We start from the raw sequence: 115,098 nt of genomic DNA, 5'->3' as shown, positions 1-115,098 counted from the left end.
AAAGTCATAGTTACTTTATAGATTTTACTTTTGGATCATTAAATGCCTTCAGGACAAATGTTTGGTTTCACTGCCTGGAATACTTCCTTCTAATATTTTGGCTGGATAATTCCTTATACAGTATTGGGCATGTGGTTCTGCTTTTCTAAACCCAGATTTTTATGTTGGTTTTCAGGTGGTGAGTTGGATCAAATGACCAAGTTGTTTATTATATATGCTGTGTGAAACCATCCTTGCATTACAAAGGTAAGAGCTATTTATAAGTTAGATGGAAAAACTAATTTTTGTCTAGTTTTGGCATCAAAATTATTATAGCACTTAAAAATAAGTAGAGAATGTTGCTTCATTTTTTAGTTCCCTCTATAGTATTAGAAATCAGATCATTGGTTGCTTCTTGTGGGAGCTTTGACTGGGAAGGGGCAAGAAGTAACTTGGAACTTTCGGGGCTGATGGAAATGTTTTGTATCTTGATAAGCGTTTTTCAAAACTAATTGAAGAATTTACTTAAAATATGAGGATTTCATTATATGTAAATTATGCCTTAGTAAAAATTATTTTTCAAATATTAATAATTATTGAATCTAGTTGGGATATATACAGGTGTTCATTGTATTATGCTTTCAACTTTTCCTGGTGTTTAAAAATTTGAGGGGTGCCTGGGTGGCTCAGTTGGTGAAGTTTCCCACTTGGGCTCAGGTCATGATCTTGCAGTAAATGAGTTCAAGCCCCGCATTGGGCTCTGTGCTGACAGCTCAGAGCCTGGAGCCTGCTTCGGATTCTGTGTCTCCCTCTCTCTCTCTCTGCCCCTCCCCAGCTCATGCTCTGTCTCTCTCTCAAAAATAAAACATTAAAAAATAAAATAAAAATTTCAGAATAAAAAGTTGGGGATATGAAGTTAAAAGATAAATTCATTGTTCAGTTTCTTTCGTATTAGTTTCAATAACGGTCAAGATCAAACACTATCAGAAAAGTGTTAAGGAGTGAAGAAATGTGATTAAAACAGATGTATGCTTGGCAAAGGAAGAAAGGTGGCTTGGAAATATAGGAGGCTTGAAAATCATGATTATACGGAGGAAGAAATCAGTGGAAAAGAGAGATGTTGAGATCAGGGAGGGTTGATGGGTTTAGAGATAGGAAGGAAAAGGATTAACAAGACAGGTGCTTGGAACTGAACTAAAAACTTCACTGCATGGTCCAACCTCGTTAAGTCTTTTCTAAAGACACTGGTATATATTACATGGGTATATGAGAGTCTCTTAATAATTTTATTTTGGTATGTGTTTATCAGCTGTTTAGATATAAAAAAATTATCATCTATTGCTTTGTAAGTTCATAAAGTCATGTATCTTAACTCATTTACTCCTTCACCATCCTGAGTTCAGGAATAATCATTCCTGTTTTATAGATTAGAAAATGAGGTTGTGACTTTGCTAACATTACACAGCTAATAAGTGAAAAAGCCACTCCTGAGACTTTTGACTTCATGTAACCTTAGGCCACTTTAATTACAATCCTGAGGTTTTAAAATTTGAGCTAGATTAAGGGGGTGGATCAATCAGGTAATTGCCTTGAACATCAATTCATATAAACTGTTGACACACTCTATCATTGAAAATATGAGGGGGGGGGCACCTGGCTGGCTTAGTTAGTGACGTGTGTGACTTTTGATCTCAGGGTGGCAAGTTTGAGCCCCACATTGGGTGCAGAGATTACCAAAAAATAAAACCTTAAGCAAAAGGTAATAAGGAGAAAATTGCATTTAATGTAATTCCCCCCTGGGGTAATAGTTCTGTGTGTGGCCAGAAGTGGTACTTTGGTATGTGGCCTCAAGTGGTGGTAAGGTTACCACACCTTCCTCCTCCCAACTCTGCTCCAAGGACATTTCATGCCACATTATAAGGAAGTTAGATTCAACTAAGTGCAGGGCTTTCTTTCTCATGAGTAGGATACACAAATTTAGACCAGAGCTAAACTGTTTGTGACAGTAAAGAGACAGGTGTATTCTCTACCCTCTAGCACTCAGGCCTTCTTAAAACAAGTATTGGAATGAGTATTCAGAGTATAGTTTAGAAAAGATGCCAAGTTAGTAATCTGGTCTAGGGAGACAAAGTAGCATTGTATTTCAGATGCTAATAGCAAACCCATCTAAAACTATCTGAAACAGTTATGGAAGGGTATTGGCTTATGCAAGTTGACAAGTACAGAGGTCAAAGTTAATTCTGATATTGTTAAGGTGATTCTTCTCCATGAGTTGGGCTGGCCCCTCATCGTAGCAAAATAGTTAGAACACTCCACAAGCTAGAAAGTCTCATCTCTCATCACTGCATAAATGGGCCCACTCTTGATCTCATTGGCAAAGCCTGAAAATGCCCTGTAGTAGTGGATTTACAGGTTCAGTTCTGACGTAATCACGTGGCAAGGAAGACATTAGTTATTATTAGGCCTGTCAGGGGCAGCACTTAGAATTCTTTGCAGTCAAACCTGCCTAACCCTACAATGAATACTACAAAACAAGCCTCAGTGAGGCCGTGCTTCTCTTAATTTTGTGTGTATGGTGGTCCCTCTTATGTGCTGTAAGCTTCTTGATGGAAGGATTGTATTATATTCTGTTCATCTTTGTTATTCCCTCAAAGCTCCCAGTTCACAGTGGCCTTCACTTAAAGCCTGTTGAACAATGTTAAACTCCACTGAGGTATAAACCAAGGCCTAAGGAGAATCAGCGAAGATCGAGGATACGCCACGCTAAGACCCTAAAGTTCATGGTAGAGAGCCAGCGTTAGAACCCACTCTAGATACTGTTCACTCTTTCTTTTATTCATTAAACATCCAAGAAGGAATGGGAAGAAGCACTAGGCAGGAACCGGATTAACAGGGCCTTGCAAATTATAATAAGCGTTTTAATATTCTGTCGTGGGTGGGTTTCATCCACTTCTTCAAAGAAATTTGAACCCTGTACTTGGTCCGGTGAGTTTTCTCAACAGCTTGACTCAGCATCTTCTCTCATCCTTTATCAGCACGTCAGGGCTGCCATCAAGCTTCCTTCCATCTATTCTGCCCTTGGCATTTCATTCTTTCCTAGCTATCTGATTTCCCTGACCCCTCGACTTTTTAAAAACCAGGGTTCTTCTGAGCGCTCTTATTTCGCTCTCTTATTTCACGTCTCCCAGTCCCACCGCCCGGCCCTCTCAACTCTGCAGTCCATGACATTCAGTCGCCCTTGAAAGTCTGAAGGAAATCAGCCAGGTTAGTACTTTGAGGATATTACCAATCCAAAGAGATCTCACCCATCCTGCACCATTAGATCGGAACAATGGCTTACCCGACACCCATATTTTGATTGTTCCGCTACTACAATGGGGGATGGTTTTATCTGCGGCTGCTTCCTCCAGCTACAGCCACCGTGTGGAAGGGCACCGTTAGAATTTTCCCGAAATGTTGCCGCCAGGAGTCAGGAGTCCCGTTCACCTCTTCTTCCTCTCCGCCGCTCCCCCGGGCCAGGCGCTCCCGCGGGCCGGCCGGTAACGCTCAGTCGCCACCGCGCTTCCAGGGGAGGGAGGCGCCGTGCGGGGCCGAGGGGTGCACGGCCGCAGGCCCGGGCGATGGAAGGCGTGCGGGAGGCGGGTAGGCCGCGGGAGAGGGCGGGAGCTGACGCGCCGCGAACGCCGCGCGACGGGAGCCCGGCGGAAGACGTGGGCGGAAGGTGGTGGGCCCGGGGGTGGGGGGGGGGGTGGGGGTGGGGGCGCCGGAGGGCGGGGCCCGCGCGCCCCGGGGGCGGAGCTCCCGCGCCGGTCACGTGACAGGCCCGGCGGCGGCGGCAGCGGCGGCGGCGGCAGCGGCCGCGGCGTCTTCAGCGGCGCCCAGTGCAGGATGGTGCTGGAGGCGGCGGCGGCGGCCGTGGTGGCGGCGGCGTCGTTGGCGGCAGCGGGAGGGGGTGCTGTGGCGGCAGCGGCGCCCGCGGGTGGTGTAAAATGGCGGATTTCGAGGAGTTGAGGGTAAGCGGGGGCGCGGGAGTGGAGAGCGGAGGCCGCGGGGGAGGGGAGGGGAGGCGGGGAAGCCGCAGCGTCGCCGGCCGCCACCTCCTTGTTTCGCGGGGACCGGTTGGCGGAGCCGCTAGCCCGGCCCGAGTCCGAGCGGGCGCGGGCGCGGGCGGGGGAGGGGAGGGGAGCGAGGCGGCCGAGGACGCCCGGGCCGCGCGGGGGCGGCGGACCCTGGGCCCCGGCCAGCGGTCGGTGGGTCCGGCCGGGGGTCCGCACACCTGGCGCGGGGCGGGGGCCGCCGTCGGGAGGGGCTCGTTGGGGACCCTCCTGCCTCGTTTGAGGGCTGAGGTGGGAAGCGGGATTTGCTTTTCCACCTTTACGGGGTGTACGTGTGCGTGGCGATTCAGAAGTCTCCACGTTACTCACTTGGTGGGAGACTGTTTTCTGAAACGTGAAGTTGCGTTTAGGAATCCTCTCTTGTGGCTGATGCTACTGTTTAGTGAGATCTGTCACGAGAAAGGCCCCTTCCACCTACCAGTGCTTCCTCTTGGAGAGAAGCGTGGTCTTTGGGGGAGCATTGCTTTTAATAATAATCGACCTTAAGCCTTGAATATTTTCTTAGTGCGGTGGTAGAACACCCGCAAAGGCCGTGTTGTCAGGAGGTTTGTGAACTCGTTTTGCTCTTGAGGGAAAACATTTCTTTCTTCGTAGCCTTAAAACAAGGTCACAACTTTATTGTTGATATCTTTGTATAGTAGAGGTTTGAAAATGGGTGTGCTGGGGATGGAACGGAAAAGATAGCTTTCTCCGGGCTGCTAACCTTCAGAGTCTTCCACTGAAACAAAACTGTGGTAAAAGAACAGAATTTATGTTTTACGGATCCCTGAATTATTGGCGACGTAAATGGATTACTTAAGGACGAAAACCCTGATTAAAAAAAAAAGTCAAAGTAGAGATGAATGTGAACTTGAAATTAACTGCAATCTTTTTGCGTCACAGAGGTAGGATATCAGGGTTACTTTTTTGGAATAGAAAGGAAGAGGAATCCGATAAAAGATTCAGTTTTGTATGTTTATTGTTTTTTCGACGAGAGATGGAGTCGGAGAAGGATGTTGGCTGCTTCCCTGGCTGATACAGTGGACATCAGCAAAAGAACGGATTGGTGATTCCGATCTAAAGGGAGAGTGTGTTATAGTTTGCAAAATACCTGCCATTTTCCCGTCTTTTGTTTCAAAAAGAATTGCTTAATTCCTAGTGAAAAGTGCATTAATGCATTTTATGCCCCATGTTAGTTTATGCAGAGAACCTTAACAGTAGGTTAAGGGGTGTTTGTACTTGTAAGTATAAGGGTTTTTGTGTCCAGAGCCCCAGCTGTGGAGCTTTTAACACCTGTGGAGCTTTTGAAACAGCCAGGCCTGAGCCTCAGCTATGTAAATTAATACGTTAGGTTTAGGATTGGTTGAGAAAACTGAAATTGAGGCTTTTTTTTTTTTAACCTGCAGTATCCTCTTAATTTTTGCGTAGTAGTATATGCATACAGCTTATCCTCTTCTAAGGTTTTTGTTGATGAAAATCTTTCCAAGACTTGTGTTAGACTTTTATAAATGTTGTTGGTCAATCTTAATAAAAAGGGGAGGATTTATTTACCGGTAGAGGGCACAAAGGGCAGTCAGTGCTGAGGTTCTAAGTGGAACTGCAAAGTGGTTGGCAACCAAGCAAGCTTTTTTTCTCTTTGGGTCTACCTTTCCCTTCTTCCTTTTCTCTTCCCCCACCTCCTTTCCCCCTTTGGCCCTCTCCTTCTTCCCCCTCCCTCATCTTCCCCTCCACAATTTGTTTTGTGGGTCAGCTGCATCATCTCTTTCTGTAAACCAGCTGTCTTTGCTTCTCCCTATACTTGATGGAAGATGGCCCCTCTTGCACAGTTCACATCAGGTGCCCAACAGAGACTGACTGGGGAGAGTTTTCAGAGGAGGGGAAGGTGTGCAGATAGATGCTGGAGGAGTCATCAGTCCCAGTCTTTGCCTTAGTTGCTCAGCAGCACCCTCTACATTTAAAGGTGCACTGTCCCTCTCTGTGCCCTGCCCCCCATTTCAAACAGTGATGATGATAATGATAATGGCAGGTATCCATTGTCATATAGTGGCTATTACATGCCTGGCTGTGGTCTAGGCACTTCATATACTTGTTTAATTCTCAGGACAGTTGTAACAGAATTGTTAGAAGAAATTGTCAGAAGAAATTGAGACAGATTGAATAACCTGACACAGCTTGAGCTGGAAGACCTGAGGTTTTTAACCTCAGATGTGTGGCTTTAGAGTCTATCTTGTGTGCAGTTTCCTGCAGGTCCACCTGGTGCTGCTAGCCATCATCCTGCAATCTGTGAGCTAAACTGAATGATAAGTAGCCAATGCCCTTCTTGTGTGACATATAATACTGGAGGGGAAATAGGACAGCTGACTGAAAATCTAATAGAAAGGAAAAGGGGAAGAAACATGTAGGGCATTCTAAATGGTCTCTGCTTCAGAATGTATTCTGAGGATCAGAGAGATAGTCAAGTAAATTAAAGGACCAGGAAAAATAGCCAGCATTAGTTTGTTGGTTAACTTGGCAGTAGAAAAAATAGCCGACCTGGATGTCACATATTTGGCTGCTAATTCTGCTGCTGAAGGGATTTCCATTATCTTTAGCCATCATCATTCAGGGCTACTCCCTACGGGCATGTATAACCAGAGCAGGTCACTCTGGCTCTGCTGCCCTCTCCTGTACTGGAGGTCAGGAATGCTGGGAAAGGTCATCCTCACTGTTCTTTAGTGACTCCTGTGCCTTTGCTTTGTAAGCTTGGGGTGGGGTGCGGGATATTTGATGAGGCAACGTCTGTGGAACCTTAAGAGGCTGCCAGAGGATCTTAGTTTTTGAGACTGCTGTGTAAGCCAATACCGGAGTTCTTGTCCGGTCATAGCAGAATATGGCAGTCCTGTGCTTTGCTGCTTTCATTTTAATAGAATACCAGCACACCTTTCTTCTAGTTCTTCTGAGAGAGAGGGTCTGACTGGCTGAGCTTAGGTGAGCATCCACCTGTGTTCTAATCATCTATGGCCAGAAGGTTAGAGTCCTATTACGCAGACCTGACTCATGAGATTATCTTGATGGATTGGGGGAAAGGAAAGAGCAAGTTCTCAGTATGGAGATTGTGGGCTGAGTAGTCAAGGATGATTATAATGTGTCATGTATTTGAAACTTTCAAGGTGCTAGAGAAGAAATTATTCAATCCACTGGTTGCCCATTTATAGCATTTATGTTGGTAGAAGTTTGTGAATTTACTAGTTAGCTAGTTATGAAAAAACCTGGGACAAGCTCATAAGATCTGATGGCCTGGGCCTCTCTTTTTGCCACCTTCTTTTCCCCCCCACAATAGTCTGTAGCAGAGCTAAGCACAGAGGCAGAAAAGTGGGGGTCCTGAAGTCCCTCATTCTTTCAACCAGAGTGGCTTTTTTTGTAATCCTTGTCTTTCTCTTCCCGTTGCGTAATTGTATACTGTGGGCTGCGGGTGCAGTCTTTTGGCAGTCTTTCTTAAAAAGGTTCCTGCTAGGGGTACCTGGGTGGCTTTCTAAGTGTGCAACTCTTGGTTTTGGCTCAGGTCATGATCTCACGGATCGTGGGTTTGAGCCCTGTATCGGGCTCATGCTGGCAGCAGAGAGCCTGCTTGGGATTCTGTCTCCCTCTCTGTCTACCCCTCCCCTGCTCAAGTGCACACAGTCTCTCTCTAAATAAGTAAGTAAGCAAATACATAAACATTAAAAAAAAAAAAAAAAAAGGTTCCTGCTACTTTAACCTCGTTAGTCCACTCTCCTTACTTCTCACCACCCGAGTGTGGGGATGGAGGGGGGATCTATTGCAGTAATTTTTTTTTTTAAGTCTCTTTTTCCTGTATTCCTCATCCTCATCCTTTTTGTGCATTGAGTTTATTATCTCTGTGTGTGTCAGAACGAGAGTGAGTGTGTGTGCAAAGTCTTGGTGTGTATTTGGGCAAGTGAAAGTGAGTGATCATAACTTTCTTGACAGATACTGGTAAACCAGATGCAGAAGATCGTTTATGCTGAGTCTTAAGTACTTCTAGAACAGCGATTTTCTACCTAGAAAGCTTGAGGATTTGTTTGGTTCTTTACACCTAGGAAGACTTGCCATTCTGGTAGCTTCAGATGCTCTGGGGATGTAGAGGGAGCATCAGAAGTGAATCGGGGATTTGAGGTTAGAGTTCTTCATCTTTCATAATACCCCCCAACTAATGGGCAAGAAAATAGACTAATATATATGACAGATGTAACAGAATCTACCGTATGATTCAAAGCCATCATTGAACACAACTAAAATTTCAAAGATGACTTCACTTGAGATCTTGCCTATGAAAGCAAATTCTCACCTCAATATTTAACTTACATAGATAATTTTTAATAGTAAGCCAAGATACTCTTAGCTATAGTAGATATTTTTGCCTTGGTTTGGTCCTTAGGTCCGTCCCCTCCCTCTAGTAAACATGAATATCTTTTCTGATAAAGCTGGCACTTTTCTAAGTATAATACTGTCCAAATGTTTCTCTTTTCTCGGCATTTTGCCTTTGTTTTTCTGGATTGCATCTTAGCTAGTTTTATTTTTAAATTTTCTTATTGAGATATAATTGACATACTATAAAATTCAGCCTTTAAAAAAATGTTTATTTTTGAGAGAAATTTGGGGCTGAGATAAATTGAGAATTCTATCTCAATATACATATTGTATATGTATACAACATACATATAATGTACATATACAATACCTATACAATATGTATATTGAGATATAATTCACATGCCATAAAGTTCAGCCTTTAAAAAAAAATGTTTATTTTTGAGAGAGAAAGGGGAGGGGGCCATCAGCACAGAGCCCGGCATGGAGCTTGAACTCACAAATTGTGAGATCATGACCTGAACTGAAATCAAGAGTTGGATGCTTAACTGACTGAGCCACCCAGGCACCCCTAAAACTAAGCCTCTTAAAGTAGTTTTGGTCTATTCACAAAGTTGTGCAAGCATCACCACCATAATTCCAGAACATTTTTATCACCCCAAAAGAAACCCCATACTCGTTAGCAGTCACTTCCTGTTCCTTCTTTTGCCCAGCCCTCAGATTCCGGTAGTCTTTCTGTCTCTATGGATTTGTCTGTTTTAGACATTTCATAGAAATAGATTCATACACATGGCTTTTTGTGTCTGCCTTCTTTCATTTAACATAACCTTTTCAAGGTTCATGTGGTAGCATGTATCAGTGCTTCATTCCTTTTTTATGGGTGAGTAATAGTCCATTGTATGGAATATACCACATTTTGTTTATTCATTCATGAATTTATGTACATTTGGGTGATGTCCACTCTTTGGCTAGTATGAACATGGCTAGTATGAACATGTGTATAAGTTTTGTATGGACATATATTTTCAGTTATTTTGGGTAGTTACATATTACATAGGAGGGGCCTTTTTGGGTACATGTGGTGACTCGGTTTAAGTGTTTGAGGAACTGCCAAACTTTTGCTACGTCATTTTACATTCCTGCTAGTAATTATGAGTTCTGATTTCTCCATATCCTCACCCACACAGGTGTAAAGTGGGCTCTTGTTGTGATTTTGATTTGCTTTTCCCTGGTGACTAAGATGTTGAGCATCTTTTCATGTGCTTATTGGCCATTTGCATGTTTTCTTTGGAGAAATGTCTATTCAAACCTTTTGCCCATTTTTATTTTTTTATTTTATTTATTATTGTTTTTTAATGTTTATTTATTTTTGAGAGAGAGAGACAGAGACAGAGCACAAGCGGGGAGGGGCAGAGAGAGAGAGAGGGAGACACAGAATTTGAAGCAGGCTCCAAGCTCTGAGCTGTCAGCACAGAGCCCCACGCGGGGCTGGAACTCATAGACCGCGAGAGCATGACCTGAGCCGAAGTCGGACATCCAACTGACTGAGCCACCCAGGTGCCCCAAACCTTTTGCCCACTTATAAATAGGGTTTTTGTTTTTTAAGTTCAACTTCTTTTAAAAAAATTTTTTTTTTAAACGTTTATTTATTTTTGAGACAGAGAGACAGAGCATGAACAGGGGAGGGGCAGAGAGGGAGACACAGAATCTGAAACAGGCTCCAGGCTCTGAGCTGTCAGCACAGAGCCCGACGCGGGGCTCAAACTCACGGACTGTGAGATCATGACCTGAGCCGAAGTCGGCTGCTTAACCGACCAAGCCACCCAGGTGCCCCAAGTTCAACTTCTTTATATAGTCGAGATACATGTTTTTTTTTTTTTTTTTTTTTTTTTTTTTATCAGATACATGGTTTGCAAGTATTTTAGTCCTTTTTATGGACTGTCATTTAACTTTCTGCATAATGTACTTTGAAATACAATAGTTTTTACATTTTGACAAAGTTTAATTTATCACTTTTTTCTTTTCTTGCTTTTAATTTTGATAAGAAAACATTGCCTGATCCAATATCATAAAGATTTATGTTTGTTTTCATGTAAGAGTTTGTATTTATAGTTTTAGTTTTTACATTTAGGTTGTTGATCCATTTTGAGTTCATTTTTGTTTATGGGGTGAGGTAGGATTCAAACTTCTTTTGCATGTGGATATCTAATTGCCCAGCATTATTTGTTGAGTTTAAGAAATTGCACAGTGGAAATAAAAGTGATGTGTGGAATCATTTGGTATCATAGTCCAAACTATTCTTTATGAATGTTTACTTTGAATCCTCTGGTAATGTGACTTTTTTCCTAGACTTTATTGGAAGAGTGGTTTGACACAAGAATTTTTGTGACTTTGCAGAGAACAGTATAAGCCTAACATAGCCACTCAGAGTGCTCCATTTGATTATTCATGCAGGTCAATAAAAGCAGTTCTTGATAATGTTGCCAGACAGTTGTTGTTTTCTTTTCTTTCTCTTGCTCTCTCTCTTTCTCTCTCCCTCCCTCCCTTCCTTTTTGGTATTAGCTTTGGGATGCGTAGCTCTTGACTGTATGACCGTGGCCAAGTTATTTCACTTTTTCTTTAACCTGGAAGGTGGTTTTAATAATAATTTTTTAAAATTTATTTATTTATTTTGAGAGAGCGTGCGAGCGTGCGAGCTTGAGCTTGGGAGAGGTAGAGAGAGGGGAAGGGAAAGAATCCCAAGCAGGCTCCATGTCGTCAGCATGGAGCCTGATGTGGGGTTTGACCTCATGAACCGTGAGATCATGACGTGAGCTGAAATCCAGAGTCAGACTCTTAACTGACTGAGCTACCCTGGTTTTAATAATAGTTTTTATTCTTTGCTCCGTTCCTCATTTTTTTTTTCCCCCAAATGAAAGCAATACTGTGTAGACAGTACAGAAAAACTCCTAAGGGAAAGTAAAAGCCCTTCCTTTCTTTCCCAGTAGGTTCCAAGGTTCCATTCCTGATGTAACTGCTTTTAACCGTGTTTGGGGTTTTTATTTTTGGTTTGGTTTGGTTTGCCCTGGTCTCTAGTCACCTCCCCCCCCCTCCAGTTTGGTCATTTGTTTCTTAAATTCCACATGAGTAAAATTGTATTGGTCTCTCTCTGACATATTTCACTTAGCATAATACTCTGTAGCTCCATCGGTGTCATTGCAAATGACAAGATTTCATTTTTTATGGCTAAGTAATATTCTTGTGTGTGTGTGTGTGTGTGTGTGGCCAGCCACATCTTTAACCATTCCTGTATTGATGGATACTTGGGCTTTTTTGTAATTTGTTATTGTAGATAATAATATTGCTGTAAACAATGGGGTGCTTATATCCCTTTGAATTGGTATTTCATATTCTTTGGGTAAAAATCTAGTGATGCGATTGCTGGATCATAGGGTAGTTCTATTTTTAACTTTTTGAGGATCCTCCATACTGTTTCCCAGAGTGGTTGCACCAGTTTGCATTCCCAGCAACAGTGCAGGGAGGTCCATTCCCCTTTTGCCACATCCTTACTAACACCTGTTTCTTGTGTCATTGATTTCAGCCATTCTGGCAGGTGTGAGGTGATATCTCGTTGTAGTTTTGATTTGCATTTCTTGATGATGAGTGATGTTGAGGATCTTTCCATGTGTCTGTTGGCTATCTGTATTTTCTTCTACCAATTACATTTTTTTTTTAAAAGGAGATCTGTTTTATTCCTCTTTGCACACATCAGTGTATGAAGGTGGCTATCTCCTGACTCCATACATCTCTGACACAGAAATGCTCCCTCACATATGCCCAGTTATTCACCCCTCTTCAGTCTGGGAGAATTGGCAGTTAGTGGGTGGGACAGAAGCTTTACATCTCAGGAAGGTGTTTTTTGTTTTTTGGAGACATTTTTGTGGGAAGTTCTGGGTCAGGGGGAAAGATAAGATCCAAGAATGGGTATTCCATCCTCCATGTTCTTGGGGAAATCCAAATCCCAAAGGTTTTCTGAAGAAAGGTGTCTCTCAGCAACCCAGGAAGGGAAAGAGCTCAGACCTACTGCCTACATGTAAGTCTGAGACAGAAGAGGGGGTTAAGTGGCAGAGATTACAGACCCAAGGCAGAGGAGTGAAATGCTTGTGGGGGAGCGAAGGGGACAGAGCCCGAGAGGCCCAAGTCGTAAATCCCACCCCCTCCCCAGTTTTGAGCAAAAACTCTTTTTTGTTTCTAATTCTCGTGTTAATTTTACTTTTTATTTTATTTTATTTTTTTTACATTTATTTATTTTTGAGAGACAGAGCACAAGTCGGGGAGGGGCAAAGAGAGGAGACACAGAATCCGAAGCAGGCTCCAGGCTCTGAGCTGTCAGCACAGAACCCTATGTAGGGCTTGAACTCACAAACTATGAGATCATGACCTGAGCCGAAGTCAGACACTTAACCGACTGAGTCACCCAGGCGCCCCTAATTATTACTTTTCATAATAGTTAAACTTCTGTTTCTTGACTGATCAGTTTTAGACAACATCTTTTCAGTTCCCAGTTCACTTCCCTTTGTTTCTCCTACCTCCACCCTTTGTCTGCTTCTAACCTTCATTTTCTGTTGCATTGTCAAGATTTATAGCTTTTCTATTATAACTTTTCTAAGCTTTTCTGTGCTTATATAGGAAGATTGTAGAAATTGAGTACTGATGACCTTTGTAATATGTATCCTGATACAAATATTAGTCACTGTAAAACCAAGTAATGTGGAGCTATAGAAGAGCTTGTGTTGCTAAACCTGTGCTCCTTTAAGGAGAAATGTAATAAAGTCCTGCTTGGGTGAGGAGAGCTTATGGAAATTATTTTTTAAATTTAATATTATAATGTGTTCTTAGATGTAACCATTCAGCTTTTCTTGAAGGTAGGCTTTCTGGAGCTCTCAACCTTCCTTTTCTTATTTGGGCAGCTTGCTGTCTAGTTCTCCTGTACAGCTGTCATCCTGGGCTTACATTGTACTCCTGGATTAGGTCTGTTGGTTGAATCCCGTGTCTTTTTAAAATTCCTTTTTTGATATTACTGGAATGTAATCATGAATAGTTGTTTTAGTAAGGACACGTGATGAACAGTCTTAATTTCTTCAGTATCTGAAAAATGACTTGCCTTTGTTCCTGATTGGAAGTTTAGATGTAGAACTATAAATTGGTAGTATGGTTTTTCCTTACGGATTTTGAAAGCTTTACTCTAGGAATTTAAAACATCCAGTGTTGCTAATATAGGTCCAGTTACAAATCCGATGGTTATCCTTTTGTAGTCATCTTGTTTAAAATCTTTATGGTGATCTTTTTATCTTTCGTATTTTGTGAAATATGTCTGGTTGTAAGCCTTTTTTCATTCTTGGGGGAGTCACTTTTCAGTTCTAAGACTCACCAGGTCTGGGGACTGTCTTCTATTTCTTTGATAATTTCTTTCCCTCCTTTTCTGTTTTCTGTGAGACTCTTGAGGGGTGAATGTTGGACTTCTAGATTGATGTTTATTTGTTTATCTGAAGGTTTCCTTGGTTTTGTTTTTGAACTCTTCTATAGAATTTATTTCAGTGATCGTATTTTTAGTTTATAGAATCTTTTATTTTTTTTTTCTTTCTTTCTTTCTTTCTTTCTTTCTTTCTTTCTTTCTTTCTTTCTTTCAGTGGCAACTTGTCTTCTTTTTATGGGGAAAAATGCCTTGAACTGAGGATGCTAGTTGCTTTAAAAAGGTCTCTTGAGACAATTCTCTTATTGTAATTGTGGTTTGTGTATTTGGGTACACCATGCTACCCTTTTTTATTTCTTAAATGTTTAAGTTATTTCATAAATACAAAAGATTATTTATAACAGGTAAAGGTACAGGTAAATAAACATGAATATAGCCATCATGTAAGTTAAGAAAATAGTTCATTAGGTCAGCAGGGTGCCCTTTCCTGGTTTAATCCATGATAACATGATATCATGTTATTTTATAGGTATATAAAATCATGTTATATCTATGTAAGTTTTTATGTGCTTAAACATTTTATACAAATGGAATAATACTGTATTTGGGGTTTTTTATTTATCATTGTTTTTAATTTTCCACTGTATGAATACCATTTTATCCATTCTCTTGTTGGAAGTTTGTGTAGTTTCCATTTTTTTTCTATTACAGTCTCTCACGTTCCTTATCTACACTTTGGAAATCCAAAAAGTTTTGAAAATGCAAAAAAGAAAAATTCTATAAACTTACCCTGCACTGATGTGACACTGTCTGGGAATTTAGTGATCTCATTTAGTATAAATATTTGTATATTTCACCATACAAATTCTAGGAGTAGAATTGCTGGGATTTAAGGGTGTGTGTATCTTCAAATACTGGATGATGCTAGATTGTTTTCTAAAGATTGTGTCAATATTTGCTCTCTCCATCAATGCAGAAGTTTTCATTGCTTAGCTTTCTTGCTAACACTTAACTTTTATCAAATTGAAAGTTTTTGCCAATGAGTATAAAATTTCACTTGTTGGATTTTAATGTTTTCCTTTGGTAAGAAGGTGAGCATCTTTTATTATGCTTATTACCATTTTCTTAACTCTTCGGAGATTCTAATTGCCTATTCTGTGTCTTTTGCCTGTGTTTGTACTAGCATACATTTTTTTTTTTTTTTTAACTAATTTGTAATAGTTCTACAATCGGATCTGTCTGCTTTCTGGATTCTGATCTCTTAGTCTGTGCTAACAGCACCATCAAATTGTCTTAGTGTCTCTTAACTCTGTAACAACTTCCACAAAAACTTCTGTTGCTCTAGGGCGTTCATATAGAAAATACATAGATCGTGAGAGTACAGCTGAATGATTTTTTTTCAATATAACCATCTGTAGATGAAGAAATTGAACATTACCAGTACCCTAGAGACTCCTCTTGAGTTCCCTCCCAATGACTAACCTCTGGCTCCTGAAAGATACTACTGGCTTGATGTTAGTCTTAGATTAGTTTTGTCTATTTTTTGAGCGTTATATAAATGGAATTGTATGATGTATATATTGTTTGCGTCTGACTTTTTTCTCAATTTTGTTTACAAGACTCATTTGTAGGTAGTTGTAGTTTGTTCATTCCTTTCCACTAGCAAAATAAGGGTTCCAGTTGTTCCATGTTCTTTCTTGTCTACTCTTTTAGTTTTAGACATTTTGGTGAATGCTTGGTGATTTTAATTTGCATTCTCCTAATGAGTAATGATTTTAAGCCCTTTTTAATATATTTATTGCCCATTTGGCAGTCTTTATTAACATGACCTGCCAGATTTTTTGCCCATTTTTGGGCCATCTATCTTTTTCATACTGATTTGTAGGAGTTCATCATATATCCCAGATATCAGCTTTTGCAGGTTTATATTTTGTTAGTAATCTTCTCGATTCCCCAGCCCTATAAGTCTATTCAAAGATCTTGACTTCTCAACCTATCCATTGCCCTTTCCCCATTGGCAAATATTTCTAGGCGAAAAGAGGCATCAAATGTTGGACTCTATTTTCTAGACTTCCCTTCTTTCCACAGTGTTGGCCTCTCACGTCCTTGCTGACTTGATAGTGCTTCATGCCTTCAGATGGATGTTTTTCATACTATATTCCGTTTATAAATTTTCACAGAGAGGGTTGGTCTCAAACTGTTTACCCATCACTGAGGGATAAGAAGTAGGTCAGTTCCTCCTCCCTTGTAGTTCTTGAGGGAACTTCTTGGCTGTTTGATCCTCTGTATAATTTTAAAATCATTTTTTTTAAGTTATGTAGACGCATACAAACATGCACAATCTGTTGGGATTTTGATGAGAAATGCACTGAATCTGTAAGCCAGTTTGGAGAGAATGAAATTTTCTTGACCATGAACATTGTGATCTTCATTTATTTAGGTCTTTTACAATATCTTTCATAAAGTTTTGTAATTTTCTTCCATTAAGCTATTGCAAATATTTTGTTAGATTTATTTTTAGGTGCTTTATTTTTTTGTATCAAATCATAAATTATGTCTTCATAATTTTCTACCTTGCTGGTATGTAGAAGCACAATTTGACTTTGTGTAACAACCTTGCTATACTCCTAAATGTGATAAATTATCTGTAGAATTCTTTTGGATTTTCTGTGTAGACAGACCTATCTGTGAATAATCACGTCTTTGTTTCCTCCTTTCCAATTCTTATGCTTTTTTTTTTTTCTTTCTTTCTTTTTCTTGTCTTAATGTGCTGGCTAGGATCTCCAGTACAATGTTGAATAGAAGCGGTGATGGGGGCATCCTGATCTTGTTCCTGATTTTAAAGGGAATGCTTTCAAAGTTTCACAGTTAAGTATGATGCTTGCTGTAGGTTTATTGTAGATAATCTTTTCAGGTTAAGGATGTTCCTTTCTATTACTAGCTTGCTAAAGGAAAAAAAAAAGTCTTGAATGGATGTTGAATTTTATCAAAAGCCTTCTCTGCATTTTTTGAGATGTTTTTCTTTTATAACCTGTTAACATGGTGAAATATGTATAATTTCAAGTATAAAGTCAACCTTGATTTGTTTCCTTTTTCATTATTGGACTCAAATTGAAGATAGTGAATTTAAGTTTTTTCTGATAATTAGTAATATTGACTTATAATTAAAAAAATACATTTTTCTTCTTGTGGAAGAATTTATTTAAGATTAGAGTGATCTGTTTAAGTGTTTGGTAGACTCCCTGGTAAAATTGTTACTGGTGTTTTCTTTGTGGGACACTTCTTAACCACTGATTCAGTTGCTTTGGTTATAGGATTGTTCATATTTTCAGTTCTCAAGGCAGTTTTGGTAGGTTATACTTTTATAGGAAGTTGTCCATTTTATTCACATTCTTGAATTTATGGTATTAAGTTGTTAATCTCTAATTTTGTAGAGTCTGTAGTTAATGTCCCTTTTATCTTTTTTCTTTTAATGCCTTTAAAAAAAAAACTTCTTAAAAAAGAATCAAATCCCTATTTTTTTGTTTTTGTTCCTGTTTTTTAATGCTCTTCATTGTTTCCTTCCCGCCATTCGTTAATTTCTGCTCTTTGTTTCCTTAAACGTCTTTTGGGTTTATTTCTTTTCTTTCTCTAATTTCTTAAGTTGTACGCCTTTTTAATTTTCAGGCTTTTAACATAGGTCTTTATTGCTTTGCCTGCATCACACAAGTTTTGATGCGCAATAATTTCATTATTTTTCACTTGTACTTTACAGTTTTCCACTTTGAATTCTTTAGTTTATGAGTTATTTAAAGATTTTATTTCTAAACACATGGGAGTTTCTTTAGTTGTTGATTTGTAATTGTGTTGGGTTAGGAAGCATGATCTATATGCTACTAATCCTTTGAAATCTCATAAGACTGTGGTCAGTTTTTATTTTTGTTTGTACATGGAAGAGAATTTGTATTTTGCAGTAGTAAGCACAGTTTTATACATGTCTGGTAGTCAGGCTTGTTAATTCTGTTCAAATCTTCTGTATGTTTTTAGAGAGCCGAAGTATGTTAATCTTTTAGCAGAATGTTTTTTTCCCCCAGTTTTTTTCTTGTAGTTCTACCAGTTTTTAAAATATATTTGTTACTAGTACATGGAAGTTTAAGCGTGTATTTTCCTGTTGAGTTGGAATATTTATTCTATGTGGTGACTATGTCTATGAATGCTTTTTATATGACATACTACTGTTTTGTATTATACTATTTTCTTCTGGTCAGCTCACGTTTTCTGATTTTTAAAATTCTCCTTCCTATATTTTTGTGTTCTTTTGTTTTAGTTTTCTCTCTTGTGAATATCATGCTATTGAATTAAAAAAAATTAATCTGCTCTGGTAGTCTTGGTCTTTGTAATTTTTAATTAAACTTTTTTTTTTTTTTAACGTTTATTTATTTTTGGGACAGAGAGAGACAGAGCATGAACGGGGGAGGGGCAGAGAGAGAGGGAGACACAGAATCGGAAACAGGCTCCAGGCTCCGAGCCATCAGCCCAGAGCCTGACGCGGGGCTCGAACTCACAGAGTGCGAGATCGTGACCTGGCTGAAGTGGGACGCTTAACCGACTGCGCCACCCAGGCGCCCCAACTTTTTATGAAGATAATAGTTTGCTCACAGTTAAGAAATAGTACAGAGACATTTCATGTAGTCTATACCTAGTTTCCCATAGTGGTAACATCTTGCAAAACCATATCAATATCACAAGGATATTGACATTGACACAATCAAGATATGGACCATTTCCATCACTATAAGGATTCCTCAGTATTGTCATTTTTATCACCACACCCACTTTCTTCCCATTCCCTTAATATCTCGGACCCACTCATCTGTTCTTCATTTCTATGGTTTTATCTTTTCTAAGAATGTTATATACATGGAATCATACAGTATGTCACCTTTGGGTTTGTTTTTTGTTGCTTTGTTTTTGTTTTCATTCAGCATCATTCTCTGGAGATTCATGCGTGTTGTTATATGTATTAATAGGTTTGGATTTGTTTAACCATTTACCTGTTGAAAGACCTCCGTGTTTAGAGTTTTGGGCTGTTACAAATAAAAGTGCCTTAAGATTTTGCAAAAGTTTTTTTGTAAACATAAGTTTTCATTTCTCTGGGATAAATATCCAGGAGTGCAGTTCCTGGGTTGTATGGTTATTGTATATATAGTTTTTTAAGAACTTGCCAAACTGTTTTCCAGAGTGGCTGTACCATTTTACATCCCTACCAGCAATGTATGGAGTGATCCAGTTTCTCAGCATCCTCGCCAGCATTTGGTGTTATCACTGTTTTTCATTTTAGTCATTCTGGTATGTATCTAGTGATCCTTCCGTGAGGTTTTAATTTGCATTCCCCTGGTGGCTATAATGATACTGAACATATTTTCATGTGCTTATTTTTTATCTGTATATCCTTATTGATGAAATGTCTCTTCATGCCCTTTGCTCTTTTTAAATTGGATTTTTTTTCTGTTGAGTTTTGACAGTTCTAGATATATTCTAGATACCAGTCCTTTGTTAGATAATGTGGTTTGCAAATACTGTTGCCAAGCCTGTTGACTGTCTTTTCATCTTTTTAACAGGGTCTTGCAGAGCACAGGTTTTTAATTTTGATGAAGTCCAATGTATCATTTTTTCTTTTGTGGATTTTGCTTTGAATGTCAAGTCTAAGAACTCTTTGCCTAGCCCTAGCTCTTGAAGATTTTCTTCTGTATAGCTTTATTCTAACATTTAAGTCCATGATTCATTTGGAGTTAATTTTTGTATGAAATGTAAGACATAGTGGGATGCATAATTTGCTTCAGCACCATTCGTTGAAAGGCAGTCTTTCCTCCACTGAGTTACTTTTGCATCTTTGTCAAAACCTCTTTGGGCATGTTTGTGTAGGTCTGTTTCTGGGTTCTCTGTTCTGTTCAATAGACCTATGTGTTACTTCTGCTAATAACACATAGTCTTGATTACGAGCTACGTTGTGAAATGAAATAGACTGATTTCTATTTTTTTAAAATTGTTTAAGTTCTTCTAGTTTCTTTGTCTTTCCAGAAAAATTTTAGAATAATCTTATCTATATAAAGAAGTCTTGGTGGGCTTTGGGCAGAAACTGTTAAATCTGTGTCAGTTTAGGGAAAATTGATGTAGTTCCTTTGTTGAATCTTAAAAGCCATGGAGAATCCATTCATTTAGATTTTCTTGGACCTCTTTCATTAGCATTTTGTAGTTTTCAGTATATAATTCCTGTGTATGTTTTACTTTTAAACATGCATTTTCATTTTTTGGGGAGTGATTATGAATAGTATCATGTTTTTAACTTGTGTTTTTACCTGTTCTTTGTTAGTATATAGAGATGTGATTGGTTATTTGTGTGTTGGTCTTGTCTCCTGTGACCTTGTTGAAGTCAGTTATTGGTTTTAAGAGTTGTTTTATAGAGTCTTAAGGGATTTGCAAATACAGGCAATTAAAATTTTTTTTTCTTTCCAAACTATATGCCATTTATTTCCTCTTCTTGTCTTTTCCCTTATCCAGAACTTACAGTACTATGTTGATTAACAGAGCGAGAATCGGTATTCTTGCTTAATTTCCAATTTTGGGGTGATGTGTTCAGTCTTTTCCCGTAAAGCGTAATGTTAGCTCTAGATATGTTGTAGGTAATTTCTATCAAGTTGAGGACGTTCTATATTCCTGTTTTTCTGAGAATTTTTGTTGTGAGTGGGGGGTGTTGAATTTATTAAATTCATTTTCTGCATTGACTGTTTTGATCATAGGGTTTTCTTCTTTTAGCTATTAATAAGGTATACTGCATTGATTTCAAACATTGAACTAGCCTTGTATCCCTGGAATAAACTTCACTTGGTCGTGGTATATAATTTTTTTGTATATTACAAAATTCTGTTTGGTAACATTTTGTTAAATATTTTAACATCCATAGTTGTGATGGATATTGGTTTGTAGTTTTATTTTTATACTACTTTTGTCTGGTTTTGCCATCAGGGTAATATTAGATTTATAAAATGAATTTAGAAGTATTCTCTCATCTTCTGTTTTCTGGAAGAAATTATGACAAATTAGTGTTAATTCTTTTTTTTTTAAGTTTATTATTTTGAGAGAGAAACAGAGAGAGAGCACATGCATGGGCAGGGCAAGAGCAAAGGGAGACAGACAGACTCCCAAGCAGGCTCCATGCTGTCAGCACAGAGCCTGATGCAGAGCTTGAACTCACAAACTGAGATCAAGACCTGAGCTGAAACCAAGAGTCGGACACTTAACCTACTGAGCCACTCAGACACCCCAATATTAGTTCTCCTTTAAATGTTGGGTAGAATTCTCCAGTAAAACCATTTAGTCCTGATCATTTCTTTTTTGGAAGTTTTAAAATTATGAATTAAATTTCCTGAGTAGTTGGTGGGGTATTAAAATTATCTATTTCATTTTGGGTGAGTTGGGTAGTTTGTATTTTTCAAGGGATTAGTCCTTTTTTTTTTTTTTTTTTAAATTTTTTTTTCAATGTTTTTTATTTATTTTTGGGACAGAGAGAAACAGAGCATGAATGGGGGAGGGGCAGAGAGAGAGGGAGACACAGCATCGGAAACAGGCTCCAGGCTCCGAGCCATCAGCCCAGAGCCTGACGCAGGGCTCGAACTCACGGACCACGAGATCGTGACCTGGCTGAAGTCGGATGCTTAACCGACTGCGCCACCCAGGCGCCCCAGTCCTTTTTTTTTTTTTTTTTTTTTTAATATTTTTAAAAGTTTATTTATTTTTGAGAAAGAGAGTGCAAGTGAGGGAGGGGCAGAGAGAGATTGAGACACAGAATCCGAAGCAGGCTCCAGGCTCTGAGCTGTCAGCACCGAGCCTGACATGGGAGCCTGGCACAGGGTGAGATTATGACCTGAGCAGAAGTTGGATGCTCAACCTACTGAGCCACCAAGGCGCCCCAAGTCCTTTTCATATAAATTGCCAAATTCCTGTGTATAGAGTTGTTCTTAGTATTCTTGTACTATCTTTTTGATGCCTGTGGTTTCTGTAGTGGTATCTCCTAATCTTGCTGTTTTAATTGGAAAGTTTATTTCATTTTTATTTGTTGGGATTATTGATGTATTTATATTGTATTTGTATTTACTCCTTTATTCTGTGCTATCCATTTTTTGTGTGTTTTGTCTCCCCATCTGTTTTCTTGCCACCTTTTGGGCTGATATTTTCCTGCCCTCTTTCTCATGTTTCCTGCCATTTGCTTTCTCACGTACTCTTAGAGTTTTCTTAATTTTCTTTTGAAATTTTAATACGTGTAAGTCTAAAACTATCCTATTTTAATCTACAGAATACTTCAACCTGCTCTCCACTCTACCAACCTACACACATGCCATTGTTGCCTGGCAGTTTTGTTCTGTCATTTCTTAACCTCACAAATTTGATACTGTAATTTTATATAGTAAATATATGTTTAAGCTAATCGCCTCGTTCCTGGGTTTGTCATTTTCTTTGCTTATCATTCTGCTACCTTAGATTCCTCTGGTTCAGCAGTGATGAGCTTTTTACTTTCCCTTCCCTGTGTTAGACATGCTTTCTTCCTCAAAGGCTTTTGCACCTGTTGTGGCCTATGCTTTGGAATGCTTTTCCTTATATACCCATTGGGTGCCTTGTTACTCCTTCAGTTACTTATTCAATTACCTTCTGAATGAGACCTTCCCTCTTTAAAATTGCACATCCTTTACCTTTTCATTATGTTTCCTTTTTTCCATTATTTTTGTTCTTTGTATTCATCACCACCTGCCATATTATATATTTTGTTTTTTATGATAAGTTTTAATCTGTGAAACCCTTCAACTCATTATTCATTGGAATTTTATTATATTTGTAAAATAAAGTTGAGGATTATTGACATATTTTCAGTGTTTACTATTTTTATTTTGTAACATGATATATTCCTTAATTTATTCAAGGGTTCATTTATGTCTTGTTGCTTTTATGCAGCTCTTGCAAAATTTTTAAATTTATTCCTTTGCATTTTATATTTTTGTTACTTAGACTTATCTTTGCATTTTATATTTTTATGTTATTTAGACTTTTTAAAATACTGGTTTTCCTTATCAGTCACTTAAAAATCTATTTGATGTAGAGAAAACTACAAATTTTCTTAACTTAGTATTATTAGGTCTTATTTTTCAGTGGATTTCTTTATTTTTCCTTTTTTTAAAAAATTCTTTTAATGTTTATTTTTGAGAGAGAGAGAGAGAGAGAGAGAGAGAGACATACACACACACACACACACACACACACATAGTATGAACAGGGGAGGGGCAGGGAGAGAGGGAGACACAGAATCTGAAGCAGGCTCCAGGCTCTGAGCTGTCAGCACAGAGCCTGACGCAGGACTCAAATCCATGAATTGCAAGATCATGACCTGAGCCAAAGTCGGATGCTTAACCAACTGAACCACGCAGGCGCCCCTTCTTTACATTTACAGTGTAGAAAGTTCTGTCATTTGCAAATGATATATGTTACTTCTTTTATTTTTTTAAATGTTTATTTAGAGAGACAGAGAGGATGAGCGAGTGAGAGACTATGTGCAGGTGGGGAAGGGGCAGAGAAGGAGAGAGAGAGAGCATCCCAAGCGGGTTCCATGCTTTCAGTGCAGAGCCCAGTGTGGGGCTTGATCTTACAAACCGTGAGGTTATGACCTTAGCCAAAATCAAGAATCAGACATTTAACCAACTGAGCCACCCATGCACCTCTAAATGTTACTACTTTTGTAGTAGACAATTTGTATTGTCTAGATACCTCAGAATAACTTTCAATGAGAAAACTTATCTTTTGTAGGTGTTTATGATATAGTGTTTCATCTTTAAAGGTGATATTTGCTACTGATTTCTGATAGCTACCCTTTATCATGTTAACAGAGTTTCATTCTGTTGAGAAGTTTTATCAATAATGGATAGATAGGACTTCTTCAAACGCCTTTCTGGCATTAATGCAGATTAATCATATGGCTTTTTTTTTTTTTTTAACTGACAAATCTTTTTGTATTGTTTTACTTCCTTTATCAATTTTCAGAATAATGAGTTTCTCAACATCCTGTAACAGAGATCAGTGAGCTGTATTTTTTGGTTTTTGGTTTTCTCGTTAAAAAAATTTTGTTTTAATATTTATTTTTTGAGAGACAGAGCATGAGTAAGTGGGGAGCAAAGAGGGAGACACAGAATCTGAAGCAGGTTCCAGGCTCCGAGCTGTGAGCATGGAGCCCAGTTCAGGGCTGGAACCCAGGAACTGTGAGATCGTGACCTGAGCCAAGTCAGATTGAGCCACCCACGTGCCCCTGGGTTGGTTGGTTTTTTTTTTTTTTTTTAAGTAGGCTTCATGCCCAGTGTGGAGCCCAGTGTGGAGCCCAGTGTGGGGCTTGAACTCATGACTCTGAGATCAAGATCTGAGCTGAGATCAAGAATTGGATGCTGAACAGATTGAATCCCCAGGTGCCCCAGTTGTGTATATGTGTTTTATGTATTGTTGTGAACGAATGATTTTTAATGTATTTGATATGTTTGAATTGATGCGGTTTTTGTTGTCTTCGATGGTCCAGTTGTCGTCTTGGGGCTATTGGATTGTTTTCTGTGTCCTTCTGACAAGATTCCAGTAGTGTCTAATAACTTCTTTGCTTTCTGGTATGATAAAATCTTCTAGGCTCATCTTGTGCATTTTCTACCCCTGGCTTGGAGTTAGCCATTTCTTTAAGGAGCCTGGTTTCCTTTTGTGGGAAATGGTATTTAGGTCACAGTCTGTTTTTCCCTACCTTCAAACAAACAATGTTTACTTAATTAAATTTGTAATACTTTTAGATTTATGGAAAAATTAGGAAGATTGTGCAGAGAGTTGCTATATACTAGTTTCCTCCATTCAAGCAAACTTTACTATAGAAAGATTCTTATATTTACAAGGTTGAGAATTCCCCCTGTACCCAGTACTCAGCTTCAGCAATTATCAACTCATCTTTTTTCATGTATCCACTCCCCCCAGTGATTTTTTTTCAAGTTTCAGATATTTTTTATTACTTTCTTAATTGAGGTATAATTGACATATAACGTTATATTAGTTTCAGGTGTACAGCATGATTCACTATTTGTATGTATTGCAAATGATTACCACAATAAATCTAGCAAATATACATCATCTTACAGTTACTAACATTTTTTTCTTAAGTCTTTTTTTTTAAGTTTGTTTATTTTGAGAGAGTCAGAGTGTGCAAGCGGGGGAGGGGCAGAGATAGCAGGGGACAGAGGATCCGAAGCAGGCTCCATGCTGTCAGCCGAGAGCCTGATGCAGAGCTCAAACCCACGAACCATGAGATCATGACCTGAGCCGAAGTCAGACACTTAACTGATTGAGCCACCCAGGCACCCAACTAAAAATTTTTTCTTAGGAGAACTTTTAAGATCTCTCTTAGCAACTTTCAGATATACAATATGCTATTACTAACTATACTCATCGTGCTGAACATGACATCCTCATAACATTTAATTTATAACTGAAAGTTTGTACCTTTTGATCCCTTTCACCCATTTCCTCCCTCCCCCCACCCCAACCAAAACCACCAAACTGTTCTGTGAGCTTGGTTTTCTTGTTTTTGTTTTGTTTTTAGGTTCCACATTTGAGACCATATGTTATTTGCCTTTCTCTATATGACTTATTTCACTTAGCATAATGCCCTCAGGGTCTGTCCATGTTTTCACAAATGGCAAGATTTCATTCTTTTATATGACTGAGTAATATTCCATTGTGTGTGCGTAAGCTGCTATATATATAAAGCTGTGAGGTGTATGTGTATATGTACAGCTTCTTTATTCATTCCGTTTTTGGACACTTAGGTTGTTTCCATATCTTGGCTATTGTAGGTAAATAATGCTGCAGCAAACTTGGCAGGGGTGCATATATCTTTTCAAGTTAGTGTTTTCATTTTCTTCAGGTAAATACCTGAATGGAATTCAGTGGAATCGCTGGATCTTTTTACAGTTTTATTTTTAATTTTTTGAGGACCCTCCATGCTGTTTTCCATAGTGGCTGCACCAATTTACACTGCGGCCAGCAGTGCACAGCGGTTCCCTCTTCTCCACATCGTCACCAACGTTTGTTATTTCTTGTCTTTTTTGATAGTAGCCATTCTGACAGGTGTGGGGGATATCTCATTGCGGTTTTGATTTGCATTTCCCTGATGATGAGTGATGTTGAACATCGTTTCATGTCCTTGTTGACCATTTTTTTAAATGTCTATTTGAAAAGTGTCTATTCAGATTTTCTGGCCAATTTTTAAAAAGTATTTAAATTCCACTTAGCATACAGTGTAATATTAATTTCAGGTGAATGTATAGGGATTCACCACTTCCATACGACTGGTGCTCATCGCAAGTGCACTCCTTAATCCCCACCACTTATTTTACCCATCCCCCCCCCCCTTCCTTTCTGGCGACTATCAATTCCCTGTAGTTAAGAGTCTTGGTTTGCAGCTCTATTTTTCCCTTTGCTCATGCTTTGCTTCTTAAATTCCACATGTGACTGAAATCATACGGTATTTGTCTTTCTCTGGCTGACTTCTTTCACTTAGCAGAACACTCTTTAGCTCCATCTATGTCCATGCAAATTTGCTCAATTTTTAATTGGATTTTTTGGGTTCTTTTTATGAGTTCTTTATGTATTTTGGATATTAACCCCTTATTGGATACATGATTCGCAAATATTTTCTTCCATTAACATAGGTTGCCTTTTCATTTTGTCGATGGTTTCCTTTGCTTTGTGGAAGCTTTTTAGTTTGATGTAGTTGCACTTAGTGTTTTTGTTGTTGTTGCTTTTGCTGGTGGTGTCAGATTTAAAATAACATTGCCAAGGCCTGTGTCAAGGAGCTTGCCAGCCATGTTTTCTTCTAGGATTTTTATGGATTCAGGTCTTGTGTTCAAGTCTTCAGCCCATTTTGAGTTCATTTTTGTGTATAGTGTAAGATGTTGGTCCAGTTCGTTCTTTAGCATGTGGCTGTTCAGTTTTCCCATATTGAAAAGGCTGTCCTTTCTCCATTGTATAATCTTGGCTCCTTTGTTACGAATTAATTGAGTGTATACGAGTGGGTTTATTTCTGGGCTCTCTATTCTGTTCCATTGATGTATATGTTTTTTCATGCCAGTACCTTACTGTTTTGATTATTTTAGCTTTGTAGCATAGTTTGAAAACAGGGAGCCTGATGCCTTCAGCTTTATTCTATTTTCTCAAGATTGCTTTGACTATTTGCAGTCTTCCCCAAATGATTTTAAAGGAAATCTCATGTATAATCTTATCCATAAATATTTTAATATGCTACTATAAGGATAGAAATCCTCTAAACTAAATAACGTACAAGGTTTATGTTAAGCCATTTTTATTTTCCTGGATTAGACTATATTTGGGTACTTTGAGGGCTTTTGTGTCTATACTCAATGGTAATATTGATGAAAGACTTCGCCGGTCCACATTGGGAAATGAGAAGAAATAGGTGGTATTCTAGGCTCCCTTTTTCATCAGGCTTTTGCTTAAAATTTGGTTGGATGAGTCTGACTCCCTGATGTTTAGAAAACAAAAAACTGCATATTTAAAAAATTTTGTCTTCAACAGATTTTTTTGTTTGCCTTCTAACATGTATTTAACTTAAAAAAATTTTTTTTAATCTTTATTTATTTTTGAGAGAGAGAGAGAGAGAGAGAGAGAGAGAGAGAGAGAAAGCACGAGCAGGAGAGGGGCAGACAGACGGAGAATCTGAAGCAGGCTCCAGGCTCTGAGCTGTCAGCACAGAGTCTGCCGTGGGGCTCGAACTCATGGACCGTGAGATCATGACCTGAGCCAAAGTTGGACTGTTAACCGACTGAGCCACCCAGGTGCCCCCCCAAAAATTTTTAATGTTTATTTACTTTTGAGAGAGAGAGAGAGAGAGAGAGAGAGAGAGAGCGCGCGCGCGCGCAGACGCGCGCACATACCAGTGGGGGAGGGGCGAAGAGCTAGGGAAACAGAATCCTAAGCAGGCTCCAGGCTCTAGGCTCTGAGCTGTCAGCACAGAGTCTGACGCGGGACTCAAACCCATAAACCATGAAATCATGACCTGAGCCGGAGCCGAAGCCGGAGGCCCAACGATTAAGCCACCCAGGTGCCCCTGTATTTAACTTTTTGACTTATTGTTTTGAATAGCTTTTAAGAAACAGAATTCCATCTTTTCCTTGAAGGCTTGGTAGAAACTATTCATTAAGCTGTTTGGTCCAGGTAGATGCTTTTGGAAGTAGTGGGGGCAAAGATAATACATCTCTTCTCTAAATCAGGTGCGTATATTTTTGTAGGAAGTAACTTTAAGTTATTAGAATATAGTTGCATGTGCTGTTTTCTTTGTTTAAAGAAATTTGCTTGGTGTTTGTGGTCTTTAATGTTCTTTTTCTCATTCTCAAGACTGTTTTCTTTCCCTTTTTTGGACCTGATGTTAGAGACTTTTCTGTGTTTGCTATATAATTCATGCTTTTTTAATCTTTTAATTCTTTACTCTTTTGAGGGTGTGCATTACTGTTTCGCTTTTCTAACACTTACTAATTTTAAATTTTGTATTGTATGATAATAGAAGCATTTAGGGAGATGTTCTCCCAAGCTTTGGCTTACTTTATAAATTTTGAAGTGTAGTATTCTCTTTATTTCTTTTATTTTTAAAAAGTTTTTTGCTTTTAAAGTTTATTTTTGAGAGAGGGAAAGACAGCGGGGAGGGACAGAGAGAGAGGGAGAGTTGTATCGCAAGTAGGCTTTATATTCTTGGAGCTTGAACTCACAAACCTTGAGATCATGACCTGAGCCAAAATCAGTAATCAGATACTTAACTGACTGAGCCACCCAGACACCCCTTTATTGTTTCTTTTAATAGTTGATTTTCAGTTTTGATTCCTTCAGCCTAGAGTTAATTTAATCAATGTGTTGTAAGGAAGAGATCCACATATGTTCTCTCAGGTAAAAGGGATTTAATTATAGGGAAAACATGAATTCATAGGAATACAGTGCTACGAACTAAAGCCTCCTGTGACCTCTGAAATGGAAGGAATTAGAGTATTTTTCTAATTTGTCACATAACTTCTCTTATGGCTTGGCCACTCCTTTGATGAATTGGTATACATCTGGTAGTTTTTCTTTATCCATTCCTACTTATAAAAAAAGATGTAAGCTATTTTAATATTGTAGTTGGGGGCCACCTGGGTGGCTCAGTTGGTTAAGTGCCTGACTTTGGCTCAGATCATGATCTTTCAGTTTGTGAAGTCGAGCACCACATTGGACTTTCTGTGGTCAGTGCAGAGCCTGCTTTGGATACTCTGTCCTCCTCTCTCTCTGCCCCTCCTCTGCTCGTTCATGTTCTTTCTCTCTCTCAAAAATAAATAAACATTTAAAAAAATATATTGTTGGGATAGACAGTGTTAATAATGTGATTTATCAGCTTCCCACTGTAGCTCCTTTCCCTACCGTATATAATACATCCTAGCAGATGGAGGATCTACAAAGTTTGTGTTGATCTTTACCATGGCTTCCAACCTATTAGAACTTCCCCAATTCTGAACTACTTGCAGTTTCTGTCTTATGTTTAAGAGTTGAAGAGCAGGGGCACCCGGGTGGCTCAGTCAGTTGAGTGTCCGACTCTTGATTTCAACTCGGGTCATGATCTCACAGTTTGTAAGTACAAGCCTCGTGTTGATCTCTGCCCTGGGAGTATGGAGCCTGCTTGGGATTCATTCATTCATTCATTCATTCATTCATTCTCTCTCTCTCTCTCTCCCTCCCTCCCTCCCTCTCCCCCCTTTTCTCTCTGTCCCTCCCCGACCTGCTTGCTCTCTCAAAAAAAATAAACCTAAAAAAAATAAAGTTGAAGAGCAGTCTCAGAAATCTTCTTACTACTCATTGGGTATTGCATGTGAGTATCATGTTTACTTCCTTAATGAGGTGTTTTCTAAATGTAGCGCTTTTCAACTTGTCTTCACTCCTATAACTAATGTTCCAATTATATGTCCCAGCTTTAATTTTTAAAATAATTTTGTTACTTTAATTTGATAAATAAGGTTGATTTAAAGTTCCAGTTTTTAATTTATATTAGCTTTTCTTTAGAAATCCAGATTGTTTATGTATGTTCTTAAAAATTAGTCATGCCAACATATTTCTAGTTCATAGAATTGCCTTAAAATCAGTTAACAAGTATTTATTGAAATTCTTTTGTGTAGAGCATATAGGAATTGTCACTGAAGTTTTAGGAGACAGACTTTGGGAGGCAGCAGGGTGGACTGGATAAAGTCCATTTGAAAAAAATTACACTAAAAATTATACTAAAGATAGAGACATTAGAGGTTGGTGTAGAACAACAGCTGAAATCCATTCTTGGTAGGATTTGTAGCAGGCCCACCTTACCTGGTGACAGCTGAAATTTGGTTGAAGACTGAGTTAAAAAAAAAAAAAATCCCTTTAAGAAGAAATGGGATCCAGCAAGATTTGTCAAGAAAAATACACCCATAGAACTTGACTTAGCTCCATAGAGAAGTATCTTAATAGCAAATGCTAACTAGAGGAGAGTTTTTGCTGTTGTTTGTTTTTGAATAGAAATAGATGACCAGAGGGATGAAGTGACTTTTCCAGCATCCTGAGTTTTGATGCCAGGACTTGACCTACATGCAATTACTAATTGCTGTTGTGAGGTTTTCCACAGGACACCACTGGCTCAAAGTCGTCCTTTTTCAGCAGTACTTCACCTTTGCAGTATTTTGCAATACAGAGAATGCCCTTTTCTGGTTTCCTTTGCCCTTCCCCAAACCAAGGGATTTTTTTTTTTTTGCTTCAGAATTTCCTGATTCCACATTCATGTGCTGCGTTCTTATCTCTTCCTTTTTGTTTATATATTTACAATAGTTAGTAGAGCCAATTGCATTAGCATTCTTTGCCAGATAAAGTTACCATTGGAAAATAAATGATATGAGACCTCCCAGAAATTCAGTTTTGAGATCACAGCTTAGGGTGACTTTGTGTTCTTTTTTGTCATTTCTGTAAAACAAGTCTCCTTGGGGCGCCTGGGTGGCGCAGTCGGTTAAGCGTCCGACTTCAGCCAGGTCACGATCTCGCGGTCCGGTCCGTGAGTTCGAGCCCCGCGTCAGGCTCTGGGCTGATGGCTCGGAGCCTGGAGCCTGTTTCCGATTCTGTGTCTCCCTCTCTCTCTGCCCCTCCCCCGTTCATGCTCTGTCTCTCTCTGTCCCCAAAATAAATAAACGTTGAAGAAAAAAAAAAAAAAAAACAAGTCTCCTTAAAGACTATCCGAAAATAAGGAGAGAAGCAAAGTAATGAATTCGGAGTTAGATTTCTTTAGAAAGTATCACAGATATATCTGTATGACTGCCTTTGTTAGTGTTCTCATGATTTAATGTTGCTTATGCTACTGTAATAATATAAGCCAGCTTCAACTGAAGTATTAGGATTGGGGACTTTGGGAAAGGTGCACTGCATTGTTGCTTGGGAAGGCATTTGGCAAAGCCGTCCTGGTCCTTTTTATACGTGAAACCTTGAGTAAACTGTAACTTGACATAGGCCAAGAATGTTCTTATTTTTCATCATTGTTGTCCATAGCATTGGGGTAAGATTAGATAAAATCCTCATTTTAACATATGGAGGAAATGGAAGTGAGTTGAAGTGGAATGGCCATGGTATATGTTGCTGTTAGAGAATGATTTAGGCTGTGTAGTTCAGTGTGGTAACTGTGGGCTGCTGAGGCTCTGAAGCACTTGAAAGTTGTTAGTCCAAATGGAGATATGCTCCAAGTGTAAAATATACTGGATATTGAAGACTTAGTATTAAAAAGCATCTGAGACTTTTTTAAAAAAATGGATTACTTTTAAATCACAAAAGTTGATTACATGGGGAAATAATATTTTTGATAAATTGGGTTAAATAAAGCATATGAAAATTTTAACTTTTACTGTAACTGCTAAATATTTAGAATTAAATATGTGGTTCCTATTTCAATTGGACAGTGCTAGTTGAGTATAAAAAATGGTTGCTAGGATTGCAGCTTCTAGGATTACAATGTTCTCTGATTTGTACAGTATAAAATACGGAGATATATGAAGGAGAACTATGATACAGCTTGTACATGCAGAGTACTTTGACATATTTAAATTTGTTTGCATTTTAGAAAACTAACAAGTATCATTCTTGACAACTATTTAAAAGCCATCCAGAGTTTAAACAATTGCTACTGGGCTATCCATGAGACGTAAAAGTGCAGAACTGAGGACCTACATGAATCAGTATCAGCTGTAGGTATTGCCCTGCATACTTACCAGATTGAGAAGGAATCCCAGGTAGCTGTGGAGTGTGTAGCACTGAGGAGAGGTGGGCAAATAATCCTTAGGGACGATTTGTGAGGGTCAACTCAGGTCTTACTCTTCTTTCTGACTAGATGGGGCGCTTGTGTACCAGTAAATCTGACCCGAGTGTGGTTTAACCTCCCAAATTCTGAGAATCACTAGTAGATGGATGTAAGAGGCAGCCAGTTATTAAAAGTATCTGCTAGGGGCGCCTGGGTGGCGCAGTCGGTTAAGCGTCCGACTTCAGCCAGGTCACGATCTCGCGGTCCGTGAGTTCGAGCCCCGCGTCAGGCTCTGGGCTGATGGCTCAGAGCCTGGAGCCCGTTTCCGATTCTGTGTCTCCCTCTCTCTGCCCCTCCCCCGTTCATGCTCTGTCTCTCTCTGTCCCAAAAATAAATAAACGTTGAAAAAAAAATTAAAAAAAAAAAGTATCTGCTAGGTTTTGTTAATAAATAGATGGCGAGATGTGAAGCAAGAACTGCTTGTAAACTTCATCTTATACCCAAGACCAAGTTAGCAGAGTGGCATGGGGAGAATCTTGCCCTTTAAGATTTATGACCGATCCTTTCCTTGCTTTTCAGAGGTCTTTTCCTCATTGGATACTCAGCTGGGGATTTCACTTGTTTGAGAAGTGTGCTAAATAAGATGTATGTGAATTTTAGCTTTAATATTTAAAAATGACTTATTTTCTTACTGTTAGGGTCAGGCGTAAGGCAGGGTAAAGATAGGAGTCAGAGGCTAAAAAGTTTTAGCAGTCAAAGGCTTTATTTGGGAACTAAGGTCTCGGGCGAGGGTCTGTGACGCAGAGAGAGAGAGAGAGAGAGAGAGAGAGAGAGAGAGAGAGAGAGGTCAAGGAAGTCGCACCCAGGTGTGGTGGGGTGGGGTTTTTAAGCCGCAGCGTTCCGGGTTTAGGTCCGGGTGGGCCTTTTTCGCGGCAGGTCGTGCTGTCGCTCGGTGATTGGTTGACCTCCAATTCGTTCTGGCACGCTACTGGGGGCTTTTCATTGGGTTGCGCTGGCAAGATGGCCGCCCCCTCTACTGTGGTTCCAAGGACACCCTAACACTTACGTGGTCTGTTCCTCAATAATTTGAGTTGGGATGAAAAATTCGTTGGATTTTGAATCACAATTTTGTCTTGATTTTGCAGATTTACTGCTTTGCCTCAGAAGTTACGCTTATAGTTTTTGCAAAAATCTAATTTTTTGTTTGGTTAATTTATGACAGTACTGTAACAAACATTACATTGTGTGTTGATAGGGCTTACTTTTGAAAAGAAAATTTTCATTGGTTATAAATTTCATAGGCGTAAAGCAAGTATGCGTTTACACTTGAGCATAATCAGATAATGAGGTGGTTAGTAGAAACCGATAGACCGTAGATTATCAAAATTAAGAATACAGCAAAACATAACACCATAACTTGAATATAACTTGGACAGGCAGTGGCTCTATAAATAGGATCAGTTCTAAGTGGTATGTGAAAATGCTGGTTATTGGCGTATACCAGTTGATAAAATGCTGGTAAATCAGATTTTACAGTCTGTCTTAGTTGGATGGAGTTTTTATAAGCTTGGGGATGACTCTTGGCTTATGTCCTTTTTTTTTCCTTTCCTTTTAGAATATGGTTTCTAGCTTTAGGGTTTCTGAACTACAAGTGTTACTAGGCTTTGCTGGACGGAATAAAAGTGGACGCAAGCATGACCTCCTGATGAGGGCGTTGCATTTGTTGAAGAGTGGCTGCAGCCCTGCGGTTCAGATTAAAATCCGAGAATTGTACAGACGCCGATATCCACGGACTCTTGAAGGACTTTCTGATTTATCCACAATCAAATCTTCGGTTTTCACTTTGGATGGTAGCTCATCACCTGTAGAACCTGACTTGGCCGTGGCTGGAATCCACTCGTTGCCTTCCACTTCAGTTACACCTCACTCGCCATCCTCTCCTGTTGGTTCTGTGCTGCTTCAAGATACTAAGCCCACGTTTGAGATGCAGCAGCCATCTCCCCCAATTCCTCCTGTCCATCCTGATGTGCAGTTAAAAAACTTGCCCTTTTATGATGTCCTTGATGTTCTCATCAAGCCCACGAGTTTAGGTAAGTGTTAGAGAAATCAATTCCTTGTAGATGAGAGAATAAATAAAGCAAGAGGCTTTCAACTATTGATTAATGATTTGCTATTACTACTATAAAATTGAGACATTAATGCCAAATAAATGCCAGATAAGAAATATTGGCAACCATGACGGAAATCTAATATAAAACTGTTCATTCATCATACCAGCATTCTTATGACTTAGAACTCAAATTGCTTCTGCCTATATAGGAACAGATACAAATATTACTTACTGTCTGTAATTGGTATTTTGATGCTTTTACAGAGATTCAGTTTCTGTTTAACATAGTGTTTAGACTACTTTCCTAAGAAATAAACCTTTCATACTTCATTTTTTTCTAAATTGGCATGCAGAGTTTAGGTTTTTATTTAATACCCATCAACTGCTCAGAAAATTTAATGGATTTTATCATTACTAAAAATTGATACATGGGACTTTAACAAATTTTTACCAACATTGATGGCTTCTTTGTTGTAATGGTATGATTTTTTTTTTTTTTTACCACCTAATGAAATTGTTTATAGAGTTATTGGGATTTATTGATGAAATAAATTGTTTGGGAGATGGCGTTTCATAGTTAATTTGGGAGATTTTTTTTTCCCCCATCCTGGGAAAAACCCTTTTTATTTGGGTTTTTATTTCCAGTCATCTGAAAATTCTCTTAAATATATCAATGTGCTTTTTTCCTTTTGTTTAGCATTATGCTGCTGTATATCTTGATTGAGCCAGAAGGAAATTTTGAGGGGTAGGGCTTGTTAATAGGGTTGGTATGGCCTGATTGATGGTAAGCCAAGGTGGCTATGCTTTTCCCAGCCCCTTTATCCTCACTTTATCTTTTTTTCTTTTTCTTTCTTTCTTTCTCTTTCTTTCTTTCTCTCTCTCTCTCTCTCTCTCTCTCTCTCTCTCTCTCTCTCTCTCTTTTTCTTTCTTTCTATTTAATTTTGAGAGAGAGTGAGCAGGGGAGGTGCAGAGAGAGAGGAGGATAGAGGAACCGAAGCAGGTTCTGTGCTGACAGCAGAGAGCCTGATGTGGGGCTCAAACTCACAAACTGGGATTATGAGCTGACCTGAAGTCAGATGCTCAACTGACTGAACCACCCAGGCGCCCCTCCCTCCCTTCTCCTCCCTTTGAATGTTTTTATTTAGCAATACTTAGCCAGACAGAGTAATGCATTTTATTCCTTCATTACATTCATTATGAAGTAAGGGTTCTGTGTTCATGTTTTATTATTTGTGCAAAGTCCTCTGAGTAGAATTATTGTATCAAAGAGTAAGAACATTTTAATTTTAAACTCTTGATAACCTGTTGGTAAATTAGTTCCCAGAAAAGCTGTGCCATTAAAAAAAATTTTTTTTAATGTTTATATATTTTTGAGAGAGAGAGAGAGACAGAGTATGAGCTGGGGAGGGGCAGAGAGAGAGAGGGAGACACAGAATCTGTAACAGGCTCCAGGCTCTGAGCTGTCAGCATAGGGCCTGATCCAGGACTCAAACTCACGAACTGCAAGATCATGACCTGAGCTGAAGTTGGCTGCTTTACCCAACTGAGCCACCCAGGCGTCCCAAAGTTGTGCCATTTTAAACTACACAAACAAAATGAGAGAATGCCTCTCATTGCCTTTCTTCCTGCCTTTATTAGGTATTATTAAAAACAGATCTTGGCAGTTTCAACAGGCAAAAGCTTGTATCTTTAGATTTTTTGTTTTTAAAACATTTTAATTGTTTATTACCCATTTAACTTTCTTTTATGATTTTACGATCATCTTTAACCCTTTTTTTTAAACTGGTTCATTTAACTGGTTAAAATGTTTCCATAATTCTTTTTATTTCTCCCTCTTGTCATGGTTTTTGGTTTATACCAGTGGACAACACGGCTCATTCCCATGTTTCTTTCTCAGCAGTTGTTGCGAGTTTATTTTTTGTATGTATTTTGAGAAAGATTCAGACTGGTAATATGCCTACTAGGAGGCCCTACCTCATGGGACTCCTCAGGAGTATGGCTAAGGTGAGGGTCTTACCTTGGGAGGTAAGAGGGTCTGTGGGGTTGTAGTTAACAGTGGAAGGTACTTAAGAGACATGGTTGCATGCCTAGAAAGAAGACTGGAGAGAAGGTGAATCGTGTGTCTTCTGTGCCTTATTAGCGTCAGTGGTGCACCAAGGGGTGAACTCTGGAGGGTCTTCGTGAGATCTTTCCTCATTTTCCTGCTTTGTTCAAAAATAGAAAATAGTTTTCTTGCTTTTCTGTATTTCAAGAGTTCTGTTTATCTTTATTTTTATGAACTTTATAAACTGATACTTGCTTTATCTACTTTAAAATTTTTCTTAATGTTTATATATTTTTGAGGTGGGGGGAGAGGGGCAGAGAGAGGGAGACACAGATCTGAAGCAGGTTCCAGGCTCTGAGCTGTCAGCACACAGCTGGACATAGAACTGGAACTCATGAACCGCGAGATCATGACTTGAGCTGAAGTCAGACTCTTAACCGACTGAGCCACCAGGGCACCCTGATACTTGTTTTAAAATGAGGCTTAAACATTTCCGTACCCTACCTTCCCTAAAGAGAAGTTTTCTTACTGTATATCATCTTGTTATGTTAGATTGATAAAGCAGTGATCTGAGAAATGCTCTTAGATTTGGAGGCAGAAAGTTAGAAAATCCACATTAGTATATAGTCTGCTAAATGAAAGTGGCAAAAATTTAATCATTTCCAGTAATGACCTTCAATTGAGAATTTTTCGTGTCATATTGTCTAAAGCAGCGTAATGACATCCAGAAGTTTTCTTAAGTTTCATTAATTTGGTTTTATAATATTGAAAATACATTATAAAAATAGAAATTCTGGGAAAGTCCTTTTGTTTGGAATCCTGCTATGGAGAAACCTATTTACATTTGGGAATTGAGAATTTAAAATCCTTAGGAGTCAAGCGATGTCATATCCATATTTCAAAGCACATACTCTTGACATCTGTAAGCCAGTCTGTGTATTTTTGTTTTTATATACAGTTGATTAGATGATTTTTAGGCCATCAGCATATTGTTAGGTAGGAAATTATTGACTACACGAAAGAGAATAGAAGAACCAGGTAGAAAAAATAGACACAAGAGGTAAAAAAAAAAAAATGTCCTTCTAAAACCTCTTGATATTGAAGCCAATAACCCTTTAGTATTGAGGGAATTGCTGTTACAGCATGGCACATACATTGATGCTTAAAGAAAGAACACAGGGTCCCTTGGTGGCTCAGCTGGTTAAGTGTCCTACTCTTGATTTTAGCTCAGGTCATGATCTCACAGTTTGTGAGATTAAGCCCTGCATTCGGCTCTGAGCTGACAGCACCGGAGCCTGCTTGGGATTCTCTCTCCCTCTCTCTCCCTGTCTTTCTCAAAATAAATAAACAACCTTAAAAAAAAAAAAAAAAAAAAAAGAACCCCTAAAACAACCATCATATGTATATTCTATTTAATAAGATACATTGTTACATAGTTTTGCAGTTTGGAATTATTTCCTTTAAGAATGGTTAAAATAAAAATATTTTAGCATTTAAAATGAAAAACTGTGGCATCTAAAAAACATGAGTGTACATAATAGTAAATGACACAGACAGCTTTTCTCCTTCTTTTGTAAGACAGCTTCTTTTAAAGATGCAATCCTTTGGGATTTTTCTATTTAAGAAATTTGTGTTCAATCTGTACAAAAAGAATATATATAAAACATTAAGCTATAAAGGACATCAGTGAAATGAACACTTGTGAAACCACAATTTCATTTAAAAAAAAAATTTTTTTTTTAAACGTTTATTCACTCCTGAGAGACACAGAGAGATAGAGCATGAATGGGGAAGGGGCAGAGAGAGAGGGAGACACAGGATCTGAAGCAGGCTCCAGGCTCCGAGCTGTCAGCACAGAGCCTGACATGGGGCTCGAACTTGCGAACTGCGAGATCATGACCTGAGCCGAAGTCGGACAGACACTCAACTGACTGAGCCACCCAGGCGCCCCCAACTTCGTTTTTTAAAAAGGAACATTGCCAGTATCTTCAAGCCATCTCCTTGCCTTTTCTGAGTTAAATCACTATTCTGAATTTATGTTCCTCTTCTTTGCTTGTTTTACCATATGTGTATATGCATTTTTTAAAAAAGTAATGTTAATTGACTTTTGAAATTAGGTGATGGTATATATATTCTTTTGTGGCTAGCTCTTTTTGTTCACTCTGCCTGAAAGCATTATATGTTGATACATCTGGCTGTTGGTATTTTGTGAAATACCTTCAATATATTTTGAGCCTTTCATTCCTTAAAATCTCCTCATTTTGCTCCTCAGATTACAGAAGTAATTTATGCTAGTAATTGAAAATTCAATAGAAATATAACGGAAAAGGAAAGCCCCTCATAATGTCATCTGTTACTCAGCTAGAGTTGTATCAATAGTTAACTGTTTTTCTGCATATGTTGTGTCATCTTCTTTTCTCCCTGTTCATTTAAAAAGCTTTTTCTAACTACAGAGCCACTGTGCCACATTTCTAGCGAGAGAGGACTTGTATGCTCTGTGAATACCACCTCCTGGAGCTTTGTATCATGATAATCTTTCTTAATTAACACAGTTTCTTGGAAATATATTATAGATTTGTGGGTTACAGTAGATCTTTTATCTTGTAGATGTGCCATAACTTAACCAGTATTCTGTTGATACACATTTTCAATTTTTTATTATTTATTTGGAAATATTTTGGTATCTAGTATGTGTCAGTCATTATTCTTGTAGTTTTTCAACATTGCACTGTTAACATTTTGCATACGTGGTTCTGAATACTCGTGTGCCTATTTATGAAGTGTAATGTGTCTGTGAAATTGTTGGGTCAAAGAGTTAGGAGTACTTAATATTTTGATATTCAACTTTTGGAGAGAATTTCAGCAGTTGCTTCAGAAGCCTTGTGCCAGTTTATAATCCAGTAGTATATGAATGTGTTGTTTTCTCTACACCGTCATCAGCATTGGTCTTTTAATTTATTATTGGTCTTTTAATCTTTAAAAGTTGAAAAATTAATGAGAATCAGCATCTTTTCATATTCTTAAATTCCCAAGTTATTAGGAAATAGTCATTAAGCTTCTGGGTACAATTAAACAGGTTTAAAGTGGTATGCACATTAATGGAAAGCCATTAAAGTAGAGTCTTACTTCTGAAGAATTTGGATACATTCAGACACTATACACATCATTTTTGTTAACTCAGTTAACACATATATAATGAGGATGTCATTTGAATATGGTCATCGTAGTCTAATTGTGGAGAAGTCAGAAGTATGAGATGAGATTAGGAAGTTTGTTACGTAGTTGGGGAGGTAATGTTAACATGAGAGTCAAGTAGCAATGAGGTATGTGCCTGTATGATGAAGCACTGTAAATTGTGTATCTGGAACTCAAATGTCAGCCTAAAGAATGGGGAAGGCAGTCAAGACTTGTTGGAGTAGGAGTGAGACTTTGAAGGATGAATTTGTCTACTTTGAATTGGTGGCGTTTATAGGAGAAGAAACACCAAGAGAGGGGAGAACTGTGAGTAGTCCCAGGAGTAGAAATGAAAGTGGCACAGTTGTGAGACCTCACTGAGGAAACTGCTTTTGAGTAGAGGACGCCTTGAGAGGAGACATTGGAAATGCAGGTTTGCTAGGGAAGAGGTGGCCATTGTTTTGGGGACCCTTCTAGATAAGGGGGTTTAGATTGGGCTCATTTGGAAGTAGGGCGCTGCTGAGCATGTCTGAGCAGAGGAGAGGTGGTGAAGGTGATGCCAAGGGTGACTGGCTCATTTCTGCTGGGAGGCAGCAGAGGGGCAGCGTTGAGACTTTGCACAAACAGGTTTTGAATAGAATGGTAGTAGTGAAAATGGAGAGGAAGCCGTCAGAACATTTTAGAAAGCAGGACTTCATGACTAATTGGATATAGAGGATGAAGAAGAGGACTGGAAAGGGAATGAATGATTTCTAGTGACTGGAAAATTGGTGACTAGTCTCCTTTTCCAAAATTCTGAATTAGGGTTGCCTGGGTGGCTCAGTAGGTTAAGTGTCCGACTTCGGCTTGGTCATGATCTCACAGTTCATGAGTTTGGTCTCTGTGCTGACAGCTCGGAGCCTGGAGCCTACTTTGGATTCTGTGTCTCCCTCTCTCTCTGCCCCCACCCACCCCCCTCTCTTTCAAAAATAAACAAACATTAAAAAAAATTTCTGAATTAAAGTGACTGTTTTTATAAGAAGCACGAAACCTCAGTACTCTACCCTCCCCTCGTGATCTTTGCAGCCGTTGTCTAGGGAAAAAAGTATTTTCATATTAAATATCACTGATGATTATTAATATAGTGATGGTTTCTGTTTAGATAAAATTCTTTTAAACGACTCAGGTTTCTGAGTAAATGTCATTAAATTAGAACAGTTTGGGTGTGTATATAGGAGGATTATCATTTAAAAAGTATTCACATAAAACAATGAGGAGTGATAGCTATTTGTAAACAGTTGAATATTGAAATATACAATCACTTAGGTGTTTATCGAAAGCATTCAAGGGGCGCCTGGGTGGCGCAGTCGGTTAAGCGTCCGACTTCAGCCAGGTCACGATCTTGCGGTCCGTGAGTTCGAGCCCCGCGTCAGGCTCCGGGCTGATGGCTCAGAGCCTGGAACCTGTTTCCGATTCTGTGTCTCCCTCTCTCTCTGCCCCTCCCCCGTTCATGCTCTGTCTCTCTCTGTCCCAAAAATAAATAAACGTTGAAAAAAAAAATAAATAAAATAAAAAAAGAAAGCATTCTATGTGCCTATTATGTCCAGTGTGTTAAGAAATAAGTTATCAAAAATGAATAATTTGTGAATATAGAACAGAACTCTTTATATTTCTTCTATTAAAACTTTTTATATTTTTTTTTTGTGTGTGTGTGTGTGTGTTTATTTGTACATGTTGAAGTTGTTCCTTCTACTTTTGATGCAGAGATACAATGGGAAAAGAAGTAGAGTATGCTTTGATTGGCGGTGATGGTACAGTTAATTGATGGGTGACAGGGAAGCAGATAGCTCAGGATACAGATCTTAGGTAATGAGGTGTAATAAACTGATTTATTCATTGTTACTTTATGAGTTATTTTATTTACAAATAAGCTAGACTGAGCCATGATAATGCACAAAGCTGCCTATAAAACATCTTGGTTTCTCTCTTCTTTCCTGAGTGGGAAAGCCCCTGTTAACCTAGGCACTCACTGCTAGGAAGTATTCTTGACCAAATATAAACCAGCTTATCAAAAGGTGTCCATGTAACTTTCTGCGCTGGGGGAACTTGGGAGGTTTCCTGTTTCACTAAGAATATTTCACATTGTTAGGCATGTTACAATATTTTCTACCTGAATATCTTACCAGGAAAAGTCATAATTATTGAATAGTTGGCAAAATGCATCTGTTGGACTGTATTTCTTTTTTCTCTTGAAATTTTGCTATCTCTTTCAAAACAGACACTTTTGGGGCACCTAGATGGCTCAGTCGGTTGAGCCAAAGTCCAACTTTGGCTCACGTCATGATCTCGTAGTTCGTGGGTTCAAGCCCTGCATCAGGCTCTCTGCTGACAGCTCAGAGCCTGGAACCTGCTTTGGATTCTGTGTCTCCCTCTCTCTTTGCCCTCCCTCACTGTCTGTCTCTGTGTCTGTCTCTTAAAAATAAAATATACATCAAAAAAATAAAAACAGGCTTTTTATTAGTAAAAAGCTTTTAATTAGTAAGACTTTTAATTAGTAAGACTTCTGGAACTGAAAATATTATCACATGTTTTCAGAATGCTTTCACATACATTATTGATTTGATCCACAAAATAGCCATTAAGAGGCAGCTGAGCAAAATGTTATTCCCATTTTAAATTTTTTTTTTTTTTTTTCAACGTTTATTTATTTTTGGGACAGAGAGAGACAGAGCATGAACGGGGGAGGGGCAGAGAGAGAGGGAGACACAGAATCGGAAACAGGCTCCAGGCTCCGAGCCATCCGCCCAGAGCCCGACGCGGGGCTCGAACTCACGGACCGCGAGATCGTGACCTGGCTGAAGTCGGACGCTTAACCGACTGCGCCACCCAGGCGCCCCTGTTATTCCCATTTTAATTGAGGAGTAAAGAAGGACTTGGAAGATCTTATGTGAATTTCCTATATCACTTGGATAGTAACCAGTAGGGCTAGATGAGGATACGGGAATATTCTGGTCCACTAATGCTTCAAAAGGTGGAAGGAACCAATATCCATAAAGGTAGAGTAGTCATAAGTATTACGTCATATCAGCAGGCCTCGTCAGTTAGTAATTATAAATGAAGCTGGACACAGTGATAGAACTTGGAATTTACAAGATTAATGCTAAAATTACTTTATGAAATCGTGGCATAGTTTTACTTATTGCTGTATAAAACATTGGTTCAAAGTACAGTGATGTAAAACAACCATCTTATTATGTTCATGGATTTTATGTGTTAAGAATTGGAAGGACAGTGTGTGGATAGCTTGTCTCTACCCCAAGATGTCTGGGGTCTTAACTGAGAAGACTTTAGGGTTGGGGGTGACTTGATGGCTGGAAGCTGGGATTACATCTTCACTCATGTGTGGGGGCTATGTTACCTGTTGGTTGGACTCAGCTTGGCTCTTGGCTAGAGTACTCGCATAAGGCTTCTTCCTGTGGTCTCTTTTGTGCTCAGGAGCAAGGAAGAAGTGCATGGTGTTTTTATGATCTAGCCTTGAAAATTATATACCATCACTTATGCCACACACTATCGATTAAAGCAGTCACAAAGGGCCATTCAAGTTCAAAGGGAGGGTAATAGAGACCCGACCACTTCACTGGAAGAATGTCAAGGTTATAAGAAGGGTGTGATGGAAGATATTGTTGTAGCCGTCTTTGAAAAACAGAACATACCTTATGGAGGTTTGTTTAAAAAAGAAAGGGTTTGAGTAAAGTCATACCTGATTCATGTCCCGGAGTCATGGTCTTTTTCATTTTTCATTTGCTGCTGTTAACATAAAAGTGTTCATGGGATCGGTGTAGATTTGGTTTTCTGATCCCAAGTTGGAGACACTACTGGGTAGAAAATGTACTGTAAAACCTGCAACTTTCTGCTTGATATCCTGCCATTTTTTTTCCCTGATTTGTATTAAAATGACAGTTCAGCTAATAGATTTACCTTATGGCAAGTTTTGTGTGCTTTTGGCTGCTATTCTGTCATAAAATTGTCTTGTCAGTGTTAATACAAATTGGATTTTATTAGCATATGCACTGTTTTTTTTGTTGTAAGTTCCTGAAGTTCAGTAATGGTACACAATGATGAAACATCTTTTTTTTTTCCCCCATAGAAACAGGGTAGTTATTTGGTATTATATTTTAAAGGACAGAAAATTGGGCATCAAATAAATTGGCAAAAACTATGTCAGAAAAAAGGCTCTGCAAAAACATATTAAGATATAAACTGCTAGCATTAAACTGCAGATTCTGTAAATTGTACATGTTGGCATATGCTGATTATGGAAGCATTCCAGTTTCAATGTAAGTTTCATGGTATATGGGTACTTTTCTGGGTAGGTGGACTCCAGTCACCCAGTCAAGGCCTCAAATACTGGCATTTGCATTGGGTGAATTGACCAAAGGTCTTGCACCTAGTTTTGCAGTTGTAGATATCTGACATTTTTAGTGCACAAAGAGTGGATCTGTCCCTGGGGAGACAGACCTAGGTTAATCAAGTTTATCAGAATGAAATAAGAATCACAGCCGTTGGGCAGAAATAACTTTATCCTTTTTGCCATTGTCACATCTTCTGCGTGTGTTAAAAATCCTGCCTTTCAGTGCCATTCCTTTTGCTTTAAAGGGTTATCTTTTTAAGGAATTCATAAAAAACAATGTATTCTTTTACCTTTACCACTTATTTACTGTTTGTATTGGTTTTCATTCGTGAAAATTTGGTTTTGAATTTGGTATCATTTCTTTTTATCCTGGCAGTTTCCTTTACATTTCTTGTAGTACTCGCTTTCAGCAAATTCTCTTGGCCTTTGTTTATCTTCAAGTCATTATTTCACCCTGTTTTTGAAGGGTATTGAATTTTCAGTGACAGTTTTTCCTTTCACCACTTTAAAGATGACTTCTGGCTTGTGTTGCTTCTGTCAGCCTTTATTTGTATTGTTTTCCCCTTGTATGTAATGTTTCTTTTTTTTCCCCGACTGGTCTCAAGATTTTGTAGTCATCATTGGTTTTCAGTAGTTTGATTTTGATGTGACTAGGTAGCTTTCTTTGTATTTATTTTGCTTGAGGTTTGATCCTGTAAGGGCTTCCCCCCAGTCAAGTAATATTTTTTCATTATTTCTGCAACTTTTTTTTTTATTAACTGTTTGAAAATGCAGAGTGTGCACCTCTAATGTCAAAGTAAATGTTACTGAATTTGACAGTTAAGAGCTCATTGATGCCTTTAACTGTGGATAGAGAGTGGGAAATGGAATTTGCACAAGAAAGAGTTGAGAAGTGAATAGGAATTGAAGAGATGGACAGACATACTATTGTAGCTGCCTTTGTGTTTTTTGCCCCATACTTAGAGTTTTGTTTGACTTTTAGGCTTTCATCGTAAATAGCATTCCTTTCTCTCCCCTCCTTTTTTAAATGTTCTGGGAAAATATGAGCCACTTTATGACATGATTTCTAGGAGCATAATTGTTACACTAAACTATGCTTAAATAAAAATGTTTTACTCAAGTTAATGTTTTTCTTGATTTGGTGTGTCTTGTGGAAGGAAGTTTTCTGATACTGGCTGGGTATTCAACTGGCACCTTGTTTATTCATATTCGTGTATCAGGAAAACTGGCCACTCACACACACTAGAGCCGTTTGACCTTTTCTTGTGTTGTTGCAGTACTTGTTGGGAAGCACCCGGTCTCTATTAGCTTTTGCTTTGTTTTGTTTTAAAGTTCTTTGTGAAGGAAATACATTTCAGTTTTAATAATATAGTTAAGGATGACTTCATTAGGTAATTTTTTAAACTAGATAATCTGTAGGCAAATAATTATTATATATCTTAATTTTTTCAACTTAGAAGCTAAAGTTTAAAATTTTATCTTCTATGAGTATTCTATGTAATGGAATATAAAGGCTCGAAAACAAAACAAAACAAAAGACCAAAAGACACCTAAATCTGGGATAGAGATCTGGGGGGAGTTTGTGACTTCTTCAAGTTTTCATTTGAGTCAGTAGAATGAAATGTAATTTTGAAGAGTTGTGTTGTATTTTGACCTTATTATAATTAGTCTGTTAGAGTAATGACTAAATGCTTAAAATTGAGCCTGCTTTAGAGTGACTTTACTTTCATGATTCCAAGATGATTGCAATTTAGTACTTATTTTGGAGTTATTTTAACCATAAAAATTCCAGAATTTGGCAGACTTTATCAGAAGTGCATGGTTATTGCAGATGGTTACATCCTTGTACTTGTTTCGTTTTGGATATTGGAATGTTATCTTTTTTTTTTCCTCCCCAGTTCAAAGCAGTATTCAACGATTTCAAGAGAAGTTTTTTATTTTTGCTCTGACACCTCAGCAAGTTAGAGAGATATGCATATCCAGGTAAGAAGAATGTTTGGAATATATGATGTTTCTTCATGAATGTTGTTACATTAGTCCACTAGGGCTGCTATTTACAAAGCACAACAGTGGGTGGCTTACACGATTGAAATTTATTTTCTCAAAATTCAGAAGGCTTGAAGTCCAAGATTAAGGCTTAAGTCAAGAGTTGGTTTCTCCTGAGGCCTCTCTCCTTGGTTTACGAGGATGCCTTCTTGCTGTATGTACCCACTTGACCTTTCTTCTCTGTGTCTGTGCATCTCTGCTCTTATAAGGACACCAGTTGTATTGGATTAGGGCCCCACCCTTATGACCTTATTTAACTGGAATTACCTTTCTAAAGTTCCCATCTTCACAGATAGATTGGGGGTGGGGGGGGTGGTCAGGTCTTCAGTGTGAATTTGGTGGGGGAGGGAGGGGACACAGTTCAGTCCACAACAGTTGAACTATTGTTCCTTAAGCATAGTATGCATTGACTAATGTTAGCCAAATATTTAATAAATACTCTGTATTAGAAAACCGTTTTAACCTTTGACTAAAACCTCATTCTACTTTTTGAATTCCTTTTGGCAATAACTTTTTTAATGAAAATTTTATTCCAAATATAGCAACATAAAAAAGAATTTGTGACAACAGCCCAAAGTAGGATGTCTATAAACCTTATCGTCCAAACTGAGGCACTTTTAAGAATTAAAGTAGACATCATGTTCTTTTCCCAGGAAAATGAGTACACTGGAACTGTTCTGGAGTGCCTGGGTGGCTCAGTCGGTTAAGCATCTGACTCTTAATTTTGGCCCAGGTCATGATCTCACAGCTCATGAGTTTGAGCCCTGTGTTGGGCTCTGTGCTGACAGTGTGGAGCCTGCTTGGTATCCTCTCTCTCTCCCTTTGCTTTTATCCTACTCCTGCTTGTTTTCTCAAAAAATAAATAAACTTAAAAAAAACCAAAAAACTGGAACTGTTTTGAGCTAGGCGGTTACCTGGGCCATAAAATTAGCAGAAATCAGAAAACAATTAGGAAAAATACTTAGCTTGGCCATTTAGAAAAATTGGAGAGCCTTAAACACATTTATGAAGAACAAATAAACTAAGATGTAAGAGGAAAGAAAAGGAAGTATGTAGTGTATACTTTTCCAATTAAAAATATAGTCATCTTAGGTGTCAATAACATGACTCTTTGAACTTGTGTTCTTAAAGATACAGTATTAGAAAGCAGAGGCTCTAGGAGGTTAAATGATTTTCTGGGATTGTAAGGTTAAAAGTAGAACAAAGAATTGAGCAAATTAGAGGTTTTTTGCCTCCTTCCAGCTGTTCATTAGAAAGCTCATCTTCTCTGAGATGTTACTAATTTACAAAAATAAGGTCTGTAGTTAGATTTTGGAAATTCTGTATTTAGCCCAATTACATAAGTTCTTTACAGTTGGACTTTTTGGTCTTTACTATCTTCATGTGCATTATCAATCTCCCAAAATGGTGAATCCAAACTTAGGGGCCTCATGTCTCTTTTAAGCACACTAACTTCTTGAGGATGCTGTTTTTCTGTAGAAAAGTCTGGGAGAAAGTTTTAGATTCTTTCATTAGTCATGTCACCCTTATCAATATATATAGGGAGAGAGTGCCGTTGTCAGAATCTCAAAATGATTGTTATGTTCTGACCCTGTAAAGTTTGAGCTCTCAAAGAGTATTGCGTTAGATAGACTGCCTCTTCCACGAAGGGGGAAAGTGTTAATAACTAAGTAAAAAAAAAAAAAAAAAAAAAAGACAATGTAAGGATTAGTCCAAATGATCCAACATCCAAATAATAGTTTCAGAAAACATGGAGAAAATCATCAAAGAAATAAAATGGTTCCTTCTCACCAAGGGCAAGACATTGCAGTGAGTTTTTGTACATTAGAAGTGTTTAAATCTTGGGGATTTAAACCAACTAACAAATAAATAGACTAAATTAAAACTTTAAAAATTATGTTTATATTATTAAAATTATATTTTTTAAGTGTTTTTTAAAATTTATTTTGAGAGAGAGCGTGCATGAGTGGGGGAGGGGCAGAGAGCGAGGGAGAGAGAGAATTCCAAGCAGGCTCCACACTGTCAGCACAGAGCCTGCTGCAGAGCTTGAACTCCCAAACTGTGAGATCATGACCTGAGCTGAAATCAAGAGTCAGCCACTTAACCTACTGAGCCACCTAGGTGCCCCTAAAATTATATTTTATACCTAAAACCATATCATTAAGTTTTGTTTGTTATTCATTGATGATCCTTTGCTTGATATCAATGTTTACTGTTTATTAGGTACAAAGCATATATTATAAAACATGACCTTTTTCTACAAGTTGGCTTGCAGTCTTGTTAGTGAACCACCTCATATATATAAAATGATCTTGGCATTAGAAGGTGTCATGAAAAGATCCAATTTCAGTAATTACAAATAACTACTGATATATAGGAGGGATGAGGTTACTATTAACCTTGGTGGTCTTGGAAAGCTTCAACTGAGTGTTGGGTGGGTCTTCGAAGGAAGGAAATTCTTTAGAGTAAGTAGATTTATTTATTTTTTAATGTTTATTTTTTGTGAGAGAAACAGCGAGAATGCTTGCAAGAGCACGGGGGAGGGGCAAAGAGAGGGAGAGGGAGAGCGAGTCCCAAGCAGGCTCCAAGCCCAGCACAGAGCCTAATGTGGCACTTGATCCCTGGACCTTGGGATCATGATCTGAGACGAAATCAACAGTCAGGCACTCAACCAAATAAGCCACCCAGGTGCCCCTTGAGTAAGTAGATTTCTTTTTACGTTTATTTATTTTGAGAGAGAGAATGCCAGCGGGAGAGAGGCAGAGAGAGAGAGAGAGAGAGAGAGAGAGAGAGAGAGTCGGCTCTGTGCTGTCAGCGCAGAACCTGATGCGGCGCTTGAACTCACGTACTGTGAGATCATGACTTGAGCCAAAGTCAAGAGTCCAATGCTTAATTGACCAAGCCACCCAGGCGCTCCTAGAGTAAGTAGATTTAAAGATACAGATTTCAAGATACATTTTTAAGTGAACAAAAACAAGGCATCAAAATGTGAATAATATACAACCAATTGCCCTAAAAAGGTGTGTGTGTGTAATTTGCTTAAGTGCCTAAAATATGTCTGGACAAGTATGATCAGCTGCCTCTGGACAGGGGAATTGGATGGCCAGGGCCAAAGCTGGGATAGTCTTTTTCAGTTTATATTCATTCTGTATCTTTTTGAACTTTGAACTATGTGAATTTATTAAGTAGTCAAAAAATGAATGACTAAAATTTAAATAATCTCAATTAAAAACTTTGATAATGTTCTGGAGATGGATACTGGTGGTGGTTGCACAACAATGTGAGTATACTTAATGTCACAGAATTATACACTTAATGGTTAACATGATAAATTTTATCTTATGTATGTTATGTATAAAAATTTTTTAAAAACCTAAGACTATTTATAACCCTCCTTCCAAAGGAAAAAAAAATAGATCAAACATACACATGTATAGACAACATCCAGTGTTTACTGAGTTGTGTAATTAAATAATACAGTATCTCCTTCCTGATAAATGGAAGTGAAAGTTTGGTACCCATTAAACAGCCTCAGTGATTATCAACATTTTGGCAGTCTGTATGTGGACACCCCCCCACCCCCCCCCCCCCCCGCTTTTCCTGAAAGATTTTAAAGCAGATCACAAGTATTATATAATTTCAGCTAGAAATATCTCAAGACACATTTCAAATCAATTCTTAATCTAATCACAGTAAAATTAATAATCCTTTAATATAAAACAATGGCTAGCTCCTATTCAGATTTTCTCGATTGTTTTAGAACTTAAACACAGCCATGTAATTACTTTTGACTTCTTTATCTCTGAAGACTTTTAAAAACTTTATACTTTGAAGTAGTTATGGATTCATAGAAAAGTTATGAGAATATACTCTTTACCCAGCTTTTCTTAATAGTAACATCTTGCATAACCATAAGAACAGTTATCAAAACCAAGAAATTAATGTTGGTATAATACTGTTAACTATAAATTTTATTCAGATTTCACCAGTTTTTCTGCTAATGAACTTCTTTTGCTAGATCTAGTCTAAGATACCAAATTACATTTAATTGTTATGTCATTTTAGTTTCTTTCGGTATTTGACAGTTTCTTGGTTTTTCCCTGTTTTTCATAACTTTTGATACTTTTGAACTGCACTGGCCAGGTATTTTGTAGAATGTTTTTCAGTTTTGGGTTTGTCTGATGTTTTGTCATGAGACTATGCGTTTTTTGGCAAGAATACCTCAGGTTATATGCCCTTCTTAATGTATCATATCAGGCTACATAATATTGCTACATCTTATTTTTGGTGTGTTAATTAACCTCGATCACTTGGGTAAGGTACCCTTTACTAGATTTTGGCACTAAATCTAAGTTGGAAAAACTAAGTTGCTGGTTTTTCCTTTGTTAGTAATAAATCTTAAGGGAGATACTTTGAGACCAGGCACCTGTTCTGTTTCTCGTCAGATTTTTGTCCACCAATTCAGCATTCTCTGATGGACCTTTCCTTCAGCAGTTACTTTGTCCTAAACGTTCTGTGTTCGATGGTGTCATTTTCTGTTGTCCTTACTCTTTTTCACATTAGAGTCATTCTTTTGTAAGGAAGAGTTATCCCTTCTCTCCCATTTATTCAGTTATTTACTTGTATCCGTGTAGGCTCTTGAGTATTCTGGATTATAATGCAGCGCTATGGTAATTTATATTGTTCAAACTGCCTTACCTTTGGCCATTGGCTGTTCTTTCCGGTTGGCTCTTGTGCTCTTTGGTATGTCTCCATCTGTTTCTGAGCACTATTACTTTTGGGCACCACAGGATGCTTCAGGTTCATTTTGTCATTTCTCTGCCCAAGTTCTGGAATTGATCACTTCTCCAAGGAACTCTCTTTCCTCTCTTACAATGCTTCTTACTATCCTCTTTGAAAATAGTAGTTCATTGATTCTGTAGCATATTACACATTCTGGCTTTGGATCCAGATGCACTTCTTGTGGTGTCATTGAACTTCTATGCCTGTGGTTCAGAATACTTTGCTGCGTATTAGAATCACATGGGGGGCTTTTAAGGCTCTAAATACCCATGTTTCATTCATGCCAGTTCAATTAGAGAATCTCTGAAGATGGAACCCAGTTTTTCAAGTTCCCCAGGTGTTTCCAGTGTTTCACAAATTTGAGAATCGCTGTTGTGCATCCAGCTTCCCCCCTTGCCTGTAATGGTAGTAAGGTCTAAATGAGGCTCTAATACATTCAGGTTTGGGTTGGTTCTTTTTATATTATGTTTGGTGAAGACTGATCAGTGAGTTCAGCTCTCTTCTTGGTTTTCACACTACCCCTTCCACTTGCCTCTCTAATCAGGCCGGCTCAGCTCCTCACACTGACTTCTCTTACATGTTCCCGGGAATCAGTCTGTGATTCTCTTCTCACTACTCCTTGATAGTATCCGTGAATGTGCTTTGTTGTTTTTATGTTGGTGGTTGCAAAATCTCTGCTTTGCCCTGGAGTCCTTACTCACTGCCCTGTTTTGATGACTCATAGGCACATCGAACACGGCACATCCAGAATTGAACTTGCCTTCCTCCCAAACCTGCTTATTTGTCTTTTGTTCTTTCATTCATTTAGTCTCACGGCAGATATTTATTTACTATCTATGATGATCCAGGCACCAGGGGTGCAATGTTGAAAAAATAAACTGGCTTCAAGGAGATTTTTGCTTGGTATATTTTCTCCTGTTGCCCATTTCATCAGTGCCATAGGATCTGCCCGGACAGAGCCCTCGTTGTATTATCCCACACTGCCTCCACCACATCTCATCAGTTTGCTGCTCTCCACTGATCCTTCTTTTATGTCTCTTTTGTGATTTAAAATTCGATGCAACTCTCCCTTGAGGGAGCTAGCATGGTCTTTAGAGTCATACCAGTTGGAATCGGAATTCTGGCTCAGCCACTTAGGTCTGGATGCCCCTAGGTGGGTAAGTTATGAAAGCCTGTTGAATCTTACTTGTACAGTGTGTAAAATTGGAAAGATGATCACCACCTCACTCCGTGGTTGGGGCGATTGAATGCCAGAACTTGCTTTACCTTTTAACCTGCTGAGTAGCAGCAACGTGAAGCCACTGGCACCATTCCAAAACCTGGGTCCAGCCTAGATGGTCCCCTTCCCTTATCCTATCTTCTTGTAGCCAGTCATTGAGTCCTGTCAGTTTTTATGCCTAAATATCACTCAGTGATGTTCCTGTTGAAATAGTTTTCATCTTGGCCTGTATAGTTGCAGTGGTCCCCTGACTCTCCCAGCTGACCCTGTGATCTTTCTAAAGCCCACTCAGTTTTCTCTCTCTTCTGCTTAAAAACCCTGGAGTGATACTTTGTGAAGTCCACACTCTGTTGCCTGGCAGTTGTCTCCAGCTTCTTGTGCCGCTCATCTTCTGTATCCTCACATCTCCCTGGCAGCTTATACTCCCGACTGGGCTGTCACAGCTCTGTCCCTTTGCATATCCTCTTCCTCCCTGTCCTAGGGCATATCTTAGTGCCAGTTTAAAGCTTAGCTCTTCTATGATGCCTTTCTGGATTTCCCCCAACACACACTTTGTCTCTCATTGCGCTTTGTACTTAGTTTCTATTGAAGCCTCCTTGCGTTTATTTGAGTACTTGAATTTACAAACTTGATGAAAGCAACATCTTACTCATTTTCATATTCTTAAAGCCTGTCACAGTGCCTGGCATATAGTAATTCCTGCTTCATATCTGATGGATGGGATGGACATGTGAAAGTTCCTAGACCAGTGACTGGTAGAAACTGAATGTCAGAAGATGCTTCCTTATTACTCATCATGTTTGTAAAGATATATAGCCCATTGCATTTCCCAGTTGATGTTAATTTCCCTTCCTGGAATAAAGTATAAATCCTTAAACAAGCTATTTAAAACTCTTTATATCATTCTCCCATTTATCCTTGTAGTTCTGTTTTTTGCCGTTTCTCTTTTTACAAACGTTTCCCACCACTACAAGATTTTGTTACGTATCTCCAGTTGGTCTTCACCCGATCCCCGCTTTTTTTTTTTTTTTTTTTTTTTGCTGAGAATCACTGCAGTGGTGACCACTGTTTCTGATGGAAGTGTGTCTAAATAGAAGTAGGTAGAACCACTGCTGTGCAAACCCGATTTTCTAGTTTATTGAACTAATGGTGATAACTGCCTTGAACTTTAAAAAAAATTTTTTTTTTAGGGGCGCCTGGGTGGCTCAGTTGGTTAAGCGTCCAACTTTGGCTTAGGTCACAATCTCATGGTTTGTGAGTTTGAACCCTGCATTGGACTCTGTGCTGACAGCTCAGAGCATGGATTTGTGTCTCCAGGACAAATTGGAGACACAATTTGGATTCTGTGTCTCCCCCCCTCTCTCTGCCCCTCTCCTGCTCACGTTCTCTCTCAAAAATAAATATACATTAAAAATAAATTAAAAAAATTTTTTTAATGTTTATTTTGAGAGAGAGAGTATGTGCAGAGGAGGGGCAGAGAGAGAGGGGAGAGAGAATCCCAGGCAGGCTCCTGCATCAGTGCAGAGCCTGACATGGTGCATGAACTCACAAACTGTGAGATCATGACAGGAGCCAAAATCAAGAGTGAGCTATTTAACCGACTGAGCCACCCAGGCACCCCTGCCTTGAACTAAAAAAAATTTTTTTAATGTTTATTTTTTATTTATTTAAAAAAAATTTTTTTTTTTAACGTTTATTTTCTTTTTGGGACAGAGAGAGACAGAGCACGAATGGGGGAGGGGCAGAGAGAGGGGGAGACACAGAATCGGAAACAGGCTCCAGGCTCTGAGCCATCAGCCCAGAGCCTGACACGGGGCTCGAACTCACGGACCGCGAGATCGTGACCTGAGCTGAAGTCGGACGCTTAACCGACTGCGCCACCCAGGCGCCCCTTTAATGTTCGTTTTTGAGAGAGTGAGAGAGCTAGCAAGCTGGGGAGGGGCAGAGAGAGAGAGGGAGACACAGAATCCGAAGCAGGCTCCAGGCTCCGAGCTGTCAGCACAGAGCCCAATGTGGGGCTCAAACTCAAAACCGTGAGATCATGACCTGAACTGAAGTCGGACGCTTAACCGACTAAGCCACTCGGGCGCCCCCCAATTTTTTAAATGTTTATTTTAGAGAGAGAGAGAGAGAGAGCAAGCAGGGAAGGGTCAGAGAGAGAAGGAGACACAGAGTCCAGAGTAGGCTCCAGGCTCTAAGCTGTCAGCACAGAGCCTGACATGGGGCTCGAAATCACAGACTGCAAAATCATGGCCTGAGCCGAAGTCAGACGGTTAACTGACTGACCCACCCAGGTGCCCCCCTGCCTTGAACTTTCAAGACAGAGTTAAACTTCCATCTTTTCTGTAGCACTTGTTTTTCAGAATTTACTGTAACCTTTAACACATTTTAGTCGTATGTATCTGTTACCTACTAGCTGTTAACCTACTAGCATGACACCTTTGAGAGCAAATACGGAGTCTTCATTTGTGGTAGAACCAGCACCCAGACTGTGAAATGTTTCTCGATTTTCATGAGTGGAGTGATATGGGTTACTCACAAGAGGTCAGTGTTGTCTAGGATACTGGGAGGTTTTGAATAGACATTTGAGAAGGGTGGAGGCTATTGGCAAGGGAACGTGCAAGCAGAGTTAGTAATGGTAGCAGCTGGCTGCTCACACTTGTTGGGCACTTTTTCTGTCCAGGCACTTTGCATGTGCTATTAACACATTTAATCATCACAACTCCTCCATGAGGGAGGTGCGACAATTTTCCATCTTGAACAGATGGAGAAACAGAGGCACACACAGGTTCAGTAATTTGCCGGACTGTAGAACTCAAGCTGGTCACTGTTGTGCTTTACTGCCTTCGAGGGAACAAAGTGGAGCAGAAGACTGACCCAGTTAAAGCAAGGTGAGGGCTAAATGCCCTCTCAAGAAGGAACTCATTTCTAATATGCTTCTCTCTGACAGGGTCCCAAGATTTACTTCTTACAGTATAACGTGCTTTCGTGTCCTTTGGGGATCATGGGAAAGCACAGATTCTAATTCTGTAGGTCTGTAGTGGGGCCTGGGATTCTGCATTTCCGACAAGCTCCCAAACAGTCACAGTGCTGCTGCGTTGTAGGCTCCAGTTGGGGTGGCGAGGCTTTGGAAGGTTCAGTGCCAGAAATATTTTATTTGGCACTCCTTTAGGTTCTCACCTAGAAATTCTAAGACGTTCTGTGTCCTTAATTGGATATTTGATTATAAAGTTGCTGTGGTACAGAGATGCCAAGGCTCTAGGCATTTGTTCTCTGTTTTGCTTCTATATAAGAATCACCTGCTGTAAAAACTAATGCTCAGTCTAGGGACGCCTGGGTGGCTCAGTCAGTCGAGCGTCCGACTTCGGCTCAGGTCATGATCTCACGATTCATGGGTTTGAGCCCCGTGTTGGGCTCTGTGCAGACAGCTCAGAGCCTGGAGCCTGCTTCGGATTCTGTGTCTCCCTCTCTATCTCTGCCCCTCCCCAGCTTGCACTCTGTTCCTCTCTGTCTCAAAAATAAACAAACATTTGGGGCGCCTGGGTGGCGCAGTCGGTTAAGCGTCCGACTTCAGCCAGGTCACGATCTCGCAGTCCGTGAGTTCGAGCCCCGCGTCAGGCTCTGGGCTGATGGCTCGGAGCCTGGAGCCTGTTTCTGATTCTGTGTCTCCCTCTCTCTGCCCCTCCCCTGTTCATGCTCTGTCTCTCTCTGTCCCAAAAATAAATAAAAAATAATAATAATAAATAAACAAACATTTAAAAAAAAGCCAAACTAATGCTCAGTCTGTATTGCAGACAATAGACTATCTGGTGAATGGGTCTATATAGTTAAAAAAAAAAATCACATGATTAAAATGGTCAGCCAGGGTTAAGAACCATTATAAACAAACAGCTAAATTTATTAAACTCTTTTAGAACTGAGGGTGCTCCTTCTCATGTTAACCAAATCTGTTGCCTGTTGGAATAAACACTATCATGAGAAGTTCCTGTGAATTGAAAATACCTTAAAATTGTTGTAAGGACATGACCAAATGTTAAGTGAATGATGGTTGTCATCACAACAGTATTTTGATTAAGGCTTGTGCTGTTGGTAGCGTATTGTTCCTCTTCAGAGATAAGAATAAAAATACTAATAATGCTTTCTTTCTGGTTAGAATGTTTTGCGAATTCTTGTTTTACCTTCTTAACCCAGTTTCTTTCTCTTTCCAACAGGGATTTTTTGCCAGGTGGTAGGAGAGATTATACAGTCCAGGTTCAGCTGAGGTGAGTTTGAAGGTTTCTGTTAATTTTATACTTGCTAACTATGTGCATATAGTCCTGAACTTGAAAATACATAAGCATGTTTGGGTATGCTCTTTAATAAGAATTTTTTTTTCTTAATGCAGACTTTGCCTGGCAGAGACAAGTTGCCCTCAAGAAGACAACTATCCCAATAGTCTATGTATAAAAGTAAATGGGAAGCTGTTTCCTTTGCCTGTAAGTTTCTTTTTTATTTACCAGGCTTGTGTGTAAGTTTAGTCTAAATACAAGGCGTAGAATCAGTGACAACTCAGCACCATTGAACAGTCTTACTCTCCAGGTTAAATACTGTTTTCCACTAGAGGGATTCATGACTCCTTGAAGAAATGGCTGATTCCAGGTCTAGGGGAGTTGGAAAAGGTGAGCCTGGAATGTCTTGTGCCAGGAAGCAGGGAAGCTGTGAATGACTCTTAGGATTGTATCAAATGGCATAATAGGACATGACTTGCATATAAAGGGCAGCATGTTGTGGTAGTTGTCTGACTGAGCTGGGCCTACTCCATGGATGAGATGGTGAAAGGCAGAGGCTGCTGAGAGCGACCGAACATGGAGATCAAGGGTTCCAGGCTTGGGCTTTGGGGAATGGATGAAGTGGTATTTGATTGACAATCCATTGTTTAAGCAGTGAAGCTGTATATGGGCGTCAGCACTTAGGGGAGACACACACACACACACACACACACAGAGTGGGAACAGCCTGTTTCTGGCCTGATAGATAACTCTAGACTCTTTAAATCCTGTTAGTCAGATCTAAAAATAACACTTAATTGTTGAACTTGATTGTGTATCTGTCTTCTCTAAGGCTTTGAATAAGCCACTGAATCAGTGCAGCTGTTCAGTAAAGCCATAATCAGAAAAGTAGGAGAGCATGGCCTGTTTGTCAGGCACTACCAAGTGGAGGTGTATTTAACTGAGGATGTGCTGTGAGAACACTGATTCCACCAGTATGCTAAGTTGCCATTCCAGCACAGCGGAAACCATTGTGACTACAGAGAAGGAGTTAGGGGAGCTGTTTAGCATCCCTGCTGAGCACTCAGACTTGGCTCTGGAGTAGATAATAGAAGCAGCACTCATGAATAGCTAAGCAGGCCGGACAGCATGGTCCAGGACTCTGGGCTCTACCAGAGCCAGATGATGGTATTTGTGCCCCCAAAGTGAAGCTAGCCCATGACCAAAGCCAGTCCTTGTAGTCAAAGATCTGACTTGGTCATCAGGAGTCCCATTTGTCTCCTCACAGCTTGTGGGTTTAGAGACCGGAGATTACCTAAGAGTTTGAGCAACACTGCACTGTTGCTGCCTGACTCCTTCTGAAAGATGTCCGTGGGTCTGAGAGCATGGAGATCGTCCTTTGGGGATGAGAGGGGAAATTACAGAGGCTGAGGAGGTGTGGTCAGGAGGAATGCTTACATGGCCTCTGGCATGTTCAAAACCCAGGTGAGACATTTTGCTTCTCAGGTTGTTGGCAGTCAGCCACAGTGGATTCTCAGGAGCTGTCTTTTATCTGGATCGATCATACAAAGATCTGAACTAAGGAAAGAAGCAGTTTTACTTGGAGCTGAAGGATGCCGGTGGGTGGCCAGATGTGTGGCAGAGAAATTCTGAGAAAATCACAGATTGTGGAACCCCTTGTGCACACTTTCCATGGCTGTTCATATCCAGTTTTCTTTGTTTGGGGTGTGTTAAAATCTCTTTGACCCTTGTCTTTCATTGCTATTTTAACTCTGTCACCACCCCTGAAGAAAGAGCTAACTGTGAAGGTCTTTTGGTGTCTATGAGACCTATCTTGAAGACCTGTCCAGTATATGACTATGCCAGTGATGTGGGCTATCTGAAATGTGTGAGGTTCTGTGGAAACTCTGGCTTTGCTGCAGAAAATATGGTGGGTACACACACCAGTTCCACAAAATACTCCAAATACAGCAGTGTTATGCTTTGGAATGATGTTCTCATCCATGAGATCTGCAGCACCATTATGGAACTCTGAGTATCTCTGAATTTGTCACTTTTTCAGTCCGTTTGAGAGAGAAGAAATTAGGCAGTGGAGTACTTTCTCTGGTGCAGTGTTACTCAGTTACTGCTGGTTTCTTTCCCGAAGCACCAGCTAACCCTTCAGTACTTACATGAGGCTGTTTGTGAACAGATCAGTTACTGTGTGATGAATCTGGCCTTCCCCTCTGGAGCGAGGGCCCTGCAGCAGCTCCCTGAATACTTGTGAAGGAGGTGAAGAAGTGGAGTGTTAGGACAAAGGCAAAGACAGATTTTAAAAACAAAGCAGTGGGAGCTTGGGGATGGGTAGGGGGGGCTTTTTTTGACCCTGATAGGGCCATCCCTGAAATCAAATGCCAGCCTCTCCCAAAGAGGCTTTTCAGCCCTGTGAACTTCTGTGAACGACTGACATAAATTTATATGCAACTGATAGAAAACTCCTCAAACCCTCTCTTGATCCACAATTGTTATTGATTGAGGTAATGAAATATGGAGCATTTACTGGCATGAAGCAGGTTTATGAAAATCATGTTGAGTATACTGCAGCCTCAGAAGAGGAAACTCCAGTGACCTTGCGGGAATTAATATATTGAGCTCTTCACCACCATGAAGATCCTCAGGGACTTTGTTCCAGTTATAAGGAACATTGACAGGTCTCAAAGAAGTTTTATGTGGTCCTTGCCTGTGATCCTAGTTTATTGCATAGCAAATCCTAGAGGAATAAGCTTGACACAGTCATGGAATTTCCCATGAGAACTGTGAATATATTTGAGTTTGTGTCCTGGAACAAGTTCCTCTGTGTAGACCTTACTGCAGCACTCAGTCATTATGGAACCATGATACTGCGTATACAGGGAGACAACCGAATGAGAAAGGGTATAACCTTGATAATAGCATCGTGTCCCTAGATTCTTAAGGGTCAAATAGTGATGAAAGCAGTTTCTGTGCGGTTTTACCCATGTCATGATAACAAGTTTTAGGAGACGCCTTCATGCATTGATTTTCCAGATTACCTTGATACAGGGACAGCAGTAAGCAGCTCATAGCAGGACTTGTGGAATGACAAGTGCAGCATGGACAGACACAAATGAAGTGGTCTCTGAGAGTATCCCCCTCACCCTATCTTTGACTTCCAGACTGACAGCAAGATGAGAACATTTTATGTTTTTAAGGACAGAAGGGGTGGGGAGGGAAAGATCCTCCTTGCTTATTAGAGTTATTGTGAGAGACTGAATTATTTTTCTTTTTAAACAGATTTTGAGAAATTTCTGTCATTCTGTGGAGCTGTAAGGTTGGGGGGTCGTAGAAGTGGATTGACAGTGGGAGTATTACTCGGAAAGATTTTGTAGAATGGCGAGGATGTGTGCTACAATTCAGCTGACAAAAATCAAATATTTCCTCTTGGTGCAGTCAGAATTCTTCTCAGTGCTAGGCCTCTTATCCTAATATATTCTATTTCTGTGTTCATGGATTTCTTTTTTCTGATATATGTTTTTTTTCCTGTATGTATTAGTCATGCAGATGGTCTGCCTCACAGTAAATCTGGAGGTAAAGTCAGCATTTTCTTCTTTTAAACATATACCTCCGTCCCCCAATTTGAAGAGATTCTTTGGCCTTAAAGATAGGATAATGTTGGCATCTAAAAACTACTACAGTGGACTCAAAACCATCACATACATGATCAAGTTTATAATTATGCTGAAATAAACTGCTGGAGTTGCACCAATTCATTATTCTGAAATTGGTAAAGGCAAAGAGTCATTGATTTCAGGGCAACCCAATATTGACATGGTCGAGTTTTTTAAGGAAAAATTTTAATATAAGCAAAGGGAATAATGGATGAGAAAACTGTTCTTTTCAAATCTCTAATTATATAATCACTCTAGGTAACCATCAATGGATGCTAAAACCATTAGGTCAAAGCTTGATGGGGGAATGTTACTGTGGAGGGATCGGCTGACATGAGCTGAATTCCTGTTCAATCTTGGCATCCCTGAAAATGGGGCAAACTTGCTTCATGATGTGGTGCAATGGAAAGTATGTAGCACTCCCCTTGAAGTTTTGTGTCTGAATCTGATTTGAATCTTAATCTAATCAAGTCTGCATAGCTAATTACCAGCTTAAAACGTGTACAGGAGATAGAACAACAGAACTTCGTACCATGAGGAAGCAATATGCCTCATTTAGAAGGTAAGGTCATTCTTCAGGTCAAAAGTCCTGGTAACTCCAACAGAAAATGACATTGGAAAAGAAGAAGTGAGGGTGGGGGAGAATAAAATTTATTCTTTAGTGTGTATATATAGGTATGTGTATGTGTGTGTGTGTGTGTGTATATATATATGTATATATATGTGTGTGTGTGTGTGTGTGTATATACACTAAAGAATATGTATGTGTATGTGTGTGTGTGTATATATAGGTATGTGTATGTGTGTGTGTGTGTATATATATATATGTACATATAGGTATGTGTGTGTGTGTGTATATATATGTATATATAGGTATGTGTATGTGTGTGTGTGTATATATATATACATATATATATATACATGTATATATAGGGGTGTGTGTGTGTGTATAACACACACACACACACACACACATACCTATATATACATATATATACACACACACACACACATACACATACCTATATATACATATATATACACACACACACACACATACACATACCTATATATACATATATATATACACACACACACATACCTATATATACATGTATATATATATATATATGTATATATATATACACACACACACATACACATACCTATATATACATATATATACACACACACACACACATACACATACCTATATGTACATATATATATACACACACACACACACATACACATACCTATATATGCACACACACATACACATACATACATTATTCTTTAGTGTGTACACACACACACACACACATATATATAGTATATATGGACTGTATATATAGTATATATGGATATATATATATATATATAGTATATGTGAATATATATATATATATATATATATGGACACACACACACACATATAAATAAAGGAGACTTTAGAGACAGCTAAGCATAGTGTGAGGCTTGGAATCTGAATCAGTGGATTCAGAACCTACTGAGGTTTGGATTCTGAATCAGACTGTAAAAGGACATCTTGTATACCAGGCTGTATATGGATAAAATGATATGTATGGGATTTGCTTTAAAATAATCTGGGATGGGAGTATTAAAGTATTGAATTGAGTGATGGGTATATAGGAATTCATTATACTTTTTTCTCTATTTTTGTATGTTTGAAATGTTCAATAATAAAACCATTTGAAGCAGTTGGGAAATTTGAATATAGACTGGATATTAGGTAGTTTTTAAGAATTGAAGTTAATTTTGTAAGGTTGTGATTTTATTTTGAAAGACGTTATTAAAGATGTGTATAAAAGTATGGGTCAAGTAGCATGTCTAGAATAAATGTGTATATGGGTAGGGTGTGTATTTTTGGGTGGGCTGCGGGTGGAGCCAGAGTCAAATGAAGCAAGATTGGCAACATGTTGATAATTATTGAAGCTAGTTGGTGGGTACTTCCTGTTCTCTCTACTTTTGTGTATGCTTGAAAACACTTTTTTTTAAGTTTATTTATTTTGAGAGAGACAGACACTGCAAAAGGGGGAGGGACAGAGAGAGAGGGAAACAGAATCCCAAGCAGGCCCTGCACTCAGCGTGGAGCCTGATGCGGGGCTCAAACTCATGAAACCATGAGGTCATGACCTGAGCTGAAACCAAGAATTGGATGCTTAAGTGACTGAGCCACCCAGGCGCCCCTTGACAATTTTTATAATGCAGTAAAAAAGTAAATCTTTGTTGGTAGTTTTAAGGTAGTGGTAGTAGTAGTAATTAGAAAATGTCAGGGAGGAGCTCCCGGGTGGCTCAGTCAGTTGAGCGTCCAACTTCAGCTTAGGTCATGATCTCATGGTCAGTGAGTTCCAGCCCCGAGTGGGGCTCTGTGCTGATGGCTCAGAGCCCGGACCCTGCTTCACATTCTGTGTCTCCTCTCTCTCTGCCCCTCCCATGCTCAACCTCTCTCTCCTCTCTCTCTCTCTCTCTCTCTCTCTCTCTCTCTCTCTCTCTCTCTCAAAGAACAATAAACATTAAAACTTTTTTTCAATTAAAAAAAAATAAGAAAATATAGGGGGAAATGGTAAAGGAACAACACCATCAACTTTTGTCCCAGTTACCAGTCAGGTAGGATGTCATACAGCACAGCACAGAAAGTTTTTGAATCTTTTATTGGAATATTAGGTTGACACTAACAGACTATCTTTTACTGGCTCTCTGGCAGCCTTTTTTAAGAAAGCTTTTAAACTTGTTCTAGAGGTCCCCTGTCAAAAGAACTTAATTTTATTTTTGCTTTAGCTGTGGAAGATTGTTAGAAATATATTAAAGCTACACATTTATATTCTAGAAAATTGCAATTATATAACCTGTTCTCAGTAACCAGGTAATTGATGATTGAGTGGAGGTGATGCTAATGCTCAGAAGGAGAAGAGAAGTTAACAGGTAATTCAGAACTACCAATGAAATCAAACTGGTCAGGTGGGATGGAGAATAGATTTAAAATACTTTAGGTGGCTAAGACTAGTACCATAATTGATTTTGCATTTGCAAACAACCTCATTTTTAAAGTCTCTTATTCTCCCTGCTCTTGGCACTCTCTTCCTGTGTCATACTGACTTAAAGCTGTTGCTCGGTGTCTCAAATTCCAGTTTACAGAGTTTACTGTTTAGCAAGTTCGTGTGTTATTTTTATCATCTTGGCAGACCCTGTACCATTGTTTTATTTGGTTAACCTACCAGTGGACATACCAGAAGACCAAATTAACTTCCAGGCCAGAAACAGACAAAACAGGTTTCGTTCAGAGTTACCCAGATCTTGGTGTTGATATTCCTTATACTGTTTGCTCATTGAACCAATTCCTAGAGTCTCTTTATAAGGGAATGATTTTTTGTTTGTTTGTTTTATTTCACTTGAACAACTTTAGATGAGCATAACCTTCCTACATACATGTACACAGGCACACACACACACAATTTCTTTTTTCCATAGTATAAATGGCTGTTAAGTTATTCTCTGACTTTCGTCTCCCTTGCTCAAACTGTTTCTAGTGATTTTCAGAGTCTTGATGCAAGTTGTAGATTGCAAGTTAGGTGAATTCCCACTTAATTACTATCCTGTCTCCTATGAGGCAGTGAAGGATGTCCCCTAATTGTGTAATACCACCAATACTATATTTCATTGTTTCTAACATGCATATTTCAACATCACCAAAACCCAGAGGTATCTTACAATTGCCGATTACCAGGTGGCAGCTGTAATGTATTGTCATTGCCCATACTTGTGCAGCCTTGATGTTGTTCCTGTGGCATGACTGGTTAGCTAGCCTCCTTGGGTTTTTTAGCCAATAAATGATTTAAGAACATTTTAAGGAAGGTTCATGAATCCTGGTTGTTGTTTGAAAACCTTTGATCAGTACATTGTCATAAGATCCAGACTGTATCAGCATTAACACATGCAGCTGATTTAAGGGTGTCAGTGACCTTCAGGGAAATATGAGAGACGCTAGTGGAATGGAATATAGTTTTAAGGAATACTTTTATCTCCAGAGCTCTTGGTGGTGTATTGGGAGATACCATGAAACATATGCATTGATAACTGAGTGAAAAGTCCTTCAGAAGATTCTTCAGTATATTTAAAAGGAATACGTTAGCCAATTCATTTTGCTTATATTTCTTTGCTGTGCATGCAGAAATAAGTAGTAATATACTAGACTGTGTCACTAACTTTGTATTTTTTTCTTCTCAGTGGTACATAGTTAAATTACATACCAAGATATGGTATTTGCTTTTTTTTTTTTAAATACATAGATGTTTTCACAGCTAAGAAATTTTATTTTATTTTATTTTATTTTATTTTATTTTATTTTATTTATTTTATTATTTATTTTAATTTTTTTAGGGAGTGCCTGTGGCTCGCATGAGTGGGGGAGGGGCAGAGGGAGAAGAAGAGGGAGAATCTTAGGCAGGCTCCACTCTGGGCATGGAGCCTGGTGTTGGGGCTCAATATCACAACCCTGGGATCGTGACCTGAGCTGAAATCAAGTGTCAGACACTTAACCAATGAGCCACCCAGAAATTTTAATTTTCTAAAAAATATATTAGTTTACTTTTTTTTCTTCAATATATGAAATTTATTGTCAAATTGGTTTCCATACAACACCCAGTGCTCATCCCAAAAGGTGCCCTCCTCAATACCCATCACCCACCCTCCCCTCCCTCCCACCCCCCCATCAACCCTCAGTTTGTTCTCAGTTTTTTAAAAAAAAATTTTTTTTTTCAACGTTTTTTATTTATTTTTGGGACAGAGAGAGACAAAGCATGAACGGGGGAGGGGCAGAGAGAGAGAGAGGGAGACACAGAATCGGAAACAGGCTCCAGGCTCCGAGCCATCAGCCCAGAGCCTGACGCGGGGCTCGAACTCACAGACCGCGAGATCGTGACCTGGCTGAAGTCGGACGCTTAACCGACTGTGCCACCCAGGCGCCCCAGTTTGTTCTCAGTTTTTAAGAGTCTTTTATGCTCTGGCTCTCTCCCACTCTAACCTCTTTTTTTTTTTTTTTTTCTTCCCCTCCCCCATGGGTTTCTGTTAAGTTTCTCAGGATCCACATAAGAGTGAAAACATATGGTATCTGTCTTTCTCTGTATGGCTTATTTCACTAGTTTACTTTTGAAAATTACAAACTGAAAAGTCTTTTGGTAATTGAGAATTGGGTGTAATGTGAATCAAAAATGAGTACACTTGCTATTTAAAACAAATACTAACTGGAAAAAGTAGAATAAAGCTTAAATTCCAGTATTAGAGTTATCAAGCTAGTTTAATGTCAATTGAAATAATGATTATTCTTTGTCAACATGATCTGGTTTTAAAGATGTCCGTTTCTTTTCTACTGGAGAGAAGGCAGTGGAGAGCTTTTTTCTTATTAGTAATTCCTTTGAAATTCATTAATTTGTTCCTTTTTTCCCCACAAACTACAACAAATATATATTATTATTATTTTTTTTAATTTTATTGTTTTAAAATTTTAATTCCAGTATAATTAACATACAGTGTTACATTAGTTTCAGGTGTATAATATAGTGATTGCACAGTTCTACACATTGCTCACTGCTCATCATGATAAGTGTGCTCTTTAATCCCTACCACTTATTTCACCCATCCTCCACACCCATCTGGTGGCCGTCAGTTTGTTCTCTATAGTTAGGAATCTGTTTCTTGGTCTGTTTTTTGTCCCTTATTTGTTTTGTTTCTTAAATTCCACATACGAGTGAAATCATATGGTATTTGTCTTTCTCTGACTTAACTTCACTTAGCATTATATTTTCTAGCTCCATCCATGTTGCAAATGGCAAGATTTCATTTTTTTATGGCTGAATTTAAAAATGTACATATATACCACCTCTTCTTTATCCATCCATTCATCTGTTGATGGACATTTGGGCTATTTCCATAATTTGGCTATTATGGACAGTGCTGCAGTGAATGTAGGGGTGCATATATCTTTTTGAGTTAGTGTTTTTGCATTCTTTGAATAGATACCTAGTTCTCTTTTTCATTTTTGGAGGAACCTTCACACTGTTTTCCACAGTGGCCGCACCAGTTTTCATTCCCACCAGCAGTTTGCACAAGGGTTCCTTTTTCTCCACATCCTTGCCAGCACTTGTTTCTTGTGTTTTCGATTTTAGCCATTTTGACAGGTGTGAGGTGATACACCTCATTGTGGTTTTGACTTGCATTTTCCTGATGTTGAGTGATGCTGAACATCTTTTCATGTGTCTGTTGGCCATGTGTATGTTGTCTTTGGAGAAATGTCTGTTCATGTCCTGCCCGGTTTTTATTTGGATTCTTTGGGGGTTTTTTTTAGTGTTGAGTTGTTTACGTTCTTTATAGATCTTGGATCCTAACCCTTTATCAGATACATCGTTTGCAACTATCGTTCATTCAGCAGGTTGTCTTTAAATTGTGTTGATTGTTTCCTTTGCTGGGCAGAAGCTTTTTATTTTTATGTAGTCCCAGTAGCTTATTTTTGCATTAATTTGTTCTTTAATTCCCAGACTTTGTTTTCCCTCTTTCCCATCCCCAGTATTTGAATGCATTTTTTTTTTAAGTTGATTTTTCTATTTTAAGAGAGAGTGAGCAAGCGAGCACGGGAGGGACAGAGATAGAGGGAGAGAGAGAATCCCAAGCAGGCTCTGCACTGTCATCACAGAGCCCAGTGCGGGGCTCTATCTCTTGAAGCATGAGATCAGAACCTGAGCCGAAGTCGGACACTCAGCTGACTGAGCCACCCAGGTGCCCCAAAATATAACATTTTTAAGAAGATCATTTTCCTCTTTTGGGTTGGTGAACTTAGGATGACAACTGTATGATTTCCAGGATAAGAAAAGAATAACTTAGTATAAGTGAAATCAGGCAAATCTGTATCTATCTTGGAGAAGATGTTTGATCCCCTGCAGAGAATATAAAATTATTTTTCTTTCTTATGGTTCTAGGGCTATGCACCACCACCTAAAAATGGGATTGAACAGAAGCGCCCTGGACGCCCTTTGAATATTACATCTTTAGTTAGGTTATCTTCAGCTGTGCCAAACCAGATTTCCATTTCGTGGGCATCAGAAATCGGAAAGGTAAAGACTCTCTTCTGGGTAGCCCGAAAGTGATCTCACTAGGAGCTGATTTGTTTTTTCTTAGCTCATGCTACTAGCTCTAACTTGTCAGTTTTCTGATTGTAATCTCCAAGAAGCAGTCATTTTCAGTTTGGGGTGGAGATGTAGAGATTCTCAAGGTTAAAAAGTTTAAGGTTTCCCGAATGCCATCTCTTTATTTTCTTGGAAAAGAAGTGAGTGTAATTACAGTATTTCTTAAGGAAATTGTTTAATCACAGTTGTGTTTGTGTGTTTAAGTGGTGTTCTAAGAAACTGGAAACTTTGGATGATGTTATATATTTATGAAGGGGAACAAAGCTTTATCAGGCTTTGAGGAAAATGTTTAAATGCGCTCATGTTGTGGTTGGAAATAATCCATTCCAAGCTTTACATGAACAGCTTCCTCAGATAACATGGTGAAAAATACATTATTTTTTCATAATGTAGCTGTCCCTTCCCTAACGTGCATTTGGGAACGGGAGTTAATTTGTCAAAGTTCTTCTTAGAAGAAAGCCAATATTGGGTTCATTTAAAGATTTGCTCAAGGCCATGTATGAAGTGGTCTCTTCTTCCAGAATTAGAACTTTGAAACTCTGGATTTGAAGTGTTAATTCACCTCCCTGAATTATGAAAATACATTATTTTTTCAATACCTTTATGTTTGAACCTGGCTTTCTACTAATTCTTAGTCTCAAAATGTGTTATATCATTTATGGGGTACTGACTAATACAACATGGGATTTCTATTTTAGATCTATTTGTTTATATTTAGAAATAATAGAATGGCAAAAGAGATTTCAGTTAATTTCTGAACATCAGCTTTCATCTTGCTATTTCATAGAGGTAAAGGGTAATATTCCTATTATATGGATGGAGAAATCGAGTCCTATGTTTATAGCAGGAATTTTGTGGTTGTGTCACCAAGGCAGTTGCAGAGCTGGACATAAAGAATATTTTGTATTAATATTTGGACTATAAAAATATTACTGTCTCTTTAATGATTGTTTTCTTGAGCTTTCATATTTGAATTGTTACTGTTTACTTGTCTTTATTATCATAGGGCACTGATTCCTAATATTTTTCATTTTCACAAACTGAATGTGTAATGTAGTGAAGCATTGGATAAGGATTCAGAAAATTTTGGCTTAGTCCCAAGTTGGCCCTTGTTTGATTTTAGCAAAGTTGCTTAATTTCCTGAGGCCTACTTCACGAATAAGTAAAATCTTGAGAGTGGGTGTTGTATGCAAGGAATGTTGTTAAATGAGCAAGTATTAAGGCTTTAAAGCTTAGGAGAAGGATTCGAATAGAAGAGTATATCTTTTTGAAGTAATTATTAACTTGCAGATTTTTGAGTAAATGATTGTAGACATGGAAGACCTGGAAGGGTTTTTTTGCCACATAATGGGAATAATATTCTTTCCTTATAATTAAAATGATTAATTGACTTAAAACCTGCACACTATATATATTGGGTACTCCTCAGATACTTAAAAGGACTGTTGCAGAACATTAAAAATAATATTTAAAATACTTGTTTTGGTAACTATTAAAAGTATTCCATTTATTGTAGAATCAATTGAATGAATATATGTAGTTAAATTGCAAGAGATTTTTAGTATGTAGGTAAAATTATATTTCGTCTCTTCATAGCTCTATAAATAGCTAACGAAGGTTCCTTTGTGCCAGATCCTAGAGGTATGGGATTGGATGCTGTTTTTTTTTCTGGGCTTGTCTTTTTGATTTTTATCGTTTCTCCGTGCGTCTTATTTACTACAGTAGCTGTCCCTTCCCTAATGTGCATTTGGGAACAGGAGTTAATTTGTCAGAGTTTTTCTTAGAGGAAAGCCAATATTGGGTTCATTTAAAGATTTGCTCAAGGCCATGTATGAAGTGGTTTCTTCTTCCAGAATTGGAACTTTGAAACTCTGGATTTGAAGTGTTAATTCACATCCCTGGTGTTTGAACTTTTTTTCTGCACTGGAACCTGTTCTTCAGTGAAAATCTTCTGACAGTTCCAATACATAAAAACAGAACAATTTTAGTTAGAAGTAGGCATGAGAGGGTACATTCTCATTCATATCATCATTGCCCCTAAGATAGCAGTTTTGCTAAATTAGAAACACAGTTTGAAAACTACTGATATATGTTATCTTTCACATGGATGTTTTAAAGGGTTAAGTGATTTAGAAATACCTTTAATATGATTGAGTTTTTGTCTTCTGTAAAATAGCTGAGTTGATTTTTTTTTCCCTGCCCAGTCATTGACCTTCCTGTGAAAGTTATCTTGAATGTTATTTTTAGCAACCAGAATTTTTAGACAAGTATTTTTTGTAAATAGGCTATTATCTCTTGTCTTTAATACAGATTATCTTTCTTTGTAGAATTACTCCATGTCTGTATATCTTGTACGACAGCTCACGTCAGCCATGTTATTACAGAGATTAAAAATGAAAGGTATTAGAAACCCTGATCATTCCAGAGCACTAAGTAAGTAATGTTTGTAAGACTAAGCATATGAGATGCTTTAATGGGGAGGAAAAAAAAAAGCAAGCAAGCCTCACATATACATCAATACAAGAATAATTGGGAAGAATTGTTAGAAACTTGAAATGAATTTTGAGTTAAAAGTATTCTAAGAACAGAGCCCTCTAACGTGCAAAACCATTCTCTTAGAAATCACTCCCAGTGCATCAATTTTAAAATCCCAACTAGTCTGATTTGGGGGTTTTTCATGAAAATTTATTTAGGTAAATGTCAGGTTGGTGGTAATTTGGATGCATACATTGACTTGCAAATAGAAATGCAAGTCTTCAGAACCTCCAGTGTGTAATAGAATGTACCTTTTAAAAATTTCTAAATAAGAGGCTCTTTTTGCAGAAGAATGTTGATAACTATCAGCAGTATTTGCCTTCTCAGATGCTTTGTTTTATGTAATAATAGAGAAAAAAGTCTAACCCAAACTGTAAATAATTCAGTTCAGTAACTTAATTCAATTGAACAGACATTTTCCTGGGAAAGAGAATATTTTCCCTCAAATTACCTTCCATACCAACTGAATGAACGGAAGGGAAAAGAGGATCTACAGATTGAAAAGGGAGCCAAGTAGGGCTGTTGAAATGATGTTGCGTTTCTTGTACTTAAACCATCCTCATCTCCTGAAATGACCCAGTATCCATCTTCCTGCCTGGAGCGGGAAGCCAGAGAAGCCCGTAGTTATTCTTGCTTGCCCTGTTCGGATTCAGCGGCCTCCATTTCCTGATGTATTCTCAGGATGGTGTTGAGAATTAGGCACCTAAAGGCCACACGTATAATTGTTAGCTTGTGTATCCAGTACCTTGTATCCATCACCTGGTCAATAAAATTGCAGAGACATTCCACGTCCATTGTAGTTTTCAGTTGTCAAAGGAAGTGTAAGAATATTGTGCCCCTTCTGTTTACAAATTACTCCCTAATAAAGTTACGAGTGTGTGTGAGGAAAGCGTTAAAGCCCAGAGTACTGCTGGTTTCCAAGAGCCTTTCCTAACCGTTGGATTGTTCGGAAGCCTTAAGCAGCTTTCTGTTTTTGAAACTCTTCTTTACCTGCAATTTTACTTTTAAAAGGAAACTTAAAAATTCAGTTAAACATGTGATCTAGAGTTTGCAAGTTTGTAATGCTTAAACCTGATACTGGAAGTAGGATTGTGTTTTCAGTATGTTAATCCTTAATGTTTCGGGGGTTTTTATGTTTTTATAGTTGGTTGACCTATTGGAAATGTTTGGGAAACGTATCAACAATAAGATGATATATATTTCTATAATTCTGTTCATAATTATTACAGTTCGTTGAAAAAATTTTTAAATTCTTTTTCTTTCTTTTTAAAGTTAAAGAAAAACTTACTGCAGATCCTGACAGTGAAATTGCTACAACTAGCCTCCGGGTATCCTTGATGTGCCCTGTAAGTAACACAACAGCAAGACATTCTGGGGTGTTTCGCTTTCTATGAATTACTAATTTTCCTATAAAAGTAAGTGTGGGACGAATGATATATTATGATAGAATTCTGAACTTTTGTTGTTTTTCCATTCAGGAAGTTTAATGATTAAGCATTATAATTCTAAAGAATGCAGACATTGTTTAAGCACTAACTGAACAAGAAGAGACCTAAAAGATTGTATCAAAGAGGGAAGAGAGCTTTATTTAGTAGGTTCAAAATAATCTGTCAGAGTTTTTTGCTCTAGACCATCCACAGCTAACAGTAAACGTATGTGGAGAGTTGGCTCCTTTTATCGGAATATAAACAGTATTGAAAAGTAGCAGTAAAATTACCAGTACCTGATAATGCTGATTGATAGTTCTGGTTTAATGAGTTAGAATGTGTGAGATTCTTAATCTATAATATACTTCAGAGTTGCTCAATAATTTTTGTTTTCTTGAGAGAGCCCACACACACGAGTGGGGGAGGCACAGAGGGGGGGTGAGAGGGAAAGGGAGAGGGAGGGAGAATCTTAAGCAGGCTCCCCACCCAGTGCAGAGTCTGACATGGGACTCTATCCCACCACTCCTGGGATCATGACCTGAGACGAAACCAAGAGTCAGACGGTCAACCGACTGAATCACCCAGGCACCCCAGTTGCACGATAATTTTTATATCTCTTTACATAGAGGCTAGGGGTAGAAATCAGTCAGGAACATTCAGATTCTCCTATGTGCTTGGTACTGAGCTAATTTCGGGAGAAAATACTGAGGACTTGATAGGAAGTTGTCAGAAAGTGAAGAGTCTAGTTTGAGAGATAAAGCTAACTCGTACTTACCTCATGTAATCTTGCTAATAGAGTACCAAAGAGATGGGAGGGGTCAGGAATAGTGAATGACAGTTTCTTTAAAATCAGTACTGTTGGAGGGGACCCTTTCCAGATGTGAGGAACTTTATGAGAAAAGTCCTGGAATCAGGAGTGTAGTTTTGGGAGCAACTCATGACCAGCCACCATTGTGAGAAATGTACAATATTTTACATGGAGAGAGAATTGTGTCAGAGGGAGGGGGAGAGAAGGGAATACTTTCTTGAGTTCCTATCATATGGTCCTTAATTTAACTGTCTTAGCAAAACTTTGCAGATGAGAAAACTAAGACTAAAAGAGGTTGGCTAACCCAAATCACACAGTTAGTAGTAGAACAAGGATAAAAATTTTGAATTTCTGACATTATTCCAGTTCTCAGAACAACATGCCATAATGCCAGACTGGGCTGAAATATATCCTGGTTATAAGTCCACCTCTCTATCACCCTGGAAAGTGGTGTTTATAGATATCTTTCTTTCTGAATTTATTTTTTAAATTATCATTAACTTGAACTAACTTAGCTTTATTGAAAAGGATTAGAATTGCATGAAATTGGGATTGCTTAGAAATTGGGAATCTCTGGTTATTAGACCCAGAGAGAATGTCTGCAGTCTCAGGAGAGGGGGGGAACACAACCCATGCCCCGATGGGGAGGCAGAGGCCCTGTAGGGCTTGTGTTTGGACCCGGGACCTCCTCTTCTACTTATAAGCTGTGTGCAGACCTTGCGGCACAAGTTCTTCTATCTTCACATTACCCTTTCCTCCCTCTTGTGTTAAAATTGATACTAAATTGAAACACAGGAAATTGTCATTCTGTTAGTCAAAAACAGTTGAATATTGACAGTTCTTTATGGTTTAACACTAGTATATCAAGTAAATGTTAATTGCTGGCTGTATTCTAGGCATAGTCGCTATATGGGAAGGGAATTCATGTTACCTTTATTGTTTCCTTTTTAATTTGTCTGCACCACTTAAAAAATGTTTGTTTATTTTAAGAGAGAGAGCGAGTGAGTGAGCAGGGGAGGGGCAGAGAGAGAGGGAGAGAGAGAATGCCAAGCAGGTGGTGCAGTGTCAGCACAGAGCCCAATGCAGAGCTTGAACTCATGAACCGTGGGATCACGACCTGATCGGATATCAAGAGTCAGATGCTTAACTGACTGAGCCACCCAGGTGCCCTGTATTACTTTTATGCTTTAGTAGCAGAATGTTCCGGTCAGGAAGAAAGTGGTTCGATACAACTTACCTGAGGAGTTCTAACAGTTGCGTGATGCCATTTTCTGTCTTATTTTCTTGGCATTTGTTTTTTATTCTTTTAATGTGTTTCCTTTTTTTTTTTCTTCAAACACTGTGCCATTCTGTATGAGAACAACCAAAACAAAACCCAATAGCCCAACATACTAATGGATTTTCAGATTTTCAAAATAGTGAAGGTGGTATATCAGAGTGGTTAGGATTCCTTCTGTATAAGAATAGGGAGCAGTTTCGTTTCAGTAAAGCTGACCGTGTTTAAGAACATTAACACGTAACAAGATCCTGCTTTAAGTTTATTAAATACTCTCTTTCTCTGCTGACAAGTGAAACAAGTCTGTTCCTTGGACTGTCTTTTGAGCTTAAGTATTCATCCTACCTGGTTTGTTCAGCACTAAGAAAAGCATGAATGGTTCTTTTCAGGCTGTGGTAGTGGTAACATGAAGTTGAAGCTAACTGTAGGATATGATGCATATTAATTAAAGCACCAAACAGGTGTTTCGATCAAATGAAACGAATGACAGTCGTTTTTGAGGAAGAGACAGTACTGGTATTAGTTGAAGAAAGCAGAAAAGAGTGCAGCTAGCTGGCTGTGGAACTAACACAGGATGTGGTGCAGTGGTAGGAAATAGAGAAGCACAGAATGGATCGCAGGCATTTGGAAGGATAAGAGGTGAACCCTGGGATAGGAGGCAAAAATGAGAGAAAACGATAGCTTTAAGGTAGTGGAAGAGATGTTAGTTGTATTTCACAGTATGTTTACAAAATGATTCAGAGTAGACATGAATCTGGATAGTGGGGAGCACAGTCCAACGCCTCTCTCCTTGGGACCTACGAAAGGTAATTTTACAGTCATTATTGAAGGCAGGATCTGATTGAGTGTGTGTAATTTTATTTCTGAACACCGTGAATTTTACACAGGAGTTGTATCGTAGTGATAGCAGCTAGCGATTTTCAGTCTGTCCTGCAGACGTGGGCTGGGTGGCTGGGGGATAAAAAACGAAGCTAGGTTTGATTTTATCTCTTAAGATTCTGACTCATATATAGCTTGGGACCACTGATTTGGGCCATTTTTTACTTATACACATTCTTTATTAATTTAGATAGATACTGATTAGATTATAGTAGAGTGAAAATCAATTTAGACACTCTGCTTAACATTTTACCCTGGTACTTATTTAAGAAAAAATTTTTTTTAAATGTTTATTTTTGAGAGAGATTCAATGTTTATTTTTGAGAGAACAGGAGCAAAGAGGGGCAGAGAGAGAGAGAGAGAGAGAGAGATACATAGAAACCAGAGCAGGCTCCAGGCTCTGAGCTGTCAGCACAGAGCCTGACGCTTGAACAACCCAGGAACCGTGAGAGGATGGCCTGAGCCGAAGTCAGATGCTTAACCAACTGAGCCACCCAGGCACCCCATACCCTGATACTTATTTTTAAATGTTTGTTTATTATGTTGAGAGAGCATGAGTGAGGGAAGGGGAGAGAGAGAGAGAGAATCCTAAGCACAGAGGATAGCACAGATAGCTGATAGCACAGAGCCTGACACGGGACTCAAACCCATGAACCATGAGATCATGACTGGAGCTGAAATCAGGAGTTGGATGCTCAGCTGACTGAGCCAACCACACACCCCTTACCCTGATATTTATAGCAGCATTATGTGGAAATGGCCCATGTGTCCATTGACTGATAAATGGATAAAAAATGTGGGGTGTGTACACACACACACACACACACACACACACACACACTGGAATATTACTCAGCCATAAAAGGAAAGAAATCTCTCCATGTGCAACAACATGGATGGAGCTAGAGCATTAATGCTGAGCGAAGTAAGTCAGAGAAACACAAATACCATATGATCTCACTCATGTGGAATTTAAGAAACAAATGAGCAAAGGGGCAAAAAGAGAGGCAAACCAAGAAACAGACCCTTTTTTTCTTTTTCATGTTTTTATTTAAATTCTAGTTAGTTAATATATAGTGTAATAGTGGTTTCAGGAGTAGAATTAAGTGATTCATTACTTATAATACCAAATGCTCATCATAACAAGAGTTCTCCTTAATACCTATCACCCATTTATCCCATCCCCCATCAACCCTCAGTTCTCTATTGTGAAGAGTCTCTAATGGTTTGCTTCTCTCTTTTTTCTTTCCCATATGTTCATCTGTTTTATTTCTTAAATTCCACATATGAGTGGAATCCTATGGTATTTGTCTTTCTGACTTATTTCACTTAGCATAATATACTCTGGCTTCATCCACATCATTACAGATGGTGAGATTTCATTCATTGGGTGGCTGAGTAATATTCCCTTGTGTATATACCACATTTCCTCTATCCATTCGTTAGTCGATGGACATTTGGGCTCTTTCCATAGTTTGGGTATTGTTGATAATGCTTCTATAAGCATCAGGGTGCATGTACCCCTTTGAATCTGTATTTTTGTATACTTTGGGTAAATACCCAGGAGTGTAGTTGCTGGATCATAAGGTGATTCTGTTTTGAACTTTTTGAGGAACCTCCATACCATTTTCCAGAGTAGTCGCACCAGTTTGCATTCACACCAGTGTAAGAGGGTTCCTCATTCTCCACATCCTCGCTAGCATCTGTTGAGAAACAGACTTAAAAAAAAAAAAAAAGGTTTTATTTATTTTTGAGAAAGAGAGCACAAACAGAAGAGGGGCAGAGAGAGAGGGGACAGAGGATCCGAAGCAGGGTCTGCACTGAGAGCAGTGAGCCAAGTGTGGGCCTCGAACTTACCGTGAGATCATGACTTGAGTTCAAGTCGGACACTCAACCGACTGAGCCACCCAGGTGCCCCAAGAAACAGACTCTTCACTACAGAGAACAAACTGATGGTTAACAGAAAGGAGGTGGGTGGAGGATGGGAGAAATAGATGATGGGTATTAAGGAGTGTATTTGATATGGTGAGCACTGGGTATTGTATGAAACTGTTGAGTCACTGCATTGTATACCTGAAACTAATATTGCACTGTTAACTGGCATTTAAAACTTAAAAATTTTTACAAATCAAAAAAAGTGTTGAATTGGTTGGGAACCATTTCATTCATAAAACAGCACCATCATCTGACTAAGTAGAATATTTTATTTTGTTATTTTTTTATTAGAGACGTGCTAGTGGGGAGAGGGGCAGATGGGGAGAGAGGGAAAGAGAATCTTAAGCAGGCTCCACACTTAGTGTGGAGCCCCATGCGGGGCTCAGTCCCATGACTTTGGGATCATTATCTGAGCCGAAATCAAGAGTCAGGTGGTCAACCGACTGAACCTCCCAGGTGCCCGTTATCCATCAGACATCTGACCAAATAGAATTTAACACATTCACAATTTCTTTTACTAACACACCATGATCAGTATTAGGAAATTGATCACATTTGGCCAGATGGTAAGAAAGGCCTTTTTAACTTGGGAAATGCTCATTAACTCTTGAGAGACGGTAGAGTAGGATTAAATTTAGGATCATTAACTTCCACAGCAGTGAATGTTTTCAGTTCTGTATGTTGTGGAAATTCTGAGGCAGTGACAGGAGAAATGAAAATGGCACTGAAGAAGATAAAAAGCAAATTCTCAAAGTGTGACCCAGAGATACTTGGGTCTTCTGAAACTTTTCGAAGAAGTTCACGAAGTCAAAGCTATTTTTATAATAATACCAGGACACAGTTTGTCCTTTTTCTGCTCTCATTCTGTCCTGAGTAGACAGTGGTGGTTAACAAGGGTCAGCTGATGGTGGTGTAGTGTGTACTTGTGTATTCTTGTTTTAAAAATGTCTGCTTTAATTTCTATAGTAAATATTGATTAATATATACATAAAAATTATTTGAGATTCTCGATTTTTAAGAGAGTAAAAGGATTCTGAGGCCAAAAGTTCAAGAACTAGTAGCCAAAAAAAACATAGTAGGCCAAGTTGGAGCATTATTTTAAAGGAATAAATTATGAAAGTTGACAATTAATACCTACTTTATTGTAAAAGTATTCAGATAAAAAATTTTTAATTGCTTAAGTCTGTTACTCAGAAGTAACATTATTACTAATGGTATGAAATACATCTTTCTAGATTTAACTTTATTGTTCATAATCACGCATGTTTATTGGAAAAAATTGTGCCGCATGCACGATTCTGTGCTTTACTTTTTTAAAATTAACAGTGTATCTTAAAAATTAATGTGTAGATATATCTTATTTTAGTCACTGTAGGTATTTTGTTGATTGGGTATGGTGTAAATTACTTGTTCAACCTTTTTTAAAAAAGTTATTATTTCGGTTATTTCTAGGCACTTGATTGTGTAAAAAAAAAAAACAATGATGAAAAATTCCTAAATAAAACACTAGCTACTAGAATCCAGTACTTTAAGAAGAATCCAGTATTTTAAAAGAATAATATGTGATAACAAAGGGATGCCTCTTAGGAATGCAATGGTTTGATTTTAGAAAATCTATTAAAATTATTTATATTAATAATTGAAAGGTGGGAGGGAACCCCTGTGATCCATCTCATTAGGTGCTAAATCCATTCCTAACAGAACAAAAACTGTTAGCAAAATTGGGAGGGATAGATAATTAAAAACCGAGAACCAGGACCATGTATGATGTAAAAACTAGGAGGGTTCTCATGGAAGTGAAAAACATTTGGGTTTGTGTTCTAGCTCCAGCCACTGTGTCTCAGTGAGTGTGGTGTCTGTAGTCTCATGTAGCCTCAGCATCTTCATTTCAAAAGCATTAATATAGGTACTACTCTTTCTGGAGTCATAGGGTTGTTATGAAAATTATGTGAAATTTAGGTAAAACTCCTTAGCACACAGTAAGATTCTACATCACTTACGGGATAATTTGTTATTAAAGGAAGGGAAAACATAGCAAGTATCATAAGAAGAGAAATTGCCTATTTTAGTTCTATTCTCACTTTTTTTCTGCCTTAAATAATGAGTTGTTTGTGCTACATACTTGCACGAATCACGGTAACTTGTAAGATCCCGTTTAGAATTCTAGTTAGACCTCAGATGGAGTCAGCACAGTGATCAGGAGTATAGACTCTGGAGCCAGGGCTGCTTGGTTCACATATTGGCCCTGCCACTTTCTGACTTTGCAATGGTCGTCATTACTTAACCTCTTTGTGCCTCAGTGTTCTCAGGGGCGGATAATAATATAGATGGATCATGTAGCACACTTGTTAGATTTAAAAGCTCACTGGGATTAATAAATATACTCAACATTGCACTTCGTGTGTAAGTAGAACTGTGCAAACATTAGTTATGGCTGTGATGATGGCTTGGCTACATTATTTTCTTTTTAATTACAAAATAACCAAATGTTCATTTTAGGAGAAAGAAATAAGAGGTAAACCAAAAGGGAAAAAAACCAAACAGGAACATTCTAAAAATCCTACCCCTCAGGCAAAGTTAACGATGTAATTTTGCTGTGAATTCTTCTGGACTTTAGAGGGCATATGAAGAAGTCCTTCCTTCCTCCCTTTTCTCCCCTTTGTTCCCTTTGCCACTTTCCCCGTCTTTTTCCATTTGTTCTACCATCTGGTCAACAAATACTGCGCATATGCTGTGTGCCAGGTACTGTGCTGTGACACTTGGATTATAGTGGTGAACAGTGACGTGGACCTTGTCCTTGTGGAGTTTAGAGTCCATAGTGGGAGAAACACATTTTCTGTCAGAATAACAGAGAGCTGGTCATAAACTGATAGGTTCTCTGTAAAGGAAATATATAGGCAAGGTTGTTGAAAGACTCTGTCTAATCTGGGTGTGTGTCTTGATGTTGGTGTACCTCTCCCAATTGGAATAAGAATTGAACAGAGCACTGAATTATATACAAGTACATTGGAATATCAGCACATGTGATTATACACAAGTAAAACGTTTTTGTAAATAAAAAACACATTTGCAATTCATATCACATACACGAAGCTGACTTAACGTAAAGCTTCTGTAGATAAATAACCAAAGACTAATAGCCAACCAGGAAGGAGAAAAGGTTATGTATAGACTGCTCTTGGAAACACAGATAACTCTTGGAAGTAAAAAAGAACAGGGCACCTGGCTGGGTGAGTAGATTTCAGCTCAGGTCATGATCCCAGGGTCATGGGCTCGAGCTCTGTATCAGGCTCTGCACTGAGCATGGAGCCTGCTTAAGATTCTCTCTCTCTCTTCCTGCCCCACTCCATACTCACTCTCTCACTCTCTAAAAATAAAAAGTAAAAATAAGCTCAGCTTCACTTATAATAAGAGAAATGTAGTTCACAATTATAATGGGGTGGTTTTCACTTATCAGATTGGCAGAGATCAAAGTGAATTTAATAGGACTGTGTTGACAAAGTTGAGGGGAACCAAACTCATTAATGCACGTATATACATAAATCAATACAGTTTGTTAGTATGACAGAAATCACAAATGCACTTTCCCTTTGACCCAAAAATATCACTTCTGGGAGTTTAGCCTATAGTTATTTATTACAGCATCATTTGTAGTGATAAAATATTAGGAACAATTTAAATGTCCATCACCAGGGGAGGGTACTGGTTAAGTAAATAATGATCATTCATATCACGTACTTCACATCAATTATATCTTCATATCATGGTAGCTTTTTATGTACTGAATATACGTGAAATAATTATTAAGTTGTATTATGTGACAGATGGCACAGAATTGTGTGTATTGCTTGCCACCATTTATGGGAAAATGTATTTTTAAAATACACACTGGGTTATACATAGAATATCTATGAAAGAGCATACAAGAGGTGGGTAATAGCGGTTCCCTCTAAACAGGGTAACAGGTGAGAAAGAGACAGGTTTTTGTTGTATATGTATTTTTTTCTGCCTCTGAACTTACCTGTTAATTATTTTCAAAAACTGAAATGGACTTTTGTTTATTTTTTTAAAATGTTTATTTATTTTGAGAGAGAGGGAGAGAGTGCAAGCAGGGAAGGGGCAGAGAGCAAGGTAGAGAGAGAATCCCAAGCAGGCTCCACACTGTCAGTGAAGAGCCCAATGTGGTACTTGAACTAACAAACTGTGAGATCATGACCTGAGCTGAAATCAAGAGTCGGATGCTTGCTTAACCCACTGAGCCACCCAGGTGCCCCTGAAATATGTCTTTTAAAAGTCATAGGGCAGTGAGTGAACACAAATAATATATGTAGTGATCTTGATTAGAAAGAAATTCTAGTTTGAAAATCTTTTTCATTTTGATCTTCTTGTGAGATCTTTTCAGACTTTTATGACCGACTCTTGCCTTTGAGGCTTTGCTACCCTTTCTGAAAGGTTTCCCCTGTTGTCTTCCCTTTCTGTAGTTAGGGAAAATGAGGCTGACGATCCCATGCCGTGCAGTGACTTGTACACATCTACAGTGTTTTGATGCTGCCCTTTATCTGCAAATGAATGAGAAGAAGCCCACCTGGATTTGTCCTGTGTGCGACAAAAAGGCTGCCTATGAAAGTCTAATTTTAGATGGGTAAGTATATCCCAGCATAAGTGTTAGCTGTGTAAACATGCAGTACAGCCTCATGTAACTTCTAGTCTAGCATCATGTTATCCTTTTTATCATTGGCTTTGTTTTGCTAAATTTCACGAGGGATATTCGTCTGTTGCTTTCTTGTAATGCCTTTGTCTGGTTTTAATACTACAGTAATCCTGGCCCCATACAAATGAGTTGGGAAGTGGTGGTATTTTGTCTCCTCAAATATTTGGTAGAATCCCCCAGTGAAGATGGTTGGGACTGGGGTTTTCTCTGTGGTAAAGTTTTCCACTACAAATTCAGTTTCTTTAATATACGTGGGGTTCCTCAGGTGATCTGTTTCTTTCTGAGTGAGCTTCAGTCTGACCAGAAGGTTGTCAGTTTTACTGAAGGTTGTTAGCCTTTTGTTTTGATTGATTTTCCTCTTTTTCTATTTCATTTGTTTCTGTTCTTTGTTGTTTCCCTTTTTGTGTGTACTTTCATTTTAATTTGCTCTCTAGTTTCCTTTAGGTAGAAGCTGAGGTTTGATTTGAGTCCTTTCCTAATAGAAGATTAATGCTATAACTTTTCCTTCAAGTACTGCTTTAGCTAAATTCCACAAATTTTATTAATTTTCATATTCAGTTCAAAATACCTTCTAATTTATGTTTTTATGTTTTCTTTGTCTCATTGGTCATTTTGTTTAGTTTCCAAATATTTGGGCGTTTTCCACAGATTTTTCTGAAGATTTAGATTTCATTATGGTCATAGAACATAATTTGTATGCTGAGTTCTTTTAAATTTATTGAGACTTTTTAATGGCCCTAATGCTCCTTTCCCCACCCCTATGACATTTTTTCTTGGTAATAAGCTTATAAATTATTTTTTGTATAATAACCTTTATATTTGCTCATGTCTGTTTTGTATGTTATGCTGGAGGTTGCTCTTTACTATCAGTCCTGGCTAGGAGGCTCCAGGTGTCTATTTAGTCAACTGGTTTCTTAGATGATTCTCAGTAAACCCCTTAAAGATCTAAAACCTAGGAGGGGAAGGGGGGTGTGTGTGTAACAGCTGTTGTAAAGTGTGAAGTATTGAAACACCAAAACAAACAAAAAGGTCAAATAGCATCACTTTTGTCTCCAAGGCAGTATGTGTTACTTAGCTCACCTTTGAACAAAGCCATGGATTACATTTATGCACTTCTTAATTGGTTTATAGGCTTTTCATGGAAATTCTCAATGACTGTTCTGATGTGGATGAGATCAAATTCCAAGAAGATGGCACTTGGTGTCCAATGAGACCGAAGAAAGAAGCTATGAAAGTGTCCAGCCAGCCGTGTACAAAGATAGAAAGTATGTGCAGGATAGCCACGGAGAGCAAAGCAATGAGACCCCCGCACCGTTGTCTTTATCGTTAACTTTGGCCACTAGACCTGCATTTGGAGCTTTGTTTGTGAACTGTATCTTTTGATCGTCTGTTACATACGTAATTTCCCTCAAGCAGTTTTTACTCTTACCTTAAGAAATTTGGTAAAGTGTATGTCACCTTATAATTAGCTTTTTCGTAGTATATTTGTCATATATAAAGTAAATGAAATAATCACCCCAAGTCATATTAATATAATGCGTTTGTTACAGAGTGAAAAGTTATAAATGACATTTTTATGGATAGCTTTCAGAATTTTTTTGAAACTTTTGGGGGAAACCCCAAGTTTAGGTGTCCTTAAGCCACATAATCCATCAATGGAGGGTAGAGGCAGGTGCTCACAGGTTAGTTGCTAACGAAGTGAACAGACTGTTTCCATTTCTTTGTGGGAAGAAATTTGACCATTGCCTTTACCTAGGATGTATGCTTAACCTTCAACTCCCTATATCTGCCCACACTGAGTGGGGAAACTAAGGGACAGTTAATAATAATTGAACCCATAGGTGAACTGAATGTTTCTTCTTATCTGACCATGTCCATTCACTGCATTTGAGTTTTGTGTTGATTATATTTGACATTCTAACAATATAATGAATAGTGAGTATTCAGAGTAAAAAGTAAAAGATTTATGTCACTATTAGTCATTCTTTTGGGGCACCTGGGTAGCTCAGTTGGTAAAACATGGGACTCTTGATCTTAGAGTCATGAGTTTAAACCCCCATTGGGCATGGAGCCTATTTAAAAAAAAAAAAAAAAAATTCTCCTTGATTGTTACCAAACCTGTAGGTAGAATGATCGAGGTTTCCCTCATCTTTGAGAAGAATAGTGATTTAGTTGAGTAGTTGCTGCTGCTTTTCCACTATCAGCCAGCCTTAGTTTTCTGTTAAACAGATTATAGGGCATAATGTAATTTCTGTGAAATGGTGAGTTAACATATGGTAGGTATATGCGGGCAGAAAGGAGAACCTAAGTGATCAGTAGATGGTTGATAAGAAGAGCTTCAAATATCTGAAACTTAAATGAGAGGTTTGGAGTTTTTTCAGTTCATCGAGGTGAACATTTTTACCCAGTTTTGGCTTACAGAGAGGGGCCTATACATGCTTTGACATGGGTACCGCTTTGCTGTAATGGAAGTGCCTGATTCTGACTCAACACTGCCACACGTCTATGAGAATACACAGCTAGTGAAGCCACATTCTTTTGTCTGTGACTGGAGATTGGACCCCTAACCCCAGACTGTCTGTAAAATGATTGCTTATCTGGGGAGACAGCTTGAGCAGCAGGATCTGAACAGATTTTTTGGCAGTACTGGGGAGATAGCTAAGAGCATGCTGTCCAAAGGAGGCTTTGACTGTCTGGCAGGGCATAGAGCTCACCTTTTCTCCCAGGTGAGCAGTCATTTTATAGATAGATGTCCAGAGTTAAGGAGTTAGTCTCCATCCATAGAGCAGAGTATGTGGCTTTTTACTGGCTGTATATTCTCCTGGATGTGTATTGCACCTTTGATTTTTTTTTTTCTTTTCCTTCTCTTCCCTACATCAGGTTCAAGTGTCCTCAGTAAGCCTTGTTCAGTGACTGTAGCCAATGAGACAAGCAAGAAGAAAGTGGATGTTATTGACTTGACTATAGAAAGCTCTTCTGATGAAGAGGAAGACCCTCCTGCCAAAAGGAAATGCATCTTTATGTCAGAAACACAAAGCAGCCCAACCAAAGGGTTTGTTAATTTATAGTTCACTATTGTTTATTACACTTGGAACTAACTGTTCTTGGTATAGGTTTGTAAATGTCTCTTTGAGAGTTGCATAACCGTAGAAGGCTATTTTAATTTGCCTTTGTTCAGTTGAAATCTTTTCAAGAGAGCACATTGTTTAAAGGAAAGAAAATTTTGATGAAATTATTTACATCTTTGGGAAGTGAGAGTTCAGGTCTTCTCATGTCTGAGTATTTATTTCATATTTGATCCTTTTTGTCATTTTCTTGAACCAATTTGTAAGGAGTATATTTGGCGTCACAGACCAACATGAGGAAGCCTGGTGTAAAATGGAGTGTGGAATTGGGAATCTAACAAGTGTGGATTCCAATTTTGACACCATTGCTTACTCGTTCTGTGATCTTGGATGAAATACTTGTTTGAGCCTCTTTTTTTGTGTTCTGTAAAATGGGGTTAAATGATGCCTACCTCATAAAATTATTTTCAGGTTTCAGTAAGATAAGGAAAGAGTTAAATTGATTGCCTTCCCTTTTCATCCTCTCCAGGGCAAACTATGGGCAAGTAAATGCATTCTAGCATGTAGTTTTTATGATTCATCTGGTAGAAGCTATTACTGTCCTGTATAGTGACAGGTCTGAATACTTAGCAATAGGTGCTTCTAAAAAATTTTGGAACCTGCAAGAAAGTAGCGGAGGGTTCCCTTGACATTCCTTGAACATATTGTTTCAGACTTGGGTGTGCCAGTCTTGTCCTTTGGGCCTCTCAGTGCACTTACTTTTTCTAATGGCTTTATTGGGTCGTTACTTATATACCATAAAAATGTCACGTCTTAACTATTAAGTTGCCCAGTTCATTGATTCTAATAAATTCAGTTGTCCAGTCATCATCATAATTCAGTTGTAGAATATTTCCAACACCTAGTTAACTTCTCTCTTGTTCATTTGCAGTTAATCCCCATTCATACCCCTAAACTAGGCAATTGTTGATCTTCTTTCCATCTGTATGAATTTGCCTGTTCTAGACATTTTATATAAATGGACTTCTACTCTGCATTTTGCTTTAAAAAGTCTGTGAGTTGCAGCTACCCAGCTCGTTCCATGAAATCAACATAATTCCTAGTACCCAAATGAGATTTGTACATTAACAACCGTACAGAATGAAGCTGGCTCATATTAGAAAACTCCATGAGAGTTCTCAGTTCAATCTTAGGAAATCATTTAATTGTATATTCAGACAATATCCATCCTTAGGACAAAGTAGGGTACCTTCAGGAATGCTTTATTATTAGGAAATACATTGATAAAATGTATCTTGTCATAAGGATGACTGTGAAGTCATCTTAGTGGATTCTGGAAAGGTATTTAGTTCATCAGTAGCCATTCCTGATAGGAACTCTTTGAAATGCTAGAATTCACAATGGTTTGAAAGGTTTACCACTCTGGAGCTGATTGATTCTTAGGCTACGTTAATGAAAGAAGCATAGTGTCCAGGAGATGTACCCATGCTAGTTTTATTCTGTTTATGTCTAAGTGATTTTCACTTAATACCATCTTAGTCCATGTTGATCATCAAGAGATGAGAACAGGCTGGTAAACTGTGCAGATTGTAACGTGATGGATGGATGGGTCTACGGACTGAAGCTGTTAAACCAGGACAAGAGAATATGTGAATGTGCGAATATCTTGTAATTCTTAGAAGGGAATCGTTGATGAAGAGGATTAAATTTATTCTTTGTTATAATATTTGGGAGATCTAAGTCCAGTGGAGGAAAAGATAACATGGAAGGACTTTCCATAGGAGCTGAACACTAGGAAAGTTGATGTTTTATACTAAAATCACATCTTCTGTGTTGAGGTAGAGTGGATGCCACCTGTCCCAGCGGGTGTCATGGATCCAGACTTATGCTGTGGTTAGGTCACCTCTGTAATCCTTTCCAAGTCTTAATGCTTTTCTGGTTTTGTTCCTGGTCTTCTTTTCCCTATTCTGTCTTGTGGCTCAGCATCCAACATTTTCATGGTTTTCCATTGCTGTAGAAGTTTATCATAGGACTTCTTGGCCAGTGATAGTAAGCAAATGAGAAAGAATAGAGAATAAGAAAGCAGGAAAAACTTGCCTTCCGTTAAATCCCGGAGATCTGAGCAGTTATTTTTTAGGAGGTACTGTTTTAGTAAAAATTACTCTTAAGAACAATTTCACAGTGCATCAAGAAGTAGAATGCATTCCACCTAGACATAACCTGTGTTAACATTTTGACGGGAATCCTTTTAGCCTCTCTCCTTATGTACCTATTGTAGTCCTTAAATGCATCATACAGTACCAATCAGAAGAGACCGACACCTTAACCTAAGACTTAGAGAAACCTCTGATATTTTTGTACATGGAAAGATAATTTTAAATATCATATCCCTACCACATTCCCTGAGCCAATGAATGATTGCTTTGTCATTAATAAGGTATTCTAAAGACAGCAAATTTTGGTAGCAAAATTGAGTCTTTTTTATGCTTGTATGATAAATTGGGAACATACAGGGAATTTCAGGTTTATGGATAAATATTCAAGTTATTGAACTGTTAACTCATTTTCAGACATCTAAATGTGGGCCAACTGTGATGAATTCCGTGATCCAGTGCACATTGTAGAATACTGTTTGCTGTCCAGCAATGTTCCAGCAGTATCTTTGTGCTGTGATGTTATAGGTAAAGCTACAAAAATTTCAAGCAGATACATACACGGGCATATGTATACATTAGGCATATGTACCTAATGTATACATATGCCCGTGTATGTATTTGCCAGTTCCATGAGGAGGCAGTAACATGTTGCAAACTTTAAATTTTTCTTATTACTTTATAGCATCACATTTTTATACCCACAGTTCCATCAGATATAGCCATTTACATTTCTCCATGGTCTCTGTTATTCCATTTTTATAAATGCATCTATTTTTTGCATAGACATTAGAATCCTTTACCTTTCTGAATGTTGTCTTTGTGAATATTCTGATTAAAACCATAATCTGCTACCAGTACATAATTTGATAATGGTAACAAATGGCTAATTTACCCATTCTATAAAAATTGAATTTGTGTTAATGGTTACAAAGTTCAGCTAATAGAAATTAGTCTACATTAAATAGTTTTTCAGATGTTTGCTGAGGTTTTAGATGTTGATCTAATAATTCGTACCTTCATTGGATTTTGACATTTTCACATATTGTGACAGTCGGCGTTTTGTATTGGAGAAACAAGGAGTAGTTACTTAATCATTTAAAGTTTCATGTTATGAGGTCAGAACCTATGCAATAATTAGATGTTACTGTGATGATAGTGAGTTGGGACACTGACTTGACTCTACAAGTGTAAGTAATGGGGCTTGGAGGAAAGGAGTTTTGTTATTGTCGCCTATAAATCTGATTCAAGTTCAGGGTTCAGTTCAGGGTCAAGACAAAAGACACTTTCAGTATGAGATATGAAAGAAAGAGAAGGGGGAGCAGGAGGAAGGTAGGCACAGACATGCATGTGTGTGTGTGGGGGGGGTGTGGGTGTCTGTCTTCAAAAGCTTATCTCTTACATTTAAAAAATACGATTAAGATATTAATACTATGAGATAGAATAATCAGAGCCACTCTTTTAATCCCTTCCTCAGCATGAGCACGCCAGTCTCTTTCCTTTTTACCCCCTCTGCCCCCTGTTTCAGATACGTATTCCCATGTTGATGGTAGGATCACGTGTAATTTGAAAACGCTTTTGGTGATTACTTGTTGTACTTTTCATCCCTGTAGAGGACCACTGTTTTCAAACCTCTAGGAAAAGATGTGTTTTAATACAACATAACTTATTTGATCTCATCCCCAGTTTGTTCTTTCCCCCTCCAGAGAATCTGCCTTTTCTAGTATTGTTCACCTCCTGCTTGTGATTTTAGGTCTCTAGGTAACAGTGGAGACCAGGAAGCCTTCTGATTCTAAGTTAGGCAGGTTGCTGTTTGGATGATGACTTCCATCTTCACCTACCTCTGGAAAATGTGTTTGAAATGCCAGGCTTCTGTTAATTGTCTCAAGTGTATTGTTCCCGGTGGATCCACTTTTAAGACTTCGGAACTCTGACCTGTGTTATTTATTCATTATTCTGAGAATAACACAGTTGTCAACATAGCCATATATGTACTCTGAAGATGCCTTCCTTTTCCACATTTCCAGTGACATCCATATTTTTGACAGATAGTGTAGAGTAAGAGCTGGACAAGATCCTCATGTCATCATGCAAACTGGTTTTAGAATGACTCCAGTGCCTAAATAGGTTGTGATTATTTAAATGGCTTGAGGTTTAAATTGAGGTCATGAAATATTTTGTCAGTTGTTTAGGGTGTGAAAAGTGTCATGAAACCATGTCATCAATTCTTACCGTTCGTATTTAATCATCTGAGCAGTGACAAGAAGAGTTCCAGCCAAAGGAAAGGACGCCTAGAGGTCCTCACGGTCCTCTTGGTCTAGCTTTGTGACCATGGTCCTAAGTTTCTGTTGGCTTCGTTTTTGTAATGGTCCCTCCCAGCTACAGAATTCTGTGCCTCTCTCATGAAGCTTATAGTAAGTAGTTCATTGGCAGTGCTTTGGGATGCCAGCATTAATGTCCCTATGTCTCTGCCCCCTCTCCTTTTTTTTTTTAGTTAATAACAAAGTTGTATTTTTCAAAATGTACAGTTGGTGGAACCTATTTATGCCTCTTTACTAGCGGCAAGGCATCTCCACCCTTGGTGTTTCTGGTGTAAATCACTTGAGCTCTATGCTTTGAAAACAGTTTAATGAGTCCTTTACTAAGGAGCTCCTGAAGGGGGCTGCCCTGGCCAGGGAATTGCAAATCTTCAATTTCTTAGAGACAGCCGCTGGGGTTAGAGATGGGAACTTCCCTGCAGAGTTTGTCATATGTGGCCTTGTCAAACAAGACCAGGTTAGTGATCTCAGATCCCAAACTTTGCCTTTGGACTATTTCTTTTCTGGTCTTGCCCCCAGATTGGTTCAGTGGGTCTTTGCCTTTCTTGTCTGATTTGCCTGCCTGTTTTCCTTCTTGTCGTCCTTGGGTGGCATCAGGAAGCTCAGAGAGTAGCTGCTACCACTGCAGCCTCACCAGGATGATGGCCAGAAGGGATGGCCACCATCAGCCATAGGGTCCATCACATTGCTTATACTGTCTTGTAAGGTTTACTGTCTTGTTTAACCTGGGCTAAGAGAAAATGAAAGCTCAATAGGAAGAATGCAAAATCATCTCTTTATTCCTGAGCATTAGAAAAAATATGATTAACTAAACTGCTTCTTGAAGTTATAAAGCTGTAATTGTGTGTGTGTGTGTGTGTGTGTGTGTGTGTGTGTGTGTGTAGTGTGTGTGTGTTTATCTATTAATCAGTTAATGTATTTTTAAAGTGTATTTAATTTGTATTCTTAGTAGCATGATTAGTTAATTTCAAAGTCTATAAACCCTCTTAGAGTAGATGATATCATAGTAACTTAACATTTTTATTTCTGGATGTTTTATATTAAGTCTTGAGAAATCATCTTATTCTAATTTCTGATTGCTGCCTGTCGTCAGGTTGCCTGGCGTTAGGATTGGCAATGTTGCCTCAGGTGATTCTCAGATAAGATTGCTAGTAATTAACACAGTTCAAGTTAGAATGGAAGAAATTCTGGTTGAACTGTATATAATAGATAGCTTTACTTATAAAGGTGCCATGATTTAAATCCAATCTTAGGCGGCCTCAGTTTATTTCTGACTTTTTTTTTCTTTTTTTTAACGTTTATTTATTTTGAGAGCAAGAGAGAGTGAGTGAGTGAAAGCAGGGGAGGAGCAGAGAGAGAGGGAGAGACAGAGAATCCCAAGCAGGCTCCACACTGTCAGCGCAGAGCCTGATGTGGGGCATGGTCTCGTGACCTGTGAGATCATGACCTGAGCTTGAAATCAAGAGTCACTTAACCGGCCGAGCCCCCCAGGTGCCCCTCTAAGTTTCTTTCTAGATACAGTTACTAATATCCACATCCATGTTACACATACATTCATAAAAGCATATGTAAAATATATTTCTCTCTGTGGATGAAAGTTTTATGTATTCCTCCAGCACCGTACACTATGTTTTAATGCCAACTTGCTCTTATGTCACAGCTGCTGTTGAGAGCCAGCATACGTTCATGTTAAAATGAAGACTGTTATGAAAGAGGAGAGTAGAGTGGAGTACTGTGTAGTGAGTAGCCGCCATGTAGTTGTGTTGAAACTTAGTGCGCTGACGACTGAGAATGCCCGGTGGTGCAGCCCTTCTCTCCTGTGAACTAACAGCCAGATTGTTTGTAATTTCCCATGCTATTTAAAACAGGGTTCTCATGTATCAGCCATCTTCTGTAAGGGTGCCCAGTGTGACTTCGGTTGACCCGGCTGCTATTCCGCCTTCATTAGCAGACTACTCAGTACCATTCCACCACACGCCAATATCAAGCATGTCATCAGATTTGCCAGGTATGTGAAGAGTTGTTTTCTTTTGTTACCAAGTTTTATTTGTTTTTCCTCTAAATCTGTGGAGCGAACGTAGTGTAACAATTTAAACGGAAATACTGAGGAAATTTGAAGCCTTCATATAAAAGTCGTATCTGTTTTAATATATCACATTCAATTCCTGTCATTTTAACTATAGAGCAATCTGTGGATTACTGATGATAGGAAATCTAGTAGGACAGTAGGAAAGTTTTTTAGGGGTTGCTCTCCCTCATGAGGAATTTGTACTCGGAGACACTGTCTTTGTCATCGAAGCTTCGCAGATTCGGTAGAGTGTTCTCTCATAATCTTCTCGGTAGCCCATCACAGCTTTAGAACGTCCTGGTGTACCACAGGTTTAACATTATCAGTGGCTTTGCCCTGTGAGGCTGTTTTGCTCTGTAAAAATAGGATCTACCAGCTCTTTCCTTAGAGCACTGCTTAATATTTAGGGATATCTTTTGAAAAGGGCAAGGCTGCTCGAATAACCTTAGAACCAAGGCCATATTATGAAATTTGGAACTCCCCCACAGACCCCCCACTTTTCTTCCCTCCATAGCCATTGTTTTTGTAGGCATTTTTGATCAATCAAATTGGAGCAAGCTGAAGCCAGTGCCTCTTACATTCATGACTTTCCTTCTTTCCGAAGGGCCCTTTTAGTGGAATACCCTTCTCTTTTCCTGTTAATAATCTTCTTTTCTAGATTTGTAAAGTTACTTTTGACCTACAATTTATTTTTCACATCCCTCTATATGAGGCCTTTATTTCAAGCACAGCATATGTTTTGTTGGGCAAAATTTGTGTTGTTGAAACAGTTGATAGTTGTGGTACCTGGCCCAGTGTAATCTTGCCACTTGAAATTTATTCACATTATTTGAGTAAAATTTAATGGAGAAGAATAGACTAATAATAGTATCTATCAAAAAATTTCAAAAAACCTACTTAACTGTCTATGTTTACTCCGTATGTACTTGGGGAATTGGCATTTTAAAACTTGGTTAAGTCCAGCGGGCACCAATTAAAAAATATTTGTTGTATACAAAGCTTGATTCTAAGGTACAGGGGCAGTTTCATGGTCCATAAGACAGATGGAAACTCAGAGATACTTAGTTCGTAACTGCCAAGTTTTCCTTTAACTGTGGCTAGTTTTAAAGGAGGTTGAAGAGTGTGTATCATCTTCATGTGTGTTACAAACAAACATTCCAGAAGGATTCGTTTTCCTAAAGACCTTGAAATCACAAATAATCCTGAAAAAACTTTTTGTTTACAAAAGCGACCCTGGCCATTTAGGAATAGAACAGCCACAGTTTACAGATCATTTGTTTTCAAATTACGTGAGTCTGGATGAATTTTTAATTTTGGAGAATTGACATTATTTCAAAGTTTGGGCATAAGGGGAGACTATAAAAAGTGCAGGCGTAAGAAGCAATAAGTTATGTGAACTGTGTATTTTGTAAAATACGTTCCAAGCTGGTATTAAGGAACTAAGACTGATATGCAGGGCTGATACTTAGCGAGTGTGAACTAGGATGGTGACACTGCTTATTACAACGTTGACCTGCTTTCTTACAGTTTGATAAATTGAACAGAATAGGGTCTGTTGTACTTCAGAAGAATTACCAGTTTGTCATCATCTATGAATTATGCAGTAATTGCTACATCTAAATAGTCTAGTTTTTACTTTGTTTTATTGTTAATGTGCTCTTCTGTAGTTAGTGCTTATTTTAGTTTTATTTTTGTGCATAATTTTTATGTAATTAGTCCTACTGTGCAGAGTTTTCATATTTATAAATTTAATAATTTATAATAAAATATTAAATAGAACAAGAATGGAGAGATGACAAAGTTTTAATACATTTCTTAACATTCCTTTTAAACATCATAAATATGAATCTTCTGAATCTGCAGGAGAACAAAGAAGAAATGATATTAATAATGAACTGCAGCTTGGATCATCTTCTGATACTGTGCAACAATGAATTACAAAATAAAACAAAAAATTTGTATTTATGGAATGGAAAACAGCTTGATTATTTCAAGAAAGAATATGACTGCCTTATTATTGCTAGTGCCATATTGTCAGGTGTGAATGGTGCTCAAAAGTTGTACATTAAAATTGGAAAGTGCTAAACATTTACATACTTAATGTTTTGTTAAAGTTCATGGCTCAAGTAAGGAAAATGTGGTGTTATTAATAAGACATGTAGAGTCAGTTTCACTTAAGGAAGCATTTAAAATCCAGAAACTACAATTTCATCAGTGTTAATAAAACATTTAGAATGTACCATCTGAATTTTTAACACTACCTGCTTTTTAGTTAAAAATAACTGAGCGTTTTCACCCATGAAATATGTAGGTGGGCATAAAAACGTATCAGTACAACATATTGCAATTGAAACTTAACGGTGAAATAAGAAAACAGCATTTTACTAAACGTACAAAAACAAGGCAGCAATGTTTTAGTCAGTATTCATGAAACCTCATCTATTTCGTGTAAGAGTTTTAATAGTATACTTAATATGTAAAATGCAGGACTTTAATAATAGTTTAAAGTTTTTTTGTCAGAAGGAATAACATCTGAAATACCGCATCAAACCTCAGTGTTAGTGTTTGAGAAAAAATGGTTTCAGTGAAAGTATTTCATTACAATGTTGGATTTTGTATAGAGAGCATCTGCGTAATGCTAGGGAGAAAGTCAAGTTTAACCAAACTTAGAAACATTTCTAGGTGTCTTATTACAGCATTTTATAAGTCACCATATTCAGTTATCTTTGGATAAAGTGTCAAAAGATACAGATCAAGTGTCTTAAATCTCTCATCGGTATATATTGACTGGCACACATGAAATGATCATCAAAGACAATTAGAGTACATCTGAAGAGCTGAGAATTGAACTAATGAAAAAGTGAAGCATCTTTGCACCTTGCTGGGCAGCCTCCAGTGCTGGAGCTGCACAAACCGTTTGAAGACTGTATCAAGCCTGTATATTTATCTCAATTGGTTATGAAGTGGGGAAAATAAGCGTTTTTGAGTGATTTGGCTCCAATACACAATATTGCAAGAGATATTAATACTTCCTTCCTTTAGCTTTATTAAAAAAAAAAAAGAAAGGTTTAAGTTATTCAAATGGACTGAGTGATTGAACAGACATTAAAAGTGATTGAACATATAAAATTAAGTAAGCTACAAAAAGCAGAAGCTCTTTTAAAAAGAAAAATGTTATACCATTTGAAGCAAAACCAAATTAATAAAATTAAGTCAATTAAAAGACATGCCAATAAACTGTCTTTGTGACTTGGTCAATAGTATGAAATGTTGACTATATAAAATTCAAAAGGTACTATAAGGGCTAGACAGATTTTGAGTTACTCTCTTCAGAAGCACAGGATTTGCTGAACAATATTAATGTGAAGAAACTCTTGGCTTATTGAGATGTCATCTAGTGAGTATCAGTTTAATGGGGAAGTCGTTGGAAAAGTTCGTTGTGATCCCCTTTGTCCAGTTTTGGCTCAAATTCCATTGTATCATATAGCTAGTGACAGGCATATGGAGTGAAAAATCGTATTAACAGTTTTTAAAGATGCTTTAGAAACTGATTTCATTGAAATGATTGGTGCTATAGCGTGTATCACTTGATAAGCATTTTTATCATATCCTTAGAGATTATAAGGGAATAAATATACTTTAAAAGAGTTATAAATTATTCATATTGGTTATTTAATATATTAAATATCATTTCCACAGATATTCTCTATTTTGAGTAACAGTCTAATATCAGACTTGTATTCTGTATGATCGTTATATTTGAGGTGACATTGAATGCTAGCATATAAAAATTCATAGAATTGAACAAGAAATTGGCCTGTCTCACTGACCTATACCTAGTATGTGATTTTTTTTTTTAATGTTTTGAAATTTAGGGAGGTTTAGGGGAACTGACTTTGAAGTTTATTGCTAGACTTTTCACATCTGAAAATTTTTACTATTTATTGTTATAATTTTAATACTTTAAAATGGTATTACTGGGCAACCTTTTCCACATTCCTGTTTCTAAAGCTTAATTGGAGAGTCCCAGATCTTTGGTTCAGAAAACTGCATTAGCTTATAACCCAGTAAACCCTAAGATTTGGCTGGTTAGTGAGCAGCAGTTAACCAGGTGCCTGCTTTGTGCAGAGCACTGAACTGTGTACTACTCTTGATGTGGGGACAGAGTGACAGAGAGCAATCCATGAAACGGATCTCTGTTTAAGAAGTGCTACTTTAGTTGAAGCTCAATGTGGTTGGTGTATTTCTAAAAAAATAAATGTGAAGTATCTTTTAAGAGCCTAAGTATGTTTTTTTTTTTTTTTTAAATAGTCCGAATCCAGATCATTCTCTCATCATTTTTATTGCTTCTCATTCTATTAAATGATGAAGGGGAAAAGTTGACTTTGACTAGTCCTCCTCTGGCAGTTTTTGGACTGCTCCCTTTAAGTCTCTGGGTGGTGGTTTTTCCAGTTGTTTTGTGAGGGAATATGTTCATTTTGGGGTTTTATGCATCTGAATCTCACTGATCATGGTATTGAACTTCTCTGTGGCAGAATGGTAAGCACTTACCCCAAATGTTCTATGACTCATGATAAATACAAAATGATTTGGGGAAATAATTCTTGTCTCCAAACTATGAGACAACTATTAACAAAACATTTTTGTTTTAGGTTTGGATTTTCTTTCCCTTATTCCAGTTGATCCCCAGGTATGTATCCTGAATTTAAGCAACTAATTTGTATTTGATTGTTGGTTATGTCATACTAACTAAAAAATGACCAGTTGCATAAAATCAGGACAGTCAACTTGCAGTTACTTAACTTGATGGAAAGGAATTTCTTTGTAAATATTTCACAATTTTATTTGGAGGACTACAGTTGCTGTTTTTAAATTTATGATATTTTGACTTAATACCTGAATTTTTAGTTATATTTTATTTAGTTTTCAGAATCAGTTAGCATTTCTTACAAGCATTTGGGTGATTAAAGTGAGGGGAAGCAGTGCTGATGACTGGAAGTTAAAATTTCAGAGATTATCTGTGAAGCACTCGTTCTATGCATAGAAAATAGCGGAAGCTGATTCAACAGTCCTGAATCATTAGCTTGATTCTTCCTTGTTTTTAAAGGCCGTCAGATACAGACTTTGGGGATGCCCCAATCCAAAGTTGCTATAAACCGATCATTCCGGTTTTCTCTGTCAGCAATAAGAAACTCGAGGATCCCAGGGACCCAGTAGTAAACGTGGACTGACGGACGTATATATCAGAGGCAGAACGGGGGGGAGAAGGGAAAGACATGGGGAAAGCAGATGGGGAAAGTGAAGCAGAGAGTGACTTTGAGAGAATTGTTGCAGGTAGGGAGGGCCAGAGGAAGACCCACAGAGCACTGCTTCATAGGCTGCAGAGGCCGCTAACCACAAGTCTTATACCGGCCTCCTGTGTCCGTACTCTGTATCTGATCACGCAAGCAACACTGGAAATTTGGACCCAGGATAACGTGTGCAGAGTGAGGAATTTCTTCTCACTCTGAGTCAACTCTGTTACATTAGTAGATTCTATAGCAAAAGTATCTATATATCTTTCTAGGAAATGCATTCTTCAGGCTTGAAATATTACTGAATCTTAAGAGAACCACCCTTCTAAAAAATGATCTTAGAACCCATAGGATTTTGATTTCATAGTGCTATTTGGCATCCTTAGTGTCAGGCTAACTTACTTGATTAAGCCAGTAGAAGGGTAAGGTTGTGCCTTCCGTTTTCCTTAGAATCCTTAGATTTGTCCTCCTTTACCTCCTTAGTACCCCCCTTAGGCCCTGTTACCTTTGTGCAGATACGTGCCAATACACATGGTTAGAGGTAAAATGGCTGCACCCTGAGTATGACAAGAATTCGTAGAGCCTATTGATAGCAGAACTGTGGTATCTAGCGTTCATCTTATAAATGAAGAGAGTACCTTTTTACTACTAGACAGTCAAAAACTGCCTGAGAGGAAGTAGAAATAAAATGTAAGTTTCTGGGCTTTTTTCCAGATTGTTTAGCGGAAAATCAGAATTGATTCAATTTTAAAGAAGTTTAATGCCTTAGAAGTCTACTCTCTTTAGAGCACCCGAAACGCTCTCCCCCCTTAACCAGTATCCCTTTGATCTCTTTGTGTATGACGTTTATTTTATGGATGAACCAAGACCGTTACCCATGCTAAACACTGAACTACTTTTTCTGTCAGGCGGCCTACATTTCGGTCGTTGCTCTTCCACTGATTGGCAGCGTGAGCCTGGGGCTGTCGTTGCCATTTTAAGATTTTTTGGAAGATCGTGTAGTGAAAAAAACTTCAGTTTTAAGTTACTGTTTGGTAACTTAGTCTCTCTAATGATAGGCTGGAATACTTTATAGAATTGATACCATTGATTGAATATTCTTACTGATCTTTTTTCAAATAGTCAATCTGAACACAAATTTTTAGGACTCCTCCTCTTGTATATAACTGGTCCTCACTTATTTTACTAAAATCAGTCGGTGCTGCTGTTTCTCACATTAAATATTTTCGTGGCGGTATTTAGCTCTTGTCTCTCTACTCCTCTTGGACGATATTATAGTGTTAAAACTTCAGGTTTGAATTTGAGAGTCAGCGATCAAGATGGTAAGGAGACTTGAAATTGGAATTCTTGAAGGGGGGCAGTATCAAGCCCCACAAGGAAGATTATATCTCCTTTCAGATTTATCCCCAAATTTTGTGATTATGTGGGATAATTCTCTGTTCTGAGTATCCTGTGGTAGTTAGCTACTGTATGGTCTCTGTTTTAGAATGAATGCTCTCTTCCTGATTACACAGGTATCATTTCATGTATGTCTAAAGGATTCAAGTGGTACGGTTGAGTTGATCAGTCTTAAAATTCTTGCTAAAGAGTCTGATTGACACTAAATTTTGAAAGAATTATTGAATTCTGTACTAGCATTTTTGCTTAATGCCATTAGAAATAAATACTGTTAGCCTTTATGATGTGCTTTAAAGCTGACATAAATGCATTTAGTGAGCAAATTCTTTTTGAGGTTAAGTATGAGTCATAATGGTGGGGCCAGTATTTACTATTAAATAATCTTAGTAGTTGTTGACATTTTGTACTTGGACCTGTATACTTGGTCTACAAATTCTGCAAGACTTGAGAGAATCAAAAATATGCTGCACTCACTAAACAGTAAAATAGCTAAAATCATACCACCTGCCATCCAAAGATGTGAAGTTTTGAGAAATTCTAAATCCCACTAGGATTTAAATATGTGGCTATCACTTATGCATATCTAACAATTTCTAGTCTCTTTATTTAAAACCAATGTAGCCTCTTCCTCATCGGCATCATTGTTTGTTTCAAGCAGTACTGTCCTCCTATGTTTTTGGATAGTCTCACCTCACCCTTAACAGCAAGCAGTACGTCTGTCACCACCACCAGCCCCCATGAAAGCAGTACTCATGTTAGTTCATCCAGCAGCAGGAGTGAGACAGGGGTCATAACCAGCAGTGGAAGTAACATTCCTGACATCATCTCATTGGACTAAAGGAGGACTCCCTCGATTCTAGGAATCATTCATCAAAACTGTTCTTTCTTGGATCTCTGGTCCGTGGAAGCTATTTTTTTTGTAACGGTTACTTTGCTATTTATTGAAACGTCAAATGGATTCTTTTGCTTTCTGAGATGAACGCAGATGACTACAGCAAGAACCAAATGACATGCAAGGATTTTTCTTACTCATGCTGTACTGAGCATCAGATACATTCGGCCATAACTGTATCTTCTCGAGAGATGGATTTCAGTTTCATGTGTTACTGGATGGATTCTGCATACACATCGGTTAAAAATTTTTTTTGTTGTAATAAACAGCAATAAAATTATGTAAATATTCAAGTAAACTTTTTTCTAACTAAAAAGATGTAATCAGTGATTCTAAAATGACAGCAACTTCTGTTTAACCTGATGTGAAGGCAAGATACATGGAAGGAAGTCGTGTTTGCTGAATGAGTCCTTCCAACGGAGCTTTGTTCCATTTCATTGAAGTAATGAAACCCTGATAAGTGGCCACAGCTTGGGTTCCTCTTTTCTTCCTGATATCAGCCATCAAAGAGAAATGGCCTGTGTTGTGTATTTTCCCTGGTTGTCATTTACACTTTGATGTTGTTTGCTAGCAATTGCAGAGGAAAGTTCTGGGACTTGGCTGCTCTTTATCAATGATAGTGCTAAAGAACGCTATGCAGATTCTGCCCTGACATAACGTGTGTTATTTTTGGTAATTGTACATGCTCATTCTAGAGATCTCTATAAAATTGGGCTTGCCTTCTCGAAAAAGAGATTCTATGCAGCCGTTGAATGTTGAGTGAAATGTTTTTGGAGTAACATGTGGCTAGAATGTTCATTAGAATTTTGTTCACACTGACCAGAAATATCGAGAGCTTTGAGGCAGCAGAAGACCAGATTGGGGGGCGGCGGGAATAACAAGAGTTTAATCTCTTCCTAGGAACTTCTTTGGCTCATTTATTTTATAGAATAATACAGAAATACTTGTTGAACCTTTTCAGATTTTACTAACACTAAGAATGCAAATATGGTTTACGACCCTGGTTTTATTTCTCACCAATGCAATTTCAGTGTCCGTGATGATTTTCAAACGTAAAGAAAACACAAACAATAGCAAGGCATGGGGACTGCATCAGATTTCCTTTTACTTTTTTTTAAAAGGCAATCTTTCCTGATACCATGAAGGACAAACAGAATTAGAAATGTTTGAATTTGAGTAAGGAAGGTTTGGGGAGAGTGGCCTGTAGCCCACTTTGAAAACCACTCATTCAGAATGTGCTTGATTTTAAAAACCTCAGGAGACTGAGTTTTACCCTTAGAGAAACATTTCTATCCAAATTTTCTATTTCCCTTTGTTTCATTTGGCTTCCTAAATTTTTGAGGTCTCAAGGAATTAATACTTCATGTTTAGCTTTCTCTCCCTAGCTGTGTCTATTTGAAAAATAAAACCCTTTTAAAAAATGACTTAATCTAACTGATTCCTCAAACCAAAGTACCCAGATGAAGAGTCTCCCAATGTCAGACTAGGGACACAGTCGCATTACTTCAGGGCTGGTGTAACTCCCAGAAGCTGATTTGTCACTGCTTGGGTTTGTTTTGTTCTGTTGTTTTGTGGGTTTTTTGGTTTGTTTGTTTTTCTTTTTCTTTTTCTTTTTTTTTTTTTTTCCTCTCAGCACCACCTCAAGTTTTCAGGGCCACTGCTGTCTTTGTAAACAGACTTAATTTCATGTGATTTTCTTACATCATCCCCCCCTTTGGCTACATCTTCCCTTTACTTAATGTGTTACCCCCTTTTGGAGAGCTGCTTCCCATTAAAGCGTAGAAACAAAACCACGTCTCCCTGCCCGGGTTGCGCCATGGTGGCCATTTTACTTGCTTAGTCATCAAAGATCTCCAGTCCGTGTTACAATCTTTTGGTCCAGGTAGGGAATTTCTTCTAGTAAAATTTTCAGTTGCTGCTCGAAAGACAGACGCGATTTCTGTTCACTCTGTAATCAGATAGAAAACGTAACCCTGATTTGTGTGGTATAATTTGTTAATAAATAAATGATGTATATTTGTTACTATTTTGCTACCCTGTAGATTCTCAGACTCCCCCTCCCCCATTTAATCTACAGAGTTTTATAAGGTAAATGGAAATACTCGTAGAAGTTCATTTATGTACTTGGTTCTTGTAACCAATACCTCTGTGCTTTTATAGTTTTGCTTTGTTTCCTTTTCTACTATGTTATGTGAACAGTTTTAGTGTTCATTTTTGGTGCTTTACACTGAAATTACATACAAGATTTTAATTTATACAGGCAACTAATGTTTTTAAAAACACATTTTTAAGTTTATAATCTTAAGATTGGGCTTGTAGTATGTTACCTTTGGAGGTGAGTATTTTCTTTATGCTTTTGCCTTATGACAACAGCATGATCCATTAAGCCATTACGGTTTCTTTTCGTTTTCATTTTTGTTTTTTTTTAGTATGGTCACCAAATACTTTTACTGAGACCCTGACTTTTCAGCAGTGGGTTTTGCTTGCCCAGATTTCTGCTTAACCAAGTGTAATACAGTTTCAGAGGACATTGTCTTAGCTGTCAGCCAGCCAGTGATTATGTGGACTATCTTGTTTAAGGAAGGGAACTGCAGCTTCTAGTCTCCTCTACAAACACTGAGGCAACCTATAGTTTTGGTCTTTATTCCTGTGTAGAAATGGGAAGGGCTTTTCTTGCCTTTGGTGACTCTTAACACTGTAATCAGTGCTGAATATAGCTTCACAGCTAAGCTCTGCTTACATTCACAAACTTTCTGACCCTAAGGTGAGCCACTTTAGGATTTTATGCCCATTTCTGCCTAGAAGGTAAAAATCCTTGGCACGTGTCATAGGATAATTAGATGGCCAAATGAAATAATAGAGCTAAATTCAGGTTATGTGGCACTTATCTTAGAACGTGCTTCAGGAAAGCTAGGAGGAAAATACTATGATTAGGTGAGGGTTGTAACAGCGTAAGTAAGTTGAGCCATATAACTCTTGGTGTAAAACAAGTTTCTCTAGGGTAGGATCTTAAGGAGTTTGAAGAAAGGTTAAGATGTTGGACTGTAGGTGGAATGGTATTCAGCAGAGACTATTTTGACTTTGAGATTAGACCTTTCAGGCATTCTGCCTTCAGACCAGTCCTGGACACGTGTCACTTAGTAACCAAGTTTGTTTGTTTTTCTTCTGCTAATAAGCATTCATTAGTTACGTTTTGTCTTTTTCAGTAAATTTAATTCTTACAAACCATTAGTTTAATTCTCAAATATGCTTTTTATTTCTCTCTAGCCCCTAATTGGTACAAAAGCACTTAACTATTTACTTTTTTTCCTCTTGTTTTCTTTTTTAAGTAAACACTTGTTTTCCTAATTTTTTTTCATTTTGAAAAATGCAGAACAGTGCGCCATTTAAACTTGGGTCTGATGTGTTTTGTGGCCCTGGATCCACGTGCTGTGGGAACTGTTATTAAGATCAGTGATTGCTGGCTTGGCCGCTTCACCATCTTTTCTGCTGCAGTTCCACATGAATATGGTGAAACTTGGGGAAAACAATTTAAGAAGTTCTCTGCCATTTTTTGTTTTTGTTTTTGTTTTTAGTCTGATGCTTCTGTCAAATGAATGGTTTGTAGGCCCCCTTTTTTTGTTATTAGGAGCCACACTCCCAATTCCTAGCAGAACAAATAAAGCTGTATAAAAATGCCCATTCTTCTTTAATCCTTGATTCAATAATGTTTGTTTTTTTTTTTTTTTTGTCTATGCCAGTAATACACTCATTTTGGAAATTTTAGACAATACAGAAGGCTTATAAAGAAAAATAATAATTGCTTGTATTACATCACCCAAGAAAAAAAAGCCCTTTGATATTTTTGCATATTCTTGCCAGTCTCTTTGCTTCTTGTACATGTTTTTACATAGGTTTATTCATTCTCGGTATAATTTGTATCTTGGTTTTTTCCTCAGTCTACATGTCATTAAAAACTGTCAACTCTTATTAATTGCTTGATATTCCATTGTATGGATGTGCCATGATTTGTGTAACCTTTCCCCATGGGGCATTTTAGATTGCATCTCATAAAGTTACCCCAAATGTCTTTGCGCATGAATTATTTCCTTAGGGCGAATTACTAGAGGTGGAATTTCTGGGTCGAGGATATGAACGCTTTGGTAGTTCTTGACTCATGCCACTTTTCCAAATGATTTTACTGATTTGTCCTCCAACCATATGATATGAGAGGAACCCTTTAACCATATTTTTCAAGAATATGCACCGTTTACCTTAGTGCCGGCGTCCACACTGTGACCCTCAACCCTCCCCACCCTGGTGAGCGGGGGCTGATTTGGAAATGGTTGGCAAAGATGTTCCCCGGCTGTGTCAGTTTCAACTACATCTACCTGACATGTTCCAGAAACACCTGCCTAAGATATCCAAGTAATTTTTCACATAGTTTTACTTGCCCTGTGAAAGTCCATTGTAAGACTGTATTTTCCATCCTAGTTAGAAAGTCTTGACGTTTTTTTTTTTAATAAAGCATTTGTGCCTAGGGCCAGCCCTTAGTAGCCAGCTTTCTTTTTTCCTTTCTGTAGGCTCCATTTTGGGTTTTCTGAGCTCCCCAAAGCCGGTAGGATCTCCTGAGCCCAAGGCAGTCCAAACCAAACTGGAAGAGTGGTAAGGCTAAACAATGAAAGCAGGGCCAAATTTTGCTTGTTTCACTTTGTGTTCTTTTGTGTTTCCAATGGCATCTTGGTGTTCTAAGGGCAGCTCTGGCGAAAGAAAAACATTGCTTCCTCAGATGTTCAAGGTGTTATTTTCTTGATTGGCATACCACATAATTTCCCAAACTGCTTTTTATTTCAGAATGGCTTTTAAAGCTTCCTTCATCTTGTGTTCTCAAAGCTTAACTCTTAAGTGAAGAAGAATATTGTGTTATAAAATAGAATATGCCTCTTATTTTGGCCTTTGTCAAACTATTCAGATATTCAGTATGTTTTATAAGTGTTTATGGGATAGAGTAGAATAAAAGATCTGGTCCCAGGCTTCAAAGGGCTCGTAATCAACTTTTCAGAAATCAAGAATTCTTAACCTACATTGTGCTAAGAATTTTACAACAGTGTCTCATTCCTTACAATAGCCCTTCAAAGGAAAGAGGTATTGTCCACATTTAACAGATGAAGGACTAGATTTAGGAAAGTTTCTCAGTGGACTTGGAAGTCTTAAACGGACCTACGTCAAAAGCCCTCATTAAATGGAAGTGACATTAATCAGGCTATTTGGGAATCTAGACATAAGATCATGAGAACTGATTGTAGGTGATGGCCCCAGGAATTTAGAAGGAGGACACTGGAGCCATTTCAAAGGAACTCAAGATTCAGTGTCGTGAATAGATACAGGAGTAGGGGCTGAGTCCGTTTCTCAAGCCTGGATAACCAGGGTAATGGTGCTGTTTACAGAGACAGGAGGCAGTTAGAATGGGCATAGTCATTTAGGAAAGACCATGAGTTTGATGGTAAGCATGAGATTTCAAAAGGGAAGGGTCCACGAAGCTCATGTTTGCTTTTCTGCAGTCTTTTAAGATGTGCAGCCTTCCTTCATCTGCCATTTCATCCACTTGCCTTCATTCTGTAGGTATTCTGGTCACTCCCAGTTGCCCATCAACCCTTTTTGCTAAACCATGCTCATGGCGTCTCAGCCTTTTCTTTGGATTTTTCCCTTCACTGCCTTGTCACCCATACCCTGCACTTCTCGTCAGTGTAGGCTGTGTTCACTCACATTCCACGTAACTTAAAGAGGTGGGTGGTTGCTGCCCTTTCTCTGTTACAGTTTCTAAATAATTTTTCCCAAGGCCTCTGACAAAAATATGCCCCATTTGTAGCCCATGCCAAGGTTATACTGTTAGTACTTCTACTCTTACCAAGGAACCGGATCGTGACCTTGGATTTGCTGAAGGCGTCGCTTCCTGACTCACCGTGTTTCTTGCCGTCTCTGACTTTGTAGTTAGTCTTCAACGTTTTGATGGATGATCCATTCAGCAGTCTAGCCTGTAAGATTTTTGGTTACCTCCAGTTTCTTCCAATGAAATGTCCGGCCACTATCTCACCATCTCACCCCTTGTATTTTCTCTGTATTTCTTGTCTAAGGCTCCTCCTTCATTATTACAGCCACAAACATACCCTCAGACCCCTCCTTCAGGGTCATCTATTCATCCTTTGATTTGACATCGCATGTTCCTTTTGCCCATTCTTGTCAATTATCACAAGTGTGACTACTCTCAAACCGCACCTGTGTCTGCAGATGACCTCACTTCCTGATGCACTCAGAAGATTCAGTATGTCAGCACGATTTTGTCTCCATGTGTGCCCACTTTCATTCTCCTTCATTCCAGTCTGAGGATGAGGTGGGCCCAAAGGCGAATTCAGCCCCATGGGCTTTTTGACTCTTGTCTCCTTTTGTCATCCTCAGGACCTTCCTCCATCACACTTCCTCTTTCCTGCCTGCCTTTCACCTCTCTACCGCTGCTTTTGGCCAACAAAATCTCAGTTATCCAATATTAGGTGGTATTGTTACATGCCAGGCATTATATCAGGTTCTCAGAACACAGGAGAGATCCCCTTCACCAAAGCTGCGCTTGAGTAGAGTGAAGATGAGTGAAGTAGGGAGATTACAGTGCAGTGGTACAAGGCAAAATACAGGGTGCTGCAGTAGTGTGTAGACGGGGCCACGAATTGATTGCATGGCCGTGTCGCACAAGTAGGACCGTGGGAGTGGAGGAGCTGTCAAGACGATGGCAAATGTTCAGAATAGCTGGACGTCTGCTAAGGAGTATTAGGAATGCAAGAAATCGTGAAGGGCCCTGTGAAGACGTGAGAAGGATGGAGGTGTTCTCACGGTCATTAACAGCAGCGTTCGTTGAGTTTGGTACGATGGTCTCCATTTTACAAGTGTGCGAACACATTGTGAGAGGCTGAGTGACTTGCCTGTGGCCCCCTCGTGAGTGGGGAGGTGGGCTTCAAGTCCAGCTCCTGCCACCCCAGGCCGTCCGTGGTCGTTCTGCCTAAACAGTACGTATTTCCTAACACATCACCCCGTTTATAATTCTACATGGCACTTGCCACAACCTGTGCTTATTTTACGTGTTGGTTCACTGTGTGTTGTCTGTTTCCCTTACTAGATTGTAAGCTCCGTGAGGGCAGGGGTGATCTCCTTTCACTTGCATCCCAGAGCCTAACAAGGTGTGTGGTGCAAAGTAGGTGCTCAATAAATATTCGTAAATGAAGAAATGGTGGGTAACCGTTTGTATTTGACTTGTGCTGACTGGAACTGATTTAATACGCAAGCAGCAGACGTTCACCAAGAGAGGAAAACAAGAGGAGGTACACATTTGGGGCAGAAGGTGGAGGTGACAGGTGCTTGGGATTTGGGAGGAAGTCAGTGCAGTGACCTAGACTCCAGAATCTTACAGGGAAGAGCCCCGGGAATGGGGAACTGGTAGGGCAGTGCACACTGAGGAGATGTGTGCAGACACAGCCTTCTGTGTGTATATACAACTGTGGAAATTCTGTGTGTAATCTATGTACTTAGGACCACTCATCCCGGTCAGGTACACTGCACTGAGTTACACAGTACAATCATAGATGTAATTCTGGTTTATCAGCTATAGTCTCTGAAGGCCAACAACGACCCAAGTCATCACGGGACTCTGTACTTTGGAATTGGAACAAGAATCAGTTAACGTCAGTTGCAGATGTCTCTGGAAGTCATGCCCACATGCCATTAGATGAGCAATAGGTGTATCCTAAAACACACTGGTAGTACTGAAACCACGGAGGTGTTAAGAGCCCAACCAGAGAAGTCAGTGAGAGAAGTTCTAGAAAAGGAACACAAGGAGATTGAGAAGAAGCACCTGTGGTAGAAAGGAAATCGGGAATGATACCAGAGAGCCCCAAACCATAGAGTATTTCAAGAAGAGAGTAGTCGGTGGAGTTAATAGCTCCTATAACGTAAAAAGTATCCATTAAAAAAAAATGAATTTCAGAAACACCGTGTTTGATTGAATCTATACTTAATTGATTGTAACGGCTTCATGTAAACAAAAACCGAATTAAACTATGCCCCCTTGCTTTCAATCCCATTGACTTTAGTAAGATGTAGCCTCGTACAATGTGGGGGAGGAGTGAATATGCATCTATCTTAGAATTTAAGAGTTATGATAGTCTCTCTTTCCCTGGTTTTCTCAACCAGACCATATCTACTAATTTCACCAAGAACCATTTCAGCGGCACGAAGTCTAGGTTGCAGTGGGGTGAGGACTGCAAAGTACAGACATGAAGTGTGCAAGTATAGATAACGCAGCTGGCTCTGATTCAGGGGTGAGGCTCTAGCAACAGAAACGTGTATGGTTGAGGGAATCTTTTTTTTTAAGATGGGAAAAACTTGAGTCTCCTGTTTAAGTGCTAACTGGACAGTGGGATGCAGTCCGTAGAGAGGGAGAGGTGAATGTGGGTGGTGCAGTAGGGGTTGGCCAAGATCATTGGTACATCTAGATTCTTAAGCAAGAGGGAGAGGTTGGGATCCCTATCAGAGGCATATGAGGGATGGGTATGCACACAGGTGTGTCAGTTGGATAGCAGACAGTTTGAAGTTTTCATCTAATGGTTTTGCTTTTATGTTTTTGAGAACCAAGAGATACAAGGACAATAGAGATAGAAATAACAAGTGTTAGCAAGGCTGTGGAGAAAAGGGAACTTCTGTGCACTGTTCATGGGAATGTAAATTGGCACAGCCACTATGGAAAAACATTACAGAGGATCTTCAAAAAAATCAAAAATAAGACCATACGATCCAGCAATTCCACTTGTGGGTATTTGCTTGAAGAAAATGAGAACACGGATTCAAAAAGATATATGCGCATCTATGTTTGTTGTAGCATTATTTATAATAGCCAAGATATGGAAGCAGCCTAAGTGACTTTCAACAGATAGATTTAATAGATGTATGGATAAAGTGTGTACACACACACACACACACACACACACACACACAACAATATTATGCAGCCATAAAAATTATAAAATCTTACATTTGCAGCAACATGGAAGGTCCTAGAAGGTATTTTACTAAGTGAAAGAAGAGAAGGAAAAATACCATATGATTTCCCATGTGGGATCTAAAAAACCAAAAAACAAACAAATACAACAAACTGGTGGTTGCCAGAGGGGAGGGTGTGCCAGCATGGACGATACAGTCGAGGAGGATTAAGAAGCACAAAGTTCCAGTTACAAGTTAGGGATGAAAAATACAGCACAGGGAATATAAGCAGTAATATTGTAACAATTTTATATAGTGACAAATGGTAACTATAATGAACAATAGACTTGGCAATGGCATACATTTTTCTGTAGGACTTTTCAGCAGTGCTCATTGGTAAAGTCTATTATTCAGGGTTGGGTTTTGGTAAAGTTCGTGCAACAGAAGAATGACAGGAATAACATCTTGAGGGAGCTGGCAAGTAGTTGACACAATGAAAGCTCAGCTGCCATCACACTCCTGAAATTATTCTTACTGAAGTCAAAACATGCATGTAATCATCAAAGTTGGACTTGACTTGTCAACATCTGCATTTGACACAGTCCCTTCCATTCCTTGGTTTTTGTGACAACACAACTCTTATTTCTGACTTTTTCAGGAACTCCTCCTCTTCTCTCTGCCCTGGAAATGCAAATGTAGCTGTGACCTTGCTTGGTTGACTGCTTTTCCCAGCCACTTGACCCACATTCCTTGTTACACTCAACTACTCCACTAGAATGTAATTTCCACGAGGGCTAGAATCTTTTTTTTTTTTAACTACACTATTGCAAGTGCCTAGAATAGTTTTCCTTTCAACCCATGCCATTACCTTTGAAGTGAGTTTCTTGTAGATAGTGGACGGTTTGTTTTATGGTAGAACGTTTATTGAGACATAATTCACATATAGTTGTAGTTTGCAAGGGCTGCTGTAAAAATGTTCCACAAATGGGGAGACTTAAACAACGGAAACGTATTTTCTCATGATGTGGAGGCCGTAGGTCTGAAGTCAGGGCGTCTGGAGGGTTGGCCCTCTCTAAGGGCTCTGAGGAGGATCTACTCCAGGTCTCTCTCTGGCTTATTGGTGGCCGTCTTCACCCTATGTCACCTCACATTGTCTCCCCTCCATGCCTGTCTAAGGACACTATTTATATTGGATTAGGGCCCACATTAATGGCCTCATTTTAACGTGATTACTTGTAAAGATTCTATCTCCAAATAAGGCCCCATTTTGAGGTACTGAGGGTCAGGACTCCAGCATAACTTTTTTTGTGGGGGACACAATTCAACACATAGCCCACACAGTTCACTCATTCAAAGTGTACAACTCATTGGTTTTTGTTAAATTCACAGAGTTGTGTGACCACACCTTTTTACAACTTTATCATCGCCCCCAAAAGGAACTCTTTGCCCATTAGCAATCACCCATCCCGGGGTGAGAGAAGAAGTCTAGGCTTTCCACTTGACCTCTGCTGATGGGTAGTGATGGAACCTGAAGTTTTTCCTGTGGTGTTTGACTGGAGTGATTACTGTCTAAATTATGATTTAAAAACAACCAGACAAAAACTAAGATGGCAGAATGTTTTGTTTTCTCAAAAGTCCATACAGCGGGCACCTGGGTGGCTTAGTCACTTGAGCATCCAACTCTTGATTTCTGCTCGGGTCATGATCTCATGGTCACGGTCAGGGAATTGAGCCCCGCGTTAGTCTCTGCGCTGAGCATGGAGCCTGCTTGAGATTCTCTCTCTCGCTCCCCCCTCCCCCGACCCTCTCTAACAATAACAAAAGGCCATACAGCAAGTGTTGGCTAATAGAAATCTCTAAGGAAAGAGCTTCAACAAATTGCTAGAACTACTATACATTATTAAAGAGTTAACAGTGGTTAATCTCAGGTTGTGTGGAATGATTCTGTCAATCTGTTGTTCATATGGCATTCCATCATCTTTTGCAAAGTTCTTGAATTTCAGCGTCCCCCATGTTAATCACAGATTCTGGATAGATAGGTAGCCTTGGTCATGGTTTCGTCATCCCTCCCTTCCTCCCTGGGAGCCATGGCGGAACGATATCAGAGAAGGATTTCACAGGTGGGGGAGCAGGAGAGAGCGGGATGTGTATATCTCTTCTGAATACAAAAATAATAGTCCTTGTAAAAGAAAGATCTGAAATTATGATGAAATGGATGTTTCACCCAGAAAAAAATTACATTTTTAGTCTCGCATTTGTTTTCTTTCAATTTGCTGCCAATCCGTTAACATGAAAGCTTCATTAATAGACGTTTCAAGGGATGATAATTGTTTGAGATTTGATTGTTTCTTAAATCACATGCCTGTACCTCTCAGGGGAGAAAGGACAAAAAGTCTAGCAAAAGCTCTGGCCACTGGATTTAGTGATGTGGAAGGCATCAGGGACCCTGACAAAGGCAGTTTCAGTAGAGTGGTAAGAATAAGAGCCTACTGGAGGGGTTCACGAGGCAGTGGAGGAGAGGAAGTGAAGTCAGTGATTACTGACCACTTCGGTAAGAGCCCGGCAATCTTTTAAAAAAAATTTTTTTTAACGTTTATTTATTGTTGAGAGAAAGAGAGCGCGAGGGGGAGAAGGACAGAGAGAGAGGGAGACACAGAATCGGAAGCAGGCTCCAGGCTATGAGCTGTCAGCACAGAGCCCCATGCAGGGCTCGAACTCACGAACCATGAGATCATGACCTGAGCGAAGTCGGACGCTCAACCGACTGAGCCACCCAGGCACCCCAAGAGTCCAGCAATCTTTAATGCTGAGGTATATTCATAGAAGGGGTCTGAGGATGGAGAGAAAGGCAATATTATTAAAGAAGAGGATGTGAAGGAACTGAGAAGCCAGGGTTGGAAGGGCCATCCATGCAGATACTGAGGTCACCAAGAAATACAACAGGCACGGCGTGGGACAGACGGACTGAGCCACTCAGCCAGGGGCTGGCTTCAGGGAGTGAGGTAAGTGACCTGTAGATCTGTAGATGACTCTGCACCAGGGAGGGGTGGTATAATCCCACGGTGGGAGCTGGCGATTTTCAGGGAGGGGAAAGGGAGAATCATCTGGATGCAGTAATTGGGAGGAGTAAGAGAAGGTACATCCATCCACTCGAGAGTATTGTAGGATAAGTAAGGTCCTTAGGGGAGAGACAGGGTTCTACTAGATCAAGACATTGAAGGGAAATTTCAGATAATGCATGATAATTTAGGGGATTTTGCTGATGATGGATGGACCCTGAATTGCAGAGTGCCCAAGGGGAGGGGACGGAGGATCGAGAAGTAATGGCAGATGTTATTGGGGCATGTTCCGTGTCTTAATGGGATGACAGTCTAGGTGGATGTGGGATTCTCTGGCTTCCTGTGATGACATTCACAGAGATGTGGGCATGATGACATGTTTCCTGATGGTGTCTGGTGTAGGTTTTATTTTTTTTTTTTTAAGTAGCAGCTTTATTCAGATACAATTCACACACCATACAGTTTACCCAATTGAAGTGTACAACATTGGTTTCCAGTATATTCACAGAATTGTGTGACCGTCAATTTTTGAACATTATTCTCACCCCACAAAAGTAACTCCATGCCTATTAGCAATCGGCCACCCTCATTTTCCGATCCATTACACCAGCACTAGGCAACCACTAATCTACTTTCTGTCTATATATTTGCCTATTCTGGACATCAAATCTGTGGCCTTTGTGATTGACTTCTTTCAGTTAGCCCCAAATGTAAAAATTCATGCATGTTGTAACACGTTCTACTTCATTCCTTTTTATGACTGAATAATGTTCCATTGTATAGATGTGCCATACTATGTTTATCCATCCACCAGTTGATCGACATTTGGGTTATTCCTGTCTTTTGGCTATTATGAATAATGGTACTATGAATATTCACGTACAAGTGTTAATGTGGACATGTTTTGTTTCTCTTAGGTATATACCCAGGAGTGGAATTGCTGGGTCGTATAGTAACTCCATGTTTAACATTTTGACTGTTTTCCAAAGTGGCTGCACCATTTTAAATTCCCCCCCGACAAAGAAATCAGGGCTCTGATTTCTTCATATCCTCACTAACATCTGTTTTTTGTTTATTATTATTTTTTTATTTATAGTCTTCCTAGTGGGCTTGACGTGTTACCTATTATGGTTTTGATTTACATTTCTCTAATGATGTTGATCATCTTTTCACATGCTCAGTGGTTATTTGTATATCTTCTTTGGAGAAGTGTCTGTTCAGATCCTTTGCCCATTTTTAAACAAAAATGAGCACGCTTTGCTCCCCCATTTATCCCTCTCCCCCACCCTCATCCTTGGCAACCACTGATCTTTTTTACTGTCTCCATAGGTTGCCTTTTTCAGAATGTCATATTGTTTTGGATCATTCAGTATGTACACTTTTTAGATTGGCTTCTTTCACTTAGTAACAAGCATATAGGGTTCCTCTGCTTGATGGTAAGAGTATGTCAGGTTTCATAGGCAACTGTCAAACTGCCTTCCAAAGCGGCTGTACCATTTTACCTTCCCGCCAGCGATGAATTTGAGTCCCTGTGTTTTCTACGTCTTTGTCAGTATTTGACACTGTCAGTGTTTGGGATTTTAGCCATTTTAATAGCTATATAGCAGTATCTCATTGTTTTAATTCCCTAGTGACGTGTGATGTTAAGTATCATCTCATATGCTTATTTGCCATCTGTATGTCTTCTTTGGTGAGATGTCAGTTCAGATCTTTTGCCCATGTTTTAATTGGGTTGTTCATTTTCTTATTATTGAGTATTAAGAGTTTGTTTTAGAAATCAGTCCCCTGGGGGCGCCTGGGTGGCGCAGTCGGTTAAGCGTCCGACTTCAGCCAGGTCACGATCTCGCGGTCCGGGAGTTTGAGCCCCGCGTCAGGCTCTGGGCTGATGGCTCAGAGCCTGGAGCCTGTTTCCGATTCTGTGTGTGTGTCTCTCTCTCTGCCCCTCCCCCGTTCATACTCTGTCTCTCTCTGTCGCAAAAATAAATAAACGTTGAAAAAAAATTAAAAAAAAAAAAGAAATCAGTCCTTATCAAATACATGCTTTGCAAATATCTTTCCCCAGTCTGTGGCTTGTCTTCTTATTCTGTTTACAGTGTTTTTTGGCAGAGCAGAAGTTTTCAATTTTAATGAAGTCCAATGTAGCAATTTTCTTTTTTCTCTCATGGATCATAGTTTTCATGTTGTATCTAAAAAATCATTGTGACCAATCCAACATCATCCAGATTTTCTCCTGTTATCGTCTAGAAGTTTTATACCTTGTGTTTTATATTTAGGTCTGTGATTCATTTTGAGTGAACTTTTGCAAAGGGTGTAAAGCTATGTCTGGGTGTTTTTTTTGTTTGTTTCATGTGGATGTCTGTTCTACTACCATGTATTGAAAAGATTATCCTTTCTCTGTTGACTTTCCTTTGCTCCTTTGCAAAGGAGCAGTTGACTGTATTTGTGTGGGTCTGTATCTAGGCTCCTTATTCTCTTCCGTTGATCTATTTGCCTGTTCTTTGGCCAATACCACACTGTCTTGAGTACTGTGGATTTGTATTAGGTCTTGAAGTCGGATAGTGTCAGTCTTTGTTCTTCTCCTTCAATATTGTGTTGGTTATTCTGGGTCATCTGCCTCTATATAAACTTTAGAATCGGTTTTTCAGTATCTACAACTTACTGGGATTTTGATTGTGATTGTGTTGAATGTATAGATAGATCAAGTTGGAAAGAACTGACATCTTAACAATATTGAGTATTCACATAAATAGACATGGAATATCTATCCATATATTTATCTTCTTTTATTTCATGAGGGGTTTGTTGTTTTATTCACATAGATTTTATACATAATTGGTTAAATTTATACCAAAATATTTGTTTTCCTTTGGTGCTAATAGTATTGTGGTTTTTTTATTTCAAATTCCAATTATTCGTTGTTGGTATATAAGAAAGCAATGGACTTTTGTATATTAACCTTGTAGCCTGGAACCTTCCTGTAATCACTTATTAGTTCCAGGAGGTTTTGGGTCCATTATTTTGGATTTTCTAAACAATCATGTCATCTGCAAACAAAGACAGTTTTATTTCTTCCTTCCCAATCTATATACCCCTTATTATCTTATTGCCTTAGCTGGTTCTTCCAGTATGCTACTGAATAGGAGTGGTAAGAGCTAACATCCTTGCCTTGAGTTTCTGATCACTAAGTATGATGTTAACTGTACATTTTTAGTAAATATTCTTCATCAAGTTGAGGAAGGTCTTCTCTATTCCTAGTTTGCTGAGCATTTTTATCATGAATGGGTCTTGGATTTAGTGAAATACTTTTTCTGCATCTATGGATGTGACCATGTGTTTGTCTTCTTTAGCCTATTGATGTGATGGATTACATTAATTGATTTTTTTAAGTTTATTTTATTTTTGAGAGAGAGAGAGAGAGAGACAGAGTGTGAGTGGGGGAGGGGCCGAGAGAGAGGGAGACACAGAATCTGAAGCAGGCTCCAGACTCTAAGCTGTCAGCACAGAGCCCGATGTGGGGCTCGAACTCATGAACTATGAGATTATGACCTGAGCCGAAGTTGGAAGTTTAACCGACTGAGCCACTCAGGTGCCCCATTAATTGATTTCTTTTATTTATTTATTTATTTATTTATTTATTTATTTTTCTCTTTTCTTTTTAATGTTTATTTATCTTTGAGAGAGAGACAGAGTGCAAGCAGGGGAAGGGCAGAGAGAGAGGGAGACACAGAATCCAAAGCAGGATCCGGGCTCTGAGCTGTCAGCACAGAGCCCGATGCGGGCTCAAACCCACAAGCCAGGAGATAATGACCTGAACTGGAGCTGGACGCTTAACTGACTGAGCCACCCAGGCACCCCACCCCCCCATTAATTGATTTTTTTAATGTTGAAGTAGCCTTGCATACCTCAATAAATCCCAGTTGGTCATCGTGGATAATTCTTTTTATACATTGTTGGACTTGATTGGCTAATACAGAAGCATCATGCATTCCAGAAACATGCTTGTAATCCAAAGCACATGTATATCAAAGCAAATTTCAGGAACCAGTGGCTTAGTTGTGATCATATGACGTTTGGCATCACATACTACTCGTGTTGCAAGACATCGATCATTTATCAAATTTAAAAATACTACAAATGTCTGCTCGTCTTGTGGAACACTTGCAGAACAATTTACTCACAATCCAAGATTTTAGTGTATTTTGTTGAGGGTTTTTACAGCTAGGCTCATGAGAGAGATTGGTCTGTAGTTTTCTTGTAATATCTTTGCCTGCTTTTGGTATTAGGGTAATGCTGGCCCCCTAGAATTAGTTAGGAAGTACTCCCTCTGCTTCTATTTTTCGATGAATTTATAGACAATTGGTATCATTTCTTATTTAAGTGTTTGGTGGAATTCTGTGAACCCATCTGGGCCTGGTGCTTTCAGTTTTGGAAGCTGAATAATTATTGACTCAGTTTCTTTCGTAGATACAGGCTTAGTATCCAGATTATTTATTTCTCCTTGTGTGAATTTTGGTAGTTTATATTTTTAATTATATATATTTTATTTTAAAGTTTATTGGCTCATTTCGTCTAGGTTATCAAATTTGTGGGCATGGAATTGTGCCTAGTGCTCCTTTATTATCCTTTTTTTAACAAGTTTTTTAGATATTTATTTCTTTTTGAGAGACAGAGAGAGATAGAAAACGAGCAGGGGAGGTGCAGAGAGAGAAGGAGACACAGAATCTGAAGCAGGCTCCAGGCTTCAAGCTGTCAGCACAGAGCCCGACGCAGAGCTCGAACCGAGGACCCCACGAATCATGACCTGAGCTGAAGTCAGTTGCTTAACAGACTGAGCCACCCAGGCGCCCCTCCTTTATTATCCTTTTAATGTCCATGGTATCAGAAATGGCTTCCTTTCTGATATTAGTTATTTGTATCTTCTCCCTTTTTTTCTTAATTAGCCTATGGGTTTATCAGTTTTAACGATGGAGGGCGGGGAGTGGTTCATTGGTTTTCTCCACTGATTTCCTGTTTTTAATTGCATTGATTTCTTCTCTAATTTTTATTATTTCTTCTACTTTCTTTGGATGTAATTTGTTCCTCTTTTTCTAGTTTTCTAGAAAGGAAGCTCAGATGATTGATTTTCGATATTTCTTCTTTTCTAATGTGTA

General features: G+C 38.7%; 1 protein-coding gene and 1 pseudogene across 13 annotated transcripts; one reads left to right on the top strand and one right to left on the bottom strand.

Annotated features, from left to right (window-relative positions):
* Positions 1-225: 225 nt before the first annotated feature.
* PIAS2 (protein inhibitor of activated STAT 2) lies at positions 226-101,958 on the top strand. Of its 13 annotated transcripts, none has more exons than XM_043558739.1 (14): positions 226-246; positions 33,870-34,344; positions 45,871-45,955; positions 56,231-56,281; positions 56,404-56,494; positions 66,924-67,058; positions 69,458-69,563; positions 70,938-71,011; positions 80,472-80,632; positions 81,833-81,966; positions 83,582-83,753; positions 90,106-90,245; positions 94,958-94,995; positions 97,653-101,958. In XM_043558739.1, the coding sequence occupies exons 2-14, from the start codon at positions 33,873-33,875 to the stop codon at positions 97,833-97,835; spliced, it is 1,842 nt and encodes a 613-aa protein (XP_043414674.1). In that variant the 5' UTR covers positions 226-246; positions 33,870-33,872; the 3' UTR covers positions 97,836-101,958. The 13 variants fall into 13 exon arrangements, with proteins under 13 accessions (XP_043414674.1, XP_043414670.1, XP_043414669.1 ...); XM_043558735.1 differs by lacking the exon at positions 226-246 and adding an exon at positions 3,773-3,992 and having other exon boundaries at positions 97,656-101,958; XM_043558734.1 differs by lacking the exon at positions 226-246 and adding an exon at positions 3,787-3,992.
* LOC122470906 lies at positions 88,458-88,907 on the bottom strand (annotated as a pseudogene).
* Positions 101,959-115,098: the final 13,140 nt, after the last annotated feature.

The sequence above is a fragment of the Prionailurus bengalensis genome, chromosome D3 (genome assembly GCF_016509475.1).
Source record: "Prionailurus bengalensis isolate Pbe53 chromosome D3, Fcat_Pben_1.1_paternal_pri, whole genome shotgun sequence".
Classification (NCBI taxonomy): Eukaryota; Metazoa; Chordata; class Mammalia; order Carnivora; family Felidae; genus Prionailurus; species Prionailurus bengalensis.
The sequence above is the reverse complement of the archived record's forward strand: the minus strand, read 5'-3'. Positions and strand labels throughout refer to the sequence as shown.

Coding starts and splice junctions, on each gene's coding strand:
- PIAS2 (XM_043558734.1), top strand. CDS start 3,969: ATGGCGGATTTCGAGGAGTTGAGG. Junction 3,993..33,869: donor CGGATTTCGAGGAGTTGAGG/GTAAGCGGGGGC, acceptor CTTTCCTTTTAG/AATATGGTTTCTAGCTTTAG. Junction 81,967..83,581: donor GCCGTGTACAAAGATAGAAA/GTATGTGCAGGA, acceptor TCCCTACATCAG/GTTCAAGTGTCCTCAGTAAG.